Source organism: Neofelis nebulosa, chromosome 1, assembly GCF_028018385.1.
Source record: "Neofelis nebulosa isolate mNeoNeb1 chromosome 1, mNeoNeb1.pri, whole genome shotgun sequence".
Classification (NCBI taxonomy): domain Eukaryota; kingdom Metazoa; phylum Chordata; class Mammalia; order Carnivora; family Felidae; genus Neofelis; species Neofelis nebulosa.
In genome coordinates this window covers 174,421,845-174,566,023 of record NC_080782.1, presented here as the reverse complement: position 1 = coordinate 174,566,023, position 144,179 = coordinate 174,421,845, and the positions used below count along the sequence as shown (strand labels likewise).

The 144,179-nt window shown below is 41.3% G+C and overlaps 1 protein-coding gene across 1 annotated transcript; it reads left to right on the top strand.

Annotated features, from left to right (window-relative positions):
* The first annotated feature begins 57,778 nt into the window (after window positions 1-57,778).
* On the top strand, window positions 57,779-114,348 carry IPO5 (importin 5). The gene is made up of 28 exons (XM_058681548.1): window positions 57,779-57,858; window positions 67,037-67,147; window positions 72,695-72,788; window positions 78,907-78,987; window positions 81,849-82,041; window positions 84,179-84,281; window positions 85,402-85,498; window positions 85,716-85,820; window positions 88,025-88,147; window positions 88,238-88,358; window positions 90,144-90,231; window positions 92,015-92,121; window positions 96,818-96,942; window positions 97,035-97,124; window positions 97,217-97,390; window positions 99,978-100,196; window positions 101,286-101,369; window positions 102,728-102,860; window positions 102,948-103,069; window positions 104,907-105,003; window positions 106,648-106,820; window positions 107,770-107,881; window positions 107,969-108,024; window positions 109,206-109,328; window positions 110,202-110,421; window positions 111,036-111,264; window positions 113,429-113,570; window positions 114,203-114,348. The coding sequence occupies exons 3-28, from the start codon at window positions 72,699-72,701 to the stop codon at window positions 114,287-114,289; spliced, it is 3,294 nt and encodes a 1,097-aa protein (XP_058537531.1). The 5' UTR covers window positions 57,779-57,858; window positions 67,037-67,147; window positions 72,695-72,698; the 3' UTR covers window positions 114,290-114,348.
* Window positions 114,349-144,179: the final 29,831 nt, after the last annotated feature.

The following is a 144,179-nucleotide window of genomic DNA, read 5'->3' as shown; positions in this document are numbered from 1 at the left end:
GTGCAAGGTCAAATAGCATCTCTCAGCCACAGCAATACGCAGGAGACCCTGATTGTGCTGATATTCCAGCTGTGACCGTGACAGGGTGCCCACCCTTTTGTTTTGCCATCGCTCTGTTTGACTTTATTACAGGCTACACGGTGGATAGGATCGCGGCACCAGACCGATGCTGTCCTTGGAGCTTCACCCTGTGGAATAGTTTATGGGAATGCCTTGTGTAAGGAGATCTTTCAGAACTCTCTCGGATTATATCCCACAGAGACCTACTTACACAGTGCCAAATTGTTCTCTACAGAGAATAGTCTGGTGGTCAAGTCCATTTAAATTTAAATGGCTTACTGCATTATAACCCTAGACAATGAGGGAAGTTACATAGGCTCCTAAGTTAAAGCAAGGCCCCTGGATGGCACCATTTTATTAAAACCATGTACAGCTGCAGATAAATGGAGTTAACTGCACAGACAAGAAGTCATAAATTGGTGCTGTATAATCTGAAAAACTATAGAAAGGAAGCTAAGCTACTTTCCCAGAAGAGATGAAAAGAAAGAAGGTCAGAATGTCCCCCTCAGTTGCCTGGAATACCAAAGTTCCCCAAGTGCCTGAACATTCCATGAAAGAAAAATGCAGTTTATATCTATGCCTCAATCAACCATGCCTGAGTAAATTGCTTATCAGTAAACTGTAGGCAACTCACAACATGGGGAGGAGCATCAACCAAGGAGAAGGAGTGCATTTGGCACTCAAGATGGGAATGCATCCAGGAAATGTTGGGTGGAGTTGGCTGGGAGTAACTGCCACATGGTGGCTACCCATGGTGAGGGAATACCCAAGACGCTTAGGGTTCACAAAGATTCTGGCTCCTGTGGTTTCTTTGTGAGTTGACTGCTATGCCCTAAACCATCAATAAGTAAACAGCGTTCACCTCACCACAAAGCTTGTTTGTCCAGTGTCCAGCTAAGTCGAAGGAATTATAAGACCCCAACCACACATAACCTACTTCAAACCGCGAATGACTTGGAGTTCAAGGTCAAGGGATCCACGCCACTGATTGCCCCGCACCATAGGGAAGGGTACTAGGCAATAGTTGCTGTCTGCCATGTTGCTGAGAACATTTTTTTAGAAGAGATTCTTCTAAAGCCAAACGTTCTATGAGAAGCAGGCCAAGGGTAGAACCTTTGGGAAGCATGCTGAATATAGCACAGATGTCACCAGGGATCCAAGAGCTCAGTGCAGCTGTTCAGCTTCCATAGACACGAGTCCCCTTGGATATTTCTGGGCCGGCATTAGTACCCACGTTCCGTGTGTTCCCTTATGTCATCGGGCTGACGTTCTTCCTGCCCTTTCTGAGAAAGTGACTGACCTGAGAGCGTGGGGCAGAAGTTCCAAAGAGCTCCGTGCCATGCTATCTCCCTAGATACTTGTGGTTTGTCTTCAGACGTGCACAGAACTACACAGCAACAGTGGATCACCATTGACCCCAGGAAAGGAAATTACTAGACTAGGCTAAGCCTGTCCCCTTAACTCCAGTTCCAGAAATCCAGTGGATGACATTAGCATTTCTAAACCTAGAATCGTCCTTGGGCTAGTGGGATGAAATAGTATGGTTGAAAAGAGTGTTAAACTGGAATCGGAGGACTTGATTTCCTATTGTTGCCCCTAACTCCGTGACCTCGGCAGGTCATGTAAACACCCTGAGCCTTCGTTCTTACAATTTTTAAAAACGGAAGCAGGGCTGTCCCGGATGGTGTCCGCTGTCTCCTCTAACCTCCCTCTCCATCTTTCTCCATCCCGCCTTCTGTCCTGGGAGGCTGGCTTGTAGGAATTCCATGAGTCTCTTTTGCCCTCTACCTTCTGTTTGGGGCCCTGCAGTCACAGGAGGCGATTAGAAGGAAGGAGAGTGAGATTGGGTATCTACCCCCTTCTCTTTCCTGCAGGGTCTCCCAAAGGTCCCTTCTCTCTTGGGGCAGCCCTCTGTCCAGTCTTCTTCTCCCAGCTGCTGGTAACTTCTTCCTCAGCTGGCCCGCTGGTCTGCTGGGGTAACCACGCCACGGTCACTAGCCCTGGGGGATCCCACCATCCTAGCAAGCACAGGCTTGTTAGCACTGCCTATGCTTTTGTAAATGCCTTCATTAAGTTTAACCCCCCTGCAAGCAGCCGAATTTGAGAGTGCGAACTGTTTCCTGCCGGGGCCATGACTAACACCGTGAGCTAGATCAGAGGCATCTGAATATCACGGAGCCTTTCTGAGGTTCGATTTTGACCTGAATTTTACGGAGGCCAACTAAACCCGAGAGAAGAATGAAACCAGCTTCCGGAGCCCCAGTTATGAGGCTTTGGATTTTTCGAAACACCTTGGCTGTTCTCATTGATTGATGCTAACACAGGTCAACAGAAGACATTTCAACTTCAGTGGATATCTTATTAGCAAAATTCTACTTTATTTGCTTTATATGTCAGTGTCCTATAAAATTTTATTCAAAAAGAAAAGAGGCTCTACTGCTCTAAAATGTTTGAGAACCACTGGTAGATGGCTTCTAGGTGCCTTCCAAGATTCTAAGACTACGAATATCACCCTTGGAGGAGTTGAGCAAGACCAAGCTTCTGGGCAATGAACCAAGGTGACAGTCACTAGAGGCAAAAGTGTAGAGTGAACTTGACAGACTGTTTCCATCCCTGCCCCGGCTGACGGCCACTGGAGGCCGGACACCCTGCAAAGCTGAGAGAATGCAATAAATGCAATAGGATGCCCCCCCCCCTCATTCCCTCCACTGAAGCAGTCCATTCCTTTGCTCATCAAGATCTAGTAATAACAGAGCACCTACTCATAGCCACCTAACATTTCTTAACCTACTACGTGTCAGGCTCTGTACTTAGACCTTCATACTTGCTGGCGACCCAATTACCTTATCCAGCAGGAAAGTCCAATCCCTACCCCTCCCTCCACCAAAGCACCACCCCTACCAGAGCACCCCCAACACCTCCTCCAGGAATCTCTGGGTGCTTACTAGTGGGGGGAGGGGCTTCCCACCAGTCCTGCCTGCTCCCATGTCGTCCTGCTGAAACTCAGTCAAAGGTACTTCACCCCAAGCTAGACAGGGCCCTCTCTCAGGCTATTCCTCTGAGCTCCTTCCTCTAAGGTCCAACTCTGCCCTCAGGAGGGCTGGGTGAAGACACTTAGAATGCAGGACAGCCCCCTCAGAGACCAAGGGACACGTGGACCCTATGCTCTTCACTAACTCAAGGCTTCAGGCAAGGCCCACCAGCCACCTACCTGGGCCACACTCCTTTCTACCCTGTTGGTAACTTTCTGGGAGAGTGTTCTGAATTTCAGTCCTTGGGGACAAGGGTTTAGGGTTTTGGTCCCTAAGGTCCAGTGCTCTTTATGCAAGTTGTTAAAGGTGCATCCAGCTCTCTGCTTTCCAAAGGGGTAGGGGATGGGGGGAAGCCAGTGGAATGATCCCAACCCCGCCCCCCACTCTCGGTAGTAGGTCAAGTCTCCTCCAAAGTGATGTTTGCTGGCCAAGGGTTTAGGGCCTGAATCACTAAGCATTGCCAACTATACACATCCTGTTGACTCATCGCTATCATCCCCGTGCTACAGCTGAGGAAACAGAAGCCCAGAGAAGGGGTGGGCCTGCCCAAGATCACCCAGTGAGGTCAGCTGAGTTCCAAAACTCAAGTCTGGGCCACAAGGAGGTTCCATACTCTAGGCACCTCTCCTTTGTCCCTTCAGCTTGGCTGCAATAATTGAGTAACAGTGATGATTGAGCCTCCGAGGCTGCACTATGGGGTGGCCCTGGCCCGACACCCAGGAAAAAGGCTTATCTGCCTCTTCTGCTTCTAGGGCAAAAGAAAATGCAAACAATTACTCCTACTTCTAATTTCTATCGTGAGCAGAAATCTCTCGAATAAATCTTAGTGCTCTGACTCTAAATTAATCTCGTTATTGTCAGGATACCAGACTCTAAAATAGAGCACTTAGGGAGCCAGGGGTAATTTTAGAATCACAGTGAATTACAGAGCAAACAGAGGCTCAAAGTCAGAGTAAGGCAAATGTCTCTGATGAATGAGTTAGCAAAAAAATTTGTTCCACTTCAGTTCAAACCCCTGAAGTCAGACTACGCCGTTTTTAGAATATGCAGAGGTTCTGCTAGGTTCAGCTCAAGTTCAGTGGTGTAAAAGAAGACGCACACTCCATTGTCGTTGCAGTACGGAGAAGGAGCTCGGGCTTTGGAGGCAGGAAAAGGACTGCAATCCCAGCGCTGCCTTGGGCATATTACTTACCTTCTCCGAGGCTCAGAATCTCATCCATATAATAGAGACAACAGTACCAACTTTGCATGAAGAGCCAAAGAGATAATAAATGCCCAGCCTCAGACTAATCCTGCCACATTGAATAAACTTTCAATATTTAAATGAATAACAGGACACGGCACCTGATATGCGCTCAGAAGTACTCCGTAAGGGTTAGTTCTCTAAGTTCAAGCCTTACGTGTGACTAAGATCATTAAGGGAAATCATAGGAGAAGGGCCTAGAACTGGACAGCTTGAGACAGACCAGACAAGGTCATGACAATGACCGAGCCAGGAGGAGCTACAGGGAGGTGGCTGCCCCCACGCCCCCCTACCCAGGCCCCGTGAGGAGGAGAAGGAAAGCCCAGGGAGGAGAGAGTTACAAATGCCCTCAGGTCCACAGTCAGGCGCTGAAGATGAGAACTGAAATTTGCCCGGGGTGATTAGAGTATCAGAAGGTCCTTAGAAAACGTGGTCAGGGTTCCAGCAAAAAGCAGGTGGTCGTTCCAAAGAGGGGTTTTTGGTTTTGTTTTTGTTTTTTTCATGTTTATTTTTGACAGAGAGCATGAGAGAGTGGGGTAGGAGAGAGAGGGAGACAAAGCAGACTCTGTGCTTGACAGCAGAGAGCCCGATGTGGGGCTCAAACTCACAAACTGTGAAATCTTGACCTGAGCGGAAGTGAGGTGATTAACCGACTGAGCCACCCAGACAGCCCCCCAGAGAGGGTTTAATAAGAGACTATTTCCAAGACTGCGGGGCAGACTTATGGGAAAGTGGCTCAGGTAAATTGCCGGGGGCTGCAACTGGCAGGAAACCACTACTATCCCTCGGCTTAAAGGAGAGAGGGGGGCAGGTTCTCCAGGACCCAAGGGAACTGTAACTGTAGGAGGAGCCCTCCAACGGGAGCTGGGGTCTCAGAAGAGGAGGCAGGGACTGCCCAGCCCAGCCCTTCAGAGACAGGCGGGGAACCCGTGTTGTTGCCGACTCTGTTCTTTTCCATCCTTCCCTCCCCTCTCCCTCCCCATCTTCCCTTTGCCCTTACCTATTTCCTCCTCTCCCCTCTCCCCATCTTCCAGCTCCCTCACTCGCTCCTCCCCTCTCCTTCCCCTCCCCTCTATCTCCCTACAGTCTCCTCTCTCCTCCTCTCCTCCCCTCCCCCACCTTCCACTAGGAGCCAGAAATCCAGGGACTCCTCTCCAAGTTCAGCCTGCTGGGGACATGGGCGCGAGGGAAGGGGCACCTGCCAGCAGGTGCCTGGCAGTTCAGTAGCAGGGAGGTGGGTGGGGGTGGGGTCGGTGGGGGTGGGTGGGCAGAAGGAGGTGGGGAGTTAGGCTCAACTGCTCTGTAAACAGCTCCAACCTCTACATATCCCCGGAGAATAAACTATAACACAACACCACATCTTTTAAGACAGTCTATTGTTCAGAATTTCCACAAAATCTGACTGGCCTCTCCCCAGCTGGTCTGCACTGAGGTTGGCTCCCGCTCTGTCACGTGGTGAGCTGCAGATCAAGCCCATTTTAAGACGAAACAAAAACCCATCAGTGGCTCCATCAGATGGCCGTGAGCCACTGCACTGTTTCTTTTAGAAATTGTCATTCCCAGAGCTGAAAACAATTTGAGAAAATACTTAAAAAGTGGCTCCGATATCCGCTCTGCTTCCCTGTCTGCGTCATCCCTTTGCAGGGACAAGAACTATTTCAGCTCCGTTTGTGAGTACAGATGTGCCCTGACCTACCTACCTTCCCTGGCTGACCTCCCCTGAGCTCTCTCTGAAACTGGGTCCGCACTGGTGCCCGCGTGTCCTCAAAAGCCTGCAGCAAACCACCAGGCACAAAGGACCAAGGCATGTGGCTTTTGCTTTTCAGGCCTGCCTGCCGCCACGATCCGCCCCACGTGTGCACACACCACACGCACATTCAGGCATGCACACACATGCGCACTTGGCCACATGTCGCAGTTTTCCACAGTGCAGTCAGCAATGACCTCCAGACAAGGAAAGCCTAGTGCGTCACCCCACCCGGGGAGGCCAGACTTCTGGGGTGAATCTAGAGCGGCAAGCAGCCTGAATGTTGCACGCCACCTGAATGCCCCCAGGCCAGCGAGCACAGACTCACAGAACTAGGAGTCCCAGTGTGGGGAGAGGCTGTGCGGTCCATGGATGTCCTGCTCCGTGCGTAAATCCTACAGCTACTGCCCAGCTTGCATCAGCAATCCTGACATCTCCTGGCTGGGCCCATATTCCTCCAGGCCTGGGCAAAACAGTCTTGCTAAAAGTTTCCCAGACCTTCTAAATGTGAGGTGTGACTTGGTTGGGGGGGGGGGGGGGGGGAGGTCTTAGACTTACCCTCCCTCTCCCCACAGAGTTCCACCAACTAATACATGAATTGAACTGTATGAAATTGCTATCACTCTTAGGTTAAAAATGGCCAAACGTTGGCATTTGTGTAATTCAATCTAAATCATAGAAACAATCGTCAAGGCATCAGTTTTATGAATGGCTGGGGAAAATGCCCAACCGTATCCCAAAGGCAAGGCTCTCTGGGAAAAGCTGGACCAGAAGAAATGTATAACTGAGGCCTAAGTGGAGTTTCCAGTTGCCTTTGCCGAGAACTGATGGCCAGAGCTGTGTGGCAAATCCATCCAGAGTATAAGGAGAAGGGGGTCCTCTCCCAACCGGGGGACCACTCACCAAGGTGTGCTGGTGGCCTAGGGGACTCCCACAGAGGCGACAGAAAGTGAGAGCGTTGTCCCTTTTCCTCATTTTAAGCCCTAGATTGAGGCCACCCCACAGGTTGCCCCGTGTTAGCCCGGGAGATGAACACATCAAAGTAAATCTGAAAGCACAACATGGTCGTGATGGCTAATTTTATGTCAACTTGATTGCACCATGGGGCACCCAGATTAAGCATTATTGCCCATGTGTCTGTGTTTCCAGAGGAGGTTAGCATTTGAATCAGTGGACTCAGTAAGGTAAATTGCCCTCCCAGTGTAGGTGAGCATCATCCAATCCACTAAAAGTGCAAACACAACAAATGTTGGAGGAGATAGGAATTTGCATGACCCCCCCCCCTTTTTTTTTCTCCACCTTACTGCTTGAGTCGGGACCTCTCCTCTCATCTTCTTCCACCCTTGGACTTGGATTTACACCATTGGTTTCCCTGGTTCTCAGGCCTTTGGACTCAGACTAAATTATACCATTGGCTTTCCTGTTTCCTGGGTCTCCAGCTTGTAGGTGCCAGATCTTGGGACTCCTCATCCTCCATGAGCACATGAACCAATTCCTTGTCATCCTCCTATTGGCTCTCCTTCTCTGCAAAATTCTAACACAGTGCTTCGACCCAGTATTCTGTGTTCCGAGGCTGCTTATGCATATGCATGAGCAAGGCATAAATGGAAGTGAGAAGTTACCGTAGTCCCTAAGGGGGGCGGGGGGACTCAGAAGGCAGCTGGGCCAAAAGAAACTTTGGTCCTGCCATTGTGAGGGGGGAAAGCAAGAGACCAGGGGTAGACTCCCTGATCAGGGAGCCAGGCGGAGACGAATGTAGAAGCTAAGCGTTTCCAGAACACCAGCAAGGACCAGGTCACCTGGGAGAACTACCAGGCTCTATGTAGCTATGAGAACAGATAACATGTTATTAACTACCAGATTACAGAGGTGAATGCCAGCAGGGAAACCCGCGCCTAACACAGTTCTGGAAGTCACCCCCACTCCACGTGTGCAGAAACCACCTTAGGCAGGTGAGACAGGTGAGAATAAATACAAGCGAAACCAAGCAATTCTTTGCAAAGACTCGCTTGCTGAAGAAGCTTCTTATGTTTACTAGATAAGACACTATTCTTCCCCACTTTTCATTGGGTGATGTTTGGAAGGAAGAGGAAGATAACTAAAGAAAATCTCAAGACTGCACTTGCTCTGACATCTGAGGACAGCGTGAGCAAAATCTGTGACCCGCTGTACGTACTTCTGTGTATTTTGAAGACACCTGAAAAAGACTACACCACAGTTTTCGCTGGAACCTGGCACAAGCTACTATGGGTTTTGGTATACACCGAATATCTATTTCGTCTGAAAGGTTTAAGGTACAAGACTGGAAAGGATTAAATTATTGGTCCCAACTCTTCACTCTTCGCTGTATCTGCGCCTTTTGCCACCTGCCTTCGCAGTTATTTCCACACAAAAGATTGTGTAAACTTCCCCACTCCTGCCATTCTCTTTGGCCGTGTGAAGTGGCTTAAACCAAAAAGATGTTAGTAGGGACTTGCCATGTGGCTATACTGAAGCTGGTTGTCGATTCTTCCATCATCAGGAGACAACCAGCTCTTGCCAGCCTGCTGATACCAGAAGGAAGACAACTGCATGGGACACAGCCACCCCAGTCGACCTGTGATATGGAACAAAGTTGTCTCAGCCGACTCATGCACTCATAAGCAAGAAATGTTTATTGCTGTTTGACACTGAGATTTTCATGTTGTTATGCTGCTATAGCCGACTAATACAAAAAAAAAAAAAAAAAAGGACTTGAATGAGACATGATCTATGAACATGGACCACAAACACAGTATTGGAAACCAGAGTCTATTTTTATTATACCTCTGACCAGTACCCCTGGCACTGTTAAAGAGGGGAAATGAGGGGCACGTGGGTGGCTCAGTCAGTTAAGCATCTGACTCTTGATTTTGGCTCAGGTCATGATCTCAGGGCCGTGAGATCAAACCCCACAATGGGCTCTGCGCTGGGCGTGGAACTTAAGATTCTCTACTGCTCCCTCTCTCTCTCTCAAAAAGAAGGGGAATGATATATCTAAATAAGTAGAAATGGAATATAGATAAAATTTCTTCACTCCCCCACCATCACAATAAAAATAAATCTTACTGACAGGACTCTTCACTTTGCTAGAAAATAGAAGCACAACTCTCTAGACTCCAAGTCTTTCAAATGAAAGATGCTATGATGGCGTACGTCGTTACCTCAATGAACTCTGTGATGTAAACTCACTTTGCCAGCTCTTCCTGACTACACAACTCTGAGAATATATGGCTCTGGTCAAAAAAATGAAGGCAAAGCAACAGGTGGGCCAAACATATTTAGCATGGCGCACTGGAACCACGCATGATCTGAAACAGTGAGATCTCAAGGGAGGTCAGGGGCTGGCAAGGAGAGACTCGGAGAAGAACCAGGAGGCAGGACTGGGAACCTTCTATACATCAATGGGAGCCATTACCTGGGATGGAAATCCTGCTCTATCACCTACTGGTCATGTGACCGTGAGCAATTTCTGTAGCCTAGCATTAGATACCTCATCTGTAGAATACAGATAACACTTACTTGTGCAGGTTGTACTGGGAACAAAATAAAAACCACGTCTGAAGGACCGAGCACACAGAGCCAGCACATCCTGCTCCACAAATGATAGTTTCTGTTCTACTGAAACATTACTCAGGACAATACATCTGTATTCCTCCTCTCTGGACAACAGTGAGCCCGAGGGAAAATGGGAAGGAACCTAATGTTCAACAAGAGAAAATGGCTAATAAATCATATTACACAAGCTCGGTGGGATATTAAGAAGCTGTTTTAAAAGATAAGTGTGAAGGCCATAAAAAAACTTAAAAATGATTTATTTAAAAAGACACAAAATTCTAGATGTACTCTGATTATAATTATGTAAATATATGGGCTGCACAGAAAAGACATATGGAAAAAATAAAAATAGGGTACTAAAATTACGGACTTCTTTGGTAAGTATTCATTATGGTGCTCGACGTCGTTAGTTATTAGGGAAATGCAAATTAAAAGTACAATGAGATGCCATTATATACCCACCAGGACACCTAGAAACCTCGGTGTACATAAGTTACACCTCAATTTAGAGAAACAGATTATTAATATTAAACTATTTAAAAATTTCAATCAGACAAATTTTTAAGATAAAATCTGTTTGACTTTTTTTCCTATCTCTTCTCTCTCTCTCTCTCTCTCTCTCTCTCTCTCTCTCTCTTTCAGTTTGGAGAATTACCTGATGTACTCAGTGGGAAAACATTTCTGAAACAAAACAGTTGGCCCTTTTTAAACTATTATGCAAAGCATAATGCAGTTAAATCTATTTTTGATCCTTTTTTTTTTCATTTTACTTTGTAACATTGGACAATCTTTTCTTCACATACTTCTGAGCTGTGGTTTGTAGGTTGAAAATTTTCTGTGCTTCATTTGGGCCATAAGAAATTATGAACAAGATCCTGCCAGCATTCAAAAGCATTTGGATATTTTGAGGAATATTTTAAATGCTTGACGTCATATTCCAGCCTATGCTACCCTATGCACTAAGATGAGTTTATAGATTCTTTTATGGTTAATGCGATCTCTTTTCTTGTAAACATTTTCTCTTATTTAACTTCTTTCTTTTGAGTATATACTATATTCTAAAACATAAATTCTTTAAGTTTATTTATTTATTTTGAGAGAGACAGAGACAGCTTAAGGGGGAAAGGGTGCAGAGAGAGAGGGAGAGAGAGAGAATCCCAAGCAGGCTCTGTACAGGTAGCACAGATGTGGCACTCAGACTCACAAAACCCCGAGATCATGACCCGAGCCAAAACCGAGAGTTGGATTGAGCCACCCAGGTGCCCCTAAAACATAAATTACTGAATTAAAGTTTCAGACAATTTAGTTTGAGTCACTGATACGCCTTCAGTAGTCTTATGAACTTTGTCCCTCCAAGACTAAAACTGATGTAGAATGAAGTTCCAAAGAGACCCATTGAACTGCAAATTGTCACTTCTCTGGGAAGTTTAGGTGGCTTTGTAGATGCCGCAAGAGGCTGCTCTGCAGAACTCCCTTCTCTGTGTGCTCAGGACTCGCCTTTTCACAATCAACCACAGGTATTCATGGGTCCCAGAATCCGCTTTGGAATCTGCTCCCACCGATCCCCTGATCCCCTGCACTCCAGGGAGAGGAAGGCTAGGGAAGCTGTCCTCTGCAAGTGTCTGATGGGCGGGGGCACCTCCTAACTGCGGTGACTCCCATTATCCTTTCTGACAAATTGGAATAGTTCCAGATGGTGTCCTTCCCATTTCTTTGGTAAATTCAACTTCCATCACATCATCCAACAAAGAATAGTTACTACCAGTTCTCCTAATGGAATACGTTTTCCCCATTTGGGACAAGAAGACCAGGGAAGCTTTTTCCTCGACCTCTGGTGGGCTCATCCTCCCCAGCTTTCCTCCCACATCTGTCAGGTCTGGAAATCTCCCTGCCCCTCCCTCTGGCCTCACTGCTGCTGCTTCCCACAGTACATGTATCCTGTAACTTCACCATATGAACTAGAGTCAGAATAATGGTATTTAGAATTCCAGACTGACTTGCTGTTAAAAAGGATCTAGGCCTATGCCTGTTGGGAACAAGAATTGCTTTTATAGGCTACGGTGAATGTATCCATACTGCATTCATTTAGAATTTCCAAAGTTAAAAAAAAAAATGGAACCTTTCAATAGCTATGACCATAATCATGAAAGTCAGATCACCAGACAAAGGACTGTAATCAAAGAATGGGATTGATAAGGTTCCAACACCGCAGAGCCTTTTACACAGCTAAAAGAGTCTGGGCTGAAAAAGAGATATATACATCACCTCTTTCTGTGGGCTTTTCCTTAGACACCACCTGGGCAGCTGACCTATTTCACTGTTGGAAACAAGGACATGAGCTCAGATGTGATATTTTTTCAACATCTGTAGGCTTGAAAATAAACAATTTTGAAAGCCTGCAGCTCAGCACTTGGCATTTGACCAGAACTTTCCCAACTCCCAAAAGCCAAATCTGTTTTTTATTCCACTCTGGAGTGCCTCGTTTATCTTCCTCAGGAGAAAATAAAAACTAGAGTACTTGGTTCAGAGGATATATAATGGACAGTTAAAATGATCCTGGAATAATAGTTTCTTATGAAAATTGTATCAGGCCTAAGGTGTGTGTGTGTGTGTATGTATATACATATATATATATATACACACATATATACACACACATGTGTATATATATATATATTATATATATACACACATATATACACACATGTGTATATATATATATATAATATATATATATATATATATATATATATGTATTTATATATGAGGTGCAGCTGGGTGGCTCAGTCGGTTAAGTGTCTGACTCTTGATTTCAGCTCAGGTCATGATCTCGCGGTTCATGAGTTCAAGCCCCACATCCGGCTCTGTGCTGGCAGTGTGGAGCCTGCTTGGGATTCTCTCTCTCCCTCCCTCTCTCTGCCCCTCCCCTGCTTGCACTCACTGTCCCAAAATAAATAAATAAACATCAAATATATATATATTTTAAAATATGTATATAAATGTTAATCTAGTACCTCAATTTTTATTCTCCCTCATCTCTTTACTAGTAGATTAATAGACTGTCAGGTAAGAGAGGATAACACAGCTAACACAGAGAGACAAAAACCACACGTCTTTTAGTAAAATTATTTGCAGAACCCTGAGGATAAATTTCATAATATCATTGATATTCATACCTTTATTTGAGAGGGGACAAAAAGATCTGGTGATATAATCTTTATGTAAAAAATTCATTTTTTCTTACCATAAAAGTGATAAAAATTGATACGGTGCAATCCTTTTAATTAAAAAAAATCTCTACAATGGGGAAAGAACTCAAAATAGTAGTCATATTTATATATGTTGAATTCTAAAAGTACAGACTTAGACTGCCCTTGAGTGGTCAGATTTATAATAATCTGGAAAACCCTGTACAATCTGGAATAATCCCTATACAGATTTTTAGAATAAACCCGATACAAATGTCAATCATCATGGGATTCAGGGTGACAACAGGCCTGAACCAAGGCCCATTAATTTTATACATGTACATGTATTATTTTGACCAAAATGTTAAATGCTATTAACATGTTTTCAAATGTTCAAATCAAAAGTAAACTGTCATTTCCAGGGAGGCCTGCAAAATGCGATTCATAACCACCTCTGTCATCTGCTTTGTCTGTGGCAAAGGCTCTCCTCCGTAAACCTCTGAAAGCATCCCGCTTCCATTGGCCAGTTCACCTAGGCCTTGGGGGGCATCAAACAGCTGTTCACCTGCTTCAGCTGGTCCACAGTGCAGCCCAGAGACAAAGCGAGAAGAGCGGAAGCTGTTGTCCCGGGCCACAAAGAGCTGCCAAAAAAGAATGTCCCCACTGAGACTACCTCTCCTTTGAGCAGGTATCAATACCATCACCACCGTGTGGAGAACAAAAAGGCTCACAAAAAGGTGACTGCACACGTGTCCGTTCCATTGAGCTAGCTGTCTACCTGCCCATCTTGTACTGTAATGTGGGAGTTCCCTAGTTCATTTACAGAGGGGAAGGACCAACTAGGATGTGTCTTGTCCATGGAAAGACCTGCACCATTGTCACCTTCCCCCAGGTCAAGTTGGAAAATGACAGAGCTCTGGCTAAGCTGGTAGAAGCTCCCAGGGCCAATGACAATGACAGATATGACAAGATCCACCATCATTGGGAGGCAGTAGCAAAAAATCCGAGGCTGCTATTGCCAAGCTGGAAATGCAAAGGCCGGAGATCTTGCCCACCAAACTGGGATACAAATACAATGTTAACTGTTCTGTACAGAAAAATAAAAATTATCCTTCAAAAAAATTCAATCTCATAACGATCTCTACGCTCTCCAAATTCACATAGTATTATACCTAGAATATGCAAACTCATGCATGAATACTTGTGGCTGCATGTTTTTGTATTAATTGGATTAATGTGGGTGGTCTGTATTCTCCAGCCAAGGTACAATCTACAACTTGTAATCTCTCCAAGTTTATGTAATGTCTTTTGTCACTCTATCTTGTATTTTAGTTACTTGATGACTGTCCTATCTCTCCAAACAGACCGCAAGTTTATGGAGGGGAGGAAGTGTACGTTACTTATCCTTGGACTGAATGGATTTAAGGCTAAGATCAATTTTGTGTCGTTCATAGCATCCAAGTTCCTAGGACAATTCTGTTCACACAGTAATAGTTTGGAGACAACAAGCAATGCCAAAATATAGTCCCCAGGAACTCGACCATGTGCCCATATGTAGAGCAGATATCAATCTCCCTGCTTCTGGGATTACCTCAACACTACAAACGGTGAATGAGTTAGTAGTTCCAATTCTACAATGGTTTACAGACTACTTATAAGAGTCCCTGTAACACTGGCCTATGCTACAGTAACAACTAAATGCCAAAATTCCAATGGCCTATCAAAGCAAGAGTTTCTTTCCAATTTATAAAATGTCTCATACAGGTATTCTTGACATGGTGACTTAATAATGGCTGCTTCCATCTGTGGCTCCTCCATGTCAAAATGGTGACCACCAAAGGGAAGAAGATTATGAAACCTATACTTGTTTTTAACCGCTTTAGAGCAAAAGTGACAAAAATCCCTTCCACTCCAGGTCCATTGGCCTAATGTAGACACATGGCCCCAAATCAACCACAAGAAGGCTGAAGACTAGAGGAGTCCGTGGAATATTTGGTGAGTATTGCTATCTCTGCCATGCAACTGAATTTTTAAAAAGTGGAACCAGAGGACCAGTCAAGGAACGCCACTTGCGTAGAGAGATGGCTGTACCAACAAGGTACATGGCAATGGTGTCGTATTCGATTGTATCGAGTCAAGAGCTCCACTACTGTTACATTACAATAAGATCCATACTTATGTCACTGATTTTACCCATTTTCAAGGAAAGCAAGTCCGATGAGGAAAATGTGTTTTCTACTTCATGCAAAGCAATGAGGTATTATGACTTGGCTTGGGAAAAAAGTTCCTAAAATAATATATCAGGCTCATCTGTTGAGGCCGTCCCTTCTGCTGCAGCTTGCTATTGCCCAGTTTTCTACCTCTTATAATAGTAACCAGCTTTGAAGCCAAAATAAACCCTCTAGTTGTTCTCCAGAACACCCCATCTGCCTCACCCTTCAACACCAGGAGCACTTCCAGAGCTCTTAATGGCTGTGGCAGTGTATACTATAAATCCATGGTCATGTGGCTTCATTCCATCACGGCTGAAAAGATGTGCCCTCTTCATTACCGTTGCAAGAATACTTAAACTTTTTAATTTCACACAGCAATTTTTTTCTCAGATTGCTAGCTTAAAGATCATCTTTAGGATGCTTAAGTGAAAATTGTTGTTTCCCATGTGAAAATTCTCATTGTCTAAAAACACCCGTTTGGCATCAAAATAATATCAAAAGAGAAGAGTCACAAGAATAAGTTGTATATCTATTAACAAATACCTTTATTCTATTCATATGCACACAATAGTTGTTTCCTTATAACCTTTTTCTTAGTTCACAGAAAACAAAAAAGAAAGGCAAAGCTCTATTTTTGTAACGGATAAGTAATGTTTTATAACTTATAACTCCAACGCCTTAAAGGCTGTAATGTTCTAAAAATTACACTGATGTTCTCCCAGTATCAGAAAATTTTGAAATACAAAGGTAAAAACATAGAGAATGGCATGCAGTCAACTCTGGTTTCTCTCAGTAGTTCCCCTTCGGGATACAAATGGAACTTTTCTTCTAGAATCTCTTCCATGTGTTTTGTGATGGCATCACATTCAAATCAAAGAATGAGGGTTGAGAAATGCCAGCAGCTGGCAAAGGCACCAAAAAGAAGTTACTCTCTTCTTGCATTTTACAATCACTCACGTTGGGAAATGGTTACCTGGAATCAGAGCAAGATAAACACAGGCACACGTATGTGTGTGTCCGCATACACACGTGTATACACACACACACACACACACACACACACACACACACACTTGTTTAACAACATGTATACCCTACAGAAAATGTGATCTCTTGTCTTTTTACTGGATCTACTCACTGTATCAGTTCAGATGCTTCTGCATGGGATTTGAAGAAAACAGAATCCATATTGTCCTAACCAGAGAAATGAACTGACTCACGTAATTGTAAGTCTAGAGTCGTACTTCACACACTATGTATGGAGAAGGATAGTCATTGATTGTTTCAATTCAATGCAGATTGCCCCCATGGTTCTAGTGCATAAGACCTGTACACAATTGCACTACTTAACAACTCATGCCTTTGTTGAACAGCATTCAAACTGCCCTACAGCCTGTTCAACTACACAGGTCTACTGGTCACACACTTAGATGTCTTGGCCATGCCAGTCACTACAAAAGCTTCTAAACACCGGTCTCAGTTTCTGTGCTTATATCATCACAAAAAGGTAACAACAGTTCACCCTACGGCTCGAGTAGCACTGGTCTGGACATAGGTAGGCAACAGTGATTCTCATTCCATCTTCCCGACACTCTCTAGGCTGCCCTCCTCTGTGCTCCAGCTGCCTTTGGGGGCTGGCATAGAGATGTATGCCGTGGTTCTAGTGTAAGTATGACAATATACAGAAGGGAGACAGGGTCTCTTCCAAGGTATACACAAGAAATCAAAGAACTCTCCCAGGAGGCCCTGGCAAAATTTTCCACACATTTCGTTGTCCTTAGTGGACTCACGTTCCTGTTCCTGAATCCGTCACAGGCAAGTAAGAAGAGATTACTCTTGCAGGAATTCAGCCCACTCCTGGAGCTGGGGATGGGGTTCCATTCTTGGGGTACATGGGTTGCATAGGAGAAATAGTCTATGAGAAATAAAATTAGGTTTATGTGGTAAAAGTGATAAGGAGGAATGGATGTTTGATAGGCAATCAACAATGTTGGAAACATTTAAGCTAGGCTATTTGCATAAGTGGTGGTCAAGTGAAGGATATTATTAAATACTCATTAATTTAGTAGCTATGCATTGAGCTTGGGCAAGCAGAGAGATTGACTTACCCTAAAATTCCAAGCACCTGGGGAAGGGACCCTGTTGACTCAACTTTCTCCAAACATCTCTGGCCAAAAGATAGGGTTTCATAGAAAAAAAAATCTGACTGCTTAAGAGAGAAGGTGTTTGAAGGAATGGTGTGGGGGGAAAAGGTTGCCTTTCAGGATTTGGGGGAGGGAAATTCCAAAGGAGTGGGGAATCATGTGACCTGGGCAATGTCACAGAAAGTGTCTCCTGGGGTTCCTGGGTGGTAAAGCTTTGGTAAAGCGTCTGGCTCTTGATTTCGGCTCAGATCATAATCTCACAGTTCATGAGTTCAAGCCAGCATCAGGTTCTGTGCTCATAGCACAGAGCCTGCTTGGGATTCTCACCACCCCCCGTCACTGCCCCTCCCCAACTCGCACTCTCTGTCTCAAAATAAACTTAAAAAAAGTGTCTCCTGCAATAATTTATAAACTAACTCCGTAACTCCCCATTTCTTAACTTCCTTCCAAAAAGTACAATATGGAAAAGGAGAGGAAAAGAGAGTAACTTTAGAAAAGAAAAACCTAGCAAACACTCCTCAGCCAGATGATCAAGGTCAACATCAACAGTCATAAATAATATTAATTAGTGGGTAACCTTAATATGATGTGATGAAAATGGTGCTTTATGGTGGTGACCTCCTTCCCTAAATCTTCTCTAATTGTGAGAAAAAAATGTTAGACAAATTCCAATAAAGGGGCATCCTACAAAATATCGGTACTCTTCAAAACTATCAAGGTCGTGAAAAATAAGTAAAGTATGGTCACAACCAAGAGGCCCCTAAGGAGATAAGACAAATAAATGTAATGTGGTATCCTGAATGTGATTCTGGACCAGGGAAAAAAAATCATCAGATAAAAACTGAGGAAATCTGAATAAAGTATGGACTTTAGTTAATAATTTATCAACATTGGTGCATCAGCTATAATAGAGGTACCATACAAATGTAAGGTGTTAATAATAGGGCAGGGGGAGATGGGAACTCTTATCTGTCCAAATTTTCTGTAAATCTAAAACCACTCTAAAAAGTAAAGTCTTTTAATTTTTTTTAAGTTCTTGCTACTCAATAAATGACTAAAAAAAAATAAATAACCTTAAAAGGCATATCGCAAAAGAGTATATCTAAAGTAGCCATTGAAATATTAAAATGTGGGGTGCTTGGATGGCTCAGTTGGTTGAAGTGTCTGACTCTTGATTTCAGCTCAGGTCATGATCTCAGCATCATGTGATCGAGGCCCATGTCAGCCTCCATACTGAGTGGGGAGCCTGCTTAGTATTCTCTCTCTCTCTCTCTCTCTCTCTCCCTCTCTCTCTCTCCCTCTCTCTCCATCTGTCCTTCTCCCCAACTTGTTTTCTCTCTCTCTCTCTCATATATATATATATATATATATATATGTATATGTATATGAAATATCAACCACCCAAATGTAGAAATTTAAGACTGTCAATTTCAAGTGTCAATGAAGATATAGAGAAATTAGAACTCTATATACCTCTGCCGATGAGACCATGAAGTGGTGCGACCACTTTGGAAAACTCTTTGTCAGTATTCATTAAGACTGAACCTACATATCCCCTAGGACCCTGAAATTCCACTCCTGTGTGTGTGCGCATGTATTTGTATGTATGTATCCAGCAAAATACAAACACGTGCGCACCAAAAGGTAGATACAAAGTGTCTGTAAACATATTCAACCTAAAAAAATAGAAATTACCCAAAAGTCCATCAATGGTAGAATAGATGAATAAAACTATTATATGCAAATCACAGCATCGAGCAAGGAAGCACGACGCAGCGATAAAAATGAACAAACTACTGCTACACGTACAAGATGGAAAAATCTCATAAATGTCATGTTGAGTAACAGAAATCAGGCCCCAAAGAATAATTATGTATTATTGGAAATATGTAATTCCAATAATTGAAAACAGGCAAAACTAATCCAAGGTGACAGAAGTCAGGGCCGTGGCTACATTTCAGTAGTGGCTGACTGAGAGGGGCTCAAAGGGGGCTTCTAGGCTGTGATGATGTTCTGTTTCTCTTTAAATTTTTTTTTTAATGTTTTATTTATTTTTGAGACAGAGAGAGACAGAGCATGAACGGGGGAGGGGCAGAGAGAGAGGGAGACACAGAATCGGAAGCAGGCTCCAGGCTCTGAGCCATCAGCCCAGAGCCCGACGCGGGGCTCGAACCCACGGACTGCGAGATCGTGACCTGAGCCGAAGTCGGACGCCCAACCGACTGAGCCACCCAGGCGCCCCAATGTTCTGTTTCTCAATCTGAGTAGCAATCGCACACATTTGCTCACTTTATGAAAATGTACCAAATTGTATACTTTGGTGCACTTTTCTGTATGTGTGTTGTACCTCAGTAAGGAAGGTTGTTTTAAAAGTAATCATAATAAAATGCCCAGCAGTGGATGGATGGATAAGCAAAACATGGTATATACATATAATGGGATATCGTTCAGCCTTAAAAGGAAAGAAATTCTGACACATTATGAACCTTGAAGACATTATGCTCTGTGAAATAAAACAGACACAAAAGGACAGGTATTGTATGATTCTGTTTACATGAGGTACCTAGAATAGTCAAATTCATAGAGACAGAAAGTCAAATAGACAGTAGTAGAACAGTAGCCTGAGGGCTCAGCAGAAGAGTGGAAATGAGAAGTTAGTGTTTAATGGTACAGAGTTTCAGTCTGGGAGAATGAAAGGGTTCTGGAGACAGAGGGTAGTGACGGTTGGTTACACAACAATATAAATGTACTTAATGCCACAGACCTGCACTCTTAAGATGGTTAAAATGGTAAATTTTATGTATATTTGACCATCATAAAAGTAATCATAGTGAAGTATGGTATATGTTATAGTGATGACATTTCTCGGTCATGATAGGTCTTCTAAGTATCAGACGTGTTCTCTCTTCTCCAGAAACTCTAATATGTATTGGGTATTAATAACAATATAGTGTAACTCTAAGTAAAGGCTCAGGAAGTAGTCAAGACTAGGGAAACTTTCCAGAAGAAGTATAACTTGAAATCCTTCTAAAAGAAAAAGGAGAATCTGGCTGAGAGGAAGTGTGGGCGACATTTGATCCAACACCATTCCAGGAGGAACTAGGTTTCTAACTGATTTTGGATTTGAATCTGCTGGCATTGGATACGAGCGGAGAGCTGGTTCACTAACTCCGATGAACCTTGCAGTGGCCCACCACCCTGCCCACACCTTTGTAAGTAAACTTCCCTGAACTACCCACCTTTGAATGAGCCACCTGTGTCCTGTTGCAACCCTGACCGACACATGGAATCAAATGATAAGCCACCAGATTTGGAGTCAGCCGTGGGCAAAATTAAAAAGGCAATTACAGATCACATGATACTTGGTGGGCAGACCTGGAAAAAATAATATGTTGACATACAATTTGCAAGCTCCAAAAGGTGCTGGTTATTACCCTTCTTGGTAGGACGAGAAGACAGAGATAGTCAATATAGGTCAGCCATTCAGAGCGGAGAGCAGGACGGGAAAGGGAGGAAATGGATCCAGAAGGGCGAAGGGAAGCTATCCGGTACATTCTACAAGAACAACACTACGGAAGACTGAGCTGTGTCACTTATGATACTCGTAGCTGTAAGAGTAGACCCCGTTAATAGACATTTAAAGAAGAGATTTATTATTTCAAAGTCCAGAAGAAAGGCAGTTTCAAAGCCAGGTAAATCCATGACTCCCCCATGTCCCTAAAAGCACGGGGCTTTCCATCTCACTGGCGTGAAAACAAAGTCTCCTTTCTGGACCACAAGACGGCTGCAGAAATTCCGGGTGTGACACAACCACCCAACAACATGTAGTCAAGAATAAGAGCGGTTTGCTCCCAAGGTTTGCTTTGTTTTAGTGAAGACTAAACTCTCTAAAAAGAATACCCCTCAGATCTCATCAGCCAGAATTCAGGCCTAAACTCTTCCCTAGCAATGTAAGTGAGACTGTCACTTCAGTTCATCATGATTGGCCTCTAGGATTAGGAAGGAGCCATAAATTCAGGGCTCTGTCTGAAAAAAAGCAAAAACCAAAAAAAAAAAGGGTGAAAATTTCTGAGGGGTGATATCCAACATGCAAAAGAGAGGATAATATAACACTCTTTTCTCAAAAGATGGGCTTCCTGGGGTGCCTAGGTGGCTCAGTCAGTTGAGCGACCGACTTCGGCTCAGGTCATGATCTCATGGTTTGTGAGTTTGAGCCCCGCATTGGGCTCTGTGCTGACAGCTCAGAGCCTGGAGCCTGTTACGGATTCTGTGTCTCCCTCTCTCTCTGCTCCTTCCCCGCTCGTGCTCTGTCTCTCTCTGTCTCTCTCAAAAATAAACATTAAAAAAAAAAAATTAAAAAAAAAAAAAGATGGGCTTCCTCCTAGCTTCTCCCTTCTTGCCCCAAGATAGGTCCCCAAAGTCAAGGTAAAGCTTTTCAGTGACCATAAGATTAGAAATTTCTCTTCCTCTGTGCATCCCTACCTTTCATAAAGTGCCTTATGGGGCTTTTTACTTAATCTTCTCCTTCTTTCACTCACGCATTCAACGAGCATTTGTTGGGAACTTGTGTTCAACTTCAGGAACATAACAGAAAGTAAGACAAAGTCCCCGAATTCTAGAAGCTCACAAGCGATGTCAAGAGAGTGACCCAAAGAAGTGTCAGTGTACAGAGGAGAGGCAGGTGTTTACAGTCAGACAATAAACAAAGGTGGACAGGAGCTACCTGCCACTCCGGAGAGCTCGGTGGGCATTGGCTGTCAGCAAAAGGAAGCCCCTAGGAGACAGTTGCTTAAGACTTATTTTAGACTCCAACATAAGAAGGGAGAAGCAAAGATCTCACGAGGGTGAGAAAGTGGCAAGGAAGCGGGATAAAGCTCCTTTAGACAAAGATTGTGTGGTGGACAGAAGCCGTCCCTGAACTGTAGCTCAGGAAGCTGCGTGGAGAAGTGTTGACTCATGCAGGACACCCCCTCCACCAAGGCAGGGAGGAGCATGGCAGGACATCCCGGCCAAGGGACACCACAGGAGCTAAGGCCCAGAAGGGGGAAACCCAAAGCTAGATGCATACACCTGTGAGATTAGCCTCCCTTGGCGTAGAAGCCTGCGGTTGCAGAATAGAGGAAAATGTGATCTAGAACGACCCTACGTGCAATTCGTTCATAAATGAGCGATGCTAATAATGACTGAAAACATGACAATGATGATGGTGGTGGTGGTGGTGGTGGTGACCCGGATAGTGACTCTGATGAGTGACTGGTCAGCTTTTAAGGCGGCAAGGTTAGTGTAGGAATTCCCTTGAGTACTCTGACAGTGCCACCTACAGGGAAACTTGAGAAAGACGTGACCCTTTTAATCCACCCATAAATCCCGAAGACCTGATTGATGCTTTCTGAACAGGATGTTGTTAAATACTAAGCTAAGGATTTGCAATTGGATTTTCACCCGTACCAACATGAGCACTATATCCTGTTCGAAATGTTCCCACTTCAGAAAGTCGCACCACCCCCCAAGTTAATGAGCTTTTCTATACATAGTTTCTTCCAGTGTATAATTACTGGCCTGGCTTTATATTATTTTAGGATAGTGTCAGCAGCTAATTGTGGTACAGTCTGAATGCTCTGAAATGAGCTTCGGCTGAGTATGAGAATAGCTCAGCAAATTTAGGGCTGTGTGTGCATCGTTTTTAAAGTCTATTGTTTAGTAGGACACTGAACATGGCAAACTAATGATGGAGTCCAATTCAAAGGGCAAGAGACTATAGAATATGACCTGCCTCACATTTCACTTTGAACTTCCTAAACCACTTGTTCCTCAGTATCTACTTAGCACACTCAAATACCATTGGACTCTAGGTTGGTCTGAGTGTGCAGGGAATCCTTGGGTCTTGGCATTGCTGAGTCCCTAGAATGACTGCAGGCTCCAGGCTAGAAGGGGACACGCATTCCCCACCTTTTCATTCTCCTGGAGGCAAACTTATGGGAGGAATACCTCTGGCCTCTTTTGTCTTTCTTACATACTATTCCCTTATGTACTAGGTTATCAGAGCAGAGTATCTGATGGATGAGTTTAGGAAAAGGAATGAACATTACTGGCTCAGCCACTTTTATTCACTCTTTCCATATATTCCCTCCTCTTGTTATCCTTCTGTGGTAAGCAGCTTCCAAAATGGCCCCGTAGTTTCCCACCTCATGGTATCACGTCCCTCGTACAACCCCCACTCCTTTACTATAACTAGTGAGTTGCTTCTAGGGAGGAGAATATGGCAAAAAGTGACAGGATATCAATTCCCAGATGAGATTATAAAACCCTGTGACCACCATCTTGCTTATATTCTTTCTTGCTTTCTTGGCTTGCTTGTCTCAATGAAGCAAGCTGCTGTGTCGGAGAGGCCCAAGTGGTAAGGAGCTGAGGTTAGCCTCTGGCCAACCGTTAGCATAAAACTGATGCTTCCTGCCAACAGTCCGCTAGGAACTGAGTCCTACCAACAACGACATGAGTCAGCTTGAAAGGGGCTCTTTCTCTACTTGAGCCCTGAGATAACTGCAGCCCTGACCGATACTTTGCTTGCAGCCTGTAGAGATCCTGAAGCAGAGGGGCTGGCTAAGCCTTCCCAGCTTCCTGAGCCACAGAATTTGTGAGCTAATAAATGTGTGTCAAACAACTACATTGTGGAATAATTTGTTACACAGCGATTGTTAACTAATATATCTTCCTCGGCCATTCACCATTGGTCAAATCCTTTTGTAGGTAATTTGAATAAAACAGAGACCGGTCTGACTCATACAAATTAAGGATAGTTTATGGAAACATAGCATCTACCCCACCATGCTAGGCAGGCAATGTCCTGGTTTAAACCTAGCTCAAAAAAAAAAAAAAAAAGTTCATGCTGGTATCAGATTCCAATATTCCCATATCTTCTCTCTAGTCTTTTCTGAATATTGTCTTCACTGTCACACGCAAAACGTATTTCGATACAAGAGTGTGAGGCAAGAGGGAGAGCAAAAGCTGCTTAACGTCCCTCTACCTACCCACAAACCATCCCTCCATCCCTGACTTTCCAGAATTATGCTTATTCACTCAACCTTTAGTACGCATTTATTATTCTGGCATTATTCTGATTATGGAGTTACATCAGGAAACAAAAGAAACAAAGCCTCACAAAGGTCACATTTTACTGACAGGGCAATAAATAAACAAATGAAAATACATAATATAATGTCAGATAGTGAGAAGTACTAGAAATAAAAATAAAATGAAGTAAGAAGGTAGTGAATGGCAGAATGGCATTGGGAGGAGGGGTGGGTGGTCCAAGGCATCTTTACTAGTGGCATATTTTAGCAGAGGTCCGAGAGAAATCACAACGCCAACCCTGAGAAACACTGACTGAAGAACGTTAGTCTGATGAAAAAGCAAGTGCAAAAACTCCGAGGCAGGAGCAAACTTAGAATGTCAAGAAATAGCAAGAAAACCAGCATGGCTAGAACAGAATGAGAAGTTAGGCATGAGGGTGAGGTAGGAGATGGGGAAGGGTTGATCGTAGAGCTTGGTTGGCCATCGTTAAGGGTTTGGGCTTGGAGCATGATGAAAGGCTGTAGGGAGTTTGAGTTTAGATGATTCCAGATGACCTAACTTTTGTATACAGAGAGAAATGGCTTCCTAACAGTCTAAGATACCTCTGGTAGGAGGGCAAATCAATAGAAAGCCTTTGGTAGGCTCTTAAAAAGCTGAGAATGTGTGTATTGTACAAACTGGCAATTCTATTTCTGGTACGTAACAGGGAGAAGCCATCACACACTTACACAAGGAAACACCTATAAGGACGTTCATTGCAATATTGCTTGTAATGGCAAGACGAAGTAATAGGGAAACTGACCAATAAAATAAGGCACGTTCACTCTTGAGTTATCAAAAAGAAGGAACCAGATCTATCTATAGGAACATGGATATGTTTGAGAAATAATGTGAACTGGAAAAATGAACATGTAGATCAATATGTATAATATCATTCACACAGGGGCGCCTGGGGGGCTCAGTCGGTTGAGCGTCTGACTTCAGCTCAGGTCATGATCTCACGGTTCCTGAGTTCGAGCCCCACATCGGGCTCTGTGCTAACAGCTCAGAGCCTGGAGCCTGCTTCGGATTCTGGGTCTCTGTCTCTCTCTGCCCCTCCCCTGCACGTGCTCTGTCTTTCTCTCTCTCTCAAAAATAAATAAACATTAAAAAAAAATCACTCATACGAACTGAAAGCAATAACCCCGTCCCAAACCAGTGTTCTATATTGGTTGTAGATACATAAATATGTGCAAAGAAAATGAAGACTTAATTGAATGGATACCTACAAACTCATGATAGTGGTGATGGGGACAACGTTGGGACATGAAGTCACATGTCACCGAAGGTTAATCTGTAATGTTTCATTTTGTTGCAAAAACAAAAAGACTGAAGGTAACAAAAATGTTCTGTGTTAATTCCAGGTGGTAAGAAACGCGAGCTTTTCATACTATGTTTTCTACCTTCCTATCTATGTGAGAAAAAGCTCGGCTATTCCACAGCAAGTAGTTGGAACAAAAGGAAAAGTCATTTTGCACACTTATGGCCATATGAGATTATTTCGCCTTGGGCACACAAAATCAGATGTCTTTTTTGGACTCGAGAAGATAAAACGTTTTCCAGCCTTTGGGTGGGTAAAGCAGGCCTTTTATAACCCGTCGGGGACTTCGGGTCTTTGCAATGTCTTCCTGCTAAACGCTCTCCGGCAGCCTCAGAGCCCGGGTCAATGGTGCTTTCATCATTTTATGTGAAGAAGGCTGTTCACACAGTCCTTAAACCTACATCCAATCAATTAATTTAAAAGAAAAAAAAAATCTCCTCCCTGTCCCTGGGGTGAGGTCCAAGGACTGAGATATCCTGTGGGCTGAGAGGAAGTTTAAACCAAAATAAAGATTTAAGCTTTTAATCCATCAATTTCATTCAGCGAGGGGGCCGGAGATCAAAACCGGTCTCACTGGTTGTGAAGACTAGAAATAAATAAACAAATGTAATTACGTTTTCACCACAAAGCAGTCATCAGGTGCATCCTCCGGGAGCCGGGAGCCGAGGGAAGGGTGTGGGGAGGAGGGGGATCCATTTCTTCCTCCCAACAGGCATTTTTGCAGAGCCTCCTGAAGGCTGACACAAGTTCACCTCCTGCTGATGTTACAAATGGGTCCTCACGTCCCGTTAGCTTCCCTCAGACACACTTCTACCGGATCTGAAGGGTTTTTTAAATTTTTTTGTGTGTTTAGTTATTGTTGACAGAGAGAGACAGTGCGAGCAAGGGAGAGGCAGAGAGAGGGAGACCAAAAGCAGAATCCAAAAGCAGGCTCCAGGCTCCCAGCTGTCAGCACAGAGCTGGGCACGGGGCTCGAACCCACGAAGCGTGAGATCATGGCCTGAGCCGAAGGCGGACGCTTAACCGACGGAGCCCCCCAGGCGCCCCTGAAGTTTCTTTACGCTAAGATTCCAACCTCTGAGCCTGCATTTCCATCACCCCCACCCTTAAGCCCCGTCTTTCAGTCTCAGGAAAAAAGAAAGGCTTTCCTCCTCTTCTACTAGATGGCAAATGAGACACTTACTCCTCAACCCTCAAATATGAGAAACTTGACATCTCTCTCTTCTCAGTCAGGTGGATCACTTTGAATCTCACCCAGTCTGCTCCCTAAATGCGTCTGGTGATCTCGGCCAGGAGAGGACCTCTCCCGCTTCTCACAGAATTATGTAAGAATCCTGTTGACAGAAAACCAGGTGAGGGGCTGGTCCACAGCTTTTGCTTCATTGTTGGGGACACTCTGGGCTTCTAGATGCCGGGGTCTCTCAGCATCTCACCCTGTGGAGTGCAGAATCCTCTCCTAAGCCCCTCACTGCTGCTAGCCTTGGCCATCCACAGACTTCTGCAGCGATGACCATTTTTAAATGTGCCAACAGGTACATTCCTCCAGGAAAGGATCCTGAGATGTGTTTCTAAAGGCCCAGCTGCCACCAGGATGCTTAACCGACTGAGCCACCCAGGCGCCCCCAATAAGTCTAATTTTTTACTAAGAGGACGCATATTTTGCAGATTTTAACATGTTTGTATCTATCCTTGCCTTCGTCCTTTTTATGACAACCCTCAACTGTGCCCATCATCCCACGTCTGTCTCCCCCGAGCAAATCGGAGTGCCAGAGTTATAAGACCATTCTTATATAGTCTTCTTATATTCCGGGGTATGCTGGTTGTATTCATTATTTAAGGAATTCGTTATCAAATGTCAGTGCTTTATTACAAACATAAATAATTTGTGGCGAGTCTGATGGACACCACAGAGTACGCCATTCAACCTCATCTCTGCTGCAATGTTATTTCAACCTTTCCTCACCCTCTACACCCAGCCCTGAACCTGTTTCTCCCTCCACCTTCCCCACCATACCCACCTGCCTCCACTCCCTGCCGGGCTAGAGTCGCATCCTTTCTCTGGCTCTCTCTAAAATGCCAGTGTGACCGAGTCACTCTCTCGTGGCTGCCGACTGCCTTTCGAGTAAAGAACATGATGCAGCCCCATCCTGGGCACGTGGAACGGGGTCCGCGCCACCGCACGCACCCCAAGCCCCAACAAGCACAGGTTCCCCTAAATGCCTTCTACTGTCTAACAGCCTCCGTTTTCCCACGCTATTGATTCTGCCTGGAATACTCCTTCCTCTACCTTCTGTCTTCCTCCCTCTTCTCTCCCTGACAACCCCCTCTCTGCTGCTAATCCCATATAGTGTTGATGCAGGGGGGCTTCCATTTCAAACTGCCTGGGTTCAAGCCCGCCTACATCTCTGTCAGGCCTTGAGCAAGACACTTAATCTCTCTTTGTCTTAGTGTCCTTATCTGTAAAATTGAGATCATAGTATGTTAATAAAACGTTAATTTCATTAACGATTAGTTGATTGTAAATTTTTTTTAATGTTTATTTTTGAGAGACAGAGAGCACGAGCAGGGGAGGAATGGAGGGAGAGGGAGACACAGACTCCGAAGCAGGCTCCAGGCTCTGAGCTGTCAGCACAGAGCCCGACGCGGGGCTCGAACCCACGAACCGTGAGATCATGACCTGAGCCAAAGTCAGACGCTTAACCGACTGAACCACCCAGGCACCCCTTGATTGTAAATCATAATAGCAGCACCTATTGATAAGATAGTGGTAAGGATTAAATTTGCTAATACCAGTAAGTGCTTGGGCAATGGCGTTCTTTTCTGAGGCATCCCCCTCACCCCTCCAGACTGCCTCCAGCATGTCGCCTCACTGTCTTGTGATGGTTTGCTCAGCATCAGACAGTGGTTTCCCTCAGATCAGTGATTTCTTTGTCATGAGCCCTGTGCCCATAGCAGCTCATATTACAGCAAAAACACATTGGAGCTCAACCAAACCACGTTTTTCCAACACCCACTGTGCATTAGAATCATCTGGGGAGCTTTTAATACGCTGCCTGGGCCCCAAGCCAGACCAATGATATCAGGATCTCAGAGGATGGGGCACAGACTTCATATTTTTTAAAACCTTCCCTAGATCATGAAGAACCACTGAGTTAAACCCAAGGTGTTTTTTTTTTTTTCTTTTAATGTTTATTTTTGAGAGAGAGGGAGACAGGATCTGAAGCAGGTTCTGCACTGAGAGCAGAGAGCCCCATGCAGAGCTTTAACTCACAACCTTGACATCATGACCTGAGCCAAAGTCGGTTGCTTAACCGACTAAGCCATCCAGGTGCCCCTAAACCCAGGTTTAAACCTCAACTCTTCCACTTCCTAGCTCTAGGAGCTTGGCTGAGTTACTAAAGCTCCCAGAGTCTATGACCTCGTCTGTAAGATGTGGATAAAAAATGTCTAACTGCAATAGCGACACTCAGAGTATGTCCCCACCACCCCCATCCCCTTCACAAATCAGATGCTCCCACAAAGAGGTCAGGGTATTTATTTTCCTGCCGACTACCCTGGCAAGTTATCAGAAATGTCTTGGGTCCCTCCATCAAAGCCTGAAACTCTGAGTTGGGCACTCCTCTCCTGCAGATAGAACCATTTTCTCCCTATTCTAGTAACCATGACCTTCCCTGGCCTCTTCTGGGGCAGGAGCCACAATGGCTTCCTACTCCTTCCACCCTCAGAGACCTTCAGTATACTTTGTTCATTCTCTTTGACTCTGCCCACACTTTTTAAAATAATTCCTTTACTATGGGGCACCTGGGTGGCTCAGTCAGTTAAGTGTACGACTTCAGCTCAGGTCATGATCTCGTGGTTCATGAGTTCGAGCCCCCACATCAGGCTCTGTGCTGACAGCTCAGAGCCTGGAGCCTGCTTTGGATTCTGTGTCTCCATCTTTCTGCCCCTCCTCTGTTTGTGGTCTCTTTCTCTCTCTCTCTCTCTCTCTCTCTCTCTCTCTCTCTCTCTCTTTTCTCTCTCTCAAAAATAAATAAACATTAAAAAAATTTTAAATAATCCCTCTATTAAAATTTCCCATAAACCCATTTGAGTGTGCCATTTTGTAATCCTACTGATTATAATAGGGAACAAATTGCACTAAAGAGGGAGAAAAAAAAAACAGAAAAAGAAGTGGAATATATGGTTAAATTTTAGAAAAGTATAAACAAACAAAAACAAAACAAAACAAAACCCTCCTAAATCCTATCTTTCCTTGCCAAATTCCTTTATGGCAGCTAAAAAGCTTGAAAAGTACTCTGAGTATCTATAGTTTACTATATGATAAATTAAATAAATAAACAGATTGTGTTCTAAGTTTCTCTGAGACTTTTCCTAGTTCATTGTTCTCTTTCCTTTACAGGCTTCTTTTCTTATTCTTTTCATTTTGGCCCAAATCATCTAACAAGATTGCAGTAAAGATTTAAGGGAGGTACTCCAGAAAAATGTACTTTGGGGAAATAGTGCGTTGGAATGATCTCAGGCTCTGGTGCCAAAGTAGACTTAAATTTGAAACCCATTCCTCATTCTGTAACTAAGACAAGTTGCTTATTGTCTCTAAAAATGGGGTAAGGGGCGCTTGGGTGGCTCAGTTGTTTAAGCGTCTGACTTGATTTCGGTTCAGGTCGTGATCGTATGGTCATGAGATTGAGCCCCTCATCAATGTGGGGCCTACGCAAGATTCTCTCCCTCTCCCTCTGCCTCTCTCTCTCAAAAATAAAAACAAAATAAAAATAAAAATAAACATGGGGTATGAATTCTTATCTCATGGGTTTTTGTAAGATGCTATATCATGATAATTATAATAGTTACTATTTTAGGGGCACCGGGGTGGCTCAGTTGGCTGAGCACCCTACTCTTGATTTTGACTCAGGTCATGATCCCAGGGTTGTGGGATCAAACCCCAAGTCAGGCTCTGCCATGAGCATGGAGCCTGCTTGAGAGTCTGTCTCTCTCTCTCTCTCTCTCTCTTTCTCTCTCTCTCTCTCTCTGCCCCTCTCCCCCACTCATGCTTTCTGTCTCTCTCTCAAAAGATAAAAATAAATTTTAAATATATTTCACCTTTATAAGTCAGGCAATGTGATAAGCATTTTATATATCCCATCTAATTCTCACAAAAACCCTAGGAAGTACGTGCTATTTTTAATCCCCAGGGAAGTTAAGCAATTTGTCTGAGGCCAAACACGAGCTAGCAAATAACAGCATTAGGCAATAATATATGATGTAAGTTGCCTAGAGATCATATTAGACACATATTAATGATATCCTCTGCTATTTTGATAATGATTAATTTTCTTCTCCAACTTCGGGGCGGGGGGGGGGGGGCGGGGAGGGAATGAGTTCAGGATAAGCTAAGTAATTATACCACTTGCTTCTTACCCCAGTAGTCTGGAATTCAAGGTTTTTTCTATCTGGAACTTAAATGAGTATAATGCTTAGTGTCTCACTCCTACAAATCGCCCCCCCCAAATATATCCACAAAAAGATGTATACAAGAATGCTCAGAGTAGCTTTATCCTTAATAACCTAAAACTAGAAACTTCCCAAATGCCCATCAACACAAAAATGGGAAAATGAATGACAGCACATCCATGCAATGGAATACTACTGAGCAATAAAAAGAAATGAAGTGCTGGGGCGCCTGGGGGCTTCAGTCGGTTGGGCGTCCGACTTCGGCTCAGGTCATGATCTCACGGTTCGTGGGTTCGAGCCCCGCGTCAGGCTCTGTGCTGACAGCTCGGAGCCTGGAGCCCGCTTTGGATTCTGGGTCTCCCTCTCTCCCTGCTCCTCCCCTGCTCATGCTCTGTCTCTCTCTGTCTCAAAAATAAATAAAAAACATTTAAAAATTAAAAAAAAAAATAGAGGGGCGCCTGGGTGGCGCAGTCGGTTAAGCGTCCGACTTCAGCCAGGTCACGATCTCGCGGTCCGTGAGTTCGAGCCCCGCGTCAGGCTCTGGGCTGATGGCTCGGAGCCTGGAGCCTGTTTCCGATTCTGTGTCTCCCTCTCTCTCTGCCCCTCCCCCGTTCATGCTCTGTCTCTCTCTGTCCCAAAAATAAATAAAAAACGTTGAAAAAAAAAATTAAAAAAAAAAAATAGAAATGAAGTGCTGACACACATAACAACATGGATGGATCTCAGAAATATTATACTTCGTGAAGAAAGACAGAAAGTGCACCTCATTGCTCCCATCCAACAGGAGAAAGGGAGGGGCTTGCTGATTGTTCTCTTACGAACAGAGAACTTGCCCAGAAACAACACTCTCTGTATCTCTTTGGCCAGAGTTGGGTCGCTCACCCTTCATGAACCAGTTCACTGTTCTTGAGGGTTCACTGTTCTTGAGGCAGTCAGGCGCCCCACTGAACTAAGAATAATCTCCCCAAATGCACTGCTTCTAAAGGAGAAGAGCAGCTTTTGGAAAGGAAACTGTAATATCCACTTAGGGTAACGGGAGGGGATAAGACTGGGGCGGAAAATCCAGATTGTGGAGATCCTTTAATAACAGACTGAGGAATTTGAGTCTAACATAATTAATAGGGAGCAAAAAAAGTGACCTAGGGGAAATTGACGATTGCAGTATTGAAAGAGGGCATTGGATTTGAAGTTGTCGGATCTAAGCCTGGTTCTGCGGCTTGTTAACTGTATAAGCTTTGACTCTTAGATCTCTTAGCACCTCGGGACCACCATACCTTAGCAGTAACGTGAGAATGAGAATGAGCAATTTCAAATCTATTGTTACGAGAATTGTAGTGAAAATATATTCTTTATCATTCATTCAATCTGTATTTATCGAGAATTTGTTAAACACCTGCAATAAAATGAAATAAAAAAAAATAAGAATAAATGATGCTAAGAACATGAGCCCATTCGGTAAGCCCCTGCTCAGCCCCTTGCTTTTGACATTATTCTCTGCAAGTCATTTCTGACTGTGCAACTCTACTTTTACTAAACTGAAAGCCAGCAATCTAACTTTTCTGCATCCTTGGGCAGGGGATGTGCTCATGCCTTTGTTCACTCGACAAATGCATTATAGAGAAGTACGAACAAACGGGCTGTTCTATCATTATTCAATCCTGCTTCTTGCTTTCACAGTGGCCCTGGATTTAGTTATCCAGACAACCTGACCCCCACGCTCATAACACAAACGGCATGCAGAGCCGCGGACCAGCACCCTGCTCAGTCTCTCATCCTTTTCCTAGATTACTTAGAATGTCTCCATTAGGTCCATGGAAACGGAAAGGAATCACATCTGTTCTTGGCTATTTTCAGAATCTCTTTAGGAAAAAAAAAAAATTGAATGGCAAGCTTCTGCAGTTTTCCTGAGGACACTATACTCTTCCAAAGTTGAGATGATAATTAAATAGAACCTAGCTATTTATTTTTGATGCTTGCAAAGTTCATTGATATTCAGTACCTCGATACATTTCTTTACAAGATAACAGATGGAAAAAAATTAGCTGAAGAGAATGAATAGTTAATAAAGCAAGAGTTGCAAATGACCAATAAATGCACAAAAATTTCCAGGTCTCTCGAGAATGAGGAAATCCAAACTAAGACGATAATGAAGCATCTTTTTTGCACCAAGTACATTTACAAAGTTGAAAAAGAACGGTAATGCTGCATGAGGGAATTTTCAAATAGAGGAAGTAGGGTCTTTGCATTTTTTCTACTTTCATAACTACAGCTTTTTTGCTAGAACTATAACATTGGGATGAACTTTTTGGAAGGGAATTTGACAGTAAGTTTCAAAATTTAAAATACATGATACCCTTTGTCCCAGCAATTCATACCTAGAACTACATAATAAGGAAATAATCAGAGATGTGAATATATTTGCTCGTACAGAGTTATTCATTGCAATGTTATTTATAAGTGAAAAAAACACAATCTAAATATCCAACTATAAAGAATTTTAGTAATATGTAACCATTAAAAATCATGTTGTGAAAGTATTTTATAATAACAACATTGGGAAATATAGACAATATAATAAGTTTTTTTTAAGCCACATAATTATGTATAGTATGATTCTTCTAAAAATCATGTATGTGTGTGTCGGGGTGAGAATAATGGTGGTAAGTATACAAAATAGCAGCCCTGTCTATCCTGCAGGATTAGAATTTTTTTTTAATTTGTTAGAATTTATTTATTTTACTTTTTTAAATTTAAATCCAAGTTAGTTAACATATGGTGTAATAATGATTTCAAGAATAGAACTTAGTGATTCATCACTTAAATATAACACCCAGTGTTCATCTCAGAAAGTGTCCTCCTTAACGCCCCTCGCCCACTTAGCCCATCCCCCCACCCAACACTCGTCTAGCAACTCTCTCTGTATCTAAGAGTCTCTTATGGTTTGTCACCCTCTCTGTTTTTATATTATTTTTTTGCTTCCCTTGTGTTCATCTGTTTTGTATCTTAAGTTCCACATAGAGTGAAGTCATATGATATTTGTCTTTCTCTGACTTATTTCGCTTAGCATAATACCCTCTAGTTCCATCCACATTATTGCAAATGGCAAAATCTCATTCTTTTTGATCACCTAGTAATATTCCATTGTGTGTGCATATACCACGTCTTTTTTATCCGTTCATCCCTTGAGGGACATCTGGGCTCTTTCCATACTTTGGCTGTTGTCGATAGCGCTGCTATAAACACTGGGGTTCATGTGCCCCTTTGAAACAGCACACCTGTACCCTCTGGATAAATACCTAGTAGTGCAGTTGCTGGGTCGTAGGGTAGTTCTATTCTTAACTTTTTGAGCAACCTCCATACTGTTTTCCAGAGTGGCTGCACCGGTTTGCATTCCCACCAGCAGTGCAAAAGAGTTCCCTTTGTCCGCATCCTCCACAACATCTGTTGTTGCCTGAGTTGTTAATATTAGCCATTCCTACAGTATCATAATTAAAGGAATTTTTCTTCCTCCACTTTTTTTTGCATGTTTTTCGGGTTTTCTGCCATGAACATTTATTTCCTAATAATGGAAATGCAGGGGAAAAAGGTTTTTAAAAGAATCTTGTGATTCTTAAGAATTTTGTCAAATTCCCCTTTGCCTTCATCCAAAAGTACAAAATAAATAAAGTTTAAAGTAAGACAACACCACATTACCAAGTTACATCTTACAGTATATTAGGGTAAGGTCCAATTCTTACTACTACCCTTGTCCTTTAGCTCAGTCCTTTCAAATTTAAGCTGGTCTAACCATGCCTTCCTATTGAGAGCTTCAGCCATATCCTCAAATGCTACCCCCACTGCTACCAACATTATCTTCTTTTAAACATAAGTTACTCGTGGGGCTCCTGGGTGGCTCAATCAGTTAAGTGTCCAGCTCTTGATTTTGGCTCAGGTCATAATCTCACAGTTCATGGGATCGAGCCCCACATCAGGCTCTGTACTGACAGCATAGAACCTGCTTGGGATTCTCTCTCTCCCTCTCTCTCTGCCCCTCCCCCTGCTTGCCCTCACACAGGGACTCTCTCTCTCTCTCTCTCTCTCTCTCTCTGTCTCAAAATAAATAAATAAACTTTAAAAAATAAATAAATAAAATAAAATATTTGCCTGTTCTTTACAATGGGTAATATATGCACCTGGTACAAAAACCCAAAATGTAAAGGAAGTAGCTATGCATATAAAATAGACATGTATAGATCGTTTTCTTTTCTTTGGATACAAATAGTCGTGCATGCTTTTCATTACAAGGATGTAGTCTTTCGTTGACTGATAGGAGGTTGAGGCAAGTGTCCGTCTTTATATTCCCAATTTTCTGCTTCACTTTGTTTTAGAGATGTTTTCTACAGACAGCAGGTAGTTGGGTTTTGCGTAGTAATTCAACTAGAGTGTTTTTACTATTGTCAGCAGGTGAGACTAACCCGCCTACATTTACGTATGTGAGCGGATTGTGTGGTCCTGGTTCTGTCAGCCCGTTTTATGTTTTAGTACTCATGTCTCTGTTGCCTTTAAAAATGCTCTCATTTAGGGGCGCCTGGGTGGCTCGGGCGGTTAAGCGTCCGACTTCGGCTCCAGGCACGATTTCACGGTTCACGAGTTCAGGCCCCACGTCGGGCTCTGTGCCGACAGCTCAGAGCCCGGAGCCTGCTTCCGATTCTGTGTCTCCCTCTCCCTCTGCCCCTGTCCCCATTCACACTCTCTCTCTCTCACTCACTCTCAAAAAGAAATTAAAATGTAGAAAAATTTTTAAAATAAAAACACTCTCATTCTATGGGCTGCGATTTCTTTATGTAGTGTATGTGGGGTTTTTTTAATAGTTGGAAACTTGATGTTTCTGTTCGAATGGACACATTCATAACTATAATTTTGCATTTTCATTATTTTGTATTTTCCTATGCTTTTTTTCGCAGCTAGTACAAAATTCAAAAGATACAAGACTACACAGTAAAAAATGTCTCCTTCTGCTATCTTCCCAGCACTCATTTCTTTTTTTTCCCCTGTACCCATTTCTTAATCCTAGAGGCAATTATATAAAGAATCCTTTATAGCTATAATTCCATACAGTTCACTCAATCGTTTGTTTTTACACAGTGTCAGCTACTGCCATTATGAGCAAAGTAAAATTAATATACCTCTTTTTTCTTCCACATCCCCACCATTGCCTTATTTTTGTTAACTGAAAATTTCTTAGTGTTTCCCCTCGTTCCTTAAATATATTTTACACATGTTGACGTGCCAGATTCCAATGATTTCTTGTATCTCTAACATCAAGCATTGAAAATACAGTACTTAAGGGAGCCTGGGGGGCTCAGTCAGTTGAGCGCCGACTTTGGCTCAGGTCGTGATCTCTCAGTTCGTGAGTTCGAGCCCCACCTTGGGCTCTGTGCTGACAGCTCAGAGCCTGGAGCCTGCCTTGGATTCTGTGTCTCCCTCTCTCTCTGCTCCTTCCCCGCTCGTGCTCTGTCTCTCTAGCTTTCTCAAAGATAAACATTAAAAACATTTTTGTTAATTTTTTTAAAAAAGAAAATACAGAACTTAGATCACCTCCTACCTTCTCACTACCTCACCCTCCCAAACTTCGATAGTTGACATCATTTCTACAGCATCAGAGTTTATAGTTTATATTTTGTACCTCTCAATCATTAAGTGAGATATGTTTCAGCTTTAACTGGATGAGTAGGATTCACGTTCCTACTGCTGTTTTCCCCTGAGCTTCATTAGGGCTGAAGTTTGGTCTGTAGTAGTTTCTTCAAGAAAAACTCATTGAAGCTAGAGTTCCTACATTCTTGATTATTCAACAGATTTGTATGTTGCCTTTATATTTAAAAGTTGTAGCTAGGTAGGGGCGTCTGGGTGGCTCAGTCAGTTAAGCATCCGACTTTGGCTCAGGTCATGATCTCGCAGTTGGTGGGTTTGAGCCCTGCGTTGGGTTCTGTGCTGACAGCTCAGAGCCTGGAGCCTGCTTTGGTTTCTGTGTCTCCCTCTCTCTGTGTGCCCCTCCCCTGCTGGTGCTCTGTCTCTCTCTCTCTCCCTCTCAAAAATAAATAAACATTTTTTTTTAAAGTTGTAGCTAAGTTGAAAAAAAAAAAAGTTTGAGTCACGCTTTCTTTCTCCAGGGCTTGTGAACAAAGGTCCATTGTCTTCAAACACTGAAAGTTCTGTAGAACATTCAGAGACCAGCCTGATCTTTTCTTTCTGACAGGTGGCTTACTCCTTCTCTCCCTCACCCAAAACATGCCAAAGATTCTTGTTTCATCTTTGGAGACCAGTAAACTTACCAGGGTGTAGATGGCTGTTGATTCGTCCATGCCAAATTTTTCTTAGATAAATGGGTCCTTTCAAGTGCAGATTCAAGTCTTCTACTGCTAGTAAACAAATAAATGTCTGGAATGTTTTGTTTCTTTTCTGGGACAACTGAACAGTCAAATCTTAGTTCACTCCTGGAAATGTTCCTTAAATATATCTTTAAACATTTTTCCAGGGAGAGCCTGGGTGCCCCAGTCCATTGAGTGTCTAACTCTTGATCTCAGCTCAGGTCTTGATCTCAGGGTTATGAGTGCAAGCCCCATGTCAGGCTCTGTGCTGGGTGTGAAGCCTACTGAAAAAAATAAATAAATAGGGGCGCCTGGGTGGCTCAGTCGGTTAAGCATCCTGCTTCGGCTCAGGTCATGATCTGGCAGTTCGTGGGTTTGAGTCCTGAGTCAGGCTCTGTGCTGACAGCTTGGAGCCTGGAGCCTGCTTCGGAGTCTGTGTCTCCCTCTCTCTCTGCCCCTCCTCCACTCACGCTCTGTCTCCCTCTGTCAAAAATAAATAAATATTAAAAAAAAATTTTTTTTAATAAATAAACAGGGGTGCCTGGATGGCTCAGTTAAGCATCTGACTCTTGATTTCCCTCGGGTCATGATCTGACGGTTCATGAATTCAAGCCCTGTGTCAGGCTCCACACTGACATCGTGGAGGCTGCTTGGGATTCTCTCTCTCTCTCTCTCTCTCTCTCTCTCTCTCTCTCTCTCTCTCTCAAAAATAAATAAATAAACTTTAAATAAATAAATAAACATTTTTCCAGTCCCCTGACCTCAATTCTCTTTCTCACATAACCACTATGCATTATGTTAGCTAACTTCTGCCTTCCGTTGCTCTCCATTTCTTTCCAAGCCTTCTTAAGCTGGCTCATTTCTATTACATTTTGTCCGCTTTTCTCAATGTTATCCACATGCTCCTTTGAGCTGCTTTAATGAGGCTTTTCTCTCTCTAACAGTAAACATATATTTTCCTCGTCTTGTCTGAAGTCTGTCAGTTTATGTGCCATCTCCTTCTGTTGCCCTGTGATATTTTTCCTGAATTTTGTATATTTCTTCTCTGAGCTCTTGTTTCATAGATACCATCAGAAAGAGCATTAGGTCCTTGTGATGTTTCATTGCATAATGGCGCTCACGTTTGGCCACAAGTTTCAGTTGTCCTGAGGTAATACTTCTCTGGTGAGTCATTTTTGTCCGCCATCTGTTGTCACCCTCTCCTCTCCCTTCTTCCAGGACCCTTGTGTAATTACACTTCTTATGTGCTGCAATTTGTTGTAGGTTGCAAATTACAAATCACTAATACCTCAATCAGTGATTGCAAATTACAAATCACTAATACCTCATATCGGTTGTAGGTTGCAAATTACAAATTACTAATACCTCAATCACCGATATGTTTACATATGGTGATATGTTTACATCAATGGATAATAGAAGTTTCATAACAGAGAGATGAAATGCCCAGAGTATCTGGCTTACGCTTAGGTTCCTTCGACGCAGGATTTTGTGTGAGTGAGGCATTTCGATCGCCTTGATGTTTTTGTTGTTGTGCACTTTCTGTTTTGGCTTGGGGTGTTTTGGTGTCTACTTTTCCGCAGGCCATCCGGACTGGTAACTTCTGTGCTACTCATAAGGAGTCTACTCCACTCCTCTTTATGGGTAAACTACTTCTGGCAGATGCGACAGGTCTGTGTTTTTCCCTTTGTTCCAGATTCGCCACGAAGCTCCTGGGAGCTTCGCCCCCAGTGCCCCATCTGTTGACATCTGAACCCGTGTTTCACCTTCCCCAAATGTGGCCACCCTACCTCTCACATCTTGTGTTTCAGCAGTACAGCTGTCTCCTAGTCTATTCAAATACGGAGTTTTCTTTCCTGTTTATTTTTATTTTCAGATATTTTTAGAGAGGAGACTGGAAGAAAACTCTCTTACTGTGCCATTTTAAACAGTTATCTCATTTTCTTTATAAAACACAGAATGATTGTTGATTTTTTTTATTATTGTATAAAAATAAAGTGCAAAACCTTGCATATCCTCAGTGTTTCATAATCAGGCCCCAGCCTGTTTCTAGACCTTATCTTCACTCCTTCCTTGGGTACTTCTGTACTGGCCACAAGACAGTTTTACACATCGTCCATGGAAACCATGTTTTCTTCTCCTGAAATCCATTATTTATTTATAAATAATATATAAATATATATAAGTATTATATATATACATATATATATAAGTATTATATATATATATATATATATATATATATATATATATATATCTCAGAGTAATCAGAGGCCAGCCTGATCTTTCCCCCCTAACAGGTGGCCTAAGTCTTCCCCTTCTTCATCCAAAAAAAAAAAAAAAAAATGCCAAAGATTCTTGCTTCATATTTGTAGACCAATAACTTCACGCGATGTGCATTGCTGTTGATTACTCGATGTCAAATTTTACATAAAAGATGTTAGTCATCTTGGTAAACATTATCAAGATAAAAACAGGATTTAGATATAAGAGAGAAAATATTTATTAAAGGGTAATCAGAACTGTCACAGAGAGAATATCTGACAAAACCAAGTTCTCCCCTGAAGACACTGGGACGTTTACATTGAGAGGACCTAGATTTGGGCATTAAAAAAACAAAACAAACCAATGTATCCCTTTCTCCAATTCCTATGTCAGTCTGAGAGCCTTTTTTCCCAGTTTTATTCAGATATACTTCCCATATAACACTGTATTCGTTTTAGACATACAACATAATGATTTGATATTGTATATGTTGCAAAATTTCACCACAATAGTCTAGTTAACATTCATCACCTCACATTGTTACAACTTTTTCTTGCAATGAAAACTTTTTGTGTTTTTTTTATTTTGAGACTGGGGGGGGGGTATGGGAGGGAGCATGAGTGGGGAAGGGGCAGAGGGAAAGAGAGAGGGAGAGAATTTTAAGCAGGCTCCACATTCAGGACAGAGTACGGAGCACAGAGCCCGGAGCCTGACATGGGGCTCGATCTAATGACCCTGGGATCACGACCTGAGTCAAAATCAAGAGTCTGACACTCAACTACCACCCAGGCGCCCTCTCTTGCAATAAGAACTTTTTTTTTTTCCAATTTTCTAAATGTTTATTTATATTTGAGAGAGAGAGAGAGAAAGAGAGAGAGAGAGAGTGTGTGTATGTGTGTGTGTGAGCAGGGGGAGGGGCAGAGAGAAGGAGACAGAATCTGAAGCAGGCTCCAGGCTCTGAGCTGTTAGCACAGAGCCCGACGCGGGGCTCGAACTCATGAGCCGGAGATCATGCCCTGAGCTGACATAGGATGCTTAACCGACTGAGCCACTCAGGTGCACCACAATGAGAACTTTTAAGATCTACTCTTTTAGTAACTTTCAAATATATCTTTTAGCCATTTTTAAGTGTATAGTTCAGAGGCATTAGTTATATTCACAGCATGGTACAACCATCACCATTATTTCTAAAATTTTTCATCACCCCCAAATAGAAACCCTATACTCATTAAATAATAACTCTGTATTTCTCCTGGTAACATGTAGTCTCCACTCTCTGTCTTTTAAATTTGCCTATTCTAGTTCATATGAATGGAATCATACAACAATTGTCCTTTTGTATTTGGCTCAATTCACTTAACATAATACTTTCAAGGTTTATCCACGTTGTAGCATGTGTCTGTACATCATTTCTTTTTATTTTTTAATGTTTATTTATTTTTAAGAGAGAGACACACAGAGAGAGAGAGAGAGACAGAGTATGGGGGGGGAGCAGAGAGAGGGAGACACAGAACCCCAAGCAGACTCCAAGCTCTGAGCTGTCAACACAGAGCCCAACGTGGGGCTCGGACCCACAAATTGTGAGAACCTGAGCCAAAGTTGGATACTTAACCAACTGCGCCACCCAGATGCCCTGGCACATCATTTCTTTTTAAAGCTGAATAATACTCCATTGCATAGCTACATGTTTAACTCAGGTATTCATCTGCTGATGGGCACTTGGGTTGTTTCCACTTTTCTGTTAGTGTGCATAATGTTGCAATGAACAGTCACATACAAGTGTCTGAGACCCTGTTTTCAATTCTTTTAGGTAGAGATACCTAGGAGTAGAATTGTTGGGTAATTCTCTGTTTACCTTCTTGAGGAACTGCCACTGTTTTCCACAGTGGCTGAGCCATTTTACATTCCACCAGTCGTGTGCAAGGGTTCTAAATCTTTCTTTTTAACATTTATTTATTTTTGAGACAGAGAGAGACAGAGCATGAATGGGGGAGAGTCAGAGAGAGGGAGACACAGAATCTGAAACAGGCTCCAGGCTCTGAGCTGTCAGCAGAGCCCAACGCGGGGCTCAAACTCACGGACTGCGAAATCATGACCCAAGCCAAAGTAGGAGGCTCAACCGACTGAGCCACCCAGGCACCCCATAAGGGTTCTAATTTTTGCACATCTTTGCCATCACTTGTTATTTTCCACTTTTTTGATGATAGTCATGCCAGTAGGTATGAAGTGGTATTATACTGTGGTTTGGGTTTTGTTGTTGTTGTTGTTGTTGTTGTTGTTTTACAAATATTGACTATACATTGATTTGGTGATATGGCACGATGCAACAAATTTCAAAGGAGTAATGTCATAAAGACTACATTTATTAAATACAATCCAATTAAATTGGAAATAGAAAACAAAAAGATAATTTAATTTAATAAGACCCCATATATTTAAAAATTAATGGGGTGCCTGGGTGGCTCAGTCTGTTGGGCGATGGACTTTGGCTCAGGTCATGATCATGATCTCACATATCACAAGTTCGAGCCCCACATCAGGCTCTGTGCTGACAGCTCAGAGCCTGGAGCCTGCTTTGGATTCTACGTCTCCCTCTCTCTGTCCCTCCCCTGCTCTCTCTCTCTCTCTCTCTCTCTCTCTCTCTCAAAACTAAATAAACATTAAAAAATGTTTCGATGTCTCACTTAAAAATTAAAAACGTAATTCTGAAAAAATTCTTTTTTTGTTTTTGTTTTTTCCCTTTATTTTTTAAATTAATTTTATTTTTTATTTTTATTTAAATCCAAGTTAGTTAATGTATAGTGTAATAATGGTTTCAGGAATAGAATTTAGTGATTCAACACTTCCATATAATACCCAGTGCTCATCCCACCAAGTGCCCTCCTTAATACCCATCACCCATCTAGCCCATCCTCTCACCCAACTTCCCTCCAGCAACCTTCAGTTGATTCTTTGTATTTAAGAGTCACTTATGGTTTGTTCTTTGTATCTACAAGATCCTTTCTTTAAAAGAAGAAAATGCTTTTATTGAATTATGTCATGCATACAGATAAGTGTATAAATGATAAGTTCACAGCTCAACTAGTTTTTGCAAAATGAACACACCTTGATAATCCCTGCCCATATCAAGAAACAGAGCATGACTACTCCCCCCCCCCCCCGCCCCCAAGAAGCTTTACATGGGCCACTTTCCAGCCTGTCCTATCTTCTTTACCACAGAGGTCTCCAATATCCTACACTGCTAATCAATGTGCTTTTGTTTGGGCTGGGCTTTTTTACTTAAAATAGTGGTTGAGATTTATCCATGTAGTTGTGTAAAGAAATAGGTTTTTTTCATTTTCTTTTCTATAGCTTCTGTTGTATGAACATATCACGACTGATTTATCCATTCTACCATTGATGTAAACTTGGATGTTACCAGTTTGGGAGTAGTACAAAGAAGCTGCTGAAACACATTATTTTACAGGTCTTTTAGTGACTATGCATACACATTTCTGTTGTGTATACCTGGGGACAGAGCTGCCGAATAATGAACTCTCTGTGCCCAGCTTTTAGTAGACATGACTTCAGTTTGCCAAAGTAGTTGTTCTTGGGGGGCTCTTCTGGAAGGACTTTATGCCTATGGTGAATTTGCATCAAGAGCTTATATATCAATTACTTCTGGGGCCATAAGGAGCCACTCACCAAAAAGCAATGGCTTAAAACAACAATGTTGCTGTTATTCATGATTCTGTAGGCCAGTAATTTCAATAGCTAAACCAATCAGGTTTTCTGCTAGGGCTATGTGGCTACAGTTATTCAACAGCTCTCCTTGGGTCAGATAGGATAAAATGTCCTCACTTAGGTCTCAGCTGAGCCTCAAATCTTCAGCAGCAAACTTGGGCTTTTCATAAAGAATAGCATTTCAAAAAGACAAGAGCTGAAGCTATAATATCTCCCAGGTCCAAGGCTAGGACGACGTACAGCATCACTTCTGCTGCCTTCCACAAGTCAAAGCTAGTGAGAAGGCCAACCCACCTTCAAGAGCAGAACAATAAAGTCCACTTCTTGATGGAAAGGCCAGTAAAATATTATGCCCTTTTTTTTTCAAGTTACTAACATCTTCTACCTGAATGCAATATTTATTTTCCTCTCCCATACAAAATATACTCACCCCACCCCAGGATCCCCATGTGTCTCATCCAATTATGGCATCATCCTCAAGGTATAAGATCGCATCATCAGCATCCGGTCCAGTGAGGCCCCCTGGGTATATCCTCAAGTGCAGTTTCTCTCAATCTGGGTGACTACATAAATAAAACTGCAAACTTTATGCCCCTCCCCCCAAATATACAGAAGGCACTCCTAATCAAGAGGGAAACTGGGAGAGGTGTAGAAGTCACTGTTCCGTGGCAATTCTGAAGTACAGGCACCAGAAGTAGGGAATGTTTCTTGATTGGAGCCATTGCCGCTCTTTGGGTATAGAAGCATCCAGTCCATTTGTCTTGGAGACTCTTAGCTCTGTGCCCTGGGATAGTGGCTTCACCGTCTGAAACAACTTCTCTTTTCCATCAGAAATGGCCCATTTTGCAGCTGAGTAGCTTTCTCAGTCTGCCTTCTGCCTATAGAGAGTTGGGAGCCCATTTTGACAGTCTCTGTCCCTTTTAATCTAAACTGGCAATTCTTCTGTCAGTAACATTACCTTTAAAATTGTGTGGATTTCCTGTGACTCTGATACAGGTCTACTCAATGGGGCCAAAGTCACATTTCTGATTCTTTTTGAGACAAGTCTCTTTCTATTTTGGGTCATAAGTCAGGCAATAGTGGGACAATGTTCTTTGATCTCCTGAGAGAGTCTAGCTGGCACTGCCTTCAACTTTTCAGTGATCTTGAGCATAATCTGGACCTTGGCCCCAGGCCTCGTTTCATTTTGAGAATCTTTTATTGTCTGTGGACACTGGGGGAAATAAGCGATTTTATTTTCCAGCCCAGCAAATCTTGGACTCTTTATATTTTCTCTGAATTTTGCTTGCAAATGCAATAGTTGCATTTTGACCTCATCTGTCTCTTCTTATACCTTATCATATGCATCCAGATCCAACAGACTGACACTTTCCACATTCTGCCTGGTGATTTCTTTAGCCAAATCCAAAAGCTTATTAGAAGCATTTCCCATCTTCCAAATTATTACAGACAACAGTTTTGCAAATTTTGGTACCACTACCTAATGCCCTTTGCCATTTACACAGATTCCCAGAGGAGTTTCCTCACAGCTTTTCCAGTCTCTGCTAACACTAGCTTTGCACACATCCAGCCTTTACCAGAAGTTTTCTCATCACTGTCTAATCTTTCTCTGGGGCAGGATTGTCTGTTTAGCTGGTAACCTTGAGAGATGTAAGATCTCCCTGGAGACAAGAAGCAGGCTTGGTTGCTGCTTGCTTGAAAAGAGGCGGGTGGGGCGCCTGGGTGGCGCAGTCGGTTAAGCGTCCGACTTCAGCCAGGTCACGATCTCGCGGTCCGTGAGTTCGAGCCCCGCGTCAGGCTCTGGGCTGATGGCTCGGAGCCTGGAGCCTGTTTCCGATTCTGTGTCTCCCTCTCTCTCTGCCCCTCTCCCGTTCATGCTCTGCCTCTCTCTGTCCCAAAAATTAAAAAAAAAAAAAGAAATTAAAAAAAAAAAAAAAAAAAAAAGAAAAGAGGCGGGTTCCCCAAGCTCTGTGTTTCTCAGCTGCATCTGAAACCCACTGCATGGATCACATTCATCTGGGCCATACCACATTGACCCCAGGACTTAGGGGCAAGGAGGACCAAGGCAAATGTGTGGATACTCATGCTGCTTGTTCTTCCAGGAATAATAAAGTGTTCTATCTCAGCCCCAGCAATCTGTCTCTATTGCCAGCACTTCCAAAACAGCAACAGGCTCATCTCCTGTGGCCTGTATGTAGGGAGCATCAAGTCCCAGACTGTAGAAGGCATTCTCCATTTAGCTTTCAATAAATCTTGACTTGGGGTGTGTGGGTGGCTCAGTTGCTTAAGCATCTGACTCTTGATTTCAGTTCAGGTCATGATATCACGGTTCATGAGTTAGAGCCCCACGTTGGGCTCTGTGCTGCAGTGCAAAGCCTGCTTGGGATTCTCTCCCTCTTCTCTCTCTCTGCCCCTCCCCAGTTCTTTCTCTCTCTCTCTCTCTCTCTCTCTCAAAATAAAGAAATAAACTTAAAATAAGCAAGTAAATAAATAAATAAATCTTGACTTAACACTACCAAAATCTGACTTTCCAAAGATAAGATTGGAGGCAGCAAACTTTTTTAAAATTCAAGACTACATCAGAATTCAGAGATTGAAACAAATCATATTAACGACTCTGCACCCACGTTATTGCATGTCTCCAGAGCTGGCCTAGCCTCAGATTCAGAGAAATATTACAGCATTGTTGAAAATTGTGTATTCTCTTCAAGAAAATTTTATCTGTTGGGCCACTTATCAATCTAGCAACAGAAAAATCCAACAACTGTCCAACGTCAATGGTCTAGGCAATTTCTAGATAAACATTGTAATTTTGTGTATGTTTATTTATTTTTGAGAGAGAGAGACCCAGAGTTAGAGCATGGGAGGGTCAGAGAGAGAGGGACACACAGAATCTAAAGCAGGCTCCAAGCTCTGAGCCATCAGCACAGAGCCCAATGCAGGGCTTGAACCCATAAACTGTGAGATCATGACCTCAGCTGAAGTCGGACACTTAACCGACTAAGCCTCAGGCACCCCACATTGTAATTTTTTTATATTCATTTATTTTTGCAATAGAGAGAGAGAGAGAAAGAGAAAACGAGTGGGGGGGAGGCAGAGAGAGAAGGGGAGAGAGGCTCTGAAGCAGGCTTTGCACTGACAGCCCCAGTGCAGGGCTCAACTGACCAAGCCACACGGGTGCCCCTACAAACACTGTAATTTTTAACTCTCTGGTTCCCAAATGTGTCTGTCTCACAAACTAATAAGTCAAAGGGAGTACAGGGATATTAGAAGGTGGAGAAAGGATAAGTAACACTCATATAAGAAAGACAAAGACTGTGTGATCTCACTTACGTGTGGAATTTTTAAAGAGTTGCATTCACGGAAGCAGAAAGTACACTGGTGGGTACCAGGGGCTGGGGGACAGAGGGAATGGGGAGATGTTGGTCAGTGGGCATGAACTTCCAGTTACAAGATGAATAAGTTCCAGGGATGTAATGTACAGCATGGTGACTGCGGTTAACAATACCGTATTGTATACTTGAAGGTTGCCAAGAGCAGATCTTAAATGTCTTTACCACAAGAAATAAAATGTTAACTATGTGACCTGATGGATGTGTTAACTAACCTTACTGTGGTAATCACGTCACAATATATATGTATATGGAATCACCACGCTGCACGCCTTCAACTTCTACCACGTTACATTCCAATTATATCTTGATAAAGCTGGAAAAACAATTCATGCCACATGCCAAGGAACTGCAGAAAGTACCTTGCTGACATTTAGATGAAACCTTCTTATACCTGTTGTCATATCAATTTCCCAAGAAATGCTACAGCTTAGGGCCTAGGAACGCAGGCTCTGGAAAGAGACCACCTTTGCAGGTAATGAACTCTGAAACGAGGCCTTTTTTGGCAGGAATATTCTCTATGCCTTTGTTTCTTCATCTGCAAAGTGGGAATATTGGCTCCTACTTCATTTGGGTTTTTGCTTTATTTGAGTTCAAAGGGTTAACAAGCACTGTAAAGTGCTTGTAACAGTGCTGTTTTGTTACAATAAATAGTATCTACGTCAAAGATAGTTGGTAGCTGAAGAGGATGAGGGGGAAATGTCATGATGCACGGGAGCAAGAATGACCATTTGCTACACACTCTGCAAATTCCAAGAAACTGGGATGAAGAACTAAAGTCCCTGAATGCCTGAATTTCTTGATAACTAAGAAACCAACTCCAAAAACTTTTCTTTTGCTTCAACATCTTTCTAAAATAGAGGAATTTAATTCCTAGCTCTTGGATTTCTAGCCTCCAGAACTATGGGACGATACATGTGTGCTGTTTAAGCCACCCAGTCTGCGGTCCCATCGTGATGGCAGCCACAGGAAACAAGTACAAGATACTATATCGGACCATTTTTTTCTTTCCTAGCTTTTTCTTTTCTAATCAAAGTAAGACATAGTAGCAAAGCGCTTATAATGACAAGGAACACCTTCTCACCCCATCCCTCCTCTCTGTTGCACCCGGAAGAGGCTTTTTCTTTTAAGTTTACTTATTTATTTTGAGAGAGAGAGCATGCGTGCATGCGCAGGCAAACGGAGGAACAGAGGGAGAGAGAGAAGCCCAAGCAGGCTCTGCACTGATAGGGAGCCCGATCTGGGGCTTGATGTGGGGCTCGAACTCGTCAACCTTGAGATCATGACCTAAGCTGAAACCAAGAGTCGGACACTCAACCGACTGAGCCATGCAGGCGTCCCCAGAAAGAGCCTTTTAAAAGCTTCTTATATGGTCCCCTCTTCAAAGCCCTTCCCAGCTTCCTGGAAATGAGCTGTTGGGTTTCTCATTTTTAGTCAAATTACTCTGATATGAATGCTTCCCTTTGAGGCACAGGAAACTCTTATGCCACGCCTGTCATAATAGATGGGTTTTTGTTTTTTTTTTTCTGTGTTTGAACTACTCCAAGTCAGTCTCCTTTGGAAAGAGGTTTGTTGTTTTTGTTTTTTGGAAGCTTGTAAACCTATTTCACCCAGAGGTGCCGCGGCCAAGTGCAAATAGCAGAGGCTTCATGCTCAGGCCACTTGGCCCCCTACTCTATCTGCCACTTAGCCGGGCTATTTCAATGCCTTACTCATGGTTATTAATTTCACAATGGATGTAGGGGACTAATATCTCAAAACACGAAATTCAATGCTCTTCCTCTCTTCTTATCTTAATGATTGCATTATGAGATGCAAAGCAAGCACAGAGCTATGTGTCCAGGATACGTGTGATTCTAAAGTAACCACTACCCAAGTCAGAAGAACAAACATTGCCCTGCTCCAGTGATATTCAACATCACCAACCACTAAGAGGATGCAGACTAGGACCGTGACGATCTATCACTGCCCACTCTATCAAAACAGCTCAAATTTAAAAATAACAGCAAGGGCGCCTGGGTGGCTTAGTTGGTTAAGCAACTGACTCTTGATTTCCGCTCAGCTCGTCGTCTCGCCCTCGTGAGATTGAGCCCCACGTCGGGCTCCGTGCTGAGTGTGGAGCCTGCTTGGGGTTCTCTCTCTCTCTGCTCCTCCCCCACCCCCACTTTCAGTCTCTCTCACAAAATAAATTTAAAAAATAAACCTTAAAATGAATAAACACGTAAGTAAATAAATACAAAAAAATAAAAATATTGGCAATACCAAATGCCAGCAAGGATGCAGAGACACTGGATTCCCACACATTGCTAATGGGAATTTTGGCTTTGTGTTATTATATATTCACCATCTCTACATGCTTCCCTAAAAACATAGTGTATTTTTTTTTGCCTAATTTAAGCTTTACGCAAATGGAAGCCATCACATGGAGTCTTCTCAATTTGGCTTTCTTTACCTAACATCATGTTTGTGGGTCTCATCCATAACATTGGTGGCCGTAAGCCCTGTATTCCATCAAACAGATAGGCCACAATTTATTTGTCCATTTTATTACAGTTGGCTTCTGGGGTTGTTTCTAGTTTGGGGCTCTTAGGAGCAACGCTGTCATAACATTCTTATACCCTGGTGCACATATGAATGCATTTTTCTAGAGAATATACCCAGAAAAGCAACGGCTGGGTCCTGGGGTATGTTTATTTTTGACTTGACGAGAGAACGGTAAACTATCTTCCAAAGAGTGGGTACCACTCTTCATTCCATCAGCCATGGGATGATTTCTTATTGCTCTTTCTGAGTCTAAAAGACAGATTTTAGCCATTCTGGTGGGTGCATGACTGTGTCTCATTGCAGCTATAACTCGAATCTCCCTGATACTCTTCAGTTGGGCCTTATTTCATTTATTGGCTGCTGGGATTTTCTCTGTTGTGAAGTGTCTGCTCAAGTTTTTGCCTCTTTTCTACTGTGTATCTTTTCCTTACACACTGGTAGGAATGTTTACAAATTCTGAATACTAACATTTTGTCTGTGGCTTTTCTTTTCTCTTTTTCCTATTTTCCTTTCCCCGACTCAGCATGGATGACGCTAACCTTTTCAGTCAAACGCATCCATTACCACAGGTAGAAAGATAATCAATAATATTGAGAAAAATACAGCTTTTGGTCTCTTAAATTGATTATTGCATCCATATTAGTTACACCTATGTTCATAGCAGTGTTGTTCACAATAGCCCAAAGGTGGAAGCAACCCAAGTGTCCACTGATGGATGAGTAGATAAATAAAACACGGCATATACACACCCTGGAATATAATTCAGCCATAAAAAAAAAAGGGCATTCTGACACGTGCTACCACATGGGTAAACCTTGAAGACGTTATGCTCAGTGAAATACACTAGTTACAAAAGGACAAATACTATGGGGCACCTGGGTGGCTCAGCCAGTCAAGCGTCCGACGTATGCTCAGGTCATGATCTCGCGGTCTGTGAGTTCGAGCCCCGCACCGGGCTCTGTGCTGACAGCTCGGACGGAGCCTGGAGCCTGCTTCGGGTTCTGTGTCTCCCCCTCTCTCTGCCCCTTCTTTCTCTCTCTCAAAAAGAAATAAACATTAAAAAAAAAAAAGAACAAATACTCTATGATTCCGTTTAGATGAGGTATACAGAGACAAGAAATAGAGTGGTGGTTGCCAGGAGCTGGAGAGAGGGGCAAATGAGGAGTTACTGTTTCACGGGTACAGATTTTCAGTTGGGAAAGATGAAAATAGTTCTGGAGATGGACCGCGATGATGGTTACACAACAGTGTGAATGTGCTTGGTGCCACAGAACTAGATACTTAAAAATGATGAGAACTGTAAATTTTATGTGTATTTTATCACGATAAAAAAATACCTATGGAATCATTTTTAAAATGATCTTTTATTCATATAGAAAGAATATCTGTGCATTGAAAAAAATAGACATGTAAGAATAACTACAATTTTTACATTTCCAGCATCCAGAGCCCCTCAGAGTGGTCTTGCAGATCTGAAAATGGCCTTATACTGTACCCATGTTTTGTAATCTGTTTTAATGCGTACATGATCTCTATATTTCTACATTAAATTTTTTTCCAGTTGACCTAAACGTGTAGCAATTGTTTTAAAATAATAGTTTAAAACAACTACAGCCTATTTTTTCTTTTTATTTTTTCTTTTTCCTTCGCCCCCCCCCCCCCTTTTTTTTAAGTCAGAAGGCAAAGCTCTGAAGAGGCCATCCATGAAGTTTATCCTTAAACAAGAGCTCACATGAGATCACCTAGGGGGGCACGAGAAAACCAGCGAGGGTTCAGAAGGGGAGAGGGTGGGTCCCCAGCTCCTGGCCCTATCCAGATGAACACCTTTAGTCCCTGCACTGTAAGTGAGCTGGGACCTCAGCCAAAGCTAGCAACCACCACTGTCATTCATGAGCGGTTCTTGTTGCTATGCTAAGAAGCTGCCGTGGTTTTGCTGAGTCCCCAAGAGGGCCTCCCAGCAACAGTGAACAATGTGCCAGGTGACCCCTAGCAGCAGGGACATCTGTCAGCAGCTTCAGAATTTGCACAGCCCATCTGGGCTTGTCCAGGGCCCAGGACATGTGCGTATGTTCCTGAATGTACCCCAAATCTTAAGCAAAGTGCCACCCATCTCCAACGGCTCTTTTAAGGGTACAATGAAGGCATCCAGAACAATGTCAAGCTCAGCTCTATGGTTGTCCGTCTTCCTTCCTCTTATAACTCCAGTTATACAGTAATTGGCAGAATGCCAACGTCACCTGTACAAAGCATCCCATTGGCCGATGACTCAGAAGTTTACAAGAAAGGAAAAGAACCACAATTAACCACATTGTGTGAGTGTAAGTGATGAGGTTGATTCTCCCAAACATGGCAATCTCACTGAACAAAATTCCTAACACGGAAATTTCCATATAGGTTTGAGCAATGGTACCACCGCTGGAAAAAGCATACAGTCTGCTTTGAAGCAGCTTTGAAGATCAGCCTTCATGTAGGTGTATAAACTCTCATGTCTGTTGTTCAGCTTTCTAAGTCTTGTCGTTATGTACTTGGCCTCATGACTATCCTACTTGTTGCCTAAGATGCTTTTAATTAGCTTTCAAGGTCCTCAGAAATCATTAGGCCCACAAAAAAAATAATAATAATCTATCTGGACTAGAAAACTTTCATTTTTGTATTTATAGTTAGCAGTTTAATAGGCAGGCAACAAATAACATCAGTGCTTGCTGAGTAAATACCAGGTACATGTATTGTTACAGTCACTGAGGTGTTACAAAGAAGAAATCAGACATGGTCCCTCGACTTCTGGTGTCTGTGATCTGACCAAAAAGATAAGAGAGCTTAAAGATGAGATCTATAGAGATATGGGGGAAGGGTCAACTAGAAATGTCCTTAACACTTTTTATAATTCACATAGGCTTTGACGAGGCCAAATTTGAAAGGAGAATATTTTGTTAATTTTTTATATTCTTAGCTTTATTCACATCGTGACTTCATTAAGCTTTCATTTTCATGTTTGCCTTAAATTTTACTATGCCATATTCATTAAGTTTAAGAGGAGATGATAAGACCAAAGTGAAATGGGTCGAAAAAAATTAGATGACATAGTTTTTCTGAAGGAAAGAAATCTGTCAATGACAGCATTTTTGTTTTGAACAAAATATAAACCATTGTTAAAATTTTTGCCTGACAATATCCACTCATTTAATCATTCAATGGAAACATTTCTTAGAGTGAGGTGTGCAGGTTTTATGATGCCCCCTCTATGTAAAAGAAAAGGTAAGGGTGCCTGGGTGTCTCAGTCGACTTTGGCTCAGGTCATGATCTTGTGGTTCGTGGGTTCGAGCCCCGCGTTGGGCTCTGTGCTGACAGCTCAGAGCCTGGAGCCTGCTTTGGATTCTGTGTCTCCCTCTCTTTGCCCCTCTCCTGCTCATGTTCTGTCTCTCTCTCTCAAAAGTAAATAAACATTAAAAGTTAAAAAATTTTTTGAAAGAAAATGCACATGAGAGGTCATGTGACTTCTCCAAACTCTCACCATGAGTCATAAAAGCAGAAATCAAGTGTCCTATGGGGTGCCTGGGTGACTCAGTCAGTTAAGTGTCCGACTTCGGTTCAGGTCGTGATCTCGCAGTTCGTGAATTTGAGCCCCGCATCGGGCTCTGTGCTGACAGCTCACAGCCTGGAGCCTGCTTCGGATTCTGTGTCTCCCTCTCTCTCTGCCCCTCCCCTGCTCACGCTCTGTCTCTCAATAATAAATAAACGTTAAAAAAAATTTTTTTAAAAGAAATCAAGTGTCCTCTTAGTCTTTTGCTGTGTCCACTTCACACTAGGTTCACTTATTTCAAATCACAGCTACTTCAATGCATTTCCAGATTCTTTTCATAGCTTATTAATTATGCTTACAATGGCTCAGGAAAACATCTTTATCTTATATGCCCATGTTTTCTCAAAGTATATAGACATTCACACAATTTCAGAACTGTAAGGGACCTTTGAGATCTAGTCCAACATTCTCGTTTTATAGATGAAGACACTGACGCCCAGAGGTGAAGCAGCAAGACCAACAAGATAAAAATGGATTCCACGAGAAAAGGCTAAAGACACTGAAGTTGTTTCCTCCAAACAGACAATAATGACCTTCGAGTATTAGAATTATGATTCGAGGTAAGGAAGTTGTTTTTTGACTTTTTTTTTTTTTTTTTTTTACTTCTCTTTTTCATTACCAAAACCAAAACAAGAAGGAATCAGTTTTGATTACGGTGAGCAAAAACAATGAGGCTGAATGTAAAAAAGAATTTCTGGCAGTCAGGATAATCAAAAACTGAGATAGGAAATCTAGACATATAATTTACATGATCTACAATTCACCCACCTAACGTGCACAATTTGTGGGGCACCTGAGTGGCTCAGTCAGTTAAGCGTCCAACTCTTGATTTCAGCTCAGAGCATGATCTCAAAATCGTGGGATCAAGCCCTGCATGGAGCTCCATGCTGGGTGTGGATGGATTCTCTCTTTCCCTCTCTCTCTCTTTCTCTCTCTGCCCCTCCCCCACTTGTCTTCTCTTCTCCCTCTCTCAAAAAGAATTTTTTTTTAAGAAATCATTTGTTTAAAAAAAGTAAAGTACGCATTTCAACGGTTTTAGTGTATTCATATACTAAATGAATATACAACCATATGTGCAACCATAAACAGAACCCATTTTAGAACATTTAATCAATTCAAAAATCCCCATACACTTTGGCCATCATTCCCTGTACCCCCATCTTCCCCCAGCCTTAGGTAACCACTAATCTACTTTGTCTCTGTGAATTGCCCTATTCTGAATATTACATGTAAATAGAATCATATAATATATGGTCTTCTCTGTCTTCTTTCCATAGCAAAACGTTTTCCAAGTTCATTCTTATTGTGGCATGTATCAGTACTTTATTTCTTTCTATTGCCAAATAATACTCCATTGTATGGGTATACCACATTCTGTTCATCCATTCACCGGTTGTTAGACATTTGAGTTGTTTCCACCTTTTTGGGCTTTTATGAATAATGCTGCTATGAATATTCATGGGCAAGTTCTTATGGGGACATATGCTTTTATTTTCCTAGGGTATATACCTAGAAGTAGGTATTGCTATTGCCGGGTCAAATAGCAACTCTTTACTTAGCTTTTCGAGGAAAACAGACTGTTTTCCAAATCGGCCACACCGTTTTGTATTCCTACCAGCAGTGAACGAGGGCTCCAAATTTCTCCATATCCTTACCAATGTTGCTATTATGACTTTTTTTATGATAGTCATTTTAGTGAGCGAAGTGGTATCTCATTGTGGTTTTGCTTTGCATTTCTTTGATGACTAATGGCGACTAACATCCTTCCATGTGCTAATGGAATATTAGCTAATACTTATATATCTTCTTTAGAGAAATGTCTGTTCAGATCCTTTGCCCGTGAAAAATTTCTTTTTGAAAGTTTAGGTGTATATTCTTAATCTCTGGATTGCTTCAGACCCAAGCCTCCATTCTATAAATTATATGAGTCCTAATCAAATGAATTTGATTTTTTCAATTTTTTTTTTAATTAGAGAGAGAGAGAGAGCACAAGCAGGGGAGAGGGGCGGAGAATCCCACGCAGGCTCCACGCTCAGCACAGAGCCCCATGTGGGGCTCCATCCCACAACCCTGAGATCGTGACCTGAGCTGAAATCAAGGGTCAAACGCTCAACCAATTCAGCCACCCTGGCACCTGCATCCAAATGAATTTGATTTATTCTAATTCTTTCTAGTTCTATGAATCTATGGTTTGAAAGAATTTTCATATCTTAAGGTGGATTTTTACAGAATGGAAGCTGAAGATAAAATGCTACAAAGGGTCCCCACTTCCTGCAGAGATGAAATCTGAGTGCAGCCTCATGGAGATGCATTTCAGGAGGGCCCTTGGAGTGACGAGTTCTGCAAAGCAGACTCTACATCGGTGCAAAAACTGACACAGAAACGGGCCAGTGGGCAAATGTGCTTCATTTTCTGTGACACTTTGAAATTATTGCCTGAAAAAACAAACCCAGTTTTTGTCTGAATTACATTATGAGATGATCCGTCTTCCACCCCAGCTGAGAATAGAGCTGAGCTGTTTCAGTAAAAAATGACGTTACATGAAACTGTGCATCTCAAGATAGCCAATTCAGCAGGGTCTCAGTGTGAACGTGTTCCTGAAGGGTACAGCCACGGGTGGAAAAAGCCAGCACTTTGCTTCTGGACCTTTCCCTTCATCTCTATAATAATTTACCATGTTGCTTCATTTAAATATGAACATTTCAAAAATATTTTTAAGGTTTTTTTTTTAAGTCTGTGGGCTTAACAGTCCCCAAAATAAGTCTCACGATGGTAGGAAGGAAATAAGTATGTACCCACTTGTGAGTTGGGTTGACGTAAGATTTGAGAGTTTAGAGTAAAAAATTATGACCAGTTCTGGGGCAGCTGAAGGCACCACAGTTGATCACTTGAGCACAGTATGAGTTCATTGAATACTTAAGAACTGAGGATGGGAGTTTCTCTTTTTTTAAGACACAAGGCCATTTCTATTATCGCTCACTAACATCATCCATCCCAAATAATGTTGTGAAGGCCACGTGAACAGTTCGGAGGATCAGAATTTGCTAACTGAACAAGGGCAACATATCTAAGTGATCACTAGGAAGTTTACATTTTAAAAAGGAGAGGAAAAACAAGTCACTGAGCTTTCTGATTACCCAAGACTTTCACAGCTCATCTCTGGCTGGATCTTGAGCAGAATAAAAGGCGAACGGAGCCATAAGGCACAACATCCCCCACAGTCCTCTCCACACCTGACTCTCTAGACTTCCTTTTTCCACCGTGATGCTTCCTACTCAACTTTCTTCCTCTTGTTGTGTCTGCTAATGAACAAACCAATAGATATTCCCCTGAATCCAGGCTTTGGTGTAGGTTCATAATGCCCAAAGGTCAGCCAGGGCAGGCTAGGTCAGCCAGCACCCTCCATAAAATGAACAGACCCTGGGACGATGACCTGAGCCAAAATCGAGAGTTGGATGCTCAACCGACCGAGCCACCCAGGCACCCCTGGAATTCATTCTTTTAATGTGTTCTTCATACACCTTATAATCACTTTATTACCATTCAATCACTGACTCTTAAGCTGCAAAGGTTCAGGTGTGGGACTCTTGGCAGGACCCTTGAATAAAAAGGCATGAAGATATCTCACTGCCATCACCCCTGCCCATGAGCCAAAATATCAGAACAAACAACATAATTGGTGGAAATGAAAACAATGAAGCAAGGAGTGGAGCTGAGGAACGTTCAGGATTTACAGAGACCTTGAAAGTGCGTAGACCTCACATTTCACCAATAAAACTATGACCCATCCTAAAGGGTTTGAGCATGTATTATGAAACAATTTTAAAAATGAAAAAATTTAGTTTTAATTAATTATCCATGAAAATTAATAATGGAATATTAGATGTAGCAAAACTAGGTCACGGAGAACCAGGACAATCTAGGCCAAACTTGGTAAGTTAATATATCATGTCAGAACTTAAAGTACAAACCAAAAATGCCAAAAAACATATTTAATAAGAGATTTCTTTTGTTTCCTAGAAATTTATCTTTGTCTGTTGTAGAGATCAGTTTCTCTTTTCGGTATTAATTACTAGAATAGAAGCGAAATCCATAGGTAAGGAAACTAATCATACAGTTTCAAGGCTTAAGTTGATGACACATGTATACCCAATCTGAGTAGCCCTCAACAGCATGGGCTTTGAGTTCTCAAAGGTCTGAGCTCCCTTTCCTCCTATGGCTTTGGGAATAGACGAGTTAGCCTATAATATCTAAATGCCTACATGGCCTCTAAAGCTGGCATGGTGGACAAATTGAAACAGGCCAGCTGCAATGACACTGCTTACCTGCTGCGGGTCACAATTGCAGTCAGATGTCTCCATGGTGACCTCTCTGAGCCATGAGGCCGGAACTGTGGGATTAACATCCCACGACTGGAGCAACCACAGTGCCGAGAACAGCTTTGACTACTGTAAGTAATCCCTAAACCTCAAATTTAGATGAAAAACTTTAAGAACTTAATCCATACCGAGGGACCAATTTGGGTGATTCTAGAGGGAAAGTCTTTCTGTGTGAGATCCAGGAGGAGCTTTTAGCCCTCGTACCTTCTGGAGTCCCCACAGTAGTGTCTATGGGGAAGGGAAAGGAGAGAGAACTTACTAGACAGAAACCAAGAATGAAAGAATGAGAATACCACGACTGGTCATTGTTCCTTGACACTGTGTCTTAAACTAGCTGGTGACTGCTTCCATGTACTTAAGAAAGCACCCCTTGAGCAGAGGTGACCAAAAGAATGTAGACCATTGTCCTAACTGTGTATAGGCATCCTGAAACAAGAAAAGAAAAATGAGTTTTTATTTCATTTAGGTGGTTCCAGGGAGAAACTTTGCCAGGACCCACGTATGGGCACAGCTGTTTTCCCTGATCAGGATCTTTGCAGCACCCAAGTAAGACTATAATTATCAGCTAGATCTTGTTCTGTCTCTGGCCACTGCTAATTGCGTTATTTCCTTTAAAGCTAAAAAGTCCCCCTTTTTCCTACAATTGCGATATCCATGATCATTTCACCTTTTGTTCACCAACTAACCAAACTCCAATCCACCAGGATTTTCTATCCTACTTTCCTATAGAAGAAGTCTTAAAAGTCTGACTTTTAAGGGCTCTTTTTTTTTTTTTCTAATGTCTATTTATTTTTGAGACAGAGAAAGATGGAGCGTGAACGGGGGAGGGTCAGAGAGAGGGAGACACAGAATCCGAAGCAGGCTCCAGGCTCCAAGCTGTCAGCACACAGCCCGATGCGGGTTCGAACCCATGGACTGTGAGATCATGACCTAAGCCGAAGTCGGACGCCCAACCAACTGAGCCACCCAGGCGCGCCTAAGGGCTCACTCTTAATTTCTCAAGTGTCTCAAAATAAGTTCTGTTTAAAATCTTTCGAGGTCCCACCTTAGGCCCCTACATATTATGGTGGTGTCCTCTCAGGGGCTGATCACATTTTATCTTAATTTGCAGAGATCACTAGTCAAGTAAGTGAGGGAAAATATAATTTATTTTCATTGTGGGAAAACTAAATCAACCACTGTGTAGTAAAAAGACTACTAACCTAATGGATTACATTACTTAACTGTTTCTCCTAGAACTTAATCCCCTAAATAGGTATAAAAAAGCCAAAATTAACAAAGGAAATGACTAGATGCAGGGGACTTGTCACTGGCAATGCCCTTATTACATAAGGTTTAATTTAGACCTTTCTAACCAGTTTTGCTCTATTGTTCTGTCACTTGTTTATGTGTATATATGTTAGAACATCCATAACTCTAGTAGGGGGAGACAGCATTGTGTTAGCATCTGAGTAGAGCTAAACCATTGGAACAGAGTTATGAACCACCAAACTAAAAATACCTGGGCAGCCAAATAGTAATTGTCCTAAGGCTCATGCAGGGTACTCTACAGGAAATATGCTCTACTCTCTTCTCTGTGTCTATTTCATATCCTTTTTAATGCATGTGGTTATCTGATTTCCAAAGCACACAGCAAACCAGATGATAAGAGGAGCTGACCAGCAGAGACGGCCATCATTTTCTGTTGGCAGATACATTAAGTGGCAGATGCCTGAAAGGAAAAATGAAAAAAAAAAAAACTGAGAAAAGCAGGCAGTGACGTAAGACCTCAAATCTCAGAGACCCAGAGCAATTTCATTTCAGGAGGAGCAAACCTAAGTGGCTTCTGCAGTCATCACCCTATTTCAGCGCCGTATGATAACTGACTTAATGACCCTCAAATGCTGGGGCTGAGAAGATACCCTAGGGATCAAGTCCAACACTCCCAATTTACAGATGAGGAAGTGGAGGCTAGAGAAGCCTTGAGGGCCCAGTTCGGGATCATAGCTGGCTAGTGGTGGAGCTCCCATTGGAACCAGGATCCCCTGACCCCAATGCATTTTTTCTTGGAAAAAAAAAAAAAAACGGTTGAAGCCTCATTGCTTAAACCCAACGATTGAATGAAATAATGTACGGAAGGTTAGCACTCAGACATGGAAAGAGAGCCAAGTTTTATCGGTGATTGTGAATAAAAAATCTGATATAAAGAATGGTTGAGCATTTTTGTAACTTTTTTTTTAATGTTTATTTATTTTTGAGAGAGACAGAGACAGAACGCAAGTGGGTTAGGGGCAGAGAGAGAGGGAGACACAGAATCCAAAGCAGGCTCCAGGCTCCAGGCTCCAGGCTCCGAGCTGTCAGCACCAGAGCCCGACGCGGGGCTCAAACTCACGAGCTGTGAGATCATGACTTGAGCTGAAGTCGGACGCTCAACCGACTGAGCCACCCAGGTGCCCCGGTTGAGCATTTTTAATATGAATCTTTGAAATAACTTTGCTCTTTTGGAAAATTAATTTCCATGAAGCAATCCAGTCTCAGATGTTACAGTATTACGTCTCCTGAAAGGTCTCCCCTGACTACCCTTTTGAAAATAGGACCACTTTCACTTTCTGTCTCTTTCCCTTGACTTCTACCAAGCAATATTCCTGTTTTAAGCTGTGCTGTATCAAGATTTTCTATATGAAGTTATGTTTTAAAATACATGACTTACAGCTGAATCCAGGCAAACAAGCCGTTTTAAAACACAGTTCCAATATCACTCTTATTTTACATGGCAGTGAGAACTTAAAACACATTCCTGCTTTTCCCCACTCCCTTTCTACATTCTTTAAAAGGGCAGTAACTATTATCTCTCTGCATAAAGAAAGTTAACTAGATACGTGCGTCTATTGAGGTGGAAGACAGCATCTGACATCTGAGTATTAGTTTGAACTAATGTCTTTAAGTAATTATTTTCATTCCACATTAGTACAGCTAGTTTCTAAGTGAGAGGCAAAGAGGTAGATTAGGTTGTAAGAGAGCTGAGTAGTTGAAGCAAATTTAGAGAAAGTAGTATTTCCTTAGCACCAAATAAATACTACTACTCCTGAGTAGAAAAAAAAAAATACAAATAAAAAGTAACCCTTTCAAATAAAATGCTATGGGATTGAGTTTTTCTTTAACATCTGTGCCCACTTTTTCTTCCAACTAGCTTTACATTCATGAGTGGATGCCTAGGTGTTAACCCCTTGCCCAGCGGAGAGCAACAGGGAATTTGAACTTAAGGTGACTAATAATGCTCAGTGTAGGTAGTACCATCAGTTCCCTCTTAGGATTATCTTTATATTATATGAATTATAAACCTCCTCCGCCTGGCCCCCAAGTGCTGGGATGTCTCACGGCTGAGTCCTTGACCATCTTCTCTCTTCTCCAGGCGACGTTATCCACTTCAGCAGTCTTGAATGCCATGAATGTGATGACTCAGTTGGTATTTCCAGCCCTGCTCTTTCTGAGCTCCAGGCTCCCCTGTCCAACTGCTTACTGGACATCACCACTTGGATGTCTACTAGGCATCTCAAACTGACTATGACTGAAATTCCCCTCTTGAATTCTTCTTGCCACACCTTCTCCCAAACCCATCCTCCTTTTAGTGGCATTACCATTGCTCAGACCCAAATCCTAAGCATTCTCGACGTCTCCAATTTACTCCAATTGACCAGAGGAGGATTCACCATGGAGCTCATGAAGCTTGAGTTTCCAGCCCATTCACTCGCACAGAGCCCCTCCAAGAAACCTCACTCTATGTTCAATTTTTTAATTTGTCTTACAGAGGGCCCTCAGATTGTGTCAAGTTTCAGTTGTTTTTAACTTGGATCTGCCTCTGCACCCTATGTCCTGCTCCATTTCCAAAAGAAAAACATCTAAACCAGACCACTTTGGACACCGTTGATCGCCATACTCCAGGCCACATTATTCTCCTGCCTGGAGTACTATCGTGACCTCCTCATGCTTCCCCAGCTTCCTCACTCCCTCCTACTATTTCCTATATTGCAGCAAAATGACCTTTTATAACTGTTTAAATGTTCAATGATCTGTGAAAAACGGTCATACCCTTTACTTAACCCGTTTTGCTTAGAATAAGTTATACTACTGAACGATCACAATGCCCCAGGTGATGTGCCCTCCCCCCCCCCCCCCCTGCAACTTGCTTCTCAGCCCTCCCTTCAAGGTTTACTCCTCTCTGGCTGTACCCTTCTTTCCTCACTGGAATACACCAGACCAGTTTCGCCTGGGGGCTTTTGCACTTGCTGTTTCCTCTGGTGGAAATAGGAATTTCTCCCATTACTTTCTTCACCTTGGCTCAAATTTCAAGTCTCAGCTCAGATATCTCCCTCAAAAGACTGTTTCACCGAAGTAGCACCCAACTCCACACCTTGATCCCATTATCTTCCTTTCACTGGTCACTATAGAATGTTCTAATCTACGCAGTTGATTTGTTGATTGTCTGACTTCTCCCAAAAGATAAGCTCCATGGAGGTAGGAACCCAGTCCTACTCACCTCTGAATCTCACAATCAGTGTCCACTGCAGAGAAGGTGCCCAATAAATATTTGCTAAATAAGTGAATAAGTAAATGTTAAAAACAAATGCTAATATAGTAAAGTGAGGCATAAAGTGATAAACACATAGTATGGGTGGAATTGAAGAGTATGAACTGTATTACGAGGTCCTTTTTGTTTCTACCTCATTAATTACAGCTAAAAATCTGTTGCAAGTAGATGCAAATTTGAGCTGTACATTGATGTCACAATTGATATTCCACTAATAACGTCATCATAATGCATGAGGTAAAATTCGCGTGTCATAGTATCCAAACTATGAGATAATTACTATAAATAGCAAATATATGGAGAGGAAAATATATAGACTGAATCATATCTGTATCTCCCCAGTCCTTTTCCTCCAAAATAATGGTTTAGGAATGCTCAGAAGGTTTCAAGGTTATGAATGCTATCATCTATGTACTCTGAATTGAGTTAAAAATAGTGTGAAAATAGAAAAAAATAGTAATTGAGGTCCGGATCAATTTCCTTCAGATAGCTAAGGAAAAGCATTTTTTAAAATCACACCTTTATTGAGATATAATTCACATACCATAAAGCTCACACTTTTTAAATGTACAATTCTTTAGTATATTCACAGAGTTAGTCATCCGTCACTGCTATCACATTCCAGAACATTTCATCACGCCAAAAAGGAACTCCATACCCATTAGCAGTCATTCCACCTTCCTTCCCCTCCCCTCCAGGCCCCTGACAACTACGAATCTACTTTCTGTGTCTATGGATTTGCTGCTCCTGGACATTTCACATAAATGGAACCAAAAAATACGTGACTTTTTGTGTCTGGCTTCTCTCACTTAGCATCATATTTTTAAGGTTCATCCATGTTGCAATATGTACCAGTATTGTTTCTTTTTATTGCCAAGGTGATATACCACATTTTGTCTATCTATTCATCAGTTTATGGATATTTTGGATTGTTTCCACATTTTGGCTATTATGAATAATGCTGCTATGAACATTCATGTACAAGTTTTTGTGTAGACATGTTTCCATTTCTCTCGAGCACAAATGCTGACTCATATAGTAACTTTATGTGTTACTTCTGAAGAACTTCCAAACTGTCAAATTGACCGCACCATTTTAAATTTCCATCAGCAATGCAGGAGGGTTCCCATATGAGGGGCCCAGTTTTTCCTCACCCTCATCAACACTTGCTATTGTCTTTTTTATTGTAGCCATACTAGCAGTATACCCCCCTTTTTTTTGGGGGGGGGTGGGGTTTAATTTATATCTCCCTAATGACTAATGACATCGAACATCTTTCAATGTACTTATTAGTCATTTGCATTCATGTATCTTCTGTGGGGGAAGGTCTATTTGAATGTCTGTTTTGCCTATTTTTTAATTGGGTGGGTTTTTTTGTTGTTGTTGTTATTGAGTGCAATGGTTCTTTATGTAATCTGGATACAAGTCCCTTATCAGATGTATGATCTGCAAATATTTTCTTCCATTCTATGGGGTGTCTTTTCACATTCTTGATGGTTTCCTTTGAAGCACAAAAATTTTTAATTTTGATGAAGTCCAATTTAACTTCTCTTATTTTTGTCTTTTGTAATTTCAGTGCCATAACTAAGAAACCATTGTCTAATCAAAGGCCATGAAGTCTTATCTTACATTTTCTTCTAAGGATTTTACAGTTTTGCTCCTACATTTAGGTCTACACCCTATGTTGAGGTTTGCATATGGTATGAGGTAGCAGATCAGCTTCATTCTTTTGCATGTGGATATCCAGTTGTACCACAACACTTGTTGAAAAGATTATTCTTTCACATGAATGGCCTTAGCACCTATATTTGTCAGGATTCTCCAAAGAAATAGAATCAGTAGGATCCCCAAAAAGAGATCTATTTTAAGGAATTAGCTCATGTGATTGTGGGGGCTGGCATGTCTGAAATCCTTAGGGCAGGGCAACAAGTGGAAATTTAGGCATGAGTTGATTTTGCAGTATGGAGTCTGAAATTTGCAGAGGAAGCCAGTATGTGTTTCTGTGTTGCCATCTGTCTTAAGCCAGATCCGAATTGCTTCTTCCTCTGGAAACCTGTCTTTGCTATGAAGGCCTTCCATTGGTTAGATGAGACCTACCCACAGTATGGAGGGTAATCTACTTTACTTAGAGTCAACAGACTATACATGTTAATCACATCTACAAACGCCTTCACGGAAACGTCTAGACTAGTGTTTGACCAAACAACTGGGCACCATAGCCAAGCCACGTTGAAAAATAAAATTAACCATCATAGCACCCTTGTCAAAAATCAACTGACCACAAATATAAGGTTTATTTCTGAATTCCCCATCCAATTTCACTGATCTTTATAAAGGTCTATCCTTGGGCCAGCATCACAGTGTAGCTTTAAAGTAAGCTTTAAAATCAAGGTGTGAATCTTTCAATTTTTGCTGGGTTTGAAATTATTTTGGCTATTGGTAGTCTCTTGCAATTCATATCCATTTTAGGACCAGCTTTTTCTGAAGAAAAAAGTGGTTAAAATGTTAATAGGTATTGCTTAAATCTGTAGATCAATCTGGGGAGTATAGCCATCTTAATTCTAAGTCTTCCAATCCATGCACATAAAATGTCTTTCCATTTATTTAGATCTTTCTAAATTTCTTTAGCCATGTTTTATAATTTTCGGTGTAGAAGTCTTATATGTTTGTTAAATTTGTTCTATTTTATATTTTTTGATGCCATCATAAATGAGATTTTCTTAATTTCATTTTTTGATTGTTCATGGCTAGCGTATAAGTGCATGATTTTTGTGTATTGGCCTTATATCCTGTAACCTTGTGGAATGCATTTATTTTTCTAACAACATTTTTGTGGATTCATCAGGATTTTCTCTATACAAGTTCATGCCATCTGTGACTCTCCAGTACAATATTGAATAGAAATGATGAGAATGGGCATTCTTGTCTTGTTCTTGATCTCAGGAAGAAGGCATTCAGTTTTCCCCCAGTAAGTATGATATCAGCTGTGGGTTTTTCATAAGTGGCAATCAATTTGTTCAGTTTGTTGAGTGTTTTTATCATGAAAGGGTGTTGGATTTTGTCAAAGGCTTATTCTGCATCACTTGAGATAATTATGTGGTCTTTATACTTTATTCCGTTAATATGGTGCATCACATTGATCGATTTTCTTATGTTATACCAACTTTGCATTCCTAGGAAAAGTCCCACCTAGTCATGATATATAATCCTTTTTACATGTTGCTGAATTCAGTTTGCTAGGATTTTGTTGATAATTTTTGCATCCATATTTATATTGGTAGGCATTTTCCTTGTGATATCTTTGGTTTTGGTATCAAGTTAAAACTGGCCTCATAGAGTGAGTGTTCACTCTGCTTCTATTTTTTGGAAGAGTTTAAAAAGGACAGGTGTTAATTCTTCTTTAAATGTTTGGTAGAATTCACCAGTAAGGCCATATCTTTTCTTAGAATTTTGTGGGAAATTTTTTTATTACTAATTCAATCCCTTTCATTGCTATATATAGGCCTATCCAGATTTTCTATTTCTTTTTGGATTCAGTTCAGCAGTTGTGACTTTCTAGGATTTTCTGTTGAATCCAGGTTATCTAATTTGTCAGCATACAATTGTTCAGTTTTTCCTTTTAATTCTTTTTATTCCTGAAAGTTTGGCAGTGATGGTCTGTCTTTTATTTTTAATTTTAGTAATTTGAGTCTTCTTTTTTTCTGGGTCTAGCCAGAGATTTGTCAATTTTGTTGATCTTTTCAAAGAAACAACTTTTTTCCCCCCTCTGTTGATTTTTTAATTCTCAATTTCACTTATTTCCTTTCTTGTTTTTATTGTCTCTTCTGCTTGCTTTGGGTTTAGTTTGCTCTTCCTCTAGTTTCTAAGAAACTAGGTGAGATTATTGATTTGAGCTCTCTTCTTTTTTACCAAAGATGTTTACAACTCTAAAGTTTCCCAAGAGCACTGCTTTCACTGCATCCCGTAAGTTTTGGTCTCTTGTGTTTCTGTTTTCTTTCATCTCAGAGTGTTTCCTAATTTTTCTTGTGATTTCTTCTTCAACCCATTTGTTATTTAGAAGGATGCGGCTAATTCCCACTTATTTGTGAATTTCTCAAATTTCCTTCTGTTCTTGATTTCTAATATCATTTTGCTGAGGACAGAGAAGATATTTTATATGATTTGAGTCTTTTTAAACCTATTGAGACTTGTTCTATGGCCCAACATGTGATCTCTTCTGGAGAATGTTCCCTGTGCACTTGAGAAAAATGTGTATTCTGCTGTTGTTGGATGTAGTGTCCTATGGATGTCTGTTAGGTTTAGATGGTGTATAGTGTTCTCCACATCTTCTATTTGTTGTTTGTCTTCTGCCTAGTGGTTCTATTCATTATTAAGAGCGCAGATAGAAGTCTTCAACTATTTTGCTGAACTTTTCCCTTCAATTCTGTCAAGTTTTGCTTCATGTATTTTGGGGCTCTGTTGATGGATACATGCGTTTATGATTTTTGTGTCTACCTGATTGATTGACCCTTTTATCCTAATAAAATATCCTTCTTCGTCTTTGATAATTTTATTTTAAAATCTATTTTGTCTGATAGCAGTATAGCCATTTTGGCTCTCTTTTGGATGGCATATCTTTTTCCATCCTTTCATTTTCAACCTATTTGTGTTCTAAGGAAAAAAATACACTTAACACTAAATTCTTCTGCTAAGTATATTTTTATTTCAGGTGTTAAAAGGCAGCAAATGATGGTTTTTAAAATCCATTCACATTTAGGGGCGCCTGGGTGGCTCAGTCGGTTAAACGGCCGACTTCAGCTCAGGTCATGATCTCGCGGTCCGTGAGTTCGAGCCCCGCGTCGGGCTCTGGGCTGATGGCTCAGAGCCTGGAGCCTGCTTCCGATTCTGTGTCTCCCTCTCTCTGCCCCTCCCCCGTTCATGCTCTGTCTCTCTCTGTCTCAAAAATAAATAAAACGTTAAAAAAAAATTAAAAAATAAATAAATAAAATCCATTCACATTTAAATGAAAATAATCAACATAAAAAATAAAAGATATTCTTCCTTCCTCCAGCTCTTCATCAGTTCTTGACTTAACTTATAAGGATTTATTCTAGGGGATCAAATCTTGAGTCTTCCTTACCTTCGAAAGGTTCACAAATGTGTTCAATGTCAAACCAGCAGGGAAAGGACATTCCTAAGCAAGAAACACTGCTCAGGAAGTACTGCACCATGTCTCCAGGTCCCTGAGAATCAAGTCAGAAAACTGGAAGCAACGGAAAGCACTATAAGGTAACTGATCCTCACTTTGTGACAAGTCATTTCCTAAATATAAATGAACAAACTATGTAGCACACTTGTGTGTAACTAGTTGATTATTTTGCTCCCAAGCAAAGCAGTGTTCAATAGAAATATCACGTAAACCACAAATGCCAGTCTTATTTGTAAATTTTTTAAATGTTTATTTGAGAGAGAGAGAGAGCACACATGCAAGTGGAGGAGGGGGAGAGAGAGGGAGAGACAAAATCCCAAACAGGCTCCACGCTGTCAGCACAGAGCCCAGGTAGGGCTCAAACTCATGAACCCTGAGATCGTGACCTGAGCCGAAATCAAGAGTTAGACACAACCGACTGAGCCAGTCAGACGCCCCCCCATATATGTAATTTTAAGGTTCCTAGTAACCATATTTTAAAAAGTAAAAACAGAAAAATTAATATAATTAATAATTATCATTTATTAATAAGTATAATTAACATATTTTATTTAACCCAATATGTTGTCATTTCTACATGTGACCAATATGAAATTGTTACTCTTCATTTTCTTCCAATTCTCTGAAGTTTAGTTTGCACCTTACACTTAAAGCACACCTAATTTCAAACTAGCCACATTTCAAGTGACTGATAGCCACAATGGCTAGTGGCTACACTCGGACAGAGAACTGTAACATTTAAAAGTGAAAATGACCTTAGAATGCTCTATGATGATCATGACCTGAGCCAAAGTCAGATGCTTAACCGACTGAGCCACCCGAGCGCCCCGTAAATTTTTTTTTCCTTAACATTATACGTTGCTATAACATGACTGCTTATATAATAGGAGTATAAAAATGTAATAACCTAACAAGTAGATGTGCAATCCAAACTAACAAATCTTGGAGGTTTTGATCTGCATGATTAAGTACAGCTAACTTTATTAAGCATTTACTCTGTGCCAGCACTATGCCAGGTATTTTGATGCATGGTGGAAGGTACTACTGTTATTTCCATTTCACAGAAGAGGACACTGGGGCTGAGAAAGGTTAAATAACTTGGGCAAGATCACAGCATGTAAGTTGTGAAGTCATAATTTGAAGTCTCATTCTGGCTGGCCCTTGGAGCCTCTGCTCCTAAGCCTCCAAATTCTACACGTCCTTCAAATGTATCCAACCACCAGCTGACATTCAGTGAATTTCATATATAAAACTATGAGAGAGAGAGGGCAAAAGAAACTAACCGAATCCAAATTTCCCCTGCCTGTGTTCAATTCCACAGTTTGCTGACTTGTGTGTTTAGTGCCCTTTGGGAATACAAGGTTTCACTTGCCCCTGGCCTGCATGCTCTGACTGTAACAGACTGCTTCAGACAGGGGCTTAAAAATCTTGATAAAAGGCAGCTGAAGATGTGGAAACAGCTTAGCATTTTCTTTTCAGCAGACAACTTTCCTCAACAGTTCTCATCTTTTCTGCTGGCTCTTACCTAAGCAACAAAGAGCATCGATATTAGGAAGCATTAGAAATTTTATTTATCAGCCAAATGCTTGTTAACCATCCTTAATCCATCAACATACCATTTTACTCTGCATAATTGGGAGGGAGACTAATAGAAAATATACAAATACACTTTATTACACACACAAACGCGATGCATACATCTATATCACATGTAGCCTTAAGAGTAATCACCTGTCTGAGGCCTATTTCTTATTTAACCCTAGAATCCATCTAACCAATAATAGCTGATAACTATTGAGTGCTACGGTGTCTGCAGACACCATGCTATGTGCATTTACAAATATTATCCTACTTTCTACAACACCCCTATGAAGAAGTATTATTCCCCTTTTACAGATGGGGAAACAAAGACAACTTGTTATGTCATACCATGTTATCTATTAATACAAACACCTGTAAATAATACCATCTGCTTATATCTGTGTAGTTATAGATTATAATACTTTCACTTCTATTATTTAAACTGCTCCTCAAAATAAGTTGTGCTATAGAGAGCACCTGTGCTTACCACTACCAGGACAGGTAGCGGAACTTATGTTGGAGTCCCAGGGCAACTTTTAAAAATTTACAGATTGTTCACTCGGGAGAATCTTATTTACATTCAGAACCCAATAAACCAGAAATGACAGACAAGACCAAATTCTACCCCAGCTGAAAGAAGCTTTCGCAGGGGTTTTATAAGCCTAACTTCTCCAGCCACTCCCATCAACACAAAACCTATAAAATCAAGAGCAGTACCCAAGGAAGATTCTGTTGCTCTCTTGTTAAGGAGTCTGGCCTCCTGTATTATTATAAAGAGGGCATGGCCAGGCTGTGCAGTACCTTCTGACAAACATCAAGAATCCTAAATTCCCTAGATTTCAAGTCTCAGTTGAGAGAAACTTCCAGCCTTCCATTTTCCCAACCTCACCCTTTTACGCAAGGGGTTATAAATGCTCTGAGCAAATATGCCTCCAGAACTTAATAGAGGTAGGGTCAGGTCTAATAAGCTGAAGTGAAAGGCATCAGGAGCTGGCTGTTCACAGTTGACTCGCCCAAAGCAATGGCGGCTAATCGGGAGTGAGCAAGACTTCGTTCTACCCCTCCATTTCATTTCCAATTATAATTTAATGTCAGAACTTTTCTGATTAATAATAGCATACTTTAACAGCCATTATTATTCCATTTTATAATGAGAGATTGAGGCTTAAAGACATTAAGTGCTCACTCAAGTTCACATTAGTAAGACACTAAAGACCCACATCCACTCAAATTCAAGGTTCTTTACCTTCTACCATCTAATCTCCTTGGGAAATAAACCTATATTCTTATGGACTGCCATGATACAATATCTGAGCTATTTTCTCAGGGGGAGATTATGTTCATAAAACAAATAGGACTCTCTCCATGGGAAATAGGTTTCTAAGTGCAATACATTCCCTGAAGGCTGAGCATTACAAACTCTCTAAACTGGCAGGCCTGCTGTTGAAAATGCAGTCCCCACTTAGGAGGAGGTTTCCTGGACACAAGAACTGGTCTCCGTTGTCAGGATGGCTGATATCCATGCCAAGTTTACAGGAATTTCTCCCATTGGGGATCTCTTTTTTCATTACCCATAAAAATCTCCTTCCTTCTTACTTAGAATATTAAAATAAAGCTGGGCTGACATTTCATATTGTAGCAGTTGATGTCACAACTAACACTGACTTGTTTTATTTGTAGTCTGAATAAGTTTGTGCTTTGCCTCACCAAAAAATCAAACTCTCTCGGGCACCTGGGAAGCTCAGTCGGTTGAGCATCCAACTCTTGTTTTCCGCTCTGGTCATGATCTCACGGTTGGTGGGATAGAGCTCGGCTCTGCACTCAGTGCAGAGCCTGCTTGGGATTCTCTCTCCCCCTGTCTCTTTGCCTCTTCTCGGCTCATATACACACACACACACACACACACACACACACACACACACACACATTCTCTCTCTCTCTCTCTCTCTCTCTCTCTCTGCCCCTCTCCTCTGATAGCTCTCATACTTAATCTCTCTAAAAAAATAAATAATTTTAAAAATTAAAACAAGCTCCCTATCTTGACAAATCCGTACACATACGTTGTAATTTCTATTATTTAGTAATTATTAAACAAATGTATGTAATCTACAGAGTCATTGCCAATAAAACACATACCACAGCAAGTGTTATAAAGTAACTGGAGATCAGGACTTACCGTAAGCAAGCCTCCAGGCAATTCATCTTATTTCACTGGTAACATAGTCATAAAATAGGCTGGATAAGTAATTCCCCAAATCTTAATAACCTTGGGTGAGCAAAAAGCCTCCCAGAGTCCAGACATGACCACTGCTGACATACATACATACATACAAAACAAGCAAAAACAAAAACAAAAACCTGTCCCAAATTAATGTACGTGATGTTCTATCTTTAAAGAAATAATGTGTCATAAGAACAACAAATTGTCACCTCTAAGGAGCATCAATTCTTCAAAGATAGGTCTGCAGACCTCTTGTAGAGAACTCTTATCACTATCACAGCTAAAACTTTCTAAGGGAGTTTTTTCCTCCACGAATCAGAATCCTTTAAAAGATCTTAGCTGGCAATCACAATTGCATAGCGATCCCGGGGCCTCGGCGCAGAGATTCTGGACGCAGTGGCTGGGATTCTAATATACAGCCAAGGTTTAAAATCATTCCCTTTAAAGCAAATGTTTTAAGTAGACTTCCAGAGAACACAATTTCCGAGTAGTCAACAGGAAATTAAATTCCCTTCGGGCTGCCAGAAGTGTGGTCCATCTCACCCAACCTGGAATCTCCTCCCTACCAGTGTCCTTTTGAAGCAAAGATGATGAATTATTTTCTCCACTGTCACCCTTAGCCCAAAACATTGGACACAGTAGGGGCTCAACAGAAGTGCCCTTTGATTTGAACACTGCCCTCTCCCATTTGGCAGCTCCAGTAGCGAAGAAAGATTGGGTGTATTGTCTGTGCAATTGAAATCAGGTCTCTGGGTCCCGCAGTACCGGCAGGAATCATTTAAGCATTTAGATGAGCCCTACAAACCAGGATTCCGTTAGGGAGGGGTGATCTGTCTTAGCTTCTCCCAATCATTGAAAGAACGGGACCCCAAAACAAGGAATTCAAGGGAAAAGTCTGGGATCCCGGGTGGGGAGGGGATGGAGGCCTGTGTGCTACGTGTACAACTCAGGACGACCCTGGGCTGGGGAGGGCAGAGGAGGGCAGGGGAGGGAGGCCTGGCGGGAGAGCCCAGGGCTGAGTAACACCTCTCCCGGACAAGCCGAAGGTGTGAGTCACTGGTGAGCGCGGCTGGAGCAAGGGGTGGCCTGAGTCACAGCCCTGGGGGAGGTCGGAGGGTCTGACAGATAGAGAAGTCTGTAAACCCGGGGGTGGAATTGAATGGGAAGTGGGTTTCGAAGGAGCTCCTCCCTGGGGGGTGGGGGTTTACGGTCCTAGAGACTGCGGGGGCTGGAGTTGGGGGGCTCTCCGCGGGCCGCAGGGACAGGGTGGCGGGCGGCAGCCGAGGAAGCCGGCCAGCCCGCGGCGCCGAAATCTCCCGCGCTCTGGAGCTGGCCCCACCTCCCCAGCCGAACCTCACGCCCCTCCGCGCGGCGCGGCGCGGCCCGCCAGCCAGCCCCTCCCTCCCGCCACCCTCCCGACGTCACCCCAGGCCCCAGCTGGCCGGCAGAGTCCCCGCCCCACATCGCCCGCGACCAGCCGGGCCGCCCGCCGCGAGTCGCCAGTGACGGCACTGCAGGGTGCGTGGCCAATCGGCGCGGCCCCGGAGGAGGCGGCCTCCGCCCCGCCTCCCGCGCCCAGAGCCAATGAGACGCCGGAGCTGGGGGCCGCGACTGGGTGAGGGGTCACGAGTCCCCGCCCCATCCTCCCCTTTCCCCTTTGCCCCGCCCTTTCCCGCCCGCCACCCGCCCCCTCCCCCCCCCCCCCAGCCCCGCGCCGCGGCTGGTGCAGGTCCCCGCGCTGGGCCCGCCCCCACCCCTCCCGCCGGCCCGCCAGCGCGCCTCACGGCTCCTGTCTCCCCTCCCTCCTTCTCTCTCACACGCCTAGCGCAATGGCGGCGGCCGCGGCGGAGCAGCAACAGTTCTACCTGCTCCTGGGAAACCTGCTCAGCCCCGACAATGTGGTCCGGAAACAGGCAGAGGTAACCGAGCTCGTCGCCCCTGACTCCGTGCCCCGGCCGGCGCGCCGGCCTGCCCCCGACGCCGCCCCTCCGGGCCTCGGTCGCTCAGCCGCGGCCGCGCAGGCCGGGGCCGGGCGGCGGCCGCGTAGCCCACGTGTGGGGCGGCCCGCGGCTCCCGGCCGTGCCCCCGGGCCCTCCCGGCCCTTGTTGCCGCGGCGCCCGGAGCCAGTTACCTCCCCGCCACCCCTCGCACACACGTGCGGCCACTCCTGACACGCTGCCCCCGCCCAGATGGGGAAGCCGGGCGGCGGGGAGGGATGTGGGGTGTGGGGCGGGCCGCGGGGCTCCCCTCGCCCCTTTCCCGCTTTCTCCCCATGGGAGCCTCCCCCCGCCCTTCCAGCCTCGGTCTCCAGCCGGCCTCGCCCTCCTGGGTCCCCAAACCCTGCCCGCTACCTGACCCTTCACCCCGGCCTCTCTCCTGTCCCCTCTTTCTTCGCTACAGTCTTTCCCTCCCTCCCCCATCCCCTCCTTTCGAAATGTGTGTCTTGCTCTCTTGCCTTTCCACTCACTCCATTTAGTCCTCTTTCTCTTGTCTAGTTTCCTGACAATCCATCGGAAGCTGGATTTCCCTCCTCTCCCCGCCCCCCCCCCCCCCCGCCCCCGGCCCTCGCCACAATTCTGTAAAGTTGCCTTTAGGGTTTCTTTCTAAGCCGCTTGCACCTTACTTTATTCTTCCTTTAGACAAATTTTCTTTGATCTGTAGAGATTTGTGGTCTCATTACTGCGATGTCCTGGGACTTCCGTTGTTTAAGTGGGCCAGTGCCACCATATGTTTAAGTCTTTAATTTCATGAAATCCAACCTGAATCAATCAGTCAATCAATCTCTCTCTCTCTCTCTCTCTCTTTTTTTTTTTTAACCTCCTCTGACTGCTGGCCTCCAAAATGTGGAGCTGTGGATATTTTCAAGAGACAGTATTTCAGATGTATCTGCAAGTTCTTTTACCAAGTAGCAGTGAGAAACACTTGGTTTAGTAGAAGACTGATGTTAAGGCTGTCAGTGTTGAGACCACAATACATACGTGAGACAGTGTAAGGGAAGGGCAGAAACTTTCCAGTTTCTTTTAAGTGCATTATAAGAACCTGTCTTCAAACTTGGTTATATGTGGAGTTCTCTGCCACCATGTGATCGAAGATTTTTATAAGATTCAGCAAAAGATGTTCAACCAGATGTTTTTAGGGAGCAAAATTCATTTTACGTGTAGCTAACAAAATTGGGGGACGAGTCCTCTTCTGTACTCATGGGTTTTATAGATAAACTTTAGAATCACAATGTTGTTAGTACTTACTTTGAGTAGATTAGGATATGCTGGTTATACTTAGTGGTTTTACAATATTTGAAGTAAATACACTGGAAGTTCAGTTCTGTATGAGAACGCGCTTTAAACAACTATTTAATGATTTTTGCTTCATGTATTATACATGTGATATGTGTTCAGGGTAAAATTTTAAACAGTGCAAATAGTTTTTTATCCCTTTCCCCAAAGGTAACCACTTTTAAGTGTCTTGTGAGTTATCCCTGAAAATACCTTCACAAGTGTAAATGTATACATTCATTTTTACATGAATGGACCTTAATACACATACACATATAATTCATATGCTGTGAACCTGGATTTTTCACTCCATATATTTCACGTTGTCACATACAAGATTTTGTTAAAGCAGCTATGTAGTCATAATATGGATGTATTATTTATTCAACCAACCCACCTATGAAAGGACATTAAGGTTTCTAGTGTCCTTTTAAAAATAAGAGTACATCCTAAAAATAAGAGTACATGCATACTTATCTTTTCAGACTTTGCCAGGTTTACTTGAAATACTTAAAAGTAGTATTTGAACTTGGAAGTAAAGTGCATTTATTAGTTGCATCAATTTGCACTCCTGTATTAGTGGGATGTGATGATGCCTATGAAAACATTTTAATGCATTCTGCTAACTCTGGGGGTAATTTTTCACCAAAATAAGTTCCTAATCCCAAACCATAATAGAAATTGCCATGTGTTACAAAGCAGAACAGCATTGTAATTAGTAAGCTAGTTTAATTCTCCCTCTTCCCTCCAGTTGCTTAAGTCTCTATTGTCAAGCCTAGTGGGGAATCTCTCTTCTATTGAACTAAATACCAGTGTCTGGTTCAGCTTGAATTCCGATTGGTGCCTGTTGTAAATCTTTTATCACTTGCATCACTTTGGGGATAATTAGCAGCATTCAGCACATTTTCTCATAAAGAACAATTGGAAAGTATAGTTGACCCTTGAACAACACAGAGGTTAGGGACACCAGCTCCCACCCCCCTAACACTCCCAAAACTTAACTACTGATAGCCTCCTGTTGACTGGAAGCCTTACCAATAACATAAACAGCCAGTTTACACATATTTTGTATGTGTGTTATATACAGTATTTTTACAACAAAGAAAGAGGAAAAAAACGTTATTAAGGAAATCATAAGGTGAAAAGATACATTCCAGTACTGTACTGTATTTATCCCCCTCAGAAAGAAATCCACATATAAGTAGACCTGCACAGTTCAAACCCATGTTCAAGGTTCAGCTGTACTGTCAGTCTTTTTATTCCTAGTGAAAACATTTAGGTAGTACATTTTTACTTTCTTTGTATATCCCAGGAATATGTTAATGTGTGAAGTAAGTCTTATAAAACAGAATATTCTTAATTTGACACCAAAAAAGGTAAATGTTAGAGGGGAAGTTTCCTGATGTCACATAACACAAAGTTTGACTGTAAATAGAGCTTAAGAAAGCAAAATATTAGTTGGAAAAGTAAATAGCTGTGCATAATGATACTTTAATGCCTCTTTTTTTGCCTTATGAAATGAGCTGTTTATAAGTAATGAAGCCAAATTAAATTGAGTATTACAGTCTGATATGGCAAATATAGAAATTTTTTTAACTAAAAATTGGCAAAAGCTCAGTAAGTATTTTTGTAATTTACTCAGTCAAGATAAAAATACTTAGTTGACACAAATACTGAACTGTTGACCAAGGTAACTTGCATTCAAACATGAAATGAAGTACAGTAAAGGACTCATTGTAATATATTGTTGAAATCATTGAAAGTCTTGAAAAGTTTTTAAAGTTTTTAAAATTTCCATTATATAAACTATCTGGTAGGCTTTATGTTATATTTCTTTTAAATCTTCAAGAATTTTTCTCTTTAACTTTACAAAAAATGTTTCTGATGCTTGAAGAAATGATTTAAATGCTTCTAAGTCTAAAAATACAATGATGAACATGAATAAGCAATTTGAATAAAAAGTTGACAGGTAGTACAAAGTTGAATGTCCATGGCATTCATGACTGGACATTTTTATGTGACACAAGCTTAAGTATTTTATTAAACATATGCTTGGATTTTATATTCTTAGTTTTTCCATTGACTTTGTTCTTCATTGATTGTAGTATAGAACTACATCAATGAGATTTGAATTGGAGGAGGGTAATGTATTGAAAAATATACCTGATTTTTGAGGAACCAGGTTGTTTATTTACTAGGTAAAAATTGTACCAGGTAAAACTTGCCCCCTCTTTTCATATGCAAGGTTGGCTCACCATAAATATTTACGGAATGAGTGAAATGAGTATTTATTAGCGTTTCTCCTTTGTATGGACAGAAAAGGGGGAGGTGAAATACTTTGCATTGTGTGAATGTGCATGGTGAAATCAAATGGAGTTGAAATTCTGTTTGCCAGGAAACTGGCAACATTCATTGAACCTGCCTGACCTAGGGCTAGGAATATTCTTCGAAAGATTGTTTATATATTCTTTATATAGATATTCTTTACATTTGCTGCACTCTGATGTGCTAAGTGCTGGAATACAAGGAGATACCAGCCCTGTCTTGGTGGCACTCTGTCTGTTTAGGGTTTTAACGTTGTGCTCTTTTTGCCAAACTATTATCCTTGACCAATGTTCCGGTATAAATGTAATACTATATCTGGATTGCTACAGTGGAACATAACAAATGGGAGAACCCTCTCTCAGGAGTCAGATGTCACTCATACCAAACTCTCTCTCCATTGACTTCTAATTCTAATTCCTTATGGAATAGAGTTCAGTATTGGACTTAATATTTCTAAGTCTCTACTAGAATTAGCACAGTATAACTGTCACACTAATAGTCCCAGCTGGGCATGGTTTTCCGAGAGTGATATCCTAATAAAGAATTTTTTTCTGAAACTTGATTTAGACCACTGGAAATTTAACTGTTTAACACTTATGGCAGATACAGTGCATCAGGAGCTAGGCTAGATACAAAAATAAAAAGGCATTTTTATTATACACTGAGAGACTGTGTTTAAATGGAAAGGCTACACCGGTCGTTCAGTTGCATTCATAAAGATTAAGTGAGAAACCTCAAGGTACATTTCCATTTTTGCAATCATCTTAAGAATATCTCTACATAAATTATCTCATTTCTGTATACATAAATTCAGACCATCTTCTCTCCTCAGCTGTGAATGCTTGTCACAGTTTTCGGCATTGTTGTATTCCTCTGTGCTTACACGCTTGAGAGGAACTTGAGGTTATCAGAGGATTTTGAATTCTCCTCTTCCCCCCAGATGTGTTCTTTCATTGAGATATGTTTGAGAAGTTTGAAAACTGTGCAGCACTGCATAAACAGAACTGACTGGTTGGTGGAGTCAGACCCCAGGAGCAAAACCCAGAAAGAACATTCGGTGCTGGGGAGATTTTGAATACGGTTGGCCTTAGGAAACCAGAGTTCTCTCCAGCATTTATTGTATTTGACCTTGGGCAGGTCATTTAACTTCTGAGCCTTTATTTCAGTATCTGTCAATATCTCAGGGATGCCACAGAGCGCTTAATAGAAATTACGAGGTAGATGTGCATTTGGGGAGACCCTGTTTTCCCACCCTTTTCCTTGTCACTTCTGCCCAGAGGAACTAGGTAGGTTATAGGGGTAGTGGCTATTAGAGAGTAGACAAGTGAAGAGTTGTCTTTGGGAGAACAATTCTATACTTCAAATAATGATTTTTTTTTGCACAGTAAAAGACTACTATTACAGAATTCTTTATTTTATTTTATTTTTTTAATGTTTGTTTTTGAGAGAGAGAGAGACAGAGCGTGTTTTAATGTTTATTTTTGAGAGAGGGAGACAGAGAATCCAAAGCAGGCTCCAGGCTCTGAGCTGTCAGCACACAGCCTGATGTGGGGCTCGAACTCACGGACCGCAAGATTATGACCTGAGCCAAAGTCGGACGCTTAACCGACAGAGCCACCCAGACGCCCCTGTTATAGAATTCTTAGAATACATACACATGAATCTATACTACTCTTTAGCTTTTGTAGACAATATATACTTAGATCTTATATTTTGATCTACTCTGACAATCTGTCTTTTAATTGGTGTCAACTTTTTATTGTTAACCAATTTGCTCATTTTACATTATTCATGGAGAAGGGAAGCAGTGCCCTGAATCACAAAACTAGATTTCTAGAATATTAAAACAGTATTAAAGAAATTATGTTAAAATCTCCTGGCCAAATTTCTCCTGGCCATATTCATTTATTTGTGTATATAATATGGCTTTAGTATAATCCCTCTCTCGAAAGAAGAATTTGAATACTTTCTTCCCTTTCTTGGATTTACTTCATCTGAGGTATGTTTCTGGTAGTTTGTAAGTAGTGGTAACATAAACCAATTCTACATCATCTGATCTAGAAAATGTTACAAGATAAGTAGTTTTCCATGTTGTAAAGGGATACTGGGTAAGCACTTGCTTTACAGCATGGTGGCTCAGGTCACATTTAAGAATTTTTTGGCCCTCATAGGCCTTGAGTTTTGTTATTCACAGAAGCAAAAGTTGGGAAAATATGCACTTACATTAGAAAAATCTAAGAGCTAAATGTAGAAAGGAGCTTGAAAGTCACTCCCTGGACATCCTCTCTTTCCTTACCAGGAGAAAATTTTAACACCAGACCTAGATTACATGACTTCGTATGCACAGACCTTTCCCAGTCTTATTTCATTTTTTTTCACTGGTGTGCTCGTGAAGTTTTTGAACATCTTCTAACCTTTAATGTTTTTCTTTTCCCTGAAGGAAACCTACGAGAATATCCCAGGCCAGTCAAAGATCACATTCCTCTTACAAGCCATCAGAAATACAACAGCTGCTGAGGAGGTACTATTTTAATATTTGAGGATATGACATTCTTACAAAACAAAATACAAAGTTGGGTATTAGATGGTGGTCCATGTGGGTGATGAGAACTGGTGATTACTGCATAGATGGTACCAGAACTTTGAACTTACATTTGCGAAAAGCTACTTTGCAGTTACATTTTTTTTAAGTACTCTATTAAATAATTTCTCTTTTCCATGTCAGATTATGTGTTCAGGATATTTGAGTTAATAGTTTTTAAATAATCACATAAAAATTTATTAAATTTAAGTGATTTCTGTGGTTATAAAAAATATTTCTTCCTTGAAACCATCCTAAAGGAGGAAATTTAATTCATTCGTTGTTTTACTATGTTGCCAGATGTTTCTGAAAAAATATGTTTTGTCTGTCTTTAAAATTCTTATGCTTATTATAATCATCCCTAGGTGGTGAATAAGATGTGTTAAAGATGTTTAGGAACAAAGAGACACTTTGTTGAATCCTTTATAAACTGGTTTTTAGCAAATGACCTGATGACTGTACCAAATTCAAATGTGTTTTTCTTACTGGTTTTATATGCATTAGCAGCTGATTTTTTTTTCTTGCCCAAAGTAATATCCTTACATATATTGAACGTTAAGTGAATATTTTATTTATTTCAGAAAAGGTGTCAAAATATCCAAGTCTAGAAAACTAATCCCACCTATGAAACATGGAATTTAGAATGTGTAAAGTGAGGGGTGTTCTAGCTGGCTTGTTGATAGAGCATGCGACTCCTGATCTCAGGATCATGAGTTTGAACCCCACATTGGGAATAGAGGTTACTTTCAAAAAATAAAAAAGTGACAGAATTTGTAAAGTGAGACTTTTGCTAATATTAAAACATGATGGAAACAAAGCCACACTAAATTTCTACATACTATTACACGTGACTTCTTGTAGTCAGTCGGTTTAAATTGGCAATTTAGTGTTCTGTGGTATTACTTAAAAACAGTATGAAAGTATCCCAGTTTGTTTTTTTTTAATTTTTCTTTTCAATGTTTATTTATTTTTGAAGGAAAGAGACAGAGTGTGAGTGGAGGAGGGGCAGAGAGAGGGAGACACAGAATCCGAAATGGGCTCCAGGCTCTGAACTGTCAGCGCAGAGCCTGACATGGGGCTCAAACTCACAAACTGTGAGATTGTGACCTGAGCTGAAGTCGGTCGCTTAATCAACTGAGGCGCCTGGGTGGCTCAGTTGGTTGAGCGTCCGACTTGGGCTCGGGTCATGATCTCACGGTTCGTGAGTTTGAGCCCTGCGTCAGGCTCTGTGCTGACAGCTCAGAGCCTGGAGCCTGTTTTGGATTCTGTGTCTCCCTCTCTCTCTCTGACCCTCCCCCATTCATGCTGTGTCTCTCTCTCTCTCAAAAGTAAATAAACGTAAATAAATAAATAAATAAATAAATAAATAAATAAATAATTAAAATAGATGACAAAAGGTGCTTCTTCACCTTTGTAATATATCCTTTAATTCCAAATGAATGTTAAAATATGAAGTAACAAATCTCTAGAAATATGAAGTAACAAATCTCTAGAAACAATTGGCTATTTTAATTCTTGAAAATTGAATCAAGTTAATTATGAAACACATTTTAAAGCCAAGAATAAACAATACTAAAACTGTCGAATTTTACTTTCAAAAACCTACATTGAACCTGTTTTAAATCTTGAATTAGATGATGATTATGAACTAGCCTCAGTGTCTTCATTATGGCTTCATTGTTTTCAGTGTGTGAGAACTGCACAAATTTTAGGCACTTTTACAGGGATTTTAACCATTTTGAACCCTTTCTAGAGCATTGAAATTTCTTTAAAAGTTTGCTGTTTGCCAAAATTGAAACAAGATTCAGGGCCACCTGGGTGGCTCAGTCCTTTAAGCATCCAACTTGGGCTCAGGTCATAATCTCACAGTTTGTGGGTTCAAGAGCCTGCTTCGGATTCTGTGTCTCCCTCTCTGTCTCTGCCCCTCCCTTGCTCACTCTCTGTCTCTGTCTCTCAAAAATAAACAAGCATTAAAAAAAATTTTTTTAAGTAAAAAAAGATTCAGTGAAAAATAACTTCAGGAAAAAATTGGTACATTTTATTTGTATAGCTTAACTTTTTTTTGTTGGTCATAGTCCCAAAGTAATTATAGTGATAATGAGTAGCCCATGAAAAATTGGGTTTAATAGTTTTAATGGCTTATTTATTTAGTATGATAAAATTTTAGAATGATTTTTTTCTTGACTCATTATAATCTAAAGGAATATCATATAAAAACGCCAAACTTAAATATAGTCTACAGACTTTTAATTGGGATAAGAATGTACACATTGATATTGATTAGCACTTGTAGGCATTAGGAACTTGTAATGTTTGTCTGCTTGAATGAAGCATAAAGATAAATGGATTTGATAGCATGTTATCAAAGGTTAATGAAAGGGCTGTGATACAGTGAGATAAGGCCAGGCTGGGAGTAAGATTAGGTATACTGGAATGAGAAGTAGGACAAGAGCATTCTAGAGTTTGCAGTTTATATTAATACTTATTTTTCTTCAAAAAATCTATTAAAAATAGCAATTAAAGATAAGTTTACCATTGCTAAGGTATATTTTTTAATTTGTGATCTGATGTATTCAGGGCTTTTCCTTACTTATTAACAAAAAGAGCTTTTGGGTAGCATGTCAGTACAGTAGACTAATGTGATTAGAGAGAGTTTTATGTATTTTATCTTTTTTAAAAAGAATCTAGCAAAGTGTTTTAGAAATGAATTGTAAAATAACCCATGGTGGAGTGAATGTAGTTTGTGAAAAATTGTTTCTCTTGAAAGATACCAAGTTCTTAACCATGCTCTCCATTTATAGGCTAGACAAATGGCTGCCGTTCTCCTAAGACGTCTTTTGTCCTCTGCATTTGATGAAGTCTATCCAACTCTTCCTTCTGATGTTCAGACTGCCATCAAGAGTGAGCTACTGATGATTATTCAAATGGAAACCCAGTCTAGCATGAGGAAAAAAATCTGTGATATTGCTGCAGAACTGGCCAGGAATTTAATAGGTGTGTATGCAAATACATTCATTATTACGTTTTGGAAGAAAATGAGTATATTCTTCCTTTTTTTTTTCTAAAGTGGAGTCTTTTTAAAATTTTTTTTAAAATGTTTATGTATTTATTTTTGAGAGAGTTGGGGAGGAGCAGAGAGAGAAGGAGACAGAATCCCAAGCAGGTTCCACTCTGCCAGCGTAGGGCCTGAACCCACAAACTGTGAGATTATGACCTAAGCTGAAATCAAGAATCAGACACTTAACTGACTGAGCCACCTAGGCGCCCCTGGTGGAGTCTTTTTAAAGGAAGACTTATAAGTACCTGAGTACCATTTATTCTGTTCAGAATGAGAGTGATTATGGATTCTGCATTTAGAGCCAAAAATCTGATGTTTTGAAGTGCAGTCATAATACTTACCTGTTGGTTTTCAGAGCATCTGTGTGGAGAAATAATTTTGTAGTTTGCTTGAAAATCAGTCAGTTTTATTTCCCCCCTAATCTGTTAATTTTTGAAAGCACAGTCTAACTTATAACCCGTTTTGTAGATTAAACTTGCCAACGGAAGTAAAAATCAGTGGACTCCAGGAGATTTGGTGTTACATCTGTATGATAATAAATTTTGCAATAGGCTATTTATTATACCACTATACTGTATACCTTCTAAAATACCCCAAAATATTTTTAAATGATGAAATAAAAAGAAAATCTCTAAAAATGCACTTTGCCAACAGTCAAACCTTTTTTGGTCACACTAAAAACATTAATAATGTAATTGAATATGCTTTGGTTTTTTTTTTTTTTGGGAGGTTCATAGATGTGATTGTAAACTTCATTTAGGCAGCATTTTTAAAGGTTGAAAAGGATACCTCACTAAGATAAGATTTTTTAATCTCCACTACCAGGAATGTAGAAATTCTTGTTCAAGTCAGCTTACAGATATCAACTGATTCCTTAAAACAGGAAATGTGTTGGGGTGCCTGGGCAGCTCAGTCGGTTAAGCGTCTGACTTCGGTTCAGGTCATAATCTCACAGTTCATGAGTTCAAGCCCTGCATCAGGCTGTCTGCTGTCAATACAGAGCCTGATTTGGATCCTCTATCTCCCTCTCTCTGCCCCTCCCCTGCTTGCTCTCCCTCTCTCTCTCTGTCAAAAAAGTAAATATTTTTAAAACATAGGAAATGTGCTAAATTTTTTATTTTAAATAAGTTCAAAACCCACTGAAACTCTTGGGGCGCCTGGGTGGCTTGGTCGGTTGAGCGTCTGACTTCGGCTCAGGTCATGATCTCACGGTCCGTGAGTTCGAGCCCCGCATCGGGCTCTGTGCTGACAGCTCAGAGCCTGGAGCCTGTTTCCGATTCTGTGTCTCCCTCTCTCTCTGCCCCTCCCCTGTTCATGCTCTGTCTCTCTCGGTCTCAAAAATAAATAAACGTTAAAAAAAAAAAAACCCACTGAAACTCTTAATTTTGAATTTTTAAAAATATTTATTTATTTTGAGAGAGAAAGAGCGTGACCTGGGGAGAGGCAGAGAGAGAGAGAGAAAGAAGGAGAGAGAAAATCTCAAGCAGGCTCCACATTGTCAGGCAGAGCCCAACATTGGGCTTGATCTCACCAACTGTGAGATCATGACCTGAGCTGAAATCAAGAGTTGGGCACTTAACCCACTGAGCCACCAGGTGCCCCTTAATTTTGAAAAAAAGAAAGAAAAGGCTGGTGAACCCCCATTGTTTTCTGGGTCTTCTGTGACCAAACTTTATAAATGACATCATTTCTAATTCAAAATCACTTAATAATGGAAATGTTTCAAAGTGCTGTCCACAATTATTTTTTTTAAACCATGATTTCATTCCCTTCCACCCGTAAGCAGGATCTTTATGTTAAAAGGACTGATTTAAGGGTGTTTCTTTTAATGCCAGCTCTTTAGAAAATAACCACTGCCAGTATCTGTGCTTATGCAACCCAGATGCACAGTTGCTGTTTACAAGATTAGAATGCCATGTTTATGGTTAAAGGACCTAATTTTCTTAGGACGTTTTAAAAATGTGACGTTTTCTACTACTAACATACTTGGAGGCTTGTGAAATGAAAGGATTCACCCTTCATTCTTTGAAGTTTTGACTTACTTACTTTATGCCTGGATTTCTTTACTTTTAGATGAGGATGGCAACAACCAGTGGCCCGAAGGTTTGAAGTTCCTTTTTGATTCAGTCAGCTCTCAAAATATGGGACTGCGGGAAGCTGCCCTTCACATTTTCTGGTACATACATTGATCTTGTTTTCCTGAAAAACTTAAGTGTCATGAATGTACAAAGCACATTTTAATGGATGTTTTAGTCTGACTTTTTAGACTTAAATAGTGCCTTTAGATGAGCTTTCTATTTGTGTTGGAAATAAATTGAAAAAACACAAAGCTTTTAATTTCATATTATATTCCTTTTTGTGCACAGTGGTTGTCTGCAATTTATTTTCTATTCTTTGGCTTTTATAATTCCAAACAAGATGGTTTCTTTTCCCTTTTTTGGAGATCGACACAGTATTAAATATATCTTTTAGAAAGCCACTTTAATGATGAAATCTTGAAGAAGAAAGAAAAGGCTGGTGAACCCCCATTGTTTTCTGGGTCTTCTATGACCAAACTTCATAAAAATACATTATTTTAATAAAATCCTGTATATTTACAAGCAAATGGTCTCAGTTTAGAATTAAAAGATGATTTGCACTAAGAAAAATTTGTCTGGTGTTACCATACAGTTCTACATTAAAAATATAGTTGGATTTATAACGTTTCAAGATTATATACTTGTTAAGAAATGAGATACACCTTGAATATCAGAAGCGGATAAGGGTAGACATTATGCCACCTTCTACTTAATTTGTCAAATGGATCTCATTTGTATCGGTAACCCGGAGTAGAGAATTAATTGCAAGTATTGAATATACTTGTTAGCTACATTTAAAGTAGAGCAGAATCGGGACTCCCTGGGTCACTGACTGAGCCCAGGCACAGATTGTCAGGTAGCTCTGTGACTGCAGCTACCGTCTGCAGCCTCGTGTTTGCTTTTGTCCTGCACTCCAGGTCAGCTTCCTACAGGGACAAGAGTGATAAGGATAAAGTACAGGGCTGGTGGGCTGCTGAGTAGTGTGTGTGCACCTGGGTCACCTCTGCATCCAGCATAATCCTCTCTGCTAATGTTTGTTGCCATTCGCCCAACCCCCAAAGAGGATTACTTGGAAGATGGATGGATGGTGTTCAGCCATCAGAGTTAATGCACACTTAAGTCAGGCTGATGTTTAAGGTTAGATTAGAACATGAGATGTTCTCGCTGACACCTTACTGAAATATGTCATTTTGAAAGAGTACTTTGGATCTTTTTTAGGAACTTTCCTGGAATTTTTGGGAACCAACAGCAGCACTATTTAGACGTTATCAAACGGATGTTAGTTCAGTGTATGCAAGATCAGGAACATCCATCGGTAAATAATTTCAATTCCACTAATATTAACACCTAATTTAATATAACATTTAACTTGGGAACGGGATTTATGTATTTGGAGATTATCTTTAGTTTTAATACTGCAAAATATAAGTACTGGTTTTACTGATGAAAAATTTCATCTTGAGTAAGAAATCTTGACCTTGCATCCATCAGTAATTTCTCATGCTTGACGTTTTTTGCTGTTTTCGTATTAGATCAGGACATTATCTGCTAGAGCTACAGCTGCATTTATACTTGCAAATGAGCATAATGTTGCTCTATTCAAACATTTTGCAGACTTGTTACCCGGATTCTTACAGGTAAGAACACGGTATGAAATCAGTGAAAATTATATCCTTTTTTGGTTTTCTGTGGTTTCAAATTCTTACCAGAATTCTCGAATGCTTTCATTTATTCAGTCAAGTCATTGGCTACTGTGTGCTAGCACTAGAGGGGATCTTTGTCCCCATTGAACTAGATCTCTTGCCTTTCATAGACTCTTAATCTCTTAGAATACCTAGGTTAGGGTTTCTAAAGTTTTCTATGATGTATGATACAAGTAATTTGTTAAGTAATCACATAGGTTATTGCCACTGAATCAACCAAAAAAACCTATGAAATTTAATGCCCATTTTACATAAGGAGAAACTAAAGAGGGGAGGATAAGAAACTTGCCCAAGGTCACAGTGTCAGTAAGTGATGGAACCATGATTTAAACCCAAATCAGACCGAAGTCCTTACTCTTAATCCCAGGGCTTATGATAGTTTGTACTATAAATAGTTTGTGGTTAACTGTCACTATTGGATCCTAAGGGTGTTATTATTTTAGGGATACCATCTGCTTCAATCAGAGCATAAAATATGATTGGGTAAGTTAAAACAATTACTGTCAACCTTGTTAGACGCAGATTTTGTAACTTTGCATATTCCATTTTGAAATATTGAAATGCACAGGTAATGTACATATGTATATGCACAAATTTTAAAAATAAAATTATATTGCCCTAAGTTAAAATAACAAAGAAGAAATAAGAAGAAAGTAATATGCAATAAAATGGCATGCTTTTCAATATATAAATGGTAGGGCTTGACTACAATGAAAGACATAGTAAACTAGGTGTTTTTTATTTTATTTATTTATTTTTTTAGAGCATGCGCAGTTGGGGAAGAGGGGCAGCAGGGGAGCAGGGTGAGGATCTCTCAAGCAGGTTCCACACTCAGCATAGAACCCAGTGCAGGGCTTGATCCCACCACCCTGGGATAATGACCTGAGCCTAAATCAAGAGTTGGATGCTCAACCGACTGAGTCTCCCAGGCATCCCCAGACTAGGTGATTTTTAAGTGATCTATACAAACTCAGTAGCTAAACATGTGGACTGATAGATATCATTGGCAAGGCCAACACCACAAATGCTGTTATTATTGATGATTTGATTTCCAGAAATGGCAAAGTTCTGAACAAAACTATGTATTTATTCTAGACTTATACAATATTTACTTTTGGGGGTGGGGGGAATCATGGTACATTAAAACCAGACAAAATCTAATTGTGACTTAGGTTTTAGGTTCAGATCATTATAAATGAGTTTTTCATTTTTAGAAGTATCTGACATTATCATGTGAGATGCATGGTAAGAAGGTCCTGTGAGTTCCTCGTAAGTATTTGTGTCACAGATGCAGACGTCTAGCAACCCTGGTTTTGGCCCTTCCTGAGTCATTGTGACAACCAAGAAAACTCCTGGGAGAGATAGTGTCCTGTTGAGAACCACCAGGTTAGAGAGGATTCAGAAGAGCTAAAATTGAAAAATCCTGTGTGAATCGTACATGATTCAGAGTAATTTTGTAGGATTTAGTAGAAACTTTTCTCTCAGTGCTATCAAATTGAAAAGATAGTTTAGGTCAATGACAAAAAACATTAACTTTTCCATTCTATCGTTTTAGTCGTTTATTACCTAAAAATTTTGAGTTACTGTTGAAATCTAATCTCAGATTTTTCTTCCCTTGAATTTAGAGTAAGTTAAAATGTTAGCCAAAACTTCTAGGAGTTGTCACTCTTAAATAGTCAGTGGTTGATACAGAATGTATATTTAAATACCACAGTGAGCTAACTCGATGTCATAGAGAAATAAGTTGAGTAATATTGGACATTTGAAATGTATCCTAGGGCCTAGTATTTATTGTATGTCTGAAAAAGACTAGGATGTGGATGTTGGAAGGACAGAGAAAAGGGATTCCTTCTAGTTATGAAAAGAATTCTTTGACAGCCTCAAGTTTGTTGTGCTGGATGCTATAATTCCGAACTAGATTTAAATCTTTATATGTTTCTAGTTGATAGTCAAAAGGAAGGTGTACATGTGACTGTAGGTAAAATTTCATCATATAGATTGCTAAGTTATTATTTCACGAAAAATACTCTTTGATAATGCCACTTTGTTGTCTGCCTTTTACTGTTTTGGCAGTGAGGCATCTATAAAGTGACTCTTGAACCCAGACCTTTTTTCCTTTTCTATTTTATTTTTTCCAGGCTGTGAATGACTCATGCTACCAGAATGACGATTCTGTCTTAAAGTCCCTCGTTGAGATTGCAGATACCGTTCCAAAGTATTTGCGTCCTCATTTAGAAGCTACTTTACAGCTAAGTCTAAAGGTAAATTAAGTACTTCAGTAAATGTTCTGTTTATTATTTTCAGTGAATAATCTAAACTACGAAATGTGTACAAATACATCTCCTTTGTAGTTGTGTGGAGACACCAGCCTCAATAATATGCAACGCCAGCTCGCCCTTGAAGTAATCGTGACCCTCTCTGAGACTGCAGCTGCTATGTTAAGAAAACATACCAATATTGTTGCACAGACTAGTAAGTCAAAGATCTTTAAATAATTTGTGTTCATGTGGAAAAACTCTTCAGTGAATTTGCTGAGAATTGTGTAAGCTCATAGATTTGTTGAGAATATGATGTCCTTTCAAAACAGATGAATCTGGAGATATACATCTCTATACATATTTATGGGCATGGTGGCTATGCTGCACACATCTTGAAATCCCATAATAGGCAAGACATGTGATGCCTGGAAACAAATCCAAAGACACAGAAGACCTTTATGGGGAAGTTAGATAACATGTTGAAAGACTAGACTAATAGAGGAGCTAAATACCAGTTCTTCTGAAATTAATCTATAAATTAATACAATTTCAGTCAGAATCCCAATAGAGTTGGACATGATAAGATTGATCCTAAAATTCATGTAGAATAACACAGGGCCTGAAGTAGCCAAGACCATTTTGATGAGCATAGTGGAGATCTTGCCCTCTCAACTATGAAGATTTAGAATTTTTTCGTGGCACAGGTGTAGACATGTGAATCATCTGAAACAAAAAGACCTATAAGCAGATCCACTCACATGGAAACAAAGCTGACTTGAAAAGATAGCTAATTGGGGGGAAAAAAAAAAGATAATTGATCAAAGGTCATTTCTGTAGCAAAAATATATCCCAACTTCAGATATCCTATAAACACTAATTTGGGGTGGATTAAACACCTAAATAATAGTTCATTTTTACGAGTAAATCTTGATTTGATTTTTTTTAGACTGAATCACAAACCACAGATGCAAATATTGCTAAATTTGCAAATACTAAAATAATTTTTTGACCAAATACTCTGTAAGTGAAATTAAAAGATAAGTTGCAGGCTGGGGAAAAGTAGCTGCAGTGGACAGAGTCAACAAAGTTTAAGTACCTAGAAAATAGATGAAGGCTAGGGAACTGGAAATTCACAGAGGAGGAATCTGAACTAGTTAATGAGTGCTGGTCAGTCTCAAATACCAGAGTAGTTGTGGAGTCCCAAGTTGTCAGAAAGTTTGACAATACTGAGTGTTGATGAAAGGTGTTGAGCAGGCAGGACTCATACAGCTTCAGGGCACTTCACACATTGTTGTGAAATAAGACAGTTATCCTTTTAAACTTCCTCTAGGAATGCAAATTTATGCAACCACTATGCAGAGCAGTTAGTCTTTCTTATAATATTGAAGATAACCTGTAACAGTTTCATGCCCTGAACTCACACATTTCAAGGATATGTGTATAGAAAACTCATCAAAGGAAATTTTTTAATAGGAAGAAAATTGGAAACAACCAGAATGTCCATCGATGGAATAGTGTGTTTACGTAGTGGAATACTGTGAAGTAATTAAAATAAAATCCATATGTGTTGAAAAGAAAGCAAATTGCCAAAGGTTACATGTAGTATGGTACCATTTATTGTGTAAAAACTAAAATCTTGAAATGGTGCTGTTTTTTGTATATAGGGAAATCTGTAGTTCAAGTGTAAAAACAGTTTGGGAATGAGAAGCGTCGGTTTTATTCATTGCTCACCTCTGGTGAGTAAAAAAGAGTGTGATAGGATCTAGAAAGTTTGACTTTTATCCTTAGTGGTACTTAAAAAGAACAAGGTCTAAAGCAAATGTGGCAAAAAGGTTAAAATTTAACAAATTTTGGGGGGCACAGGCAAATAATTGTTCTGTCTCTTAGAGGCAAAGTAAATCCTTCATTTTTTACTTCTTAAAATTCTTGTTCATAAATGGTGATACTGATAAAATAAAAAAGCTACAGCCTTCAGGTGTGAAGTGATGATTTACTTTAGTTCCTCAGATGTTAGCGATGATGGTTGATCTTGAAGAGGACGAGGACTGGGCGAATGCAGATGAGCTGGAAGATGATGACTTTGACAGGTAATCGCATGCGCCAGAGACTGTGTGGAGGCTCCTCGACAGAACAGAGAGAGCTCCGGTGGTGACAAGAGTTTAGGGTTCCAGGGTCCATGTCTTCCCACTGTATTCTGTAATCTAAAGTTAAACTTGTCAGTTTGGAACATGGGACACTGAGGCTTTCTGTGTCAAATTTTACAAATTATATTTTATTTACTTTTAATTAAGTAGCCATCTTTCCTCCCCATTTTACTCTGAATTTTCTTCAAGATTTTTTTTTAGTGTAAGAGTATCTTAAAGTCTGTATAAAGAAGCTTTATTGTGAAAAATGCCTTTATATGCATAGACCTCACTTAGAATAGTTGTTTCCACACTGTTCCCTGCAAAATGACGTTTTCCCAATTTCATTCAATTTAACCATAGGCTAGAGACGAGATAGTGGCAAGATTTGCACACTAGATTACTGTGACACTGGAGCTACTGTTTTACTTGTTTAGACTTCAGAGATTCCTTGGAATTCCTGGAAAAGTCCACCAGAATCTATTTATTCACTGTCCAGTGGTGATGATGGCCTCTTCTTACACGCATGTGAGAAGTAGCACTTTAGAACTCTGTTATTTTAACTGATTCTTTCAGTGTTCCTACAGATACATTCTCAGGTAGAGTCAGAAATGGAGAGGGCATTTGAGTAATTTGTCCAGGGTTTGTATAGCCCGTCTGTAGACGAAGGTTTAATGCCAGTGTGTCATATTCTCTTTCTCAAAGAGCTGAAAGTATTGCCCTGAAAGACTGGTAGTTGGTATAAGCTACTATAACAGGAATTAGGTAAAATGAAAGACATTTGACTTGCAGAATGTACAGTGCATCTTGCGGCTTAGTGCCATTATTAAAAATGACTACCCTGGCTTAAATGCCGTTTTGAAGTATATGAAAATAATCCTTCACTGGAAATTACCTCGTAGGACTAAAGAGAAGACCAGGCTCAGATTGGGTTTCCTTTCCCTGGTTCAGTTACTGTAATGTGCTGCTGCTCCCTGGCCTTTAGTTTGCCCTGTAAAAGGCACTTACAATTATATGGCTTATGAAGCTACTTTCTCTGGGCTAGATGAGTAAGATTTTCTTATCTGTGGGTAAATAGGCCAGGAATATATTCAAGGTGAGTTTAGATATATTCTAAAAATCATTTATAGTTTCATCTTTATAGTCTCTTCACTGGACAGTTGAAGATGATCCCATGACAAACTCACTACCAATCTTAGAGTTCAAAGCCAGGGCAAAAGGCTCTTATACCCAAGTTTCTTCCATTTTCAGTGAAAACACTGGAATTGAGTCTCACCGGTGCATAAATGTTAGCTATGAAGCTAGCACTCCTTTAAAAGTAGGTAAGTTCACTGCAGAGAAGGCATCCCTGAGTCTGAGCACCGCTTTCAGTGTTCTGTGTTCTGTTGATGGAGTTTGAAGGATGTATGTCCGGGAAATGAGGTAACAGGCTCTCTTGAACACGCTGCTCATACCTTTGAGTCTTGAGAGCACCAAAGCTGAGTGTTAGCCAGTGAAGGGTGTGTGCAGAAAGAGCAAAGTCTTGAAAGTTAAGATTGAGACAGGACTTTTTACATCGTGGTGAATGAATCATGAAAATGTTATGTGTTCTCCTTTTCTTGAGGATTTTGAACCCACAACTTCATGCATTTGAAAGACTGCTTAAATTGGTCTTTCTCAGCCTTAGTTTCATAGCATATTTAGAAATACATGTGCACAGTGCACTGTGTGTGTTGAGCATGTTGGATACGTTCTGGTTTGTGTGCAGCAATGCGGTTGCTGGTGAGAGCGCTCTGGACCGAATGGCCTGTGGACTTGGTGGGAAGCTGGTGCTGCCGATGATCAAGGAACACATTATGCAGATGCTCCAAAATCGTAAGCTGTGTCTCCCTCGGATGCTAGCATAGTGCATGTGGCTTTCTAAGTCTCAAACTGACAAATGCTTAGACTTCATCTTTCTTTGCCTTTTTATATCCAATGTTTAGCCTAATTTTTGTGTTATACTGATAAAATTCTATTTAGTCCTCTTTGGAACCATCCAGTTTTATGCTAAAGAATGTTTTTTCTCGCGACTGCAGATACTCCATTTCCTCTGTAGAACTGGCTTCAATGCATAGGAGATAATTACAATACCAAGGAAAAACTATAGATTTTCTCCCTAGCCAGAAGTATCTAGGTTTTAATTTAAATAAGACATCGTCATTTGATGTTTACAAATATTAGCACATTTGATTCATATGATCTTCCTTAGCCACTGTCTGTTATTTTTAAAAATATATAATCAGGGGGCGCGTAGGTGGCCCAGTTGGTTATGTGTCCCAAATTTGGCTCAGGTTATTATCTCACGGTCTGTGAGTTCAAGCCCCACGTTCGCCTCTGTGCTGACAGCTCAGAGCCTGGAGCCTGCTTCCGATTCTGTCTCTCCCTCTCTCTTTGCCCCTCCCCTGCTTGCACTCTGTCTCTCTTTGTCTCAAAAAATAAAGAAACATTAAAAAATTCATGTATAATATATGTATAATCAGAAGAGAAGCCACTTCTGGGGCCCCTGGGTGGCTCAATCGGTTGGGCATCCGACTCCGTTTTGGCTCCATGATCTCATGGTTTCGTGGGTTCGAGCCCTGCATCAGGCTCTGTGCTGGTGGTGTGGAGCCTACTTGGGATTCTCTCTTTCCCCCTCTCTCTGCTCCTCCCCCACTCACGCTATCTCTGTCTCTCCCAAAAATAAATAAACTTTGAATAAAAAAAGAGAAGCCACTTCTATTTCTTTTATTGTTTTCATAACAAATATCTGGTCATTTGTCAGTCAGCCTCTGTACCTGTAATTTATATCTATATCAAAAATTGTTGTATACATGTTATATTTTTATGTTTTTTTAAGATTTTATTTTTAAGTAATCTCTATACCCAGTATGGGGCTTAAACTCAACAACCCTGAGATCAAAAGTTGCACATTCCACCGACTGAGCGAGCCAGGCACCCTATGCTTGACTTTTTTTAAAAATTCAAAAACAGAGATATATAGACTAAAAGTCTCTTAACTTATTAGATTTTGAGGTGGCCACTGTTAATTGTTTTCTGAGACTTTTCTTTGACCTCCATCGTGCATATATGCAGTTTTTAAAACAATGTGAACATACCATATAGATACACCATACTTAAGCTTTTACCCCAGGGTATATCATATCACCACAGAAAAGCCCCCTCATAGCATTCCGTAATACCCCATTAAATGTTAATAGTTTTTGTTGATACAAATAATGCTAATGCATATACTCTTCCACAGATATCCTGACTTACTTAAGTATGGATAGTCCTATCTATAGGGTACATTTCAAGAGACACACTTAAGGGTCAGACAGTTGATTCAAGGTCTTAAAGTAGTAAAGCAGGGTAATAACATAATACCAGCTTCAAATGAAAGGAAATGTTGAGAACTGTAGCCCTTTATACAATTTACTTAATTCTTATCCTATAAAGTTCTTCTGAAAAGGCATGGCCCAAAACAATTAACTCTTTTTAATGATGTGATTGTATACATGGGTCTTGAATAGTTGTTTCCCCCCTCTTTTTTAACGGTTTATTTTGAGAGAACATGAGCAGGGGAGGGGCGGAGAGGGGGAGAGAGAATCCCAAGGAGGCTCTGCTCTGACAGTACGCAGCCCATTGGGGGACTTGATCCCACAAACGATGAGATCATGGACCTGAGCCAAAGTCCAGAGTCAGACGCTTAACCGACTCAGCCACCCAGGCAGGTGCCCCAGTTTTCCTTTTTTAGCTCCTCAATTTTTTGAGGGTTTTTTTTTCCCCAAAGGAATAGAGACAGCTTCACAGATTGCTTAAGAGAAAGAATCTAGCTTTTCCATTTTTAAGATGAAGAAGGTAGCCTACAGACATAAAAGATTGTAGTCACTGTTTCACTATTGGTTGATGGTGATCTTCAGATAGATCGGTTGTGGATGTGGTTGTGATTTGTAATTAAAGAATTTGGCTTTTCAGTTTTTCTTGCTACACCTACCAGCTGGATGCAAGAGGCTTTATTATATATGGCAATGAACTCTTAGTAAAGATCTGTTGTTGTTAATTGTATGGCTTTGAGCAAATTTTCTGCACCTTAATCTCTTTGTTTGTAAAAGAGGCAAAACTGATGCTTGCTTTATGCCCAGGCTTGAGATTAGATCCGAAGATGTATCTAATGTGTGTGAAAAGTGCTTTAAACAGTGGCCAACGATATGTATCTCCTAGTAACTTAACACTTTATTTTTAAAGATAGTTTTACTGGTTTTACTTTAAATAATAAATAGCAAAATTTAAAGGAGAAAAACCACTTCTAAATCCCCATAGCATACCATCACATTCTGCCGAACATACTTTCAGGAACTCTGCCTATTAGAGATATACAGACATATCTTTTTATTTTTATTTCTCTGATCCAAATAAGGACACCTTTCTGTATCAGTAAGTATTTATTGCATCTCTTCTTTAAATTAGTAAATCCAGGGCGCCTGGGTGGCTCAGTTGGTTAAGCGTCCGACTTTAGCTCAGGTCACAGTCTCATGGTTCGTGGGTTTGAGCCCCACGACAGGCTCTATTCTGACAGCTCAGAGCCTGGAACCCGTTTCAGATTCAGTGTCTCCCTTCCTCTCTCTCTCTCTCTCTCTCTCTCTCGTGTGTGTGTGTGTGTCTCTCTCTCTCCCCCCAAAATAAACATTAAAAAAAAAAAACTTAGTAAATCCAATATGCAAAGGTTAGCATCTGATTTACTGATTTCCTAGGATGATTATTCCTTAGTTGAAAAATGTTGGATTATTGGTATATTAAGTAATTGAAATGCATTAAAAATAAATATTTAATGTTAATAATAAAGTTTTAATACTTAACAGCAGAATTAGGAAACTTTCAGAAATTCTTTATGTTAGAGGGGTGCCTGGGTGGGTCAGTCTGTTAAGCATCAACTCTTGGTTTCAGCTCAGGTCATGATCTCAAGGTTGTGGTCATTAGATTGAGACCCATGTTGGGCTTTGCACTGAGCATGCAGCCTGTTTAAGATTCTCTCTCCCTCTCTCTCTACCTGTCTCCTGCTCATGCAGGGTGTGCAGGAGTGCAGGTGCCCTCTCAAAAAAATTCTTTATAGTAGTATATTGCAACGGAGTTCATCTTGGGCTCCCCAAAGTGAAAAATTATTAATTCTGATATAATTTTAGGCTTCTCTACAACTTTTGTTAACTCTTATGCCAGTGGTTCACAAACTTTGTTTTTAAGATCCCTTTACACTCTTAAAAAATTTTTTTTTTTTAATATTAGAGAGAGACAGAGAGCCAGCATGGGAGGGGCAGAGAGAGAGAGGAAGACACAGAATCTGAAGCTGGCTCCAGGCTCTGAGCTGTCAGCACAGAACCTGACACAGGGCTCGAACTCATGGATTGTGAGATCATGACCCCAGCCGAAGTCGGATGCTTATCCTACTGAGCCACCCAGGCGCCCCTACACTCTTAAAAATCAACTGAAGATCCTAGAATGCTTTTGTTTATGTGGGTTATATCAGTGTTTGTATTATTAAAGATGAAAAACATTTAAAATGTTCATTTAAAGATAGCCATAATAAACCCATTACACATGAACAGAAATAACATTTTTCGTGAAGAATGACTTCAAAACAAAAATATGTTAGCGAGAAGAATGTCGTCTTATGCAGTTTTGTAAATATCTTTAAGTGTCTTAGCTGAGTTCTTGTTTCTGCTTCTTCATTCGGTGTCAGTGGATCATACATGTGTTGTAATCCCTGGAATACTCCACTGGACCCTCAGAGTGAGAGTGAAAGAGTATTATCAGGACAGTAATCCCAGGGTTCTTGGGTCTCACCTTGAGAGCCACTGCTTTACACAGATATTAGCTTTCTGTATTTATGTATGTCTTGCTTTGTTCCACAAGTTGTGTGAAACCGCTTAAAGGGAACGATAATGTAATGAGCATAAACATTTCGAAATGAGAGTCAGGGAAATTACATATTAGAATATGATATGAAGATCAGTATAATAAATACTGCTTAGCTAATATTCTAGTCTAAAACCAAGTAGCCATTAGTAATATTAGAATACATGTAATGTTCATCTATATTCATTTACCATGTTGTTACATAAAAATTCTTTAAAAGCAGTATCTTCTCCTTGGCTTTTGTTCTTTTTAAAGAAATGTAAATTTCCATGGTTGGACAATAGTGAATCTCTATGTTCAATAAATAGCAGTGTGTGGCACAAAATCCAGGTATTTGTTGCTAATGGTAAATCTTAGGGGGAAAAGGCTTATTTTCAGTAGTTGTTATAAATACTAATAAACTCTTTTCTTTCATATTGCCTTTGCACTACTTTTGGAATAGAAATGCTCGTCTGACATAACCATTACCATAGTGAAATAGTCCAGTCGGGCACTTTTTTCTGTCCATTTTTCTAATTAATGTATAAAAATATTTTGGTGGTCTTTTCTAAATAAGGAGAGCTTTTTTTATGCTTCTGACTACCAGAATGACATGTTTGTACTGGCTAACTGTTCTTTCACCTGTAATTCTTTTTTGTAGCTGACTGGAAATACCGGCATGCAGGATTAATGGCCTTATCTGCCATTGGTGAAGGATGCCACCAGCAAATGGAAGGAATTTTAAATGAGATAGTAAATTTTGTTTTGCTTTTTCTTCAGGATCCTGTAAGTACCAGTAAATACCTGATTCATACTTATTACCATAGTTCCCATGTGGGAACCCCTTACCTTTACTTACACAAAGTCCCCTATTGCAGCATCCAAGAGTAAGGTACGCAGCCTGTAATGCCGTGGGACAGATGGCTACAGATTTTGCACCTGGCTTCCAAAAGAAATTTCATGAGAAGGTAAGTAACAATGCCTCAAACACTCAAACAGAGGAGGTGTGCTTGGAAATGTGGTGTTTCAAAATGTGTGTTTATCTGATTCCATTTTCCAGGTGATCGCGGCCCTGCTGCAGACCATGGAGGACCAGGGCAATCAGCGAGTGCAGGCCCATGCTGCTGCCGCTCTGATCAACTTCACTGAGGACTGTCCCAAGTCACTGCTTATTCCATATTTAGACAATTTGGTGAAACATCTACATTCCATCATGGTACTTAAACTTCAAGAGGTAGGTTTTCAAGGTCTTTAAGCTCCTATTTAGAGATTAATGTAGGTTATTTTAGTGGGTAAGACCTGGAGAAAGAGACTTTTCAGCCTGGCCATAAAGAATAGAAAGTCAGGTTAGGCTGTTTGAAGTGGAATAATTCAGTTTTGACCAGAGAATAGGCCAACATTGGAATTGGGAAAGAAGTTATAGCCTAAACGTTAGGTAAAATCAGTATGTGAATTGCCTTGAAAACAAGGCAGTTATTTTGAATTCTGATTTGTGTAAATTTGGAAGACCCATTTTGTTCTTAACTGCTGCAGGAAATCCTGATAATGTGATTGTAAGAAATTAGCTGTGGAGCATTGTGAGGCGTAAACAAAACGGGAGAAAATTTAAGACTGTCAAGATTATTGTTCACAGAGCTCTGGTGGTAATAGTGGAAATTAGTGGGGAAAGATGATTCTAAAAGTCCTTTTTTGGGAAGCAGTAACAGTTTCTACCAGTTTGAATTTTAAAAGATGAAAGAGAGGGGGTGCCTGGGTGGCTCAGTCGGTTAAGTGTCTGATTCTTCGTTTTGGCTCAGGTCATGATCTCGTGGTTTGTGGGTTTGAGTCCCACGTTGGGCTCTGTGCTGACAGTGCTGAGCCTGCTTGGGATTCTCGGTCTCCTTCTGCCCCTCCCCTGCTTGTTCTCTCCCCTCCCCAACCACCCCCCACCCCACCCCCTGTCAAAAATAAATAAACTTAGGGGCGCCTGGGTGGCGCAGTCGGTTAAGCGTCCGACTTCAGCCAGGTCACGATCTCGCGGTCCGTGAGTTTGAGCCCCGCATCAGGCTCTGGGCTGATGGCTCGGAGCCTGGAGCCTGTTTCCGATTCTGTGTCTCCCTCTCTCTCTGCCCCTCCCCCGTTCATGCTCTGTCTCTCTCTGTCCCAAAAATAAATAAAAAACGTTGAAAAAAAAAAAATTAAAAATAAATAAACTTAAAAAAAAAAGACGAAAGATAAGTAAAAAAAGTTGACCCTTCTCACCTGGATGACAGAAGTAGACAGATGAGAAAGAATATCATTTTTACGTTAAATAAGTTGAATTTTAAAATCAGGCCTGGCTGTCCAAATAGAAGGTTTACAGTGATAGCTTAAATAAGAAATAGAACCTAAGAGACTCAGTTATGTTAGTATAGCAGTGTGTGAGGAGAGGATGCAAGTGAGAAAGGCAAAGATTCAGGCTCAGTTTGTCGTGAAATGAATAAAAAGGACAAATAAAAACCTGTTAAGAAAACTCCTGTGTTTAGCAGACACAAAGTTACTGTCAAATTGCTATAAAAGTAAAGTTTCTAACGTTACTAACTCAATTCCCACACATCAATTCGTTATGAACCAGGAAGAGTTAGTAAACCACACTTCACGTCATGTTCTAAAGGAGAACGGGGTGGAGACAAGATACAGTGTCTCCGAAGGCGAAGAAAGGGGCTTTTGAAATATGACAGGTGTTCCGGTGTTCAGTGTCCGGTGACAGCAGACCAGGAAGGAACAGGAGTGAATCTGAAGACGGGTAGACCCCAGTTGAAGGCAGATGAGTTTGTTGGTTAAATCAGGAACGGAAGGATCAAACGTGACTTTACAAGTGTGTTTGGGTAGAGGGCTGAAGTGTAAATAGAGTTTCAATTGCATCCCCTTACTCCAAAGAGGCAACAGGTCAGATTTTTTAAAGACTAAAAGAAGGAATTGTTAAGATGGCCTGGGGAAGAAGTTAAAGTATGTGAGCAAAAGTTGTGCAAAGAGAAGGTAGCTGATGAGGAACAACGTTCCTTGGAGATCAGAAGCAGTCAAGACCTGAAACGTGGAGCAGATGCAGAAGAAGGGAGTAAATTACCCTCTTATGGGGCAGTGGAAGTGGTCGTGCAGGGGGAAGAACTCTGCTCAGAGTGGCTGGAGTTGATTGGGGGGAAATGAAACAAATCTGGAATAGTCCCTGGGTCAGGTACTCCTGTGAATCCTCAAGGGTTAGAAAATGTTACCAGGTGACAGCATGAGCCCCGCTGCAAGTACCCAGTGTTTGTTACTAGCCAGGTCAGAGAACCTGTAGGTCTTGAATGCAGGAGAAAGGGGAGCTCATGTGTTTCACCAAGACAGTGAAATAGTTGGCTAAAAAGCTCTGGCTCTGATGGGGTCATTAGTGCTACCTTCTGGGGAGAGTCACATGAGAAGATAAAGGAATGGACCATGAAGGGGATTCTCTCATGCATGGTAGGACGGCACAGAGTGTACGGTAAGTAGTGGGAGTCAGTGAGGTAAAAGGACCGAGAAATACGGGTGTCAAGCTGGGATACAAAAATTGGAAAAGGAATCAGATTTGTGCTTGAGAATTGGTTGCTTGGAGTTAAGGCAGACCTGAGTAAGGAGCATTCCATTAACAGAAGAGAGAGGAGATCCCACATCAGTAGTTCCGCAGGGATTCTTTAATTTGCTCCGGAACCTACGGTCTCCACTCGGGCTGCTGGAGGGTGGTCTCCGCTGGCTGTCTCAGAGAAGCCTGTGAGAACTCGGAGCAGGTATTTCTTCCAGTTTCTCGTTTGCATGATTTATTTTGTGTGTCTTCCTTCTCCTAGTTGATTCAGAAAGGCACCAAGTTAGTTCTGGAACAAGTTGTGACATCTATCGCATCAGTTGCAGATACCGCAGAGGAAAAATTTGTCCCCTACTATGACTTATTTATGCCATCACTAAAGCACATCGTCGAGAACGCAGTTCAGAAGGAACTCCGACTTCTCAGAGGAAAAACTATTGAGTGCATCAGCCTCATTGGTCTAGCCGTTGGGAAGGAAAAAGTAAGTGATTTGTAGAAGGCTGAATTTACTGTCTGTAGTTTGGCTGTGGAGGCATTGAGGGAGGTACTTAGAGGCCTTTTCCTTCTGCTAAATGGTTTTCCGGATACTTGTTTTTTTTCCATTATCTTACTCTCCTGTAATTCTAGCTTTATATAGAAATTCATTTTTTCAGCATTAATATTAAGGTTTTTTTCTTAATTCATTTATGCTCTTGAAATCTCCTCCTCTTCCTACCACATGTACAGTCTACTGGGAGGCGTGTGGAGTTCAAGATCCATATGTTTAGCTTCACTCATTTAAACACGTACTTGGTAACATTCCGTTTGCTTTCTTGTTAATCCAAAAACCATCAGGTGTCCTAAGAGAAATCTCTATACATATAGCTCTGCAGAAAATAATTAGCAAGGACCATTGGCAGATGTATTTGTCTTCCAGCCAGCATATCAGAGTCTCAAAGCTGATCCAAATGAAGTCCCCCCTGTCATTGACCTCTTGCGCTCTAATTCTCAGAACTACCAACAGTAGAACCTCTCCAGTTGGTCTCCTCCAAAACCAGCACCAGTGTTAACTTTACCTTAGAAATTATTTTCTGTGAGATACTGAGAACCTAATCAATACAATGTTTTCATGTTCCTACTCTGTCTGATTTTCAAACTGTCTCTGAAACACTGCCTGTTTATACAGTGGGGATTGGCAGAACTACACAGAGTTACCTGAAAATCCTATACTTCTAGGGAGCAATCCAAAGTTTTCTTTCTGGATTTGGATTATCTTTTTACTGCTGGAAATACATAAACTATAGACCAAAACTTGATATCATTAGAAATTCCTTTATACTGCAGTTCACTCTGACCTTCACTGGAGAATCTATTTTTCTAGAAAGAGCACTAGGTGTGTGCAACATAGATGAAAATTTTTCAGTGTGATACTTTTGTCTAAGGGGTTATGACCCATGTGGGAAATGTAATAGATTTTCTTTTGGAAAGTTGTGTTATTATACAAGAACCAAAATTGGGTAGTGGTGAGCACCTCTCTGTTCTGTAGCCACGAGAAACACCGGTGTTGATTTTCCCAAATATTTTCTTCCAGTTCATGCAAGATGCATCAGATGTGATGCAGCTCTTGTTGAAGACCCAGACGGACTTTAGCGATATGGAAGATGATGATCCCCAGGTAAAGCAGCTTTCACATGTTGGCCTAGATGTACATCTAGTATAAAGTTAAAAGTACTCAAAAAAAGAAATTGAGTGATAGTTTTCTTGAGATAGTCCCTGGTTGCAGAGATGTTCTTCACTGGCTTTCCTTCTACTTCTCATGCCATCTTTTTCTCAGTCTGCTCTGGCTGCTCTCTCCCCTGACTCTGGCTTTTGGTTTTTGGTTTTTTGGGTATTTTTATGCTCTTAGGGTTCTGTCCTAGGCCCTCTTCCCTCCTGAGCAGTGTCATCCACACCATGGCTTCAGTTTTCCTCCGTGTGCTGTAACTGCCAGATCTTTCTCTCAATTCAGGGTTCATTGATCCCCCCGCTTACTAGACATCTCCATTTGGACATCTCTCGGCCCTGTCATTGCCACATGACTTCCCACAAACCTGCTCTGCTTTTTTCTTTCTGCCCATGAGCACACATTCATTTCACCCCTGCCCCATGCAGCCTGACTAATCCCAGCTCATATTTCAAGGCCAGTATAAGTCTTGATAGTGGGTCCTTATGACACAGTGTTGTAAATTGTGTGTGTGTGTCATGGTCCTAATAGTATTCATGATGCCTAATGAATAACAGCGACTCCATAAATAATTGCTGGGTTACATTTGGACTTTACACGGCCATGCTATCATTATTTCCTATGAACTTAGATTGTTTTTTCTTTTGTGTGTGTGGGGGGGGGGTGTTTGTTTTAGAGTAGGTGTGGAGAATATGTGTGTATACGCACGTGAGATATATTAGTAAAAATCAACTCACTTTCTGGGTTACAGGGATGATGAATTAGAACTAGATCCTCTGTTGATGGTTTGCAGGTGATTCAGACTATGTAAACACAGTAGTAGAAGAGGTGTCTTAAAAACACCCAGCCACTTACACAGAAAATTGAAACAGCTAGGAGAAAGGGATGTTCTCTCTGGTGTTAATAAATGTTTAATGAATGGAATGCTAGGCAGTAAAGATACAGTCAGATAAAATATGTTCTTGTCTTCAAAAAATATAGGGCCTAGGAGTTAAAATGGTAAGTAGATTTTATATATGTGACTCAGATGCTATTAGAGAAAATTATATATTGCTTCTTGAAAGTAAGAAAAAAATAAGACACAGTCCTGGTGTTCCTCTTTTCCCTCACCTGCTCTCTCTATCCCAGGGCAAAGGCTCACAGTGATTTTGTTTCCGAATGTTTTAAGTATATGACCCTAGGAAATGTACTTTCTGCTTGAAGGGCTATGAATGTGAAATGAAACATTGTTTGTATGAAATAGGGAAATGGCTTCTTTGTGATTGTCTATTTACCATTGTTTTGAAATCAATTTTAATTTTTTTCCCCAGATCTCTTACATGATCTCAGCATGGGCCAGAATGTGCAAAATTCTTGGAAAAGAATTTCAGCAGTACCTTCCAGTGGTTATGGGGCCTTTAATGAAGACCGCTTCAATTAAGCCTGAAGTAGCCCTTTTAGATAGTAGGTGTCTTCATGAAGACATAACAGTTGTAAAATTCCTCCCCGTGATTATTTTTAACGTGAATTTGTTTTCTTCCTTGTTAATAGCCCAAGACATGGAAAACATGAGTGATGATGACGGATGGGAGTTTGTGAACCTTGGAGATCAGCAAAGTTTTGGTATTAAAACTGCAGGACTGGAAGAAAAGTCCACTGCTTGTCAGATGCTGGTGAGTGCGTATAGTGTTTATCAGACTTCAGTTGACGAGTTCTTAGAACACATTCATACACACATTTCAGAGGAGTGCCTCCCATAGATGTTAAAGAAATTATTTGAAGAGCAGGAATATATTCTTTAAAAAATAAAATGTAGAAACATTTTGACCCAACATTTCCACTTCTGGATAAAGAAATCATGTAGGTAAACTTCATGATCACTGCTGTTTCTAATAACAACAACAAAAATGAAAAGCCTGAATGCCTGTTATCAGGAAGATAATAATTATTGTACCCAGCTGATACAAAGCTATGTTGGGGCAAGGATTTTTGTCTGTTCTGTGCTTAGTGTATAGTAGATAAGATGACCAAGGAATATTTTTTGAATGAATGAATGAACAGAAATGTGCTCATGCTACTGAAAATATAACTGGTATGATGTCAGTCATACAAAAAATATAAACATGGTAGGGACATCAAAATGTTTACAGTAATTACCTCTTGCAGTGTTATGAGGTCTTGTGTGCAAGTTCTCTTTGAGGTTGTTTTTTTGTTTGGTTTTTTCCCTCCCCTTCCCCTTTATGAGCATGTGTTACAGACAGGGACAATAATCTATTTTTCTTAAAGGTAGAATTAAGAAATTATGGTATATTACAAACTTAGCAGATGAGTAAGCCCAAATAAAAGTTAATAACTTAAATTTTATCTTGCATTAATAAAACATTGTTGTATTTACCAGTTCATTTAAACTTGTATTTCTTGAACTTATTTTTATCATCAGTACTTACTATATATTGTAAACATTTATGCCTATAATATAATTCATAGACATTTTGGATTTTTGTGGTATCTTTCAACTAGAGAGTAAATGTAAATGTAACATCTCTAAACAAAATTATCAAATCTTTTAATGTGGAAGAAAGTAAAGAAACTTTTTTTTTTTTTTTTTAAGTTTGTTTAGTTTGAGAGAGAGCACGCGAGCAGGGGAAGAGCAGAGAGAGAGAATCCCAAGCAGGCTCCGTGCTGACAGCATGACACAGGGCTCACTCAGTCCCACGAACCATGAGATGGTGACCTGAGCCAAAACCAAGAGTCAGCTACTTAACCGACTGAGCCACTCAAGCACCCCGAGAAACAATTATTTTTTTTTTTCTCAACGTTTTTGTTTTTTTTTTTTTTTTTAATTTTTTTGGGACAGAGAGAGACAGAGCATGAACGGGGGAGGGGCAGAGAGAGAGGGAGACACAGAATCTGAAACAGGCTCCAGGCTCCGAGCCATCGGCCCAGAGCCTGATGCGGGGCTCGAACTCACGGACCGCGAGATCGTGACCTGGCTGAAGTCGGACGCTTAACCGACTGCGCCACCCAGGCGCCCCGAGAAACAATTATTTTTAAAGCAGCATTATTTTTCTGTTTCACTGATGAAATGATTTTTTTATTACAAAATAACATAAGCCTATTTGCAGATTTACACAGTGATACGCTACAATTAAGTGTTCGGGTTTTTTATATCTTTTTAAAGTATTTTTCTTCAATGATATATTTTGCTTGAAGTACCTCAGAGTGCTGAAACTTTTGCACCATTCTCCCACACACAACACTAAAAACGTGGGGTGTTCCGGTCTTTGAATGACAGCGTATACTGCAGTCACGCCAAGGCCCTTTCCCTTTGTACAGCTTTTTCTACATTTATATTTGTATTTCCCAGATACTTGTCACAGTCCTGCATGCAGCTCTAAGTGTACTTCCAGTCAGGGTGCAGCATTCTGTGGTCCTTACAATTCTGCTATTTAATAAATGTTAGTACCTAAAAACTAACATGGATCTTGATTTCTGATACTTTGGTTTCAGGTTTGCTATGCTAAAGAGTTAAAGGAAGGCTTTGTGGAATACACTGAACAAGTTGTCAAACTGATGGTCCCTCTACTGAAATTTTATTTCCATGATGATATCCTATAATTTTTGAATGCAAAACATTTCTAGAATTAGTTAAATTGTAGCTTGAGTGTTTGACTTTGTGTTAACTGATGTGTGCTTCACTGTGATTGATTGTTTGCACTAACTAATTTAAGATTGTAAACTACATTTTTTGCAGGTGCTTTAGTGTCATGGTTTTTGTTTGTGCCAAAAACAAGAAGAAAATGTTACCTATTTTCTAGTTGACAGCTTTTTCTGTGAACCACTGGAAAGATTTTAAGGATTGATATTTTTAGCAAATGTTTGTAGTTGTATATAAGAACTTTTCTCAAATATCTGTTGGTGTTAAGCTAAGACTTTTTTATAATTTTTTTTTCAATGTTCCTTTTTTGAGAGACAGCACGAGAGGGGGAGGGGCAGAGAGAGAGGGAAGCACAGAATCTGAAGCAGGCTCTAGGCTCTGAGCTGTCAGCACAGGCCCCACACGGGGCTCGAACTCACGAACGGTGAGATCATGACCTGAGCCGAAGTCGGACACTTAACCGACTGAGCAACCCGGGTGCCCTGAAACTAAGAGTTTTCTTAATAGGTTAAGAGACCCGCTGATAACTTTCTGTGGCCTAGTCCTACATTTCAAATGTGGGTGTCACCTTGGAGAAACCTTTCTTGATAAATCTGCATGTTAAATGTTTTCCTTCCTAACATGATTGTCGTAATTAATACATGGAAACATTTTTAGGCCTTAACACACACACACACAATTTCGTAGATGGGTTTAAAAAAAGGGACAGCCCAACAGAGTGGTTGAGCCCAGACCCAAACTCAGATCTTCCTGACTCCAGAGCCCCTTTGTCTTAGTTCCTCATGCAGTATCCTGTAGTGGTATCCTTTACAGAAGATGGCTTTTGCCCAAGAGAAACTTACCATGATGAGAGAGGACAAAGGGAAGTCTCACGACCTGATGTCACAACTGACACTAGATAGGGAGGGACAGCTTGGTCTTCATTGAAACTGAAAAGGCTCTGACAGGAGAACTTAATTAGTGTTCCCAGGAGAAATATAGCTTTGGTTGCATTTATTAGTAACATTTTTTTAAATTTTCTTTTTTAAAGTTGGTTTATTTTGAGAGAATGAGCGGTGGGGGCGGAGGGGGCGTGGGTATAGAAAGAGGGAGAGAGAAAATGCCAAGCAGGCTCCACGCTGTCAGTGTGGAGCCTGACATGGGGCTCACACTCAAAACTGTGAGATCATGACCTGAGCCAAAACCAAGAGTCAGACACTTACCAACTGAGTGCCATCCCCCCACCAGGCTTCCCATTAGAAATATATATTGCATAAGTTTGGGGATGAGAACATACTAAGATATGCTCTAAGGGTCCCAGAACCTTTTACAATCATTTCTGTGTTTGCAGGTCACATTTGAGACTCACTGCTGTATTGTAGGTGACAGAAAAGACAGGGATAAGTCATATGGCCAGGGAGATGTCTGTTTTTATACACACGATATATTTAACACAAGCTCCTGGATAGCATTCTCAGATAATCTGGCCATGTGACTGGCACTCGGTGAACACTTTAACATTTACGTAAGCAGAATGAGAGAACAATCTTTCAAGGAGAGGAATTACACTAAGTGTGTCTGAAAGTATTGATTACGTTTCCTTAACAATAAAACGTGTTCGAGTGGCGGCAGCAGAATCCATGCCTCTTCTCCTGGAATGTGCGAGAGTTCGTGGTCCTGAGTATCTCACACAGATGTGGCATTTTATGTGTGATGCTCTAATCAAGGCCATTGGCACAGAACCAGACTCAGATGTCCTCTCAGAAATAATGCATTCTTTTGCAAAGGTAAATATTCTTCTCTTAAAAGTATGTATAAGGTTGTATGTTCATATATTAGTCTTGCTAAAAATAAATAAAATTCGATCTTATAACAAGTGATTTTTTTTTATTTACTGAAAATGTTTCTTTCTTATTTTAACGTTTTAGTCCAGTCTTGATAAGTTGCCACCGTCATTTACCTAATAATCCAACTGCAGAATCTTGGCTCATCTCCAGCTCACACCTACTTTCTGTCCTATTCTCTCCTAGATGCCTCTGCTCTTCATTTTCCCTTATGTCTTCTCTGTGCTGAGATCGCCTCCTTTGGTCTGCTCCCGATGTCTCTCTCCTTTCTTTCACTCCCAGTTCATTCTCCTTTTCTCAGGCATGAACTTCCTCGATACTTGCACTCCTCTTCCCAATATTCCTGGTCACCCCCATTGTTCACGGCTCCATGGTCTGCTCCACAGTTTGGTTTAAAAGTTCTTCATTACCTTTCATTTGTCCCCATTTACACTCTTACAGTTCACATTTCTTCTATTTTAACAAAGGAGGCCCCCCTGGGCCTTTGTGCATGTGATTTCCTCGGCCTGTAGTGCCCTCCCAGCACCCCCTTGTCCTTTCTCCCCACTGTGTTTGTGTAGAGCGTGTGTGTGTGGTAATTGAGCTCCTCAGAAACTGGATAGTCTGCTCCATCTTTGAGATGTCAGCTCCTAGCAGTAATGCCTGGCATTTAAGATCTGCTCAGGACATGTTCAAAATAAAAATATTTTTTAAATTATTTTCTTTGAAGTACTGTCATTGTAACGAACATACACCAAGCAAGTGTAATCTACTCATTTAATCTAAGTTAGTCTTCGACCGTGCTGAGTTATGTTAATTTTTCTCATGCTTCCGTGTTATTCTTAACAGAACTTTTGACTCTTAAAACACTTAAATCTCATGGGTTGCTTTCTTTCCTCAATTTCATCATTAGTGCATTGAAGTAATGGGAGATGGATGCCTTAATAATGAACATTTTGAAGAATTGGGAGGCATATTGAAAGCTAAACTCGAAGAACATTTTAAAAATCAAGAATTACGGCAAGGTAAGTTCTCCACGCTTTTATTTCTGAATGTAATCCTTGACCGTTTTGGCGACCGTTTAAAAAGACATTTATTTGGGTGTGTTTTAGTTAAAAGACAAGATGAAGACTATGATGAACAGGTGGAAGAGTCACTACAAGATGAGGTAAATTATTCCCTTCAGAACTTAATTTATATGATCATTTGCATCTGGAACATTTTTAAATGCTTAAGTTTCTAATTCATTTGTGACTTGTCATTCTGATGTAATTATCGGTAATTTTTAGCGGAAGAATCTGACATGTATTTCATTTACTAATCTAGAGAATAAGTAATTGAAGTTAGCTGATTTGTGTTTTGGATGCTGTGTGAGTGTTTTTGCTGCAATACCTCCCACATGACAGCACTTCTAAGTTCACCTAGTGTTTCTTTTATATATGCCTCTCAGCAAATTTTTATTGGCTGGCGTATTCACTGTTTTAAAGATTAGTGGACTCAAAATCAGGTGTTAAATGACTGTCTAAAGCCACACACTGCCGCGAGTCTAGGGCTTGAGGCCAGATCTTTTTGTAACAACAGCTGTCTTTCTACCAGATCACAGGATAGTGAGAATTTCCTTATAAATAATACACATGCAGTGGTTGAAATAAGTCTTCTACGTTGCTTTGTTCAGCTCTCTCCTCATCAAACCACTTGATGCCATCAGATGTATTTCAGCTGCATATTTAGGTTCCAGGATGTGGCACGTAGCCATCCTGGTGGACCAGTGCTCCCGTGCGCGGGTCATCCCCTTTCTGTGCGGGTGCTCCTGTGCACAACTCATCCCCTTTCTGTGCAGGGTGCTCCCAAGCGTGGCTCGTCCCTTTTCTGTGCGGGGTGCTCCCGCACACGGCTCATCCCCTTTCTGTGTGGGGTGCTCCCGTGCGTGGTCCATCCCTTTCTGTGCAGGGTGCTCCCATGCTGACACACACAAATTGCTCCCAGGGATGAGGTGTTGTCAGTTAACTGACCCCACATCTCTCCACCCAGATGCTCCAAAATTAGAAACATTCTTGCAGAAAGCAAAAAATACTACTGAAGTAAAAACACTTCTGTTTCAGAATTTGAAATGTAAGTATGTTCCAAGGAAAGTCTTTGGAGGAAGTGCAGTACTGGCCGCACTTCTCTTTCTGTCGGCAGGTGGGAGGCGTGACACCCGGCCGTAGAGGTGCCCTTACGTAGGTGTAGAGGTGATGAGTAGTTTAATTTCTGCATTTCCTAGATTTTTGTAAATGAATGTTACTGTTAGCAGTAATAGTGGAGATGCCTTTTGATACATATGGGTGTTGTGTGTGTTTTTGTTTTTAGGATGATAACGATGTTTATATTCTGACCAAAGTGTCAGACATTTTACACTCAATATTCAGTAGCTACAAGGAAAAGGTGTTACCATGGTTTGAACAGCTGCTCCCATTAATTGTCAACCTAATTGTAAGTGTTACCTCTCTTTGACCGTTATTTTAGATAGTTGACCTGGGATTGTTTCAGTGCAGCACTTGAAAACCCACTTCTAGGTTAAAATAGACCTTAGAAATCCTAAAGAGTTTCCATGATTTTATCAGGTTTATTGCATTGCCCTTGATATTTTCTCATTTGATACATGCTAGAAGTTTGCTAATTAGGTTTTCCATAGTTCAGTTAAATCAGAATGCATTCCAAAGACATACAAATGACTTTTCATTATTTCAGGTTATCCGTGCACTGCTCAGTTATCAACATAATTAGTTTTTTTCAGTGGACCCTAGAGGACTCCCTTAAAATCCTTGTTACATACAGCCAGCAATCATAGATTCTGGATGATGGCCTTATGTATTCAGTCTTTAAAATACACATGAAAAGCAATCAATAGAAATTTGTCTCACTTTGGCTTTTAATCTTGTATTTAGTAGTGCAGCACGTTTTTTTTAAAAACTTAGGCACATAGGACTTAGCCTGTTGAGTGGATATATAAAGTTAACATCTTCATAACTTTTATTGTTGTTCTTTAAATACAGCATTATCATTGTCTTTTTTGTGAATTAAATGTACCCACATTGTTGCTGCTGTTGGTTCTTCCGGTTTATGCTGATACCAAATTGTGGGATTTTATAAAAAAATCATACAAAGTCTTTTAAACCTGTACTTCCTTAAATCTGTGTTGTAATTTGAGGATTCACAAGAAGTGATTATTACTGTGTTTTTCGTTGCCTGTATCTGGAATATCCATGTAAGCTTATCACTTACATGATAGCCTATAGTGAATTTTTTTTTAACGTTCTTCGTGTACTCCAGTATTCAGAGCTTAAAAGATTATCTCTTTTATAGTGTCCACATAGACCATGGCCAGACAGACAATGGGGATTGTGCATCTTTGATGATGTCATAGAACACTGTAGTCCAGCCTCTTTTAAATACGCAGAATATTTTTTAAGGCCGATGCTCCAATATGTGTGCGACAGCAGCCCCGAAGTGAGGCAAGCAGCTGCGTATGGCCTGGGTGTCATGGCACAGTACGGTGGAGAGAACTACCGGCCTTTCTGTACAGGTACTTTCTTCTGCTCGGTCCCAGGCATCCCTTTTATCGCGCTCTCGTTCTCTTTTCCACATCCCCAAACATTATATAGCTATTTCTGCTGTGTTGTTCTTCCCTTTTTCAAACGTCTCACCTATAACATACACAAATTGACCGTCTTTATTCTCGGAGATATGGAAATGAAATCTGAGTGGAATCAGAGCCTCCCTACCCCCATCCTCCAGAATAGAGTTCATTTTGGGCTTGGGAGGTACACCCCAGCTGCGGCATAGGACTTTTAAAACATATGGGGGTCCCTGTAAAGCCAGCGCAGGAATACAGCTGGAGGCTTTTAAAAGCTTGAAGTACCCTGAGATGATCGGGAATTGAATGTTGAGTCTGCCGACCTCTTGGGCTCCCAGTTAGTGGAGCACTGATGCTCCGGCCCATGCCGGGGCAATCCTCCTTTCCTTCTTAGGTCTGGCTCTGCAGCCAAGAAAACAAAACGGGCTGGAAACTTCAATAATTCTTCACTACAATCGATAACTGGACCGAAGATAAAAAGAAATATTTATATAAAAAATACTGACTTTGCATGAAAATGTGAGGTTTTAAAAAACTGACCTTTTTGCAATTGCTTATTTTAGAAGCACTTCCACTGCTGGTAAGAGTTATTCAGTCTGCTGATTCTAAGACCAAAGAAAACGTCAATGCCACAGAGAACTGCATCTCAGCAGTGGGGAAGATTATGAAGTTCAAGCCTGACTGTGTGAACGTGGAAGAAGTCCTGCCTCACTGGTTGTCTTGGCTTCCACTTCATGAGGATAAAGAAGAAGCTGTTCAGACTTTCAATTATCTGTGTGACTTGATCGAAAGGTAAGAAAAAGGACAAATAGACCTCACTTTCTTCCTCTCTAAACAGTGTTTCCTGTGCACAGCCCCCCAGATGTATAGGTTTCTAATAATGTTGTCTTTAAAACCGTATCACAGTTAACGCTGCCTTACAGTTAGATCTAGTTTGACTTGTTCTTTATGGAATTCAACAGATGAGGCATTATAGAACATAATGTTTTAAGAAGATTCTCTTTCAGGGGTGTCTGCGTGGCTCAGGTTAAACACCCAACTCTTTTTTTTTTTTTTTTTTTTTTTTCTAACCGTTCATAGCGGTGCCTGGATGGCTCAGTTGATTAAGTGTTCAACTTCCACTTAGGTCATGATCTCAAAGTTCGGGAGCTCGAGCCCCGTGTCAGTTCTGTGCTGACAGCTCAGAGCCTGGAGCCTGCTTTGGATGCTGTGTCTCCTTCTGTCTTCCCTCCCCCATTCACGCTCTGTCACTCTTTCTCAAAATTTTAATGTTTGTTTGTTTGTGAGAGAGAGTGCGTGCACATGCAAGCAGGGGAGGGGCAGAGAGAGAATCCAAAGCACGCTCCGTGCTGTCAGCACAAAGCCCGATATGGAGCTCGAATTCACAAACCATGAGGTTATGACCCGAGCCAAAGTCAGATGCTCAACTGACTGAGCTGGCCAGGTGCCCCAGGCATCTGACTCTTGCTCTCAGCTTGGGTCCCCTCTCAGGGTCATGAGTTTGAGCTCCACACTGGGCTCCACACTTGGCATTGGAGTCTACTTAAAAAAAAAAAAAAAAGTTTCCCTTTTAATGTTGTTGCCCGTTTATGTCACCAAAATGTCACGTCATTTATCTATTGTTTATTTATTTGGCTTTATATTTTTTTTTTAATCCCCACTTTACAGAAGTAGAATTGACATGTATCATGTGTTAGTATAATGAGATCAAAGTATCATTAGCACCATGGTTTTTGGATTCAAGAATCAGTGGTATAAGGAAAGTATTCCAGTTGGGTAATCAAGATCTGGCCCTGGGCTCTGGCATTATTAATGCTCTTTTGTGTCCATGAGTATATCTAAGAATTGCAACAACCTGGAGGCTACAGAAGCTATCAAATCAAAGGCATGTTCTGTGGTGTGTTTTTCTAAGTCCAAGTTCTCCTAAATGTTAATCAGATCGAGGCTCTGTCACTACTAATTACTGCTTTTATTCATGAATAACTCCAAGGGCTACAACCACTCATCTGGAATTTGTAGAAATAGGCCAGTGACATATTCCTTCATATCTGTTTAAGTTCAGGTTCACACAAGTGTATTTGTGTGTTCCCACTGAGAACTGTCATTAAGGGATGTGCTAACCCTGGTGGAGACTGCACACTCCTTATCTACTACTGCCTTTGAAGTGACCACTTCTCCATCATGCTCTTTGATCATCTCCCTTGGAAAGGACTGTTGTGAAATTCTCTTAATGACAAAGACTGGAATCCTAGTTAAATACACTGTTATGTTTCTTTCCATTAAACTTGCCTGACGTTTATTTCCTGGCTTACTCTTTTTTTTTTTCTTTTTTTTTTTTTCTTTTTTTATTAGAGAGGGAGAAAGAGAGAATGAGTTGGGGAGGGGCAGAGAGAGAGGGAGACACAGAATCGGAAGCAGGCTCCAGGCTCCCAGCTGTCAGCACAGAACCCAATATGGGGCTCGAACTCACAAACCACGAGATCATGACCTGAGCCAAAGTCGGACACTCAACCGACTGAGCCACCCAGACACCCCCTGGCTTACTCTTAAAATGCCCATAAATCCTTTTGAACTTCACATTTATTTGGAAATCATTTTGCCATATAAGAAACTGCTATTCTTAGTAATAGCTCTGTTGTTTTGTTTTGTTTTTTTTTTAATAAGTCACAAGTTATTTAGAAGGCACTTAGAACGTCCTATTTATTGTTTGGCCCTTGAAACTAACCTGAGAGATGAGCCAAGTATTTTTCTTAATTTACATGGGAAAACACTGAAGAGCTAATAAATAAAATTAGCTGGTTTTCCTGCCACTGAATTTGATTTTAATGAATGCATAATCATTTTATAAAGATCCTATAGCAGAATTCCATATTAGGGGAAGGATATAGGAAAATATGAGTGCTTGCGTAATTTTTCCTTAATTTTCATTTATAATGGCTTTCTTCTCTTTGGTCAGTAATCATCCAATCGTTCTTGGCCCCAACAATACCAATCTGCCCAAAATATTCAGTATAATTGCAGAAGGAGAAATGCATGAGGCAATTAAACATGAAGATCCTTGTGCCAAACGTCTGGCTAATGTAGTCCGCCAAGTACAGGTAAGCTGTTTTGCGGAAATAAAACAGTTTCTTGGGGAGATGTTTTGTTTTGTTTTGTTTTGTTTTGTTTTGTTTTGTTTTGTTTTGTTTTCTACAAGGAAAAAAATAGGTACCCAATGAGCAAAGGAAGTTTCATTTTTATATTCTCTTGTCTCCAGCCTTCAGATTACTTAATGTATACTCTGTCTATATGTTCTCATCTTTTATCAGTACTAAAATGTTTGTCTTAAACTTGAGATACTTCGAACCTTCCACTTGGTGCTTAGCGCATATTCCTGTAGAAGGTTTTTTTTGCATTGTCTGTGAAGAAAAAAAGATGAGATTTTAATAGTAAATAAGCTGTCAGCTACCAAAGTTTTTTAAGTGAATTATGCTCCTTATTCCTTTGTGTTGTTTAGTTGACTGTGTCCTCTATCTAATATAGCTTTTCAGGTTAGATTGGATGAAGAAAACAGTGTGAGTGAAATGAACTTTAAAGAAATGCATAGATTTCTTGCTTTTATGATGGCACTCCTCAAACTACCTCGACAGAAAGTATTTGGCATTATTATAGTCTACCTAATGATGATTAGTAAAATACTTCTAAATGACCATTTCACTGAATCTAAATGTTTGAAATTGTTTTTTCCTAGACTTCTGGAGGATTGTGGACTGAGTGCATAGCACAGCTCAGTCCCGAGCAGCAGGCAGCCATACAGGAGCTCCTGAACTCTGCTTGAAGGGCCTTAATATCACCACCAGAAAACTAACTCCAAATAAACGTTTACCCTTTTGTTTAGGTTTCTTTGTTTTGTTTTTGAGCAAAAGAGAACGGTAGAGTTGTGTTGTGTAGGCCATTCTTCTGCAAAGCCACAACAGCAGGAAGAGAAGCACTGGGTTTCAGAGTGGGGTTTGAAAGGATTTCTATGGTACCACTGAAGAGGTTCCCTGTAAGCCCTACAGCAGCACTGAAGAGTATTTTTCTATTGGTATAAGCCACCCACGTGAAGGTGAAAGGGAAGGAAAATTAATTTTTCTCATTAGACTTAAGGAAATTTAAGACAAAACAGCTTTAAGATCAGTTATTCAGTATAGATGTGTACTAAAACAATTTGCTATACACCTAGTGTTCTCTTAATTGGATGTGAGTCTTTTTGTAGGGTAGAAAGAAGCCTTCTACCCAACAAACCAGTAGATCTAAAAATTGGAAGAAAAAAAAAAGCTGAAGACAAAAACAAGCATGAAGATGTCATATTTGATGTCACTTTCAGTTTTTTCCCAAAAGGCTTATGCAGTGACTCAATCTGGAAAGCTCTCCAGCTTCCAGCCCTTGAATGTGAAGTGTCGTTGGCATGTCTGGCAGTAGTGTCTCATTCACTCAATAAACAACATTGAAGTACAAAGAGATCTGTGTAGAAATTCAGTACTGTCTGGCTTTGATTCATTTAATGTTTTTAATATAAGAATAAGCTAATATTTTTTTAGAGTAGCAACTATGTCTTCGAAGGTTTTCTTTTTCCCCTAATATTTTCCTTGTGCATTTAGTTTTTACCATCTTCCACTTTAATTTAAGCTAAGTTATATACCTATTCCTTCACAACTGGTATCCCTTTAAAGTTTGCAAATTTCAACCAATAGTTTTTTTAAACTAGTGTTGTTCTGGGAGATAAAAAAGATCTGGCTTAGTATTTTCACTGCAAATTGTAATTGATAGGGAGCCACGTACAACTTTCAGACTTTTATTTTTATGATAAGTATTATGCCTAAAATTATTTGCTGATAAATTCAGTAAAATGTATGAAATTTTTTTCCTTGTGTGTTAACCTCATAGCAGTGAATGACTTGCTGTTGTTTCTTTACATAATTTTTCTAGGGGATCTTAATAGATTTCTGTTGAAACTTCAGTGTTAACACTTTTATAGTTTGTACTAAATTTAACCGTGATACAAAAATGAATTTTATGCATAGATCAGAATTTAAAATTAAAGATTTTTTCTTTAAGTGATTTGCATTACTTTATTAAAATTAAATCTGAAATGGAATAGAAAGAATGAGTTAAAATTAAGATGGTTCACTTGGTAGCAAATATCCTTCAAATATATTTTCAGCTTTCAGCACATTGTTAGCCCAGAAGCTTCAGTATCCTGCAGAACAGCATTGAATGACTTCACCAGCACAATCATTGCTTTCAGTGGGCACCTACTCGACTGTTTTGTAACGTGTGTGGGTAACACTTGGAACTACTTTATACCCTGTATTCCTGTTGGAGTAAAATGTGTCAAGACAACTCCTTTGTGCTTTCTTATGTAGAATAGAGTTTGGAAGGCCGAATCGTGTACTGATTGCAATAGCAGTTTCGCTGTTGTTTTTAATTTAAATTATTACAACACTTAAAACATGTTAAAAATGTGGCGCGCCTGCCTAAGTTGAAATGGAAGTGTGATCAGAAGATGGCTGCATGTTTTTGGAGAATCTAGTGTCTGCAAAGCTCTGTACTAAGTGCTTACGGGTGAGACTCGTAGTTTCTGGTTTAAACACTAATGGGAAAGTCAGAAGATGGACCAGTGAAGAGTCAGTAAGATCCCTGAAAGAAGTAAATGGGTGCAGATCCATCCTCGGGCTAGAAATAGAGAAACAACTGAAACTGAATCGCATTCATCAGGGAAAGGTTGGTATTAAAGGCTGTTACTGTGCCATGATCCGGAAATCCAGGGCTCGTAACTAATTGTAATATGTTCATGAACTAACGGTTCTTTGGAATTATCTGGGAACACATTTTTAATACCTCATTTTATCTACACAAGATGGAAATTCATGTTTTTTCCTTTTGTACCAAATTTAGTTGCCTGGTGGCCTTGCGTGTCGGCCAACAATGGTATATTTATGAATCCAAGCTATTTCTGGAGGAAAATCATGTGCGTGGCTCTTACGTTTTCTGGGTATTTTGTAACAAAGGATTAAGTTACCTGCACAAGTATTAGAAATTTGTAGCAAAACTTATTTGGAGTATTTTTTTAATGCTGTAAATTTAAAGAAAAGTAAAATTGTCTTAAAGCTAATTTGACACTTCTGTAATGGGAGGCAACTTTATCATAACTCTGGAGTTGTAGTTTGACTAACCGAACCATCACTAAATAATACGCAAATAAACATTCTTGATGCACCTGGTCTCATAGTAAATAAGGGGGGTGCATATTAATAGTGGTGTGAGCATTATATTTTTATTAAGGCATTTTAAGCAATTTGGAAGCCCCTCACAGCAAGGTAATGTTTTATTTAGTATGGCTTCATTCTGCCTACAGGTATTGGATAAAACAGGTTTTTGGCTTTCATCTTGTTGCATAGAAATCACTGCTCCTATTCCTCTTTGCCTCAAAGGAGTGATGGCCAGAAGCTGCCGTCTTTGATTTCCTTAGTTCCAAACGTGGGAGTACCACTGTTTCAGAAGAGTGTGAACCAACTGCAACGAGGAGGCTGGGATTTTCATTTCCAACACTTGAACTTCTGAAGCAGAGGGGCAGGGGTAACAAACCATTCTGGACTAGACTTGCTTACCCCCCTCCTTACCCCCTCTTTTTTTTACACAGACCTTTAGTCCAGACAGTCATTGCCTAGACTATACAGATTATATTGCTTATATGAATGGATAAATACTAACACTTAGAAGATAAAATTATAGCTCAGTTGTTACTTTCTAAAAACTGAATCCAGAAGCGGTGTGGTATGTATGGATTTTATACAAAACATCTCCCAAATGCTTTAATTCTAGTTAAGGCAGAAGAGTGATTCTGAAATGTTTCTTGGTGATTCTGATCTTTCATTGTTTCCTCAATCTATAAGTCTGTCCTCCTTGACTGTCATTCAGATTGTGATGGAAATCAAGACTTGCGCCGTTTGCTGTGGATAAGGAATTAGTTCCCCTTTGTCTCTGGACACTTTGTGACAGATGGGTAGAAAATGTCCAAGTTTTTCATTGCAGCCTGACCACACCCTATGTTTTCAGGCACACCTTGAAAGAAAGATCATGGTGTTGAGTGATGAAAACCAGGGGTCAGCAAACTTTCTAAGGGACAAAAAATATTTTAGGCTTTGCAGGCCCAAAGGTCTCTCTTAAAACTACCTAGCTGCCATTCTAGCGCCAGACGGTCCATAGGCGATACCAAACGAGAGGGTGTGGCTGTGTCTCCTTAATCTACAAAAACAGGCTGGCCGTGGCTTGCTGACATCTGATGAGAACCATTGCTTGGGTTCAAAAGTCTCACTGTACATGTATTGACACCTTGGACAAATTAACCTATGTCTTAGTCGCCTTCTCAAAAGTGGGAGCAATAGCACACACGCATTTTGGCTGCAACTACTTACTAGTCTAGGCCCTCCTAGAGCCCCTGCATTTCTGTGCCTCAGTATTCGTTTGTAAAACAGTCTGTCGACGGATCTACCACACGGGATGGTTGTGAGGCCTGAGGTAGTACAACACCAGAAGCACCTGAGACTGCCTAGCGGTGCAGGTTTGCTATTTGAGTACACGTTTGAAGAGGTAGAATTAAAGAAATCTGGACAGTATCTGCTTTTACAACTAGTTACGTCATAGTTACTCCATGGAACGTGGAGTAGTACTTCCCAGCGAGAATGCGGTCACTTTTATTAAGCTGTGTAACAAACACTGACCAGCTTCAGTGCAAGTGCTGAGCAAAACGTCTGCCTTTAGGTAGGGGGACACCCAGTTACATAACAAGGAAAAGTAGAAGGTAGAATAGGAAGAAAGAGAACTAACATATCAAGTACTGCAAATAGGGGATGTGCACAGTGGCCTTAAACTGCCCACTCCTGGTCCCTGAAGAAACCCCTGAGCTGAAGCTTTCTGCCTGGCCTTGCTGGCACCGTGGAGCTGGTGCTAGGGTTGTGTCACAGATGGCCCAGAGTACCGGACCAGCATGTGCTCTCTTGGAGGGTGAAGGAGCCGGGCACAGAAAGCCTGTCGGGTCCCCAAACCCTCTCCCCGCAACCGAGCACAACTCCTAAGGGAAGTATTGCCAGTAAATCACAATCTGGTTGACCGTGAAAAATGCCGAAGTATTTGTTTCCCCTTTAGAAACCTGGTCCCAATCCCCAACTGCAGCTAACTCTTGTTTCACAATATGTAGAAACCTAGTGGGGCAGGTGAGCTTTTTGTGTCTGTGTGTCCCACGTGTACATGACTGCCCCTTACCACTTAATTTCACACTCCCAGACTTTACTAAACTCCTTTCGGCTTCAGCTGACACGTCTTGCATAGGTCTAAAATTTGGCCTTTATAACAAACACCCTTTGACTGCAAGTAGTGGGGAAAATACAGGATTGTGGCCATATTGCACTTTGTGCTTTAAAAATATTTAAGGTTTATGGGGCATCTAGGTGGCTTAGTTGGTTGCGTCCAATCTCAAAGTTCATGAAGTTGAGCCCCATGTTGGGCTCTGTGCTGCCAGCTCAGAGCCTTGAGCCTGCTTTGGAATCTGTCTCCCCCTCTCCCTGCCCCTCCCCCGCTCACATTGTCTCAAAAATATTTTTGAAAATTTTTAATAAAAATATTTAAAGTTTATTAAAGGGGCACCTGAGTGGCTCAGTCAGTTGAGCTTCGTACCAACTCTTGGTTTCAGCTCAGGTCATGATTTAATGGTTCGTGAGTCTGAACCCTGCATGGGTCAGTGCAGAGCCTGCTTGGGATTCTCCACCCCCCACCCCGCTCGCACTCTATTTTGAGAGAAAAACACAACCTGTCAATTTTTAGTGTTCCTGAATTGTCTCAAGAGAAAAGGTTACCACTACTATATAAAAGATCAGTAAGTCGTAAGACCAGGAAGTCACATTGTAGATGGTGTTTAAAGAGACTAAAAATACAAAATAGCCAACACTAGTATGGAGACCTAAAAATGGATTGCAATTACAATTGTCTCTTTAGAGAGGGATGGCTTTTCTGGATAGCAGTTGGAAAGGACTCCGAGGCACAATGAACTTTGCCTTTGAAGATACTAAGTGAGGGGCCTTTTCTAAAAAAGTTTACTCTGAGAGAAAGCAAGCAGGGGAAGGACACAGAGGGAGAGTATCCCAAGCAGGCTCCAAGCTGTCAGCCCCAGAGCCTGACGTGGGGCTCTATCTCATGGCTGTGTCATCATGACCTGAGCGGAAATCAAGAGTTGGACCCTTAACCAGCAGCCACCCAGTACCCCTGTGAAGATACTAAGGGGGGGTACTTTCTGATTCACAATAGAGATCGCCCCTTCCCTCCCGAGATGGAAGCTTCCAGATCTCTGCCACCAAAGACAGTGAGTGGGAGGCCCTGCAACAGCCTTCAGGGATCCCACTCACCCCAAAGCTACTTGCTTCCCTAGATGGCCTGTGCGATCCCAGTGCAGAGGCCAGCTCAGACAAGTCATTCCCAGAGGTGTGCAAGGCTGGGGGCCAGGCAGCAGGGCCTGCTTCCGGCTCTGATCCACGGTCCCCCACAGCCCTGCCTCCCCAAGTACCGAGCAGCCCGAACCCCATTCCCTTCTGAGAAGGGAGCCCTGGACCCACGGACTTCTGCTGTTATGAAAACTGCTTAGACCTGCAGGTAAGGTGCTGTCTCCCTCATCCCCCTCTCTACTTTGTTGTACTAGACCATTTGCTTCTTGCCTGGGCCTGTTTTCATTGCAAACATCTCAACCTGGCCTTTATCTGATCTAACTAGAATAGATGACATGGTTTCTGAATTGTTGCTCTTGGATGCTCCAAAGGCTTCTCTAATTTTGTGCGGTGGAGAGTGCTGGTGACAGTTCAATGGAATGATGTAACCCAAGTGCTTACGTGGTTCAGGGTAGTGGCTTTACTATGACACCTACACCCAGGTCCCGGAGACCAGCCGCCAATTAATCAATTACTCCAAAACCAACCAAGATTGGAAAACCTGATAATCTGAGCTTTCTGCTTCTGAACTCAGGTGAACATTTTGCTGGAAATATTTTAATTATTTATGAAAAGGTCCTTGACATTTTCTGAAGCAGATGGCAGTGGATAAGTAAGGAATGGGTAGATAATCACTGTTTGCTTATTTAAAAAAATAAAGGTCTCTTCCTCAGTTGGCATATGGGTATTTTGAGAAGAGGCTCAAATTCTGCGGAGTCTTAAATTTTTTTTTTTAATTATTTAACTTATTTTTACACAAAGGGCCACCTGTACCTGGTTCAAACTTCAAGATTTATTTAAAAGATGATTCAGGGAAAAGTCTCTTTTCACTCTTGTGCCTCAGCTGGCCCCATTGAGTTTTCCTTGTGAAAGAAAAATTCATAGACTTGGTCCCAACAGGACTTTTTTGTCCTGTATTTGATAACCTCCCTCTGGAAGGAAATCAGCATTCCAGATGAAAAGCCTATGCTTTCTGATGGATATGGGTCAGGTGAACAGTTCTGAGAAGGGCACCTGGCTGGCTCAGGAAGTAGTACACAACTCTTCATCTGGGGGTTGTGAGTTCGAATTACACGTTGGGTGCAGAGATTACTAAAAAAAAAAAAAAAAAAAAAAAGATTTTTTTTTTTAATGTAGTTCAAAAAAACAAAACAAAACAAAAAAAACTCTTCTGAAAAACTACCCACCTACCTAGTTAACCCAGCCTGAATTCTAATCAGACATTTGGTTTATTTTGTTTTATTTTTTGCTAAGCCAACAGTGATTATCTAACCTAATTTTTTCTTGCCTCTAAATGCCTCTGCTATGAAAGAAATCTTTCAAATTGGCCTGCTCAAGATCTATGTTCCTGCAGTAAATTTATACTACAGTTCCAACATACTACATTGTCTGAAAAGGATTTTTTAAGCCATCTTCCATCTTATGTATCCTTCCAAGGTGATGAATATTCAAATGGATCTTTGGAATGAAAGTACATCATTTTCACTAGGAATTATCAATAACCAGCTCTACTAAAGGTGGAAGTTAAAGATCTTTTGCCCTCTAAATTGAAACGCTCAGTACTGGTTATCATCAAATTGGTAAAATGAGGTCATCACATTGATTTAGAACCTCATTTCGTTTTAAACTAAGTGGCATTGGGCCAAAAATCCTTTTATTGCTAAATCAACATAAAGTCTCGCTCTCATTAGGGAGAATATTTTCAAGTATGCATTTTCATAAAATAATTATCTTTACTAGCATTCCATTTTATTTTTAAAAATTTAATAACATAGTTCTGTTCTTAATGTGTTTAGTTTTGTGGTTACCTGCTATTTATAGCAAACGATACCAGTTTTTTATTTGGGGTAATGACTTAAAATTTTCTCTTAAAGCACTTTTTAAAAAGCGAGTTGATTTTTTAAATTATAATGCAAATACAGACACCATTGCCGTGAGGGTGCAGCAAAAATCATGCAGATGGTACTCATGATTAAAGTCTTTGAGATACTCCTTCTTGACCAAGGTTTGCAATGAAATCCTGCAGGATCGACAAGTTTTGTCCTTTGTTACGAGAAATGCAATGCCATGGTTGTTCTGTCAGGTTAGACAAACAAAATTCAGCAATAGGCTCAGCCCACACGACACTTGGAGGCATGGACCAAAAACTAAAGAACTGTACAGGTTTGGGGATTTTTTTAAATTGTGTTGTTTTAAAACAACTTCAAATTCATAGGTAAGTGTACAAAATAGCACACAGAACTCCCATATCTCCCTTCTCCAGATTCACCACCTTGAATGTTTACCTCCCAAATCCCTTGAGGGTGATGGAACCTGCCTCCTTGACCAAGCTCTGAGCAGGTTCCTCTGAGCACTTCTTCACACAGACCTTGACTTTCAGACTTCCTCTCCGCCTTGTCCAATCTTGCCAGAATCGTGCTATCAGTGGGACCGCTGGACATCCAATATCCGGTCAGGTTCAGGGTCCTACAGGTCAGTTCAGCCAGAACCCCACGTACCCCTCTTCACGGTTTTCCATCCACCAAGCCCCACCTTGCCCCTTGCCTGGAAATCCCCACTTGTCCTCGTTGGAGTCAGAGCTGAGCCCGATCTCTGCCACAGCATGGACCCACTGTCCTGGACCTTACACCTGTCACAACGGCCTCCCTGAATAAAGTCCACCTTGCCTTCTTAGCCAGTGTCATGAAAAATCTTTTCTTTAGCAAAAGTTACAGAATCCTAACCTGCTGTTCCTTCACAGTTCAGCACACATCTCCCAAGAATAAGGACATTTCCATAAACACCACAGTATCATCACCATCAGAAAACTTAACATCACCACAATAGTGTCCAATGTCACATCCATGTTGAAAATTCACCAGTTGTGCTGGTCATTCATTCACTCATTCACTCCAAGCTTCCCTTGCTCTGCTCTCTGACACTGGGGTTGGGACTTTGCCAAGTGCATTTGCAGGGCTCCCTTGCCAGTTAGCTCCTGTGGGGACTCTACCAAGGGGAGCCCCGCTGGGAGACGTGGCAGGGAGAGGAGAAGGAAGGAGTAGGAGGAAGCTAGCACGTCAAACTCCAGCTTCCCGAGGGCTTCCCAGCGTCAGGCACACCACCCGCCTCCCACCCCAGCTTTGGGAGTGGGGCGCCAGCCCCCTGAGCTCTGGTTCCAGCCAGCCCAGCCCTTCTTTGCTCCCCTAGCCCTTGGGTAGTAGCTGCTCCCCAGAGTAGGAGAATCTCGCTTACCTCGGCCCCAGGCATCACAACTGCTTTGTGAATTTACCGATGTTTGAGTATTCTGTGTCTTACTCTTTCAGCCTTCCAATGTCTCTATGTGACCAATATTTTATTCGCTCTCATTTTTGTAATTGCATTTTTTCAACTGTGGTAAATACACAAAACGTCGAGATTACCATCTTAGCCACTTTTAAGGGAGCAGTTGAGGATTGTGGGGTACGCTTTCATTGCCGTGCAGCATCGGAGTCTGGGGGTTCGTGCATTATATCTGCCTTCTAACCCGGAAGGATTTAAACTCTTATCTTCAGGGCCCACAGAGAACAGGTGCACAACGAACGGCTTGGACAGGAGCATGAATGGAAAGCAGAAGCCTAAGGAAAGAATGAGCAAGTGCATGTTTTCTCCTGAGACTAGCGCTGGGTGGGGAAAAGCATGGACTCTGAAGGCATTTGAATTGTCCATGTGCTTTATTAAGTGGGTGGGTTTGGAAAATGTACTTGGCATTGACAAGCTTCCTACCTCGGTTTGCTCATTGGGAAATGGGGAAATAAATGCCTATTCCACAGAGTTGCAGTGAGGGCTAAGTGAGGTCAAGGGCGCAAAGGCCAGGGAATTCCTAGGTGCACAGCAAGGTGGGCCCTGCCCGCCCACAGGCCCTTCCTGCCCAGCACAATGCTGGCAAATCCTTATATCTCAGAACAAAAATGTAGTTGATAGGTTGATGGTAGACACAGTGAAACAATAACCAAGACAGAATCTGTGACTCATTTATTACACGGTGGGTGTCCTAAAAGCCCAAGAATATTACATATCAAAAAAAGGTTTTGCTCTTTTACCTTAAGATGTATGCAAAATATATTTTTTAATGACTAGATCTTAAAGATCCATCATCCCGAATGATACTAATAGCAAGTAAATAGCCCCCGACGAAATCATTGTGCGGAAGATAACATTACTGTTCCTTAATCATTGGGACTATCAGTGGTTTGCATTATGAGCAGCTTATGTGAGATTTTTATACTCTGTTTTGGGTGGCATCTTGGGTTACTTAAAAATGTGTCTTCCTGGAGAAAACTCCGAGAACCTTGAGGGGGCAGCAAAGGAGCATCACAACTTGAAAAGTTGAAGAACAATGAGGAGTTTCGTCATTTTGGGGAAGAGATACACTAACCCATCCTGAAGCAGTTTCTAAAGAATGTACCAGTTCTATTAGAAATACCTCAACGTATTCTGTTACTGCCCAGGATTCTACTTTCGCCCCTTCCGTGGTCAACGTTCAGAGCATAAACAAGGAAGAAACACAGGTTACTGTGAATAATCAGAGCCGTTGGGGACTGGTCCTCTCCTGGGTTAATTATCAGTGTATTTGCACTGTATTATCTTTTCTGACCCTCCTCCATTGTTGGGACAAATAATCTGATTAACAACACAAACTTGGTAAAGCATGAGGCCTGAGCTACTATTTATGTAAAATTATTTTGAAATTTTTCCACATTGGAGGAATTTTTAAAAACTCTTCCTGGGGCGCCCGGGTGGCTCAGTCATTTAAGTGTCCAACTTCGACTCAGGTCATGATCTCACGGTTTGTGAGCTCGAGCCCCACATCAGGCTCTGCACTGATAACATAGATCCTGCTTGGGATTCTCTCTCTCTGTCCCTCCCCCACTCATGTGCTCTTTCTCTGTCTCTCAAAATAAGTAAATAAACATAAAAAAAAAAACAACTTTCTATATAGTCAGTGCCTGATAAATGCCAACTAATTGACCTTCGATACATATATGGCAGATAATTAACTGCTACATAGCATTAGTCTTTAAAGCAATGTTTAGATCCCAGGTTCTACACATTCCTATCTGAATGATGGCCTGGTACAATATGGTTAAACAAACAAGGAAAAAGAAATTGGAGAAACCATGAGAGTTTTACGATCAAAATAATAGCATGGTAGGATTAAGGGGGATCATTGAGGATAAATATTAGAAAATATGAAAATTAACATCTGCTACCTTAAGATACAGATTAAGCTGGCTCTATGTACTTAACACATTTTTGAAAAGGAACACATGTACCATACAGTAATACTTTTTACACTGTTATAAATTTGGCATATGCCTCTGGAGAAAACAGTAGCTTTTCTGTGTGATAAACACACACACTTTTGACATAACACTGGATTTGTCCAATTATATCCTTTATCATGGATGGCCAATATGAGCACATTTAATTCTCCCACACTAAGAAGTCAACATGGACATTCAATCTCTTGATTTCTGTGCATGATCCAAGCTTGTGTGTACTAAAATATAACGTGGCTACTGATGTTGAACAGCTTGTCATGTGCTTGTTCGCCTATTTTATAATTGGATTGTTAGTTTCCTTTACTGTCAAGTTTTGAGAGCTCTTTATATTAAATATTACAAATGTAAGATCTTTGTGGGACATGTGGTCTGCAAATACTTTTTCCTGGTCAAGAGCTTATCTTTCACCCTCTGGACAGGGTCTTTTGCAGCACAAAACAGGATAGAATCTGTATGCTGACAAATCACAACATATTGATGAAATAAATAAAAGAAAATCTAAATAAATGGAGAGGTGTCAGGCACTAATGAGTTGGAAAGCTCATTATACTAAAGATATCAATTTCCCCCAAACTGATCTGTAGATTCAACATAGTTCCTATAAAAATCGCCACAAGATTGTTTTTTGCAGATATAAACAATCCAATTCTAAAATACATACGGAATGGTCAAGGAACTTGAATAGCCAATACAACTTTGAAAAAGAATTAAGTGGGAGGAAATACTCTACCTGTTTTTAAGACTTAGTATATAGTGTTAGTAACCAAGACAGCACAGTACTGGAAGAGGAATAGACACATAGATCAATGGAAGAGAAAAGAGAACCCAAAAATAGATCAATGTAATATGTCCAATTAATGTTTAGGAAAGGCACAATTCAACGGAGGAAGGACAGTGTCTTCAACAAATGATGCTGGAAAGTTAGACATCCAGAGACAAACAAGGAAGTTCAACCTAAACTTTGCACTGAATGAAAAAACTAATTCAACAATGGATCATTAATTAATTTATTTTTTCATTCTATTTTTTTAATTTATAATAGGCTTCAGGCCCAATGTGGAGCTTGAACTCACAACCCTGAGATCAAGAGTCACATGCTCTACCGACTGAGCCAGCCCAGCACCCCGGATCATGAATTTAAATGCACAATGTAAAGTTCTAACACTTATAGAAGAACACTGAGGAAAAAGTCGTTGGACCCTATGGCTAGGAAAAGTGTTCTTAGACATGACACCAAAAGCATAAGCCATTAAAAAACTTTTAATTAAATTAGATGTCATTAAAATGTTTGTGTTCATCTCCTTTTGAGGAGCCATTCTTTCTCCCTCCCTCCGTAGAGATGGGAGCTTCCATTATCTTCAATGATCCCATCCCTGTGGCTACAAGGGATGGCACAGCTGACCCAAGCTGGGCCAGTTGAAATACATAGTCTCCTGGTCATGGGAATTGGTGGAAAACTTGAACACATGATGGAAACCAGGCTTATCAGACCATCCCTGGGGTTTTCCACGTGTGGCCCGGGGGGGTGGGGGGGGAGGGGGGGGAGCCTTCTTTCTTCTCCAACCATGTGATGTGAGGATAGAAACCCATAAGGGGCAGTGATCACATGAGACAGCAGGTGTGCAATGAGAAAGCTTGCCAAGGGAAGCAGAGAGACCGGTTCTGCATGTTCTTATGTCAAGATGCCAGCCCTGGTGGACCCCACGGCCTCACCAGGGCTGAGGGGAGGAGGACCACCACCCACCTATAGCCTATGCACAAGACACTGTTTGGGAAGCTCTGCCAGAGCCAGCAAGTCAGTCTCCTTTCTTCGAAGGGCTGTTTGAGTTGGGTTCTTGCCACTTGCAATGGAAGGAATTCTGACTACTTCAAAGCAAAGCTAGTTTGAAGACCCAGGACAGTCTGGTTGCAAAGGCTGTGCTTTTTACCACCGTGTGACCTACTGCCCCCACTATGAGTGCCCTCTTCTGGTTGAAATTCTACTTCCTAGAGACACGTTTTCTATGGAAACTCTCCCCTTTTGGGAAATTGTCATGTGTGTATCTATCATAGCTTCCACCAACTTTTCAACTACATTGAAGGTATCTGTTAGTGAAGAACGTTGAGATTCAGCTAACTGTGTCCACACTGTACCAGTGAGTATGCTTTTTCATGTTTTTTCGTTTAATACTCAAGTATTTGGTGATGTCATGGTTTTGGTATTTCACCAATGAGGAAAGTGAAGCTCCATGAAAGTAAGGAATTGGCCCAAGGCCAAAGGTAATTTTCAACCCACTGATATTGCTGTTCTCCCTGTGATCACTCCCCTTAATGGGCTCTAAGAATTTATGGCCTCTGCTTTGGATTCTGTGACTCCTTCTCTCTCTGTCCCTCCCCTGCTAGCACTCGGTCTTACTCTGTCTTTTCCATCTCTCAAAAATAAATAAATGTTAAAAAAAATTTAAACAAAAAAGGATTTATGGCCTCTCTAGTGCCTTTCCTTATTTAATTAAAACATTCCACTGAACCCTCCTATATTGCTGGTGGGAATGCAAATTGGTTCAACTACTGTGGAAAACAGTTTGATAGTTCCTTAAAAATTAAACACAGAATTACCATATGATCCAGCAATTCCACTCCTAGGTATGTACCCAAAAGAATTGAAAGCAAGTGCTCAAATACATGATCAAAGTAGCACTAATCACAGCCAAAAGGCGGAGACATCCCAAATGTCCTTCAGTGAACGAACAGACTAATTGTGGTATATTCATACAATGGAATATTATTTAGCCATGAGAAGGAACAAAGCATTGATACATGCAACATGGATGAATCTCAAAAACATGATGGGGCGCCTGGGTGGCGCAGTCGGTTAAGCGTCCGACTTCAGCCAGGTCACGATCTCGCGGTCCGTGAGTTCGAGCCCCGCATCAGGCTCTGGGCTGATGGCTCGGAGCCTGGAGCCTGTTTCCGATTCTGTGTCTCCCTCTCTCTCTGCCCCTCCCCCGTTCATGCTCTGTCTCTCTCTGTCCCAAAAATAAATAAAAAATGTTGAAAAAAAAAAAAATTTTTAAAACATGCTAACTGAAGAAGCCAGACACAAAACTCCACATACTATATGATTCCATTTATATGAAATGTTTAGAATAGGTAAATCCATAGAGACAAAGTGTAGATTGGTAGTTGTCCAACTGGTGGGTGTCTTCTTCAGAGTAGCTAATGTTAACACAGTGTTTCTCTACACATTATAAGGAATTTTGGGGTGCCCGGCTGGCTCAGTCGGAGCATGAGACTCTTGATCTCAAAGTTGTGAGTTCAAGCCCCATGTTGGGTGTAAAGATTACTTAAAAATAAAATCTTTAAAAACAAACAAAGAAATGAAAAGGCATTTATGCATTTATACATAGCTATAGCCAAGGGTTTTCAGTTATCTTATAAAACAAGATCACACCATATGTTCCTTCTACATCTTGCTTTGTCGTCACCAGAAATTCCTACCGCAATAGATCCAAGTACTGATGTAACTCTGACTTTTTAGTTTTAATGGATATATATATCGCTTTTCTAACAAAAGTGAAAGAAGACCTACATTCAACCCACAATACAGTAAAACCTTGGATTGCAAGTAACTTGTTCTGCAAGTGTTCTGCAAGACAAGCAAACATTTTTAATAAATTTTAACTTGATAAACGAGTGATATCTTGCAATACGACTGGTATGTGACGCTGAGTTGTCACATGATCACAACTGAGTCAATGGTTTTCTCTCTCTCTCTCTCTCTCTCCAGGATTATCGGTGATTGTCTCCCATGGTCAAATGCTCAGTCTCAGGCCACGGTGCTTGTCAGAAAGCAGTGCATTTTCAGAACGTTGGGAAGTGCCCACAACTGGCACTAGAGTATTTTTTGTCCCTTCAAAGCACCAATGGACAGTCCTTTGCTTTTCCATGCAAGAGTAAGCTTAGGAATGCTTTGCTTCATTGTAGGTCATTGGATAGGTTCTTTGTTAAAGTCGCATGAAAAGAAGTGTGACGATAGCACTGATTCTGTTAATGATAGTGAAAGTCACTCTATGCAATAACCCTCCTCCCTTGTCCCCTCACACCAGCCACGAAGGTTTTCAAAGGTAAGTGCAGGTTAATTTGTTTATTTTTCTATTTTGTATTATCTTTATTATGTTGTATTGTATTACAGTATTGTTATCATTTTTATGTGAATATTTGTGGGTTGTGAAACGTATCATCTGAGTTTCCATTATTTCTTACGGGGAAATTCGCTTTGATATACAAGTGCTTTGGATTACAATCATGTTTCCGGAACGAATTATGCTTGCAAACCAAGGTTTTACTGTACTTACTACTATCTGTTCTTACGTTATTCTCCCATCTGTTCCATAAAAGACCTCTAAGTCTGTTCCTCACCTACAAGAAAGCACTGCAACCCCAAGATCAATGAGTCACGTACTTTGGGCGCCTGAGTGGCTCAGTGGATTAAGTGGCCAACTTCAGCTCGGGTCATGATCTCACAGTTCACAAGTTCCAGCCCTATATTGGGCTCTCTGCTGTCAGCGCAGAGACTGCTTTGGATCCTCTGTCTTCCTCTCTCTCTGCCCCTCCCTCACTCACACACATGCACATGCTCCCTCTTTCTCTAAAATAAAAAAAACGTTTTAAAAAAATGAACCATGTACTTGTACAGTGTTCATCCAATTGTGTGAGGAGCATACCCGTACCGTCTCGCTCAGGCCCTCTTAGATAAGTGATGCGCATTTTTAAGAGCACCGAAGTCCAGATGCATTTTGTAATCATGTTAGGAGCAAAGTCAGCTTGTCCACAAGGGGCCCGAACCCAAGACCTAGGCCTCATTACTGCCAGTACTGAGCCATGGAGGCAGCCTGTGGCTGAAGATAATTAGCTGTGCAGACAGACTCTCTCCTCTCATGGGTCCTTAGTGACCAAAACAATCTTTTGAAGCCAACAAAACAGGCTCAGATTGTTTTTCTGCACTGAAATGCAATCATTTTCCTCAGCGTCCTCAAAATAAGATTTCATAATAAGAGCTGTTGGTGTCAGAGATCAGTCACACAGGTGGTACAAAGGCAGAAATAATCCCTTACTTTGTTTATTCAACTTGCTGACAGCTGAGGCTGTTTTCCGTTGTGGTGTAGGGAAGGGAGGAGGCAGGGACCACTTTCTTCTTAAATTTAGGAAGCACACGGCTTAGCAGGCTGCCGAGGCACTGTTCTTCGACTCAGGAAGGCACCAGCCATTTTGATCGTTCTGAAGAATGAAGGAGCGGGCTTCACTAACAAAGATGGAGCCATGTAATCCTCGAGGGAAAGGTAAAATGACATTTGTCGCTGGAGCTGAGCCTTGCCAACTCGTGGTGGTCTCAGACGCTTCCACGGGCCTTTCCTAGTAGATGGAAAACATGGTTTCACTGTTCGTCAAGGGAAGGAAAGTAACTACAATTGTTTAGCAGGAGACCTTCCAGATTTTGTGGCACTTGAAAAAAAATACAAAAATAGATCACTTTTGCAAATTTCACAAAAATCGATGACCAAAGGAAAAACTGCCAGGGGCCGTGGAAGGAGCTCATGTCACTGTGGAGACCTGAAGCTTAAGCTCCATTGGTTTTGCTATAACTACACCCCTGCTTTTGAGGACCTACTATGTGCTAGATATTTTCACATGCGTTCTCTCATTTAACCCTCCCAACAATCTTGTGAGGTGGTTGCTCTTACCTCCAGTTTTCCAGGATGCTAAGAAAACCAATCACTTTTCCCCCTTCTTTACATTTTTTGTATTATTTGAATTTTCTGTATAATATGCATTTTTTTTGTTATCAAAAACAACAGTGATGCCATTTTCATTTTGGAAAACTGCAAGAAAGAAAGAAACATGCCCGTAACTTTTGTGCATAGGGTTTGATGCTATTTTGCCAGCATGTGGCTGAAAGCCCGGCACTCAGTAGGTCCTCAGTAATGTTGTCATCTATTCACGTAGCTGCACCCTGCTTGAAAGGCTGCATTTTCCACATATCCAAGTTGTCTCTAAAGGGCTTGATGCCAGGCCAGGGGAACAAGAAGACCACCTCATAGATAATGGGCCTATATCCAAGGCACCATGATCCCAGAAAAACTAGGAAGCCTCTTTGCACCCAAATTCTCAATCTCCTCTCCTTCCCCATCATGTTCCCTACAAAAACAAGCCATACTCTTATGTCTGTTGAGGCTGGACACTTCTTTCATAAGAGGCAACATTATTTTGTCTCACAATTGAAATTAAGGCTTCATGTTTCCTCTGGGATTTTGACATGAATCCCCCCCCTCCCCCCCACCACCCACCCACACCCCTTACTGATTCTTAAAAGCAGTTTTGGGAAAAGGCGGCATTCTGAGAAGAGTTCTGGGGAAAGGGGAATACCATCTCCACCAGCATCATAAAATCTGGTTGCACCAGGCAGAGGAAAGATGTGGTAAGTTGAAGATCTTGGGAGGGGATCCCCGTTGTCTCCAACAGGGACTGGGCCAGTTCCGCCTGGTCCTCAATGGCAGCTCTAGAGAAGTGGCCGAGAGCTATGAGTCTGGGTGGTGTCTAGAGAAGGAATAAGTTACCAGGAAGGAGAACGGATCCAAGACTTAGGAGTCTTTCATCACTGTTAACGTCCAACCAAAAGCTGACGAAGTGATATTATGGAAAGAATTTCTCAGTCGTTAAGGGGATAGAATTAGGCCACTCACATCTTAAGGCTTTTAGTTCTTAAGAGTACCCTTCTATTGAGCTAAGAATTTTGGGCGGGAGGTGGGGGGGGAGCGGCTAGAGAATATTCCACTTACTACGTTCTTCATCTGCAAAATATTTGCTTAACCTGTCATAATCCATATGTTTTGACGAACCCAAGGGTTGTCATTTTTGTCTTAGAAAACTTTACATCAGTCATGGAAAAGGGTTCCATTTAGTGTCGCCTAATAATAATAGAAAATAATAGACTTTTTAAAAAAATTGTGAATATAGCGGTGGGGAAAAATTGAGGGAAACCTGCTTGAGCGCATTATGCTCATATAGTCTTACTCCTATGTGGAATAGTTTGGCAGATAATCAAAGATAAATTGAATATTCAGGCAAGAAGTCTGTTGATCCAAGTTTTGTGTTTTTTTTTTAAGTTTATTTATTTATTTATTTTTAGTAATCTCTACACCCAACGTGGAGCTCTAACTCACAATCCTGAGACCAGGAGTCGCTTCCTCTTCTAACTGAGCCAGCCAGGCACCTCAATCCAGGTATTTTTTTTTTTAATTTTTTTTTTTAACGTTTATTTATTTTTGAGACAGAGAGAGACAGAGCATGAATGGGGGAGGGTCAGAGAGAGGGAGACACAGAATCTGAAACAGGCTCCAGGCTCTGAGCTGTCAGCACAGAGCCCGACGCGGGGCTCGAACTCATGGACCGCGAGATCATGACCTGAGCCGAAGTCGGCTGCTTAACCGACTGAGCCACCCAGGCGCCCCTCAATCCAGGTATTTTTAAAATAATCTTCCATGTGGTTATAACACTTGGAGCTTCTGTAAAGATGGCAGGCAATTTTTTTAATTTTATTATTTAAGTGCACTTCAATGTTTTCATATAGAAAAATTTATTTTTTAATATTTGTTTATTTTTGAAAGAGAGAGAGAGAGAGAGAGAGAGAGACTGACAGTGTGAGCAGGGGAGCACAGAGAGAGAGACACACACACAGAATCCGAAGCAGGCTCCAGTCTCCGAGCTATCTCGGGGCTTGAACTCGTGAACCGTGAGATTGTGACCTGAGCCAAAGTCAGATGTTTAACCGACTGAGCCACCCAGGTGCCCTTCTTATAGAAAATTTTAAAGATTCCCCCAAATAAAGAAAAGATCCTAATGAACCTCCATGTAACTACCACCAGATTCAATAATTAACAGTATTCTGCCATCTTGTTTTACTTCCTCCCAACTTTTTATTCCTTGAGTAATCAAAATCAAGCCCCACCCCCCTGCTCCTTTCGATTTATCTGTCGTGTCTTCTACCATACCTTTCAATTCCAACTTTGCTCTGTACTATAGCTTTATAAAACAGGAGTGTATGGGGTTAAGGTCAGGAGTATAAGTACCTGCCTTGGAGACTATTCCTTATACAACAAAAATATTAAATATTTTTTCCTCCTCAAAGATAAAAACTGGAAAAAAAATCAAATCCCAGACATCAAACGTTTTACTTGCAACACTTCAATACATTGCAACATTAAAGAATGGTTCTTGAGGGTTTTTTTTTTTTGAAGATAAAATTTACTAATAAATGGCAAAAAGTTGATTACCAGAAAGAAACAAAAATGTAAATTGAAGTCTTGCCATACACATGGATCGAATCTACATTAGACTATAACTCTGCTGGCAAAGCATTTATTTATTTAATGAGCAAATACTTTTTTCAATGACTACTATTTGCCAGGCATTGTGCCAGGTCTGGAAGACAGAAAGAAGACAGACAAGTGTTCGCCTTTGTAGAGCCAACACTGTCAAGGGTTTGGGTAGATATGGATCGCTGGAGACATGAGCAGGTCCTGTATGGCAAATAAAGATACGCACCATGAACAGGGAAACACTGTAAGGTCACGCAGCTAGCAGTAGATCAGGGGGCAAAGCTGTGAAACACTAAGACCCCACAAGACTGTGCCTCACAATCCGAGACCATGTGGCCGTTGAAGGCAAAGGAAATGTCAGCTGTGCGTGATCCAGAATGATGGAATCCAAGAGTGGACCCAAAATCTGAAGGGGAGCTATCACAATGATGAGGCTTGGGAAGACTGCTAATGCTAATTTTTTTTTTTTTTTAATAATACTCAAGTTTAAATCACACTATCCACAGGCAAAAATTGCAAAAATACACTGCAACGTCCACTACATAAAATCATTGGCAATACGATGCATTTGAATGGATAATCATACTGAACTTATATTATTTACTTATATTCACGTATAGGAATGGCTTTCTTTTGTGCTGTAACCAATTCTCTCCCACGCTGCATCCTGCCTCCCCCCACCCGCCCCGATTAATGTGTCCTTTGAATGTGGGCTGTCCTTAGCAACTTCTGTAACATTTAAGTCTGTGATCCATTCTGAGTTATGTTTTACATAAGGCGTGAGGTTTATGTTGAGGTTCATCTTCCACCATTGTCTTTAATAGCAAACTATTGGAAACCCAAATGTCTAGAGGAGATTGAGGAAAATCTTTGTGTTCTGCTCTCGGAAACTATACCAGATAGATTATTAAGCAAAACTTAAAATCTTTTTAAAAGACAGTGCAAAACCACTGGCTCTAGTATGCTGGAAAATATATACACAGGTACTTAGCACAAAATAACTGGAAAGAAACAAAAGAAACTGATTATATTGTTTGCCTCTAGAAAACAGAACAAGGAAACAATGGTGCAAGGGATTGATTGATTCATTGATTTACATAATTTCTACACCCAACATGGGGCTCCAACTCACAATCAAGGGTCACACGTTCTTCTGACTGAGCCAGCCAGGTGCTCCTTTCCCTTTCAACTCTTTTTTTAAAAGTTTGTTTGTTTGTTTATGAGAGATATAGAGAGAGAGCAGGGGAGGGGCACAGAGAGAGGGAGAGAGAGAATCCCAAGCAGGCTCTGCCCCATCTTGCAGAGCCCAATATGGGGCTTGAACTCACAAACTACGAGATCATGACCTGAGCGGAAACCAAGAGCCAGACGTTTGATCAACTGAGCCACCCCACTGCCCCTTTCTTTCAACTTTTTTTTTTTTTTTTTTTTTTATTTATTTATTTTTGGGACAGAGAGAGACAGAGCATGAACGGGGGAGGGGCAGAGAGAGAGGGAGACACAGAATCGGAAGCAGGCTTCAGGCTCCGAGCCATCGGCCCAGAGCCCGATGCGGGGCTCGAACTCACGGACCGCGAGATCGTGACCTGGCTGAAGTCGGACGCTTAACCGACTGCGCCACCCAGGCGCCCCCTTTTCTTTCAACTTTTAAAGTTGAAGTCACTGCTCACAGAACAATGGGCAGAACATACATGGATAACGCTCCATATGTGCTCCCCAGTGAATACCCATGAAACCACCCTCCCACTCAATGAAGAATCCTTGCCAACACCTGAGAAAGCCCCTCATGGAGCGCCACTGCCCGTTCCCCCTTCTCAAAGGTTATGTCTGTGAACTCCATCCGTGCTGTGCTTGCAGTAGTAATTCATTCTTTCTTGTCACGGAGTGTTGCGTTGAATAACTGTGCCACGATTCCTCTCTTCAACTATTGAAGAATGGCGTGGTTCTTTCTAGGAGGCAATTAAGCACAACACGGTGTTATTCCCAACAGCCAAAGGGTGGAAACAACCAAAGTGTCTACTGATGGACAGATAAACAAAATGTGGGATATACAGACAATGGAATATTATTCCGCCGTGCACAGGAGGAATATTCCGACACGTGCTACATCACAGGAGGAATATTCCGACACGTGCTACAACACACGTGAACCGTGAAGACTCTGTGTTCAGCAAAATAAGCCAGTCGCAGAAGGACAAATACCATATGATTCTGCTTGTATGAGATACCATGTAAGATACTCATAGAGGTAAAAAGTAGAGTGGCGGTTGCCAGCAGGGGAGAGAGGAATAGGGAATTGTTGTTTGATGGGGACAGAGTTTCAGTTTGGGAAGAAAGAAACAGCTCTGGAGACGGATAATGGTGACGGTTGCACAGCCATGTGAATGTACTACATGCCACTCACCTGTGCACTTCAAGATGGTCAACACGGCAGATTGTATGTTTTGTGTACCTTGCTACAAATTTTAAAAGGGGGAGGAAAGGGGGAGAAAAGGGGCACCTGGGTAGCTCAGTTGGTTGGGCATCCACCTTCGGCTCAGGTCACGATCTCGCAGTTCGTGAGTTCGAGCCCCAAGTCGGGCTCGCTGCCGGCGGCATGGAGCCTGCTTTGGATCTTCTGTCCCCTCCCCCCCTCTGCCCCTCCCCCATGGGCTCTATCTCAAAAATAAATCAACATTTAAAAATACAAGGGAGGGGCGCCTGGGTGGCGCAGTCGGTTAAGCGTCCGACTTCAGCCAGGTCACGATCTCGCTGTCCGTGAGTTCGAGCCCCGCGTCGGGCTCTGGGCTGATGGCTCAGAGCCTGGAGCCTGTTTCCGATTCTGTGTCTCCCTCTCTCTCTGCCCCTCCCCCGTTCATGCTATGTCTCTCTCTGTCCCAAAAATAAATAAAAAATGTTGAAAAAAAAAATTAAAAAAAAAAAATAATAAAAATACAAGGGAGAAAAAGGAATGCTGCTCGTTCTTCTTTTAGCTTTCTTTTTCTCTCTCGGTTTTATTGACATATCACTGACACACAATGTGGTGCAAGTTTAACATGCACAACGGGCCGGTCTGATAGACGGATCTATTGCAGATTGATTGCCGCAGTAAGTTTAGTTAACGGCTCCACATCCATCACCTCGTGTCGTTACAATTTTTGTGTACGTGTGGTGAGAACATTTAAGATTTACTCTCTCGGCAACTTTCAAGTACACGAGAGAGTATTGTTAACTGCAGTCACCATGCAGTGCAGGAGATCCCTGGAACTTAATCATCTTGTCACTGGAAGTTTGTACTCTTTGACCAACATCTCTCCAGTTCCCCACCCACCAGACCCTGGACACCGCCATTCTACTCTCGGTTTCTAGGAGTCAGGAGTTTTTTAGATTCCACATATGAGGAAGATCATACAGCACATGGCCCTCAAGAGCCGTTCATCCGTGTTGCCACAAATAGCAAAGTTTCCTACTTTTTTATGGCCAAGTGATGGCCCATCGTGTGTATCTGTGAATAGCACATTCGCTTCAGCCATTTATTTACAGACGGCCGGGTCAGGTTGTTTCTGGGTCTTGACGATCGTGAATAAGACCTCAATGAACATGCGGGGGGAGGGGCAGGGTGCAGCTCTCTCTTCAAGATGGGCATTTCATTTCCTTCAGCCGTGTACCCAGAAATGGCCTTGCTGGCCCATGGGCTAGCTCCATTTCTCATTTTTTGAGGCACCTCCATGCCGTTTTACACAGCGGCTGCACCAATTTCCAGTCCCCCCAACAGTGCACGAGGCTCCCTTTCCTCCACGCCCCGCCAACACCGTTGTCTCTCGGATACTAGCCATTCTGACAGGTGTGATGCATTGCCCACCCTTATGTGGCTTCTAGAGGCCTTACTCATTTGTCCCCGAGTTGCTGAGTGATAAGGTAGGGCGAGTTTAATGTTAGTGGCCACTTGGGCCTGGTTTTAAGTTTTGTTTTTTTTTTTTAATTTTTTTTTTCAACGTTTTTATTTTTTTTTTATTTTTGGGACAGAGAGAGACAGAGCATGAACGGGGGAGGGGCAGAGAGAGAGGGAGACACAGAATCGGAAACAGGCTCCAGGCTCCGAGCCATCAGCCCAGAGCCTGACGCGGGGCTCGAACTCACGGACCGCGAGATTGTGACCTGGCTGAAGTCGGACGCTTAACCGACTGCGCCACCCAGGCGCCCCTGGTTTTAAGTTTTGAAGGGCCAGTCACATCCCTGTGGGGTGGTCGTCTTCGTCTCTGCTGCCGTGTAACAGATGACCACAAACTCAGAGGCTGAAAACAAGCCCCATCTGTTATCTCTTAGCTTCTTGGAGTCAGGAGTCGGGCACAGCATTGGTAGGTCCTCTGCTCAGGGTCTCCTGGGGCCGCAGTCATGGGGTCTCAGGGAATCTCAGGGTCCTCTTCGGAGCTCACATGGTTGGTGGCAGAAAGCCATTCCTTGCCGTGTGGGTCATTCCTGCCTCCCACGGTGACTCTGAAAACTGAGATTTCTATCTCCTTCCAGGGACACCTGGGGAGCTGGCATCACAGCCCTCAACACCTCTCATGTTTTCTGACGTGTCTTGGGATTCTTTCTCCCTCTCTCTCTGCCCCTCCCCATCATGCATGCTTACTCTCTCTCTCAAAATAAATACACATTTTTTAAAAGGTCTTAGCTCCTTAATAGGAATAGACTCAGATTTTCCCCCTTAGTAATCAAAGACCTGATAAAGACAAAACGTAGAATCTTCTTCTAGGTAGATTATGTGAAAGATAAAGAAAAACATGTGTTTACAATTCCTTGCAAATAGCAGACCAATACTCTTAAGAAACCATTTGCTTTTGGGTAGGGGGAGGCAGGAGGGGCAGAGGGAGACAGAGAATCTTAAGCAGGCTCCACACCCAATGCTTAACCCACTGAGCCACTCAGACGCCCCAGAAAACGTTTTCTTTTTAACAGAGAGAAAACCAAATCCTAATTTTGCATCAGTTTACTTCTAATATTAAAACTCATTAAATAGGGGCAACTGGGTGACTCAGTCAGTTAAGCATCTGACTTCGGCTCAGGTCATGATCTCCCGGTTTCAGAGTTCTAGCCCCACATCGGGCTCTGTGCTGACAGCTCAGAGCCTGGAGCCTGCTTCGGATTCTGTGTCTCCCTCTGTCTCTGCCCCTCCCCTGCTCACACTCTGTTTCTCTCTGTCTCTCAAAAAATGAATAAATGTTTAAAAAATTTAAAAAACCTCATTAAACATATTTATTTTAATCTAAACCAGCTTGACTGCATATTTCAAGACGGTTTTTCCACAAATCTTTTTAACCTTTTCCCCCAGATTTTGTCCTAAGTTTTTCCTCTTTAAATAACCAGCCTCAATTTAAGACAAAATTACTTTTTTTATCCTCAGTGAAAAAATGCATTTTCATTCCTCATTTTACCCAAAAGCACACATCCTACTTTTCTCTTTTTCCCCCCAAGTTTTTATTAAATTCCAGCTGGTTAACATACCGTGCAATATTAGTTTCACGTGTAGAATTTAAAGATTCATCACTTACACACAGCTTGGTGTTCATCACAAGTGCCCTCCTTAGTACCCATCACCTGTTTAGCTCATCCCTCCTGAACTATTTAGACTTCTAGGAAAGTTGGCAAAATAGTTTACTGTTCCTGTAAACCTCTCACCCAACTTTCCCCACCAGAAACCCCAGGTAATCGTTACAGAGCCATAGTGCAACAATCAAAAGCAGGCAATTTACGTTGGAATAATTAGTACGATTTTCTATTTCCCTCTGTCTTCTACAGTTGGAATTCTTCTGTAAGGAAGAGCAGTCCCTTCTCTCCATGTGTTTGATTTCTATCAATATGGAAGAGTGGATATTATTTTATTCTATGAGCTAAAATCCAACTTCCTTTTTTCCTTCTGTCCTTCCTTCCATCCTTCCTTGGTTTCTTTCTTTCTTTCTTTCTTTCTTTCTTTCTTTCTTTCTTTCTACCTCTTTCCCTCCCTTCCTCTGTTAAATTGTTGCAGCTTTTACTACCAGGATCCCCTTTGGATTGAGTCCTATGATCTTTCCTCAAGGCCCCATTCTTTTGTGATCACTTCCTTATTTCAGGCACTATAAGATGTTCCAACATCATCTTGTGTTTTCCCTGCTCAGTCCTGGAACTAACCACTTCTCCAAGGATCCCTGGTTCCTTTTATTGGAGAATGGCATTTAGAAACCAAGATTGGGGTGCTAGATGTTCTCATTGTCACAGAAGTGTCATTGCTTTTCAGCCCTCTGAATAGTCAGAGCCAGGAAGTGTAAGTATGTACATATGTGTGTATACAGCTTCCTCACTGTCAGCGCAGAGCCCAGTGCGGGACTCCATCCCACAAACTGCGAGATCATGACCTGAGCTGAAATCAAGAGCCAGAGGCTTAGCCGACTGAGCCACCTAGGCGCCCTGACATGTGTATTTTTATATCTATCTTTCTGTGTATATATTTAAAACTATGAATTTATACTGATATCTCTGATTCAAATCCACTGCTATGGGGTACATTCTAGCCTTTATTTGGAACTTCTTTTTCCTATGGTGAGAAACCTGGCTTTCTTTCTTTTTTATTTTTTTAATTTTTTTTTAATGTTTTATTTATTTTTGAGAGAGAGACACACAGTGAGAGTTGGGGAGGGGAAGAGAGAGGGAGACACAGAATCCCAAGCAGGCTCCAGGCTCCGAGCTGTCAGCACAGAGCCCCACGCGGGGCTCAAACTCATGAATCACGAGATCGTGACCCGAGCAGAAGTCCGATGCTTAACTGGGTGCCACCAGTTGGTCAGAGCCACCCAGGTGCCCCAAAACCTGGCTTTCATTATCTATAGTGCCCTTACTTATTTCTTCCATTCTTATACACCCATAGTGATTTCAGAATTGTTACCTCATACACCTGTGGGTAACACATTTACTAACAATAACATTTATGTACCATTCTGTTGGTATCCAGTAAGGACATGGGTTACCAAAACTACCCAGGTTAGGCATTTTCTTGCCTGTCCCCCTTTGTGCTGTTAGTGATTCATTTGTGACACAGTTAAGGTTGATTCGTTGGTGTTTGTGTTTCATTTTAGGTATTTGAAGGGTGTATAAAACACTGCTGTCATTCTAAGGGTCACAGCCATACAAAAGGTATACTCAGAGAAATGTCACTCCCTCCTTATCCCTGATACTCCGATTTCACACCCCTTTTTCTCACTTCTCCCCCCCCCATAGGTGATTGGTGTCTTTAGTTCCTGATTTACCCCTCCTCTATTTTTTTTGGACAAATGAGCAGATACATGTGTATTTTTTAACAATCCCTTCTTCCTTAGATGAAATTTAGCATACTGCAGGTAACTTTTACTCTCTGCAGGAAGGGTACTCTTTTCCTGGGGGTCCCTGCCTATCACGTCACAGAGATCTTCCTCATTCTTTCTTATGTCTGTAGAGCACTCCACTGTGTGGACGTAGCATGGTTTATTCAGCCAATCTCCTGCATAAAGGCACTTAAGTTGTGTCTGGTGGTTCACAATTAGGAACAATGCTGCAATGAATAATATTGCGCATGTATATTTTCATGTTGTTGGAGGCATATCCATAGCATAGAGTCCTAGAAGTCGAATTGCTGAATTGCCAGCTCCAGAAGTAGAAGTGATGTATAATACTGTTAGACACTGCCCAGTTTTCCTCCTGAAGGGTTATGCCAGGGTGCATGCCTACCACCAGCGTCTGTTTCCCCACAACCTCGACAACAGAATATGTTGTCACGTGTAAAAATTTGTGCCATCAGGGGCGCCTGGGTGGCTCAGTTGGCTAAGCGTCCAACTTCGGCTCAGGTCATGATCTCACCACCCATGAGTTCGAGCCACACGTCGGGCCCTAGGCTGACAGCTCGGAGCCTGGAGCCTTCTTCCGATTCTACGTCTCCCTCTCTCTCTGCCCCTCGTCTGCTTGTACTCTGTCTCTCTGTCTCCTTCAAAAATGGATGGTATTGGTTTTTATTTTTACCTCCAGAGTCCTGATGCATTTGGGATTTGCTTTGTGTGTGGAGTGGAATATAAATCTAATTTTATCTTTTCCCAAATGGCTGTGCCACGCTCCCAACACCATTTATTAAAGTTCGTTTTGACCCAATGATCTGAGATGCCACATTTGTCATATATTAAATTTCCCTGTATATTTGAGTCTAATCTGGACTTCCCATTCTATTTCCATTGTCCATTTTTCCATTCACATGCCGGCACCACACTGCTAATCATAAAGGCTTTATCCTACATTTTAATGTCTGCCAGGGCTAATTTGCCCTCACAGTTTTTATCTTTCACTGTTTTCCTGGCTTATTCTTGCATGTTTTGTTTTTTTCCCATAGGAACTCTAGAGTCACGTATCTAACTCTATAAAATAGCTTGTTGATATTCTTACTGGGTCAGGTTGCATTGAATTCATAAGTTAACTTAGGAGAACAGACAGCTTTTAAACGTTGAGTCATCTTGTCCAAGAATAGGGGACATTTTCCTTTTTGCTGAAGCCTATTTTTGTGTCTTTCAGGAGCATTCTAAAACTTTTCTCATGCAATCTTTGCACGTGCCTGCTCTGATCACATCCTATTCACCCCACTGGTGAAGGAAGGATTCTGCGCCCTAGCGTATGATCACCGCTCACGCAACACCAGCACCGGGACAGATAAGACGGACAGTGGTTTGTTAGTCACCTGCATTCCTAGTCCGGGGAGGAGGACATCCAGGCCATGCAGGGCCACACAGGGGCCACACTTGGGAGCAGAGTGACCCAGTCCGTGTGGTGGGAGGCAGGCTCTGCAGTGACAGGAGGTGATGATGGTTCCCACAAGAGGATATGACTGGCTTGTCTGAACAAACACCCCACTGGGTGGGGCGGGGGTGGGGGGTAGGGCGTATCCGGCAAGAGCCGAACTTACCACTAAGGCTCCGGGGCCCCATGAGGCTCAAAGACATCAAGGCAGCACATAGAATTTCAGGCTTTACGATGCAATATCTTGTTAAATTTATTCCTGACTGGTTTCTCTTATTTGTTGCTATTGTAAATGGGGTCTTCTCTACCGTTACATTCTATAACGAAACAATATTTTTTAAAAACTGCCGCAAGCAGCAGAGTAAGGCAGCTGCTGTTCAGAGATATGCGGACAGGAAAAGCCTCAATTTTACAAGTGAAAAATCAGGGAAGACATTTACGGAGCAATTTCAGACGAAGCATTATAATCCCAGGTCGGTTACCTCGTCCATTTGTTCTGCTTTGACAGTAGAAGAGCAACATTTGTAAATCCTCAGGAACGGAAAGGGCTACAGTTAAAAATCATTCATTTCGAGGATCATTAAAAATGGACAATTTAATTTGCATTTCAAAGGTAGACTCAGAGAAAAGATTAATTTGTCAGTATGACTAATGGGGAACGTTTGATGGTGTAAATTATTATCTTTTGTCTTAAGGGAAATACAGTATATAATAACAAGGTATTTAAAAAGGAACTAAAAAGGGGGCTCCTGGGTGGCTCAGTGGGTTTAGTGTCCGACTCTTTTTTTTTTTTATTTAATTTTTTATTTTTTTAAATTTACATCCAAATTAGCATATAGCACAACCATGATTTCAGGAGTAGATTCCTTAATGCCCCTTACCCATTTAGCCCATACCCCCTCCCTCACCCCCTCCAGCAACCTTCTGTTCTCTACATTTGAGTCTCTTCTGTTTTGTCCCCCCACTTTTTTTGTTTCCCTTCCCTTATGTTCATCTGTTTTGTCTCTTAAAGTCCTCATATGAGTGAAGTCATATGATTTTTGTCTTTCTCTGATTAATTTCACTTAGCATAATACCTTCCAGTTCCATCCACGTAGTTGCAAATGGCAAGATTTCATTCTTTTTGATTGCCAAGTAATACTCCATTGTATAGATATACCACATCTTCTTTCTCTATTCATCCATCGATGGACATTTGGGCTCTTTCCATACTTTGGCTATTGTAGATAGTGCTGCTGTAAACATGGGGGTGCATGTGTGCCTTTGAAACAGCACACCTGTATCCCGTGGGTAAATGCCTAGTGGTGCAATTGCTGGGTTGTAGGGTAGTTCTATTTTTAGTTTTTTGAGGAGGCTCCAGACTGTTTTCCAGAATGGCTGCACCAGCTTGCAGTGTCCGACTCTTGATCTTGGCTCAGGTCATGATCTCACAGTTTGTGAGTTCAAGCCCCACATCGGGCTCCAAGCTGATGGTGCAGGGGCTGCTTGAGATTCTCTCTTTCCTTCTCTCTGCCCCTACCCTGCTTGTGCAGGTGCGTGCTCTCTCTCTCTCTCCCCCAAAAGAAATAAATAAACTTTTCAAAAAAAATAAGGAGGAACTAAAATGATTTCAAAGCAACAGTATTAATGATTTGACATTATTTTATTGTTTTATTTTATTTTATTTTATTTTATTTTATTTTATTTTATTTTAAAGTAATCTCTATGCTCAATGTGGGGCTCGAACTCATGACCCTGAGATCAAGAGTCACATGCTCTACTGACTGAGCCAGCCAGGAGCCCCCAAA

Coding starts and splice junctions, on each gene's coding strand:
- IPO5 (XM_058681548.1), top strand. CDS start 72,699: ATGGCGGCGGCCGCGGCGGAGCAGCAACAGTTCTACCTGCTCCTGGGA. Junction 92,122..96,817: donor TATGCAGATGCTCCAAAATC/GTAAGCTGTGTC, acceptor TCTTTTTTGTAG/CTGACTGGAAATACCGGCAT. Junction 97,125..97,216: donor AAAAGAAATTTCATGAGAAG/GTAAGTAACAAT, acceptor TCCATTTTCCAG/GTGATCGCGGCCCTGCTGCA.